At 37.4% G+C, this 144,179-nt stretch overlaps 1 protein-coding gene across 3 annotated transcripts; it reads right to left on the bottom strand.

The window, feature by feature from the left end:
- Positions 1 to 10,097: 10,097 nt before the first annotated feature.
- ARHGAP5 (Rho GTPase activating protein 5) lies at positions 10,098 to 91,495 on the bottom strand. Of its 3 annotated transcripts, none has more exons than XM_058540751.1 (7): positions 91,435 to 91,495; positions 74,528 to 78,415; positions 51,446 to 51,593; positions 21,964 to 22,041; positions 19,335 to 19,466; positions 17,141 to 17,246; positions 10,098 to 13,031 (listed from the first exon to the last, which is right to left on the bottom strand). In XM_058540751.1, the coding sequence occupies exons 2-7, from the start codon at positions 78,245 to 78,247 to the stop codon at positions 12,704 to 12,706; spliced, it is 4,512 nt and encodes a 1,503-aa protein (XP_058396734.1). In that variant the 5' UTR covers positions 78,248 to 78,415; positions 91,435 to 91,495; the 3' UTR covers positions 10,098 to 12,703. The 3 variants fall into 3 exon arrangements, with proteins under 3 accessions (XP_058396734.1, XP_058396735.1, XP_058396733.1); XM_058540752.1 differs by lacking the exon at positions 91,435 to 91,495 and adding an exon at positions 91,049 to 91,136 and having other exon boundaries at positions 51,446 to 51,590; XM_058540750.1 differs by lacking the exon at positions 91,435 to 91,495 and adding an exon at positions 91,049 to 91,136.
- Between the last annotated feature and the right edge of the window lie 52,684 nt (positions 91,496 to 144,179).

Consider the following 144,179-nt stretch of genomic DNA (forward strand, 5'->3'; position numbering starts at 1 on the left):
TAAGCCCCCTGCGCTCTGCCCCAGTTTTTCTGCTGCGATCCGCAGTTTTGTTTTGTTTTGTTTTGTTTCTTTTCCCCACTGTGATCCACGGGTCCAGTCCAGTTTATTCAGGTCTGCCTCGGACCGCTAGATCTGGTCGAGCTGCAGACTCCGGGTTGCGGGGAGGGGGGAGCTCTCTCTTTTGCCCTCTGGGTCCCTGACGTGGGAGGCTTCTCGTTTGCCCCTCTTTATCCGCTCTCTGGGTTGCTCAGATGTTGATGGTAGCCCTGTGGCTCCTCTGAGCCCTCTGTGCGGGAGTTTCCCACTGGCTGAGAGAGCCCGAAGAGCTACAGTTTCCCGCCGAGGGCCGCCCCTCCCCCCTCTCTGGGAGCCGCGCGGACCGGATCGCTGATCTGATGGGGAGGGAGCGGAGTTCTCCTTACCTCTCCCCACTTCCTCCGGGGGCCCAGCACGTTCCGCTCTCAGATGTGCGGCAGTGTGGATCCCTCCGCTCCAGCTTTTGACTGTCTGGGATTCCGTTGTTGGTCTGTGGCTGTTACTTTTGTTGTATTTTGTGGGGGAAGAATTCACGGGAAAGCTCACTCCGCCATGATGCTGACGTCACTCCTATATTATCCTTTTTATATATTGTTAGTTTCAATTTGGTAAACTGTCAGTAAGAATTTTTTGATTTATACTCATGAGATATATGGATCTGTAGTTTTTTTTTGTGAGGAAGATCAGCCCTGAGCTAACATCTGATGCCGATCCTCCTTTTTTCTTTTTGTTTTTACTGAGGAAGATTGGGCCTGAGCTAACATCCGTGCCCATCTTCCTCCACTTTATATGGGACACCGCCACAGCATGGCTTGACAAGCGGTGCATTGGTGCATGCCTGGGATCCGAACCTGTGAACACTGGGCTGCCGAAGCGGAGCGCACACACTTAACAACTTGCACCACTGGCTGCCCCCTGTAGTCTTCTAACATTCTTTTCTAGTTTTGGCATCAGGTAACACTGGCGTTATAGAATCAGATGACACAACATTCCTCTCCAATTTTCTGGAAAAGATTGTGTAGAATTAATGTCTGGTGAGTTAATGAAATCATGTTTATAGCACACAAAGAAATGTGCCCAAGGAAACTTGTTTAACACTCTTAGCTTTTTGCTGACAATTACTCGGAGAGTTTATAACATTGGGTAACATCAAGTCAATTTAAAAACAATGCAAGTGATTCCAAGTGGTTCTCCTTGAGTCTTGAGCACAGATATTACCAATACTACTCAGTTGCTGTCTATTCAAAGAGTCAATGCTGAGTCTGAAGTGACTGAATAATGTCTATGGATACTCTGTGTGGAACAACTAAAGGGAGAATATTTTCACGGCAGTTGAGAAAACATTCAGTACAACCTGAAGTAGCATCTGTTTGTACAACTGATGGTGGTAAAATATGTGTGTGGAAAAGAGAGAAGCTTAGTTGGGCAAATTTGTCAAGTTTTTGCAATGTAAGGTTTAAAATCTATGGTTACCCATTATATATCAGTAGGTCCTTTAAGGAAAATATCTGACTCTATCATGTGTTATTGAACCAGCGGTATTAATGGCGGATTTCATCAACTCTTATGGAATTATCCATTGTAAATTCCACAAATTTGTCAGAAATAGAAGCTGAAAGCCCTGATATGCCCTTCCAAATAACAGTTCAATTTCTTAGCACTAGTAAAGTTTGATTGCAATTTTTTGAGCTCAGGGACAGAAGTGAAATTTTTCTGAATGAGAGAACTCACCCTCAACCACCATTATTATTGAACACAGAATGGTTTTCAAAATGAGCTTTTTGTTCCACACGATGTTTCTTAATGAATTCAATCTAAAATTACAAGGCAAAGTAGCTCTTACATGCAAAATATATGTTGCAGTAAAGTCATTTTGATAACAATTAACATTGTTTGAATCACAAGTAATGCCAAGCTGCTTTATATACACTTTCTGTACTATTAGAAGTTAAAACAAGAAGTGAATTCTTCATTCCCAAATTTGCATTGGACATACTTTCCAAGCTCACATTATAATTCCAGCAGCATTTTTTGGACCTTGATGAAATTGCAAGAGAAATTCCCATATTTCAAAATCTATTTAACTGTACAATTGTGGAATTTTCACACAACCTTCAATTGGAAATGATTAATTTGCAATGCAATGATATTTTTAATTTTTGTCAATAAAAATTTTGTGAACATTTGTTTTATCTTAAGTATCTATATAATATCCTTGTTTTTGGCCTCTTGGCCTGCAGAGCTTAAAATATTTACCATTTGGCCCTTTATAATGTTTTCTAGTCCACATCCTAATACTTCAAACTGGTAGGTTTTCCCTCACTATGAATTATTACTTAAGATAAGTGCAATAAGACGCCCTTTCCTCAACACATTCTTAGATGTTCTCTTCAGAATTTCTCACAAATGTATTCATATAGTTTGAGGGCTATATGAAATCTAGAATATGCAATTTCATCTGATGCTGTGAGAAGCTTTTTCACTTTGAAGAAACAGATTTTCTTTCATTTATAAATTCTCTGATATATACTGGGAACTGATTCCAAGGACTTTCCCACAGTTGGTGCATTAATGGTGACTCAAGTATGACTACTCAGGTCATATTCAAAATTAATCTGGTGGGTAAGGCCTTCCTACACACACACAAGCAGAGTTTCTCTCTTTTGTGAATCTGATGCTGTCGTGTTATTTCTTAGAGGAGTTACCATAGTCGGTATAGATTTCTCTCTAGTATAGGTTTTCTCATAGTATTTTAAAGATTTTTATTTATTTATTTATTTATTTTCCCCCAAAAACCCCAGTAGATAGTTGTATGTCGTAGTTGCACATCCTTCTAGTTGCTGTATGTGGGACGCGGCCTCAGCATGGCCGGAGAAGCAGTGTGTTGGTGCGCGCCCAGGATCCGAACCTGGGCTGCCAGCAGCGGAGCGCACGCACTTAAGCGCTAAGCCACGGGGCCGGCCCATCTCACAGTATTTTAAACAGATTTCTCCATGAAGGTTCTCTCTTACTTAAGACAAAGTTTTTCACCCCAGTGAGTTTTCTGATATTTACTGAAATTTAATCTAGCACTTAGTATTTTCCCACTTGGTACACATATATGGTTTCACTGTGCGAATTTTCTGATACACTTGGGAGTTGTGACTTGGAAGGGAAGGAAATGCACAATCACTGCATTCACAAAGTATCTCCCCAGTATGAACCTTATCTGCAATTGTACTAGTTATCTATTGCTGTGTAAATTACCCCCAAACTCGGCAGCTTAAAACACTTACTACATTTCTGAGGTACAAGAATTTGGGAGCAGCTTAGCTGGGTAGGTCTGATTCAGGTTGTCTTGTGATGTTTCATTCGAGCTGTCAACTGGGGCAGGAGAATCAGCTTCCAAGCTCATTCACATGATTTTTGGTAGACCCTAGTTCCTCCAGCTGCTGAGCAGACTTCAGTTCCTCATCATGTGGGACTCTCCATAGGGCTAATCACAATATGACAATTTGCTTCCCTCACAGCAAGAGATCATACAGAAAGAGGATACAGTGGTGCCCCAGAGAGAACCACAATCTTTTATAATCTAATCTGGGACCTAACATACCATCACTTCTGCTGTTTGCTATTGATCACACAAGACCAATCTTTGTAAAATGAAGTAGGGGACCATGCAAAGATGTCCATACTAGGAGCCGGGACCATTGGGGGCCATCTTGGAGGCTGGCTATCATTCAATAAGCAAGTTAGACTTGTGGTTGACAGCCTTTCCACACACAGTATATAATATTCTCTCTCCAGCATGAAATTCTGGTGTGACTTCCCCGTGAAGGCTTTTCCATGGCCACTGCATTCATATAGCTTCTTGCCAGTGTGAATTTTCTGAAGTGCAATCAAGACAGACTCACAGGTGAAGGCCTTTTCAAATTGAATACATTCATACGTCTCTCTCCAGTGAGCATTACAGTGTACAGATATGTGATCTTTTGGTGAATGCCTCCCGAAATTTAACACATGTATAAGATTTCTCTCCTGAATGTTTGCAGACGTTGGGGTGTGACTTGGAAGAATTTCCCAGTTTCTCTCCAGCACGAATTCTGATGTTCAAATGGGTCTTCTGACTGAAGGCTTGCTCACATTCAGTATACACATAATTTCTCTTGCATATGAATTCTCCAAAGGAACCTGAGTACTGACTAGTAGGCAAGGTCTTTCCTACTTTATTCACCTTAGCTGTTATGTTCTCAACTCTACTTTCCACAGGAGGCTGAAGGTGGTTGGGTTGTCTTTAAGTTCCAATCAGAGTTGTTGGAAGAGGCTGGCTAGTTTCAGGAACAATCTCACAGCCTGAACATAAATGTTTTTACCTGAGATACAAAAACTCCAAACCTTGTGGGTTTTACAGGAAACCTGAAAGAATTTAATGCTCAGAGTACCTCAGGAACTAAACTGTTGGAAGTCTCAATGATAACAGTAGTTAAATTGCCTAAGGACTACTCTTCCTTAGTTTTTATTTACTGCAGGCCTACTGGTGATGAAGTAACCTTAGCTTTTGTTTCTCTGGAACCATCTTCATTCCACAGGACCTTTTCATTGGTGGGGTTTATCCCCACTCTCGGCACTTTAAAGATGTCATTCCATTGTCTTCCGTCCTTGATCATTTCTATTGGGGTATCAGTTAGTCCTACTGGTGCTCCATTGAAGGCAATGTCTTCTCTAGCTGCTTTAAAAAAAATCCTGTTTTTGATTTCCAGCAATTTTACCATGGGTATCTAGGTGTAGTTTTTCATGTTTTGTTCTGTTTGACTGGAATTGGCTGGACTTCAATCTGTGGGTTGTCTTCCATCAATTTTGGAAAATTGTTGGCCATAATCTCCAAACATTGTTTCTGCTTCATTCTCTCTTCTCCCTCTAAGACTCCAAATTACATTAGACATTTTGAACACACTCTGCTTCACTGGTATTATCTATTGATAGTCCTGTCTTTCAGTTCACTAATCTTGTTTTCTGGTACACACAATCTGTTACTTCATCTAGGGAGTTTTTTTTTTTTTTTTCCAGTTCTAGAATTTCCTTTTAAAACATAAACATTCTTAGATGAAAATTTTCACTCTTTCATCTGTCAAGTTTTTCCTCCATTATCTTTCACATTAAATCACAATTATTTAAAAGTCATTGTCTAACTCCAAATCTAGATCATTCTGATTCAGCTCTTTTTTCCCTCATGGATATCAGTCATATGATTTTTTTGCTTCACATATCTAGTAATTTTTTAATTCTATGCTGGATATTGTGTATAAAAGAACTGTTAGAGGTTCCAAAACAATTCTTTCCTCTGAAGAGGTCTCCCCTTTGCTCTTTTAGGCAAAATTACGAGTTTTGGTAAGATTTAACCCAATTCATCACCGGTCCTAGGTTTCAGACCTAGTTAAGTTTTCAGTTGAGAACCGGGACCTTTGTTTCCTCAGCCTTGAAAGATTGCAAGGGATTCAGCTCTGCTTTTCAGAATTTTTAGCTTAGCTTTGTAGCCTCACTCAGCTTCAACATTTAACAAGTATCTTGATAGCAAGACTGACTATTCTTTCAAGGCCTTTCAAACCTCCAATTTTGTCACTCCATGCCTATGCAATCACTAAAATAATAGCTGGTTTCTTTTTGCCTTAACATGGTCCTCTGCCTGGGCCAAACCCAGATCCCAGACCACACCCAGATTCTGCAAAGGAAACTAAAGAAAAAAAAAATTCTGATCTTCCACTAACCTCTGAATAGTTCTCCCCTCTGCACGATTGAGTCTATTTTAGATCTCCCATTTCCACATCACATTGATCCCTTTCAAAATATGGCTTATGAAAGTTATCCTGCTTTTATTTGTTAAATGGTGTGTGGACCTGTTGCGATCTACTACATCTCATGTGAGAACTGAAACTCTACAGTGTTTCTAAGGCAAATATTAAAGGGGTAGAAAAATGCAAATGGTGACTTTGGAAAATTTAGGATGTCAAGTTGTATTAGAATACTAAAAAATTGTGCAATGCAAGTTTCCTCCTCTGATTCCTTGCCCTATTCCTTCTATTATCAGTTTCCCCTCTTTGATAGAACCCTTTTATTCACAAAGAGTCAGGAAATGTAAGCAGTTGAATTTTCTAGGAAGTAACATTAAAAGCTTTCTTGCTAATATGCCCAGATCTTTGACATTAAAAAGCTTAGTTCTGGCTAGCTTATTACAATTTATGATTATAAAATTGCTCAGTAACTACCAAGTCTACATATTGATTTAAAAGTTAAGAGTTTAAATGTGAATGCCAAGGTTTTTTCTATGTAATTAACCCTTACCATATAAACTTTTTCTTCCAGAAACTCCATTTTATCCTCCCCAGATAAAATATACAAGCACATAACTGGGAATAAATCTTTTATTCTTGCACCTCAGAGATCTGTCTAGTTATATGGTTTCTGGACAGCTTGATTCTTAAAAAGTTCTCGCAAGTGATTCTGATGTTTGGAAACCACCGCTATAAACAGAAAAACACTCAAAAGTCAGCACATTCTTAAATCTTCTAAGGTTATTTTTAGTTGAAGGAACTTGTTTGAATTTAAGTCTAAATCTGTTAAGATTTGTCACCTTAGAGCACTTAAATATAGACTAAAAACAGCCAAAAAGATTTCAAGAGCAGAGACTTATACTTTGAAGAAACCATCCGTTAAATAACAGTCACATACTTCTAGATCTATCATAGACATGATTTTGATATTTTAGGGTTAGTACTTTTAAAATATTAATCACTTCATTAATCTATGCCACTATTAAAAAATATACTGTATGATCGTGACTAACCTACAGTGTGTGGAGATGCAATTACTGCCCTCAAAAATACTTTAAGTCATCTTAAGACTAGAAATAAGGGGTGAAAGCCATCAGTTCTGATGTATACAATTATATCACCAGTCCTGCCTTCCAGACGCAATGTTTTAATAATTTATTATGATCTTTTAAAAGATCTATTACACATAGCTCTCCTCATTTACTTATTACTTACAACTAAAAAGATGATTCCCTTTGGAAAAAAAGGTGGTAAGAATAGAAGCCAACTATCATCATCCTTTGTAAAATTTTACTTTGACCTATATTATTTTGAGTTAATCTACCATAAATTATTCCACATGAATAAAACTTAGATTTAATTTTACTAACAACCTAAGCCACAGATCAGCCAACTACGGTGTGTGGGCCAAATCCAGTTTGCTGCCTCTTTTTCATAAACACAGTTTTATTGGAACGCAGTCACGTTCATTTACTTCTATACTGTTTATGGCTGTTTTTGCACTACAATAGCAGAGTTGAGTAGTGCCGGAGATCATACGGCCTGCAAAGTCTAAGATATTTACTATCTGGCCTTTCCCAGAAAAAGTTTGCTCGCCTCTGACCTACACCATGAAAATAATTATTTAAGTGGATTTTAAAGTAACTTACAACAGTCATTTTATAATTAAAGAAGTGGATAAAACAAATTTTAGTTTGTATTTTAAAAGTACATTGCTGGTAATGGTTTCCCTCTACAAACCAAAAACACCCAGCAACTATACCTCTGAGTGCCAACAAAGATGAAAATTCTGGCAATGAAATTTCCAAGTATATCTGAGATGGTATCTAAGACTACATTCTCTCAGAGAGCTACGGCTTTTAAAAATTATCTTTTTACCTACACATTTAAAATAACCCAAGTCCTGTACAAATAATAAATAACAGTAGGGACAGTGTGCATTGCTTCTAATTTTACTTATTTTTCAGGGTACTTTTAAAATATAAGTTGGCTTGATTGGAACACCTATAAAGACATTTATTTGGATAAAATGAAATACCAAGAATCTAGTGAAAAGGGAAATTAAGAGATCCAAATTTAAAATACTTTTAAGATATTTTTTAAAACTGGCAAGTACCTATAATATATTAAATAGCTAGGACAAAACATTCAGTTCAAGGTCATGAGAAAATGATCTGGTGAGTACAGATACATAATTAAAACTAATTTGGATGAATTAGTGAAGCAATAGGTCAATTGCTAAACCTACATCACTTATTTAATACAAAATAGAAATAAATTTGAAAATAGGTCATAATACTAAGAATCTTAACTAAAAATTAGGCAAACTATTAGAACAACAGAGTCATTATTAAATTGTTCATAATAATTTTTACCACATGAGGCAAATAAAACTGATAGAAAATCTGTACTGTAGGAATAAACAAGTATTATGTTGTTTCTAAACTACAAATTCCTTAACAACTACTCAAAGTGCATATATCACAGGCCTTAGCATTCCTAACTACTGGTAAAAATGACTAAACCAGAATTGCCAGCACGGCATTAATTTCAAGGTTTAAATTTTTATATATTAAATTCAGTAATAACTGAAATCTTAACTTGCACTACCACTGATTAGCTTTTCAAAATCACTCCTACTGCCTGCAAAATTTCTATAAAAGACTAATATTAAACACTTGAAGATTTTAACAATGTGAAAACTGTGGATTCCCCCCCATCATACACACCCACAGAGATACACTAATATCGTGGGGGAAAAAATGGAATCATGCTCACAGGATGATGATGAGGTTCAAGTGAATAGTGAATATTCCCAAAGTTCATTAATTAGTAGATTTTAACTGCTTTAAAAAGATCATGGTACTTGGATCACATCAAATGATTAGATACTGGATATGCGATATTAATGCTTGTACAGTCTTCTCAACCACACACAGATGCTACCATAAGAAATCAATTTTGAAGAGTAGTTCTTTCCCTTATTAAATCTTAGGAAATTTTATTTTCAGACATTTGATAAATTGAAAAGGCTGCTGAGAACTTCAAGAGTTCAAATACAATAAAAATTAAACAGTCCCATAATTATTGAAACAAACCAGAAATTGTTCAGTCTAAGAATTAAAGAATTCAATTAAAATGATTAAATTCAAGATAAACAGATACAAAGATTAAAGTCAAACAGATCTTACTAGATCCATAGAATCTGACAACATACACCCATAAAATTTGGCTTAATATTCATAAACCAGGAAGAAAAAACAAAAATATTTTCTTCAATGTTAGCAGCTCTGCTATAAACTAGAATAGGCTTCAAAATATTTCCAGTGGCCCAAAAGAATATCTAGCCACAGCTCGAAATTCAGATCCAGGTAACATTTGAGTCTTAGAAATGTGTGCAATCTTGTTTTCCTGAAAATTTTAAAACTCAATTTTCCTAAGTATACATCCAGAATGAATTTTGGATCTCCTCTCATGGTACAGTAAAAGCTCAATAATACACCTCCCTAATAAAACTATCATCATATGGACATAAATTTAAATTATTTTTATTTTACGCAAAAATATTAGCTGATTTTTACCAATGAAATGGTAAAATTAGAGGCAACTATAACTTAAAATCACACAGCTTCTTAATGGTTTATTCATAGCATTCTTTATACAGAAGTGGCTTCACTGATATTTAATTTACTGCAGCATCCTGTGGGTGAAGCACAAAATTACATTAATTATAAACAAAGAAACAAAGCACTTCTGACTTTTTAAAATTATATATATATATTTATATCCAGTTGACAAATAGCATCACAATTATTACTGTATAAAAAACTAAAAATCACCATGGAAGCTAAGGCCTACGTTCTTATTCCAATTGTTCCCTTTTGTTAATATCTAAGAGATATTAGAAATTAACTTCCAGTACCTCAAAAAAAGGTCTAAATTATTTACATACAGTATGGAAAATAAAAGCTGCTTTTCAGCTAAGTTAGATTGCTGTTACCTATAGTATTTACACTGTAAATCTTAGGGGGAAAAATCACTACTAACAAATACCATTTCAAATGGAAATACCTTGTGCCTGGAATTAATTGTATATCCTAATAAGTGTCTGCTGAATAGAATCTGACTTCCAATAAATGTACTGAAATTTGAAACAGAGTACCACTATGATTCTTTATATTGCTATCTAGATACTGTTAAGTACAATACTGTAATAACTACAAGCACTGAAGCTTAAATAAAACAATGGAAACGTGTAGATGGAATTTTATTTAATATTGTAAAATACAATGCCTTAATGTTTACCCATTAATTATGAGACTATCTAATATTCTCTTCATCTTTAAGAAGTCTCATATATGGTATGTCTCTAAACAGTGAAACTTTCCAGTAACCTACCAGAAAAAAAGTTTAATTATATTATTCTGTTCTTAGAATTATTTTTCTAGTATTTAAAAACATATCTATACCCTTGGCAAAAACGAATGCAATCAATTCAGTGTAACAGACTGAGCTTTAAACCATACTTTAATTTTCAATTAACTATAATCTACTAGTTAATTGAACCAAATGTAGAATTTTAAACGATCCACTATGAAGCCTTTCAAATCAATTATAGAATGCATAGAGAAGTGGAGGTCAGTTTTGGGGAAGGTGTAAGGTAGTTAATGTGGAAAATGGTAAATGCTAGTTTTAATAACAAAAATGGTACTAAATGCATGTGAAAGTTAAATTAACACAGTATAAAAGAGAATAGCTTAAATAAACTGGGACTCACACATTACAATAGCAAAGTTACGACCAAATGAACTGAAGACACGAACAGTTCTGAAAATTCTCTTTTCAGCCTACTTCCAAAAGAAACAGTCAGGCTTTTTTCCTGTACATAGTTTTGAGCTTTGTCTATACCATATATAGTAGAAAAATAAATTCTTTAGCAACCTAGAAACAGTTTATAAAACTCTTAAGGTTTAATTTTCTTTGCCAGACATGCCAATGTTAAACTGACAGCTATAAATTAAAGCTATATAGACAATAGGTATAAGTAATATAGAACAAGAATACTACATTTACCGGATTTTTCTTTTTAAAAATTACTGTACTTTCTTAATTCCTGTGTGCTTTGCAATAGGAATAATAGGGACTTTGTTTTCTTAGAAAAGATAATAACATGTAAGAGTATAACACAAATAAGATAATTTGTAATATACATGTACTTCAACAGCAGCCTGGTTCATGTCGACATCTTGATTCTGAGGTTAAAATTAGAAGTACAATACCTAGAACATAACAGTTGGGAAAGACAATATTTATTTTAAGAAAAAATGGAGCAAATCAAACTCTTAGGAACCTCAAATCTCAAAATTATCTATTTACTATAATACACATAAGACGACCTTAAAATTGCAGTATGAATGAAGATTACAACATGGACCAAAGAATTTTCTCTTTGCTACACAAAATATAACCCAGCAATGAAAAACAAACCATTTTTTTCCTCTCCAGAAAAAATGGCATGGTTTGGTAATGAACAAATTTTGAATAAAGCCTAACAAAATTTACCTATGCCACCTATTCTGAAAATTTTATCCATAATTTAGTGCTCTGTTTGTATCTTCACTAGCAAAATGTTTAACCCCAAAAGCAGCAGTCATTTACAGCAAATCTGGTACCAACATCAAAGGAAAAAATTGGGTTTAAAAAATGGTGCAAAAGTCATTTTGGATTTTAGTATAACATATCACAGAAAAGAATATGAATACAAGTTTGCAATTTTATATACACACACTCCAAAGAGGCTGTCAGTACCCAAAGTATTTTTATTGCTATATTAGCAATGGATTTTTGGATATGTTTTTAAGGGCCACATAAAAATAGATTTAAGGAACAGATTAAATTGAAATCCTAGAATAAAATGTTTGGTTTAAAGAATTTTCTACAACAAATTTCATGTTTATGTATGAAAAGTTATATAACCTTATATGAAAATGTCATGAAGTATTTTCTACACTATACTAAATGTATTTCCCAAGAGGGAAAAAATTAAAATATCTAAAATATATTAGATTAAGATTACAAGACCATCATTGATCTCTTGAACATGCATCTGTTTACAGAATTAACAGTATACAAGATGTTTATTTCATTATGGACCATAAAGAAATGAGTTGGTGACAACTATCCTTTGCACAACATTATCAAACTCACTTTAGCCACAAGCATGTCCTTGGTATGTGTGTACAAGAAATATGTTCATTTACCCCTCATCAAATCATCCATAGGTTTACTTAGAAGTAAAGATGAAGGTGCAGAAATAGGTTAAGTGTATTTTTCTTTCTTTCAAACAACATCCCAAGGATGGCATAAGTAGCCTGAAACTATAAAATACTTAACTGGGCTTTTAGTTATCTACACAGACTGCTAAAATGTAAATTAAGCTGCCCAAATTAGCACATCAAATAACAAAACCAGCCATAAAGCAGGCTGAAAAGCATTAAATGTTTCATATATATGAGTTTTTAAATCATTTAATTTCTATAGAAAAATTTTATTCACAATATAATGTGACAGAAAATGCCACAGGAATGATATACTGATTGCAATAAGGTTGCATGCAACAGCAGCTTTGTATTATAGCTATTTTTGTTTATAAAAATTAAACCTCTCCAGTCATGCTTATCACATGGTCTTAGATTTGTAATGTAAATTAATAAGGAATAGCATATAGTTCAACGAGAAAATGTCTCATTTTGAATCTGAATTATCTGCAAGAAACATGAAAGTATACTACTGAACCCTGAAACATGCATGTCTAGATTTGCTTTTTGTCCTTTTTCAGGCTGTCTGCAATCACTTCCTACTTATATAATACCAAGAGGATCCGTCTGTAACTGTGGTTGTATCAGTTGAGGTTGCAATGGTGGTGGTAACTGAAGTGGTACCATTGGTTCCACCAACTGTCCTGGATTTGAAGGTGGTGGAGGAGCCAGAGTGTTTGCAGTTTCCACAATTTCTCCATTGTAAAAGAAAAACTGACACTGTTGAATGAATGTTTCAACAACAGATTGATGGATCTTAGTGGTAGACAGAAACTCTCGATTTTCAAAATCAGGTCTCATCAAAGTTGGCCAAAAACAGATGGACAAGTTGTCTGCAGTCATGAGGTTGATTTTATTTTGCTGGCTAACCCTGAAATTATGATAGGAAAAAACAATTAGAAACCAATCAAAACTTATTACACTTAAAGAATCCTAGAGCTGGAAATGATCTCAGATGATTCAGTTTTACCTTTTTTCTTAACTTCAAATTTAAAACATTTTTCTTCTTGTGCATTCTATGTTCATCTGTATTCTAATAACAGGAGACAGCAGTAAAATCCATTCCTTACGAGAATCAAAGATAGTGTTTTAAAAATGTTGTAGCCTGGGGTTTTATAATTTACTGGTAGAAGCCTACTTAATTTATGTGAAAAAAACCTTTTTCTCAGGGTAAGAAGAACATGTGACAAATTTTAATGAGTTTCCGGCGACAGAAACAGAAAATTCTAATTGCATATCTCAATTCTTTGATTATTGTTGAGAGATGAAAAGATAAACCATGCTATGCCATCTCTTTGAACCTTGGAAAAATCAAACTTAGAAAAAATTACTTTATCTTATTCTCCAACCAGGAGACTTTTCAACTTTAAAAAAAAATTAGTTTCTAGTATTCCAAAAAACAATTTTTTCCATCATTAAATATCTTGTACATCGTTACAAATTTAATTTGAAAGACATTCAGTTCACAGAAACACATTCCACCTTAAAATTCTTATGATTTAATAATAAATAATTTACAAATGGTCATAGATTATTAACTGATTTGCATCCAGTACTTTAAATATGTGAGCACTCAAGAAATATAAGAGGCAAATCTTGAATTATAACTCAAAATTATCAAATCAGGGAGGAACCTTAGGGATTTTATCCAACCCTCTCACTTTACACATGAAAAAACAGCCCAGTATGAAAGGTAGCAGAAAAATCTTATACTTAAATTTGCACATCAAAAAATTTAAAATCTAAACCAAAGGAACCCCTGCCAAACACAGGAGTTGCTCATCTGAGGTAAAATAGGTGCCCTAAAAACATGCATCCTGTGGTAAAAGTTATTACTATTTATTAAGAGACTAAATTAGAATAATGAGAATAAAATCAACTTTTTGTTAAAATATAGTGGGCTCAGGTGTTTCTATGTAGTAGTCAAGTGTATATTCTGAAAACACCTCTAAGTTGAATGACACATGAGTATGGACATCAGGTTTAATTGTTAAGTCAAAAAGTGCAAAGGAAAGGTAACAAATTAGCCAGAGATGAGGGTGGCCAGGGAAGGCCTCCTGGAAGAGGTAACGTTTGAGTTGAGTCAAGAAGGACAGGCACCGGTAAAATGGTAGGAAGGAAAGGTAATTCAGTCACAACAGTGGTTCTCAACCTCAGTGTGTATCAGAAACTCCTGGAGGGCTTGTTAAAACAAAGACTGATGGGCCTGGGCTGGTGGCGCAAGCGGTTAAGTGCGTGCGCTCCGCTGCGGAGGCCCGGGGTTCGCAGGTTCACATCCCAGGCCCGGCACAGACGCACCGCTTGTTAAGCCATGCTGTGGCGGCGTCCCATATAAAGTAGAGGAAGATGGGCACGGATGTTAGCTCAGGACCAATCTTCCTCAAGAAAAAAGGGGAGGATTGGCATCAGACGTTAGCTCAGGGCTAGTCCTCCTCACATACACACACACACACAAAACACAGATTGATGATTATGTCTGAGGTGGGACCCGATAATCTGCATTCCTAACAAGTTCCCAGGTGACGCTGATGCTGCTGGTTTGAGGACTGCATGTGAGAACTACTGAGGTAGCCATGTTAAAATGTGATGAGGGACTGGGCACAAATTGATATTTTGATTAAGTGCTAACAGTTTAATACAGTGGCACTTACTTGGTGTGTGCATGGGGAAAAAGGAAAGGAAATGTAACTGAAGAAGTTAGAACTAGACCACTTAATGTTAAACAGTTTGAATCTTTTCTTCAGATTATAGGGTGTTATTTAATCAGAGCTGATCTTTACAGAACGGTCTTTTAGAAAGATCATTCTGGCATCAGGATCAAGCAAGGATAAAGAGGAAAAATTGGCTGAGAGAGAGCTCAGTTACAAAGAAACTGGAGTTCCCTAAATGAGAAATGATAAAGCCTAAACTAAAGCAGTGGCAGATGGATGAAAAGAAAAAAATAATTGGGAGAAAAAACTAATTTGACACAATAACTCACTGAATATGGAGGGTGAAAGAGAATATAATCAAAGAATAGCTCCATGGATTAATTTTTGCAATTTGTCCATCATCCATTATATACTTATTTGTTTATCACTTATTTCCTATACTAGAATGTAAGTTCCATGAATGGGTAACTGTTTTATTCACTGCTATGTCCCTAATACCTATAAGAATGCCTGGTACACAGAGTACCCATTACAGCTAGCTGAGTATTCCTTTTAAAATTTAAGTCTGATAATGTTATTTTGCTGCTCTACCCTCCAGGGGCTCCCCATACCATTCAGAGTAACAGACATGCAATGCTATTTTCATTGAGAGAGTCTTGCTCCCCATCCCCCCCATAAATGTCAGTTGAACTCACAGTGCTCAGTGACATACATACATGAAGCATCCTCCTTATCTTGTCAGTAAAACATTTTGAGGACTAAAGCTAGTCAACGGACTACACTCTTGAGTAGTACTGACTATATGATCTGGCACTGTCCCTCTTCCCTTTTGACCTTATCTCTTACTCTGCCCACTCTTCATACTCTGCTCAAATCATATGGGCCTTTTTCCTGTTCTTCAACACATCAAATATGCTTTTGCCTGTGTTGTATCACTGGAGCCAAACACAGTTAAGTGTCTAAAATAGTAATGATGGGGGGCTAGCACTGTGATGCTTTGACCATGATCTTCCTCTTGTCCCTCTTCCTTATTCTTTTTAATGAAGTACAATTCTTACTTCAGCATTTTAATCAGGCCAGACAATAATATGTTCACAAACCATCCCTACACTCCATATTGGGTAAGGTCTCCTATAGTACCCTGTGCATATCTGTTATCATACCATGAACCACTGGTATGGTAATTTTCAAAAGAGGAAATTTCATTAAATTTACTGCAATACTATGTATGCTGGTATTTTCTCAGGGAGGGAGACTTCAGAAAAGGGTTATTAGAAACGCTAAAATAATTTTATATGACATTGATAACAACAATATAACTTTAAATATCAGTTAATGCTCTCTTTTAAGAGGTACAGACTGAAATGTACTTAGTTTGAGCATTGACATTAGTTGAAAAAACAAACTTTGTAGTTCATTAGAACGTCAGTAGAAAATAACATGAAGAGTAGACTTGTGAAAAAATTATTACAAATAATAATAATTCTATTCAGTCCCAAGAATAACTTTGTGAGGTGTTATTTTCTCATTTTTATAGTTGAGAAAATCAACACTTAACAATGAGTGTTGCCCAAGGTCATAGAACTAAAAATGTTTCAAAACCAAGCCTGTTTGACTCCATAGTTTAAGCTTTAAGCTATTATACAATACTGCTTTTCACTTAATGAATGGCACTGGGAGGAGTACCTGTTCAGAAAGAAGCATAAACTTGAAGCTTAACATATTTAGGGCTATTAATACAGGATTAATGTCCTGTATTTCAGGTAACAGAATAAATAATAATATGAATTCAAGTTTCTGATAAAATTTCAGTGTAGAATATCCAAACAAAATAAGCAACATACACAAAAGCAACACAATGTGATAGAAAAAGCAAATGGAACCTCTTAATAAGACTTGGATTCTACTCATAAGATGTGTCACTTAGTAATTATGTGACACTGGGCATATAATTTGCCTCTTTATCTCTCAATTTTTCCAACTTCAAATAGGTTGATTTGGCTACATATCAAAGTGTCATTTCATACCTAAAATTCTAAGAGCCTATAAAAGAGAACTGTTCAAGAATAACAATGATAAAAAAGAAAATGTACTTACCATGCTTACTATTTATATAATCATTACATGTACTAAGAGAGTCATATACCTTTCTTTAAACAAAATAGAAAAGTCTATCTTAAAAATCCAGAAAAATCCAGTGAACAAAAATTGAACTGCATATTTAAATTACTTTTTGTCCCTTTTTCTATCTTACAATTACCCAATTTATAAAGTTACAAGTTTGAAATCTGTAGTGCATTTTATTTGCAAAAATAAAAAATAAAAATACCTGTTTAGATGTGTTATCACATATCTGAATACATCATAGTTTACAGGATGAAATTTCTTAACAATTTCTTTCAATGCATGAAGACGTTCTGTTTTATCTGGGATTTCTGTAAAATTAAAGTAGTGAAGAATTTATGTGAAACTCATACATTTAAAAATATTTAATAAAGCTTCCTGATACGCTTATTGTAAGAGACAATTAAGAATGTGTTTGAAGCATATTAGAATAGGTAAACAAAAACAAAGAAAATGTTTTAAAGAATCTGCTAAATACATTATCATCTATTACAACAGCCTTTTGCAAGTAAAGCTAATTACTGAAGATCAAAGTGACTCAGAGATGGTAGAATGGAAAATGGTATAGTAGCAATTTACTCAAGCAGTTTATATAACTAGATATTGATTTAGAGTTCACTACGTATCAATCTGTTAGGCTCTTAATACTCATGCAACAGAGAGGAAATAGTTTAGGTTTTGTGGGCACAACTACTCAACCCTGCAGTCGTAGCACAAAAGCAGCCACAGACAATATGTAACAAATGAGTGTGGCTGTGCTGCAATAAAACTTTTGAAACCTGAATTTCATATAATTCTAACATATCATGAAATTTTCTTTTTCTTTTAATTTTGTTCAACCACTTAAAAACGTAAAAACTATTCACAGCTTGCAAGCCTTCCAAAAGTTGGTGGCAGGCTGAATTTGGCCCGTAGGCCATAGTTTGCCAACACCTGATTTAAAGTATCACCGTATATTTATTTATAATTCACTTTGCTTATCGAAAATCTTTCTTCACAATCAGTACAAGCATTTAACTCAGTTACTCTCCAAATTTACGCAAATTATAAAACAGGATAATTGAAATGTGGTTCTGCTGTAAATGGGAGATAAGAGAGTGCTTTATTGCTCTTCATCATTCATTTCATTCTTCCAAAAGGTAACAATGGGTCCCTCTGGAGAAGGCCAATCTGCAATACCAACTTATGGTATACTTATGGTATATACCAACTAATGGTAGTACAACTAAGTATTAACAAATTCTCATTTGCCACATATTACTTCTAAATCACTCCTGAAAAATGTCCTGAGTAGGAAAGTTCTGAAGCTACTGTTTACGGTCAAGAAGTAAGAAAATCTGAACTATCAACTGAACCATTTACCCAGTTTACATATGAGAGTACGTATAAGGCAACCATACCTCATGACAATATAGTGAAGTGGTTTTTAATGAAAAGAAAATTAACTAAGAACTTTAACATAATCAAAATTATAAGTAGTATCACTTTAAAAAGCCTGAAAACTTGTAATCAAAAGGAAACATTAAAGAGAAATATTTAGAAACAACATTCATTTTAGCCATTGAGAACACAATGTGGATTAAGCATTAGTTACTTGATACTCAAATAGACCTTCTGTCTCATTTTCCAAACAACAAATGAGTATTTGTTCAATAGAAACATCTAGATGAATGATACCAAAGTGGGAACTGATTTTCATGACTTACTTTTTCAAAATATGCCTTAAGATAAGAAACCAAAGTTAATTTGACTTGAAAAATTTTAAATAAACATGTGTACAGACCATACAGAGGTTAACATTTTACTGAAGTACACTGTAGATACATTCATTTGAAGAGTTTATTTAATTTTATCACAGTGTCTTTGAGTTTGAATTAAATCTGAAACTTCTAGTATAATGATCTTCAAACATCTAGGAGCACTGAGTTACTTGGGAGGCTAGCTAAATCCAAATATTCCTGGGGAACACCCCCAGGGATTCTGATTTTACTTATTTAGAGGAAAATACATTTAAGGAACAGTTCTAGTAAGCTGAATTTTTTTTTTTTTGGTGAGGAAGATCAGCCCTGAGCTAACATCCATGTCAATCCTCCTCTTTTTGCTGAGGAAGACTGGCCCTGAGCTAACATCCGCACCCATCTTCCTCCACTTTATGTGGGATGCTGCCACAGCATGGCCTGACAAGTGGTGCGTGACAAGTGGTGCGTCGGTGCACGCCTGGGATCCGAACCCAGGCCGCCAGCAGCTGAGCGCGCGCGCGTAACCGCTACGCCACGGGGCTGGCCCCTTAAGCTCAATTTTTATTAGCTACACATTCTAGTGCATGACTGCACATAGCAATCAACCTACAAAACCCACTATTACCATCCCTCTCAAAAAAAGGAGGCTTATATACTTACTTGCTGCTTCTAATAGCTCTGGATGAAGAGAATATGGAATTAAAGGATCTGGCAGATCTGCAAAGAAAGCTTTAAGAGCTCCAGCTACAGCATTTACTGTTACTTCCATTGATACTAGACTGATATTATGATCTATAAGACAAAAGTAAAAATTTTAATTTGTAATTTATATAATAAGATTTTAATTTATTATAGAAGTAAGCTAAACAAAGATACTTATAGATCCAAAGATATTTAAATTTTCTCATCGGCCACCTTTCTTTACAGGCTGATTCATCCCCCTCCTCCAGTGTTTTAATATAGTTTTGCCTGACAAACTAAATAGATAGGGGAAGAGAGAACCAAGAAAGAAGCATTTTCTGTTTTCACAAAAAATGCTATTAAGCTTATTAGTATATTGAAGAACATTAGCTTTTACTAGTATCTTCTTTTATTTCATTTTATTTTTTTTTTTTTGGTGAGGAAGATTCATTCTGAGCTAACATCTGTTGCCAATCTTCCTCTGTTTTTACTTTAGGAAGATTAGCCCTGAGCTAACATCTGTGCCAATCATCCTCTATTTTGTATGTGGGATGCCGCCACAACATGGCTTGACAAGTGATATAGGTCCATGTCCGCGATCCAAACCTGTGAACCCGGGCCACCGAAGCAGAACGATCTAAATTTAACCATTATGCCATGGGGCCGGCCCTATTTTCTTTTAAAATATTTTGTTTACATAAGCTATTTAAAATAGGCTACAAGGAAACAGAAAGAGAGAAGATAGGAATTATACATATAAATTAGAGTTTATACTTTTTAACTTATACTTAAAAGTTTTTTTATATAAAATAGTTTAAATTTAAACACTTAATGAAATTCTGACTTAAAAAACAAGAATGGAAGGGGCTATGATAAACACTTTTACGTACTAAAGCTTATTCCTTGGGCCACGTTCCTTGTAATAATAGCTACCCATCGAACATTTAATATGGGCCTGGCATAGAAACTCTTCATGTGCATTATCTCATTATTCCTCATAGTTACTCTTATCACTCTCATTCAAGAAATGAAAAGTTGAAATTTAGAAAGATTAGCTTCCCTAGGGCACAAAGACAGTAAGCGGCAGAACCAGAAAATAAAATCAGGAAGTCTAATTCAAGAGACCCTGGTACTAACTACTACCCTACCTTCATTACTGGAAGTGAAATTGTACCAATTTGATATTATAAAGTCTAAACAGTTTTTCTAACAAACTATTTTTTTTTAATAAAATACTATACAATCCCCTTTCAAAGCAAGGCAAGCAAACACACACACACACAGCCCCACTAAACAACTGACATTTTACCATTTCAATATATATAAATTTATATTATTTTACACGGCTATCTAGTATTTTACTTATAAACACATGGTGGTCCCCGCTTTGTGTGTGCGTGTGTATGTGAGGAAGACTGGCTCTGAGCTAACATTCATTGCCAATCCTCCTCTTTTTGCTGAGGAAGATGAGCCCTGAGCTAACACCTGTGCCCGTCTTCCCCTATTCTGTATGTGGGATGCTGCCACAGCACAGCTTGATGAGCGGTGTGGAGGTCCACACCCAGGACCTGAATCTGCGAACCCTGGGCAGCTGAAGCAGGGCACATGAATTTAACCACTACACCACCAGGCTGGGCCCCCTCCCACCTCCTTTTGAAAATTACAAACAATGCTACAATGAATGCCCTTGTAAGTGTATCTTGGTATGCTTATACCAAGACTTCTGTAACATAAATATTTACAAATGGAATTTCTCTAGGAAAGCTACCTAAATTTTAATAGATATTCATGAACGGCCCCTCAAAAGGCACCCACAACCAACATACCTTGCCTACACCTTACCACCAATCTTTTTCACTCTGATAATAAAAATAAACAAATACAATCTTTTTGTTTCAATTTTTATTTCTTTATAACTGATAAGAGGCAGAACATACCTTCATGTATTTTTTGGTTGTTATCTTCTGATGTGAATTGCTTAATCTAGCGTAGATATTCCACACCTTCCCCAAGTTTATAGTTTGTCTCCTGATTCTATGTGTTATCCACTGTCTCATACAGAATTTTTACATTTTTAGATAGTCCAGTTAGTTTATCATCTTGTTCATGGTTTCTAGGTTTCACATCAAGTTTAGGCCTTTCCCTATTCTAAGATTATAAAAATATTCATTCATTTTTCTCCCTAGTACTTTTAGTTTTCACTTTTTACATTTAAACCTTTGCTCTCATATAGAATTCACTTTCATATGAGTAGAGAATTCAGCTTTGTTTTTACTCCTAATGGTTTGTTAGTTAGCCCAATATCATGAAAAAAAACAAAACAAAAAAACCTTTTTAAACTACATCTTCAAATAAGTGCTACCTCTGATATATAAACATGCTGATGCGTCATAAATCAATTTATTGCTTTTCCAATTCTGGTAATGGATTTATAGCTCTCCTGTTTCTTGACTGTAGTTATCTATTCTATTAAATACCTCTAATCTCACTTTAAAACTCTCTCCCCTGAACACCCATATCCTTAGGAGGTTTTCATATGAAAATCAATCTTCCTACCATGAAATTTCAGTAAGGAAAATAATAATTTTATTTTATATAATTATCTTACCTTGATCAAACTGTTTCTGAATATTGTCTTGATCAGTTTTGTTCCCACTAACACGGTAGAGTCCTTCAGTACATAATCCTAAAAGAAGAAATATACATACTTTCACACTTGTATATATATTACAACAAAAAATATGCTTAACCTTATGTACATCTTACTGACAACAAAAATATGGTGGTAAAATATTTTTAAGAATTCAATATTTTTGAGCATTTCATTTTAATTAAGTTCTTAATGGACTACTTTTTATTTTAAACCACTTGGGACATCCAGTTCCATGCAAAATGAGAAGATATATTTTTCCCTATTTCTTCCACTAAATATAGCTAAAATTCCTGAACGCAATTTATAAAAAACAAACATCAAAAGACTGAATGGTGGAAAGAAGAAGGTAGACTGGCCAGCCTTGGAACTTGAGTTCCCTAGGTTTTCTTTTTGCCTCTTTTACGTTCCGAACCAAGCAACAGAGAAGCCTACAACCCAGAAATACCAACGAGCACAGGCAAAAAATAAAAACAACACACAGAAAACCAACAATAAGAAAAGCTTGCTCTCTCTAGTTAAAGGATTGGGAAAGCCTAGCAAGTAAAATGAAACATTTTTGACTATAACTGCCCTACTCCAACCAAACACCATGGAACTCACTCCTCTTCACACACATCAGTGGTGACCAAGTAGGGAGACTAGAATTCCACCTCTGCCCAGCAGGAACAAAGGTGCCCCTTCCCCTCCCTGGAGTGTACCAGCAGGGGTTGAGTGGAGAGCCTGAATTCCGAGGTAGGAGGGACCCTCTCCTCCCCTCCCCACCATGGTAGTGTCAGCAGAAGCCTGTAGAGACCAAGAGGGGAGTCTGGACTTCCACCACCACCTTGCTGTAATGAGGTAGCCCTCCTCCCCTGCTGGTGTAGTGTCAGAGGTGGTCTGCTAAAATGGAAGATTTAAATAAGATCCAAAGTCTCATAGCATAATATCCAAAATGTCCAGGATACAATAATAATAAAACTAAAATCATTCATCATACCAAGAACAAAGAAAATCACAACTTGAATGAGAAAGGACAATTAACAGACACCAACACAAAGATGTCAGCTGTGGGATCATCTGACAAAGATTTTAAAGCAGCTATCACAAAATACTTCAATGAGCAATTATAAACACATTTGAAACAAATGAAAAATAGAAAGTTTCAGGAAAGAAACAGAAATATAAGGAAGAACTCATTGGAAGTTTTAGAACTAAGAAATACAGTAACAAAAAGAAAAAAACTCACTAAATGGGTTCAGTAGCAGAATGGAGATGACAGAGTAATGGATAAGTGAATTTGAAGATAAATCAATAGAAATTACCCAATCTAAACAACATAAAGAAATTAAACTGAAAGAAAAAATGAGGGGCCAGCCTGGTGGCGTAGTGGTTAAGTTCAGGTGCTTCGCTTTGGCGGCCTTGGCTTCGCCAGTTTGGATCCTGGGCGCAGATGTACACACCTCTTACCAAACCACGCTGAGGCAGCGGCCCACATAGAGCAACTAGAAGGATGTATAACTATGACATAGAACTATCTACTGGGGCTTTGGGGGGAAAAAAGGAAAAAAGGAGGAAGACTGGCAACAGATGTTAGCTCAGGGCCAATCTTCCTGAATAACAACAACAAAAAAAAAAAAGAAAAGCTTCAGGGACTTTTAGGACAATAACAAAAGATCTAACCTTTATGCCACTGGCCAAAAGTCTATATATATCTCTGTGTCCAATGGGAAGTTCCTCAAAGCACTTCTGAAAGAGACTCAATTTGAGAAGGCACTGTACTCTTCTGATGGGGGGGGCGGGGCGGCGGCGGCGGGGGAGAACAATCAATTGAAAAGTAGATTCTGTCAACCTTATTCCTGGACCAATGTCAAGGCCTTTGCATGGGACATTGTATTAATTCTTTCTAATTTTTCACCTGGTTAGAATTATTTTATTCTTTACAAAAGAATATATAAGGATATGAAAGAGGAACAAAGTATATCTCGTATTGGGGGAAAAAAGTCAATATTCAGAAACCTGTGAACATAAAGGGAGCAAAAATCCATTAGCAAAAGTTTCATGGACCAAACTTATATTTTTGAAAGTGATCAAGTTTTGCTGACACAGTCAACATGAATTAATTTCCGATGAATGAAAGAAACCAGACACAAAAGAATTTATTTAGTATGATTCCATTTATATGAAGTTCTAAAACAGGCAATATTTATCTATAGTGGGGGGAAAAATCAGAAAAGAGGTTATCTCTGGTGGGGAAGAATAAATAGGAGGAGACATAAAGGGTGATGAAAATGTTCTATATCTTGACAGTACATGGATTAAACAGGGGTACACATTTGTCATAAGCCATCTAATTGTACCCTAAGTTTGGTGCACTTCACTCTATGTAATTGGACCTTAAAAATAAAAAGAACTGGGGGCCGGCCCGGTGGCGCAAGCGGTTAAGTGCGCGCGCTCCGCTGCGGCGGCCCGGGGTTCGCTGGTTCGGATCCCGGGCGCGCACCGACGCACTGCTTGGTAAGCCATGCTGTGGCGGCGTCCCATATAAAGTGGAGGAAGATAGGCACAGATGTTAGCCCAGGGCCGTCTTCCTCAGCAAAAAAAGAGGAGGATTGGCGGATGTTAGCTCAGGGCTGATCTCCTCACAAAAAAAAAAAAAAATAAAAAAAAAAATAAAAAGAACTGGGGCCGGCCCGGTGGCGCAAGCGGTTAAGTGCGCGCGCTCCGCTGCGGCGGCCCGGAGTTCGCTGGTTCGGATCCCGGGCGCGCACCGAAGTACTGCTTGGTAAGCCATGCTGTGGCGGCGTCCCATATAAAGTGGAGGAAGATAGGCACCGATGTTAGCCCAGGGCCGTCTTCCTCAGCAAAAAAAAAAGAGGAGGATTGGCGGATGTTAGCTCAGGGCTGATCTCCTCACAAAAAAATAAATAAATAAATAAAAAAAAATAAAAAGAACTGTAGGCAAACAATGAACTCTGGTTAGCAAGTTTACAATCTAGAGTGATATGTATATTTTCTGTGTATTCTAGACTTGAGCTAATAATGAGCAAATATGTTAAGGATAAAGGGAGGAAGGATTCTCATTGTTGGAGAAGGGCATTACAAAAGGGGGACTAGAACTAAAATGTAGTTTGTGGTGTTGGACTGAAATTGGAGGTATCAGCATAAACTTATAGTTTTTAACATAGATAACTGTAGAATAAGGACAGATATACATATATGTATATGCAGATATACATACCTACATTTATTTCCTAGCTTTGTCTGCTGAGAGGGTCCAGAAGCAGCCCCAAATTGGTTTCTAAATACTATTCTCTACCGAAACAAACCAGAGCTATTTGGAGAAAAGGCTGACTCCAAGGCTGGATCAGAAAAAGTGTAAGCCAAGCCTAGTACATCTTGTGCCAGAAAGTAAGGAAGTGTTTAAAGAATTATCTTAAAAAGACGCAGAAGCCATGAAAGGGCCTAAGCTAGGACAACCTGACTATCAAAATATACAAGGACATTAATGGAGTATAATTCACTGAACCTAATAATACATGAGTCTATACCAATAGAAATTAATAAATAATAAGTTATTCAATCCAAAGTTTTAACCTTAGTGAAGAAGGCTGGCAGACAGCATCAAATGATTAAAATCAGTATCGCCTACATCGGGACAAACTGACATCCTGTTTCAACAGATACGATGCACTTAACGATGCACTTAGAAGGATACAACATCACTTCGGTGGAATTTCTAACAAAAACGCATAATTTGAATCTAATAATGAGGAAATATCAGACAAACTCAAAACGAGGGAGAAAGAAAAGTTCACTTGTACAGGAAAATATCAACCCATAAACATAGGAGAAATGACAGAGATAAAAAAAAAAAATCAATGGAGGCTAAAACTAGTGGCTGAAAATCTGTGATAGTCTCAAAGTAGAGAAAGACAAAAGAGATGAAGGAACTCTTCTGAATTAAAGGCATCGAAAAAGACACGATCGTTAAATGCAATGCACCTAGATGAGATCTTGGACTGTCCCTCTAATAAGGAACTAGCTGGCCAAAAATGTTAATGATGTTGAGGTTGAGAAACCCTGACATAGTGATATGCATTTAATATTATTTGCTAAATGAAAATTATAAGGTATGTAATCATTTCTGCTAAAAATCTTGCTTTCCACTCAACTAATAATTGAACAATGTGAAAAAATACACACACAAAAAACCCCCACCAACTCAATTATCTAGATGTGAATTATCCAAGTTTTACCTGGACTTATATCACCCCAAGTATCTATCCTGGGCCTCCACGCAATAAAGATCTTTGAATTCTATCCCAATATTCCAAAACTAAATTAAAAATTTAGAAACTTAAAATGATGCCTTTTAAATAAATATCATCTTTTTTTCTTTTATTAGAAAGGTAACTAACCCTTGTATCATTCAGAATTCTTATTATCTGAAGTTCTAAAATGGTCTAAGCTCTATTTGAGTTGCTAAAAGATATAAAATGAGGGTTTCACTGCCTGTTTCTGTATACCTTCGGGTCAAAATAATTATAAGTCATAAAATAGATTCCAAAGGATGAAGGAGAAGTAAGGTGTGTAGATAATCCATAAATCAGATAAATATGTCCACGGGGAATGGCATCAGCATAAGAGATGGAGATGGGAATTTTGGGGCTTGGTTCCCCCACAAAAGCAACTAATGAGCTGCCAAAAAAGTGTCAGAGTCAACTTTTGCAGAACTCTGGAATCCAGTCAAAACAATCACAACCACAAGAAGGCTTGGTGAAGAACTAAGCTTTAAATTGCCCACCTATCACCCTCCCACACCCTAGACTAGCAACAACCATGCACTCAGTGTAGGTTCCAAGTGTCAGAGGGAGCAATATGGGTCCTATTTTCAAAGAATTGTCGTTGTGGATTTTGACCTGTCTGGCAGCTCCCGAAAGGAACAGCCCAAGGGCTTGCCTATGTTTCACTCAATTTCAAGTGTTTCCAGGGCTGCGGTGGCTTCCCAGGAATTTCAAGGCACAGATTTTGGCTGTACCAATCTGGGGAAAGAAGCAACAGTCAGGACCAGCAACAAATAAACTGAAAAGTCTAGAAGGGAAGATGTTGGGAAATGAGATAGTGGGGGAATAGGGCTTTTAAAATCTCCTGCATATACTGGGGAACTGAGAAGCCCAATGGATGTCCAGGGCTGGATGTATACTCAGAAAATGCCTGATGAGATCCTAAACTTTCACCTCTGGCTGGCCACAGGCTCTGCCCAAGCTAGAAGTGAAGGCTCAGGCAGAGTTATAAATGGCTTGGGTAAGTGTTGAAAGAGTGCCCCAACATAGAGCCAATCTGCAAAGACTTGGAAAGAATTTTTTTCCAGCGGCTCCAGGCATTTAAGGGAACTGCCAAAACACTAGCTAACCACTAAGCTAACGGAATACAGACTTCAGTGGTGGAATACAAACTTTAAAAAAATAGTTCAGAAAACTCACCAAATAAGCAAACATAGCCAATAAATAGCAACAGCAAATCCTGGTGAGGGGGGAGAATCTGATTTCCAGAGATGCCATATTATAATATTCAAAATCTCTTACTTCTAACAAAAAATTAAGAGGTATGGGAAGAAACAGAACAGAATGGCAGATTCAAGGAAAAAAGAATTAACAGAAACTGTCCCTGAGGAAACCCAGTCATTGCAGTTACTAGACGAAGACTTTAAATCAACTGTATTAAAAAATGCTCATGGAACTAAAGGAAACCAGAAACAACTAAAGGAAACCAGGACAACAATGACTTAACAAATAGAGACTATCAATAAATACAAAGAAACTATATAAAGAATTAAAAAGAAATTCTGGAGCTGAAAAGTATAACTAAAATGAAAAATTCACTAGAGAGGTTAACAGAAGATTTTAGCAGGCAGAAGAAACAATCAGTGAACTTAAAGATTGGTTAATTGAGATTATCCAGTACAGGAGCAAAAGAGAAAAGAAGAAGAAAAATGCACAGAGCCTAAGAGACTTCTGGGACACCATCAAATGTACCAACATACGCACAAACGCTTTCCCAGATGGAAAGGAGAGAAAGCAGAATATTTGAAGAAATAATGGCTAAAAACTTCCTAAATATGGAAAAGAACCCCATGAATCTATACATCTAAGAAGTTCAACAAACTGCAAGCAAGATCAACTCAAAGAGAGCTATGCTGAAAAGACAAGAGAAGTGACTCATCACATCCTAGGAATCTACAATAAAATTAACAGCCTATTTCTCTTCAGAAACCATGGAGGCTAGAAGGTAGTGGGATGATATAAAGTCCTAAAAGAAACTATCAACCAAGAATTCTGTATTTGGCAAAACTATCATTCAAAAATGAAGGAAAAATTAAGCAATCTTAGATGAACAAAAGTTGAGGGAGTTCATCACTAGTAGACATGCCCTACAAGAAATGCTAAAGGGAGTCCTCCAGGCTGAAATAAAACTCCCTCAGACAGTAATCTGAAGCTATACAAAAAATAAATAATAAAGGTAAAAGTACTTACATAGATAAGTATATAAGTCAGTAGTAGCAGTGTATGTTTGATTTGTAACATCTCTTTTTATTCCTATATGATTTAAAAGAAACGCATAAAACAATAATTTATAAATCTATGTTAATGGGCACACATGTATAAAGATGTAATTCACGACAACAACAACATAAAGGGGTAGGAGATGAAGCTGTAAGGAGTAGTTTTTATATGCTATTGAAACAAAGTTGGTTTTAATTAAACTCTGACTGCTATCAAGTTCAGATGTCAATTTTAATCCCCAGGCTAAGGACTAAGAAAAGAATTTAAGGGGCTGGCCCAGTGGTGTAGTGGTTAAGTTTGTGTGCTCCGCCTCGGTGGCCTGGGGTTTGCAGGTTCGAATCCCGGGCGTGGACCAATGAGCGTAAACCGCTCATCAAGCCATGCTGTGGCGGCATCCCATATACAAACTAGAGGAAGATGGGCACAGATGTTAGCTCAGAGCCAATCATCCTCAGCAAAAAGAGGAGGATTGGCAACAGATGTTAGCTCAGAGCCAATCTTCCTCACCAAAAAAAAGAAAATAATTAAAAATATACAGAAAAAGAAACAAGAAAGAAATCAAAAGGGTACACTAGAAAAAAAAATCACAAAAGAAAGCAGGAATGGAGGAATTGATAAACAAAAAAATTTAAGACATAAAACAAATAGCAAAACAGTAGAAGTCCTCCTTCTCAGTGATTACATTAAAAGTAAATGGATTAAACACTCCTATTAAAGACAGAGATTGGTAGACTGGACTAAAAAACAAATGATCCAATTATATGTAGTCTACAAGACACTCCCTATTGATCCAAAGACACAAATATGTTGAACACAAAAGAATGGGAAAATATTCCACACTCAACATCATTAGTCATTAGGGAAATGCAAACCAAAACCACAATGAAGTATCACTTCACACCCACTAATGATGGCTGTAATCAAAAAATGGAAAACAAGTGCTGGTGAGGATGTAGAGAAATGGCAACTCTCATATATTGCTGGTGGGAACATAAAATGGTACAGCCCCTTCCTCAAAAAGTTTAACATACTCAAGGGTATATTACCCTAAAGAATTCAAAACAGGTACTCAAAGAAATCCTTGTACATAAATGTTCACAGAAGCACTATTCACAATAGCCAAAAAGCATAAATAAACCAAATATCCATCAATGGATGAATGGATATACAAATGTGGTATATTAATAAAATGGAATATTACTTAGCCATAAAAAAGGAGTGAAGTGCTGATACAGGCTATAATGTGGACTAATCTCAAAAACATGATGCTTAATTAAAGAGCCAGACATAGAAGGTCACATATTTTGATTTAAGTTATATGAAATAACCAGAATAGGCCAATCCATACACAAAGAAAGCAGACTGGTAGCTGTCAGGGGCTGTGGGAAGGGTGAATGAGGAGTAAGTGACCACTTAATAGGCAGAGGATTTCCTTTCGGAGTGATGAAATACTTTGGAACTATACAGAGGTGATGGTTACACCATCTTGCGAATGTACTAAATGCCACTGAATTGTAGACTTTAAAATGATTATATGTTATGTGATTTTTTACCTCCAAAAAAATGTAAAAGCTCGTGTAGGAAAAAAAATTAAGAATTGGTAGTACATAAGCTTATTCAAGCTAGATGCTATGGAATTAAAAGTATATTCTTATTGCTTGATATAAATGTAAGGACCACAGAGGGAAGTATATGGGTAAACAGTAGTATTAAAGCAAAAACATATTTCAAAAAAACTGTACAATATGCATTTAAAGACACTAAAACATATTCCTCATTAATCAGTTACCCAAAAAATTAAATAATTTGATTATTTATTTGGCAATGTTAAATGAAGAACTAACTAGCCAGTATGCTATGTTGTACTCTTTACATTCTCTCTTCTGGAAATTTGGAATTGGGATTCAAAGACATCTGGTTAGGCTCAGCATGTGGTTAAAACTGAGACATAAAAATCTAGGATCTGTGAAGAGACAAGATGAGCTTAGAGAGAGAAAACAAGGCAGAAGAACAGAGATGACAATATTACCTGGGTTCTAGTCCATTGGGATTAGATATGCTCTTGGCTTCCATCAGATGCCCTTTATTCCAATTAAGTGTATTTTTTGCATTTGGTTTCTTGTAACCAAAATAATTTAGATTAAAAAAGTCTTAATTCCTAGGCTATGGAATTTAGATCTGTTTTTTTCCTAAGCACTCAATATTTTTAAGTAGGAGAGAGATCTGGGGGTAGGGAGACACTGGATCAGAAGCAACAACTGTATAAATGTGACGTAATAGATCTTAATATGGTAGTGACACTGGAAAACAGATGCAAGAAAAAATATTGTTCAAGGACAAGGCTTAGCACTTAATGATACGTGGGCACAACGGGTAAAAAGGGAGTCAGATTAATGAAATACCTTTTCCTGTGTAGCTGGGAAAAAGAAACTGGCATTATCAGAAAAAGGAAAATCAAGAGAAGGAAGTGGCTTGGAGGAAGACAAATTGAATTTTAATCTTAAGTTCAAGATATCACATCCAAGTAGAAATGTTCAGCAGGCAGTCAGGAATACAGGAAAACACTGGGGTGTGAGAAAAAGATCTGCGAATCATTCTCACAGGTTTGATGGCTCAAGCCCAAAATCAAATATAAACCAGAATATGCATAAATGAGATCAATACTAAATGAGATGGCTACAACTTGTTGAAATTAATTAAAGGTATACTTAGTAGATGCAAAAGAGATCCAAACATGTGGAGACATATTATGATGTGGTTTGATTTGAAAAAGGATTTAATGTTCCTTAATAAAATGCCTACTATGTTCTATTTGAATACACATTTGTGATATAAGACAAACTATATTGTTCCTGATATGACACAGTATATAGTTCAACGGGCCAGCTATTTTGAGTCTTAAAACAACAGCTGAAGTAAATATGTTCATAAATCTCAAGCTGATGAAGTGAGATTTTTCACACGCTAAAAAGAAGCTTATAAATCCAGATAAAACCATTACAAAAAAAGAAAACTACAGACCAATACCTCTTATGAACACAGATGCAAAAATCCTCAACAAAGTATTAGTGATTTGAATCAAAAAAAGTATAAAGAATTATACACGACCAAGAGATTTATTCCAGGTATGCAAGGCTGGTTCAATATTCAGAAATCAATTAATATAATCCATCAAATCATTAAGCCAAAAAAGAAAAATCACATGATCATATCAATAGATGCAGAAAAAGCACTTGACAAAATCCAACACTTATTCATGATAAAGACTCTCGGCAAACTAGGAATAAAGGGGAACTTCCTTAATTCGATAAAGATTATCTACAAAAAACCTATAGTTAACATCATACTTACTAGTGAGAAACTCAAGAGCACTTTCCCACTAAGATCAGGTACAAACCAGGGATGTTCCCTCCCACCACACCTTTCAACATCATATTGGAAGTTCTTGCTAAAGCAGTAAGGCAATAAAAGGAAATCAAAGGTATACCCATTGGGAAGAAAGACACAAAACTATCATTTTTCACAGATGACATGATCGTCTATGTAGAAAATCAATAGGCAAAAAAACTCCATTTTTAGCACTTCTGAAAATGAAACACTTAAGTATAAATCTAACAAATATGTACAAGATCTCTATGAGGAAACATACAACACTGATGAATGAAGTAAAAAAAGAACTAAATAAATGGACAGATATTCCATGTTCATGGATAGGAAGACACAATACCGTCAAGATGTCAGTTCTTCCAGACTTGATCTATAGATTCAATGTCATCCCAATCAAATTCCCAGCAGGTTACTTTATGGATATCAACAAACCGATTCTAAAGTATAAGTGGAAATGCCAAGACCTAAAGCCAACACAATATTCAAAGAGAAGAAAACAGTTGGAGGACTGACACTACCCGATTTTAAGATTTACTATATAGCTACAGTAATCAAGACAATGTGGTACTGAGGAAAGCATAAGGAAATAGGTCAAAGGAACAGAACAGAGAACCCAGAAACAGACACTCATTAAGGGTCAACTGATCTTTGACAAAGGAGCAAAGGCAATAAATACAACAGAGCAAAGATAGTCTCTTCAACAAATGGTGCTAGAAAAACTGGACATCCACATGCAAAAAAAAAAAAAAAAAAATGAATCTAGACATAAAACCTTACACCCTCCACAAAAATGAATCATAGACTTAGATATAAACACAGAACTATAAAACTCTTACAAAGTAACATAGTAGAAAACCTAGAGTAACATAGTAGAAAACCTGGATATGGTGATGCCTTTTTAGATGTAACACCAAAGACACAATCTGTCAAAGAAATATTGATAAGCTGGACTTCAAGAAAATTAAAAACTTCTGGGGGCAGGCCCAGTGGCGCAAGTGGTTAAGTGCATGTGCTCCGCTGCAGCAGCCTGGGGTTCGCTGGTTTGGGTCCCAGGTGCGCACTGACACACCGCTTGTCGAGCCATGCTGTGGTGGCGTCCCCTATAAAGTAGAGGAAGATGGGCATGGATGTTAGCCCAGGGCCAGTCTTCCTCAGCAAAAAAAGAGGATTGGCAGATGTTAGCTCAGGGCCGATCTTCCTCACAAAAATAAATAAATAAATAAATAAATAAAATTAAAAACTTCTGCTCTGCAAAAGACAATGTCTAGAGAATTAGGAGACAAGCCACAGACTGGGAGAAAACATTCACAAAAGACACATCTGATAAAGGACTATTATCCAAAATATACCAAGAAACCTTAAAACTCAATAATAAGAAAACAAATAACTCCATTACAAAATGGGCCAAAGACCTTAACAGACATCTCATCAAGGAAGACAGGGAGATGGCAAATAAATACATGAAAAGATGCTCCACATCATATGTTAACATGGAATTGCAAATGTAAACAGTGAAATACCACTACACACTTATTAGAATGGCCAAAATCCAAAACATTGACAACATCAATTTCTGGAGAGGATGTGGAAACAACAGAAACTTTATTTATTGCTGGTAAGAGTGCAAAATGGTACACTTTGGAAGAAAGCTTGGCCGTTTCTTACAAAAGTAAACACACTATTACCATACCATCCAGCAATCACACTCCTTGCTATTTACCCAAAGGAGCTAAAACTTATGTCCACATGAAAATCTGCACACAATGTTTATAGCATCTTTATGCATAATTGCCAAAACTTGGAAGCAATCAAGATGTCCTTCAGTAGGTGGACGGAAAAACTGTGGTACATCCAATGGAATATTATTCAGTGCCACAAAAGAAGCTATCGAATCATGAAAAGAAATGGAGGAACCTTAAATGCATATTTCTAAGTGAAAGAAGCCACTCTGAAAAGGCTACATACTCTATGATTCCAACTACATGACATTGTGGGAAAGGCAAAACTCTGGAGAAAATAAAAAGATCAGTGGTTGCCAGGGGTGGTGGGAAGACGGGGGAGAGACAAACAGACAGAGCACAGAGGATTTTTAGGGCAGTGAAAATATTCTGTACGTTATTGTAATGATGGAGATATGGCATTATACATTTGTCCAAACCCATAGAATGTACATTAAGATGTACAACATTAAATGTACAACATAAAACCTAATGTACACTACAGACTTTGCGTGATTTTGATGTGTCAATGTAAGTTCACCCTCGGTAAAAAATGTAGCATTCTGGTGAGTGATGTTGGTGATGTGGGGTGGGGGTGGGGTTTTCATGTGTACGGGCAGGAGATACATGAGAAATCTCTACATTCCACTCAATTTTGTTGTAAACCTAAAAGTGCTCTAAAAAAATTAAAGATTTATAGATATAGTCTATATCTAAAGATACATATAGACATAGATATATTCTATGTTCTATGTACCACATAGATAGAACATATATATATTCTATGTACTACATAGAATATATATATATTCTACCTATATTCTATAGATATTCTATACCTATGTCTATATATCAAGCTTATAAGGATGAAGTAACATGAATACAGCAAGAATCTTTTAGCAGTAGTTAAGTGACATTTTAGGCACAAACCCACTACAGGAATAATAAGGCTAAAGGCAGTATTTTCTTTTCTCAATTAACCAAAAACAGTATTTTTAAATTCCACTGTGAGGGTGGCGGGTCGGGGGGCAGGCAGGATATGTACATGACAACAACTTGAGTTTACTGAACATCACTACTTTCTAGCCACTAGATCTTTAATATTTGAGAAAAAGCAAGAATAGCCTTCCAATCTTTCATTTTGTTACTTTCCCTACATCTAATGATTAAATGTTCAAAAAGTAAATATTACATGCATAGTTTTCATTCCATCTTCAAAATAACTGACAAGAGGCCTTATTGATCCTTATTAAAGATAAGGAAATAAACTTAGAAAAGTAAAGTGACTTTCTAAAGGTCACACAATGAGCAAGCTATGGTCATTAGTTTGTCCCGTTAATATATAAAGGATATATTTTTGAAATGCCTCCCCCATTTGTTTTATGGTAGGTGGTTTCCTCTCTCCACAATACTTTCTATCATTGGGATTGGGCATAGCAATTTCCTGTAGACATTTTTCCTAGAAAATAAAAATATAAGCATATAAAGATGTATATAAAAGGATAACATTCAATATCGAATGTTTGGAGACATGTTCAGAAGCAGGGGATTACTGAATAAACTATGATTATCAAAGTGTTAGAATATGATAGATATGTCATAAAAAGTAATTCCAAAGATGAGTCTCTTGCACATGGAATGAAGTTACTCATGTATTAGAAATTTTATAAAACTGTGTTTAATTTTCCCCTTTTGAAAAAGCTATTTATGTTTAAATGTGTATTATATATGGTATAAATATGTAGAAAAGAAAAACTTATCTCTTGATCATGAACTCACAGGTGATTTTTCAGTTCTATTCCTTATCAACTTAGCTATACTTCTTTCTTTTCCTGCTGTAACCAAATTGACAGTTCCTTCCCTTAAAAAAAAAAAAAAAAAAAAACAACCCTGGTAATTCAAAATCACCCGTAAGCAGTAATGATAAGTGGTGGCTGGGCTAGAATCCAATTATGCGACCTCAGACAAGTCACTTAATTTCTCTGGGTCTCAGATTTTTCCTCTGTAAAATAAAGATAGTAACTACACACAAACCCCACAGTGGTGTGAAAATTAAATGAATAAACAACACACTTATTTTACAGCATACTGCAAGTTTTCCATACAAATAATAAGCATTCAGTAAAAGCTGATTATTATATTATCAAAGTAACTTTTTCACCCGAGGGATAAAATGAATAAGGGCTAGAGTGCTTCTTCAGACTTGTACAACATTTATTTTCCTGCGGGAATTTCATCATTAAAAAAACAAAAGAGCTACAAGTATACATCATCTGGTTGTCACCTACAAAAATGACAATTTCATGTTTCAATTTAACTTAAAAACAAAGCATCTGAGATAGCTTTCATATAAGAATAGCCTTTATTTACTTAACATAACCATAGGGCATCTTGCACATTGTATATCACCATCATCCATTATTATCACAACACAAAAACGATGTTTTTATGATATAACTCTGTGACTCAGCATAATGCAAATTACTCAAGTGACGTAAATTTAAATTATGAAAAGCAGCACAAGTGCCTCCATTCTCATCTTTTGCAATGGTCATGCATTCTTTGTATTTGTAGGAAAAAATAATAAATGTGAATTCTAGTTTGGAAAATAAATATTATTGGTGCATAACTAACGTCACGAAGACACACACTCAGGGTTATTACAAAAAAACTGGGATTCATTTTTTAAAACATTTATTAAATAACAATTTAATTATATATGCCAGACACTGTCTTAGGAGCTAGGGGTCCCTACTCTAATGGAGACTATGGTCTAACGGCTGTGGTGTTAAAAAAAAAAAAAAAAGCATTAGCCAAGACCCAATGACCAGTTACTTCAAGATGACAAGGTTCTTGCTAACAGATAAAAATATACTTCAAAGCTAGAAAACACAAAAGGTAATATTAATATACCAGTAAACCACTAGGAATTTCTGCTAGACATAGGCATACTAAAACTATTTCAAGTAATGCTTCAAGGGCTAACTTATAATTCCTCTTTGCTAGATCAAGAATAAACAGGTCATCCCTGAATCATTAAATTCAGATGTCCATTATGCCAGCTTTTAGCACTTATTTGACACCGGTAAGATTATTAAAAGCCTAGAATTTCAAAAGCAACATAAAAAGTCCTTTAGGAACTGACATCATGTGTTTCCTAGTGTGATGCATTAAGAAGAATACATCAGCCCTTTGTAGAATTCCAGCCAAATATACTTAACTTGAATCTGACCAGGAAATAGATAATTTAGGAATATTCTACAAAAAACTGGCTTAGCATCTTTAAAAAATGTGTCATTAAGACACACACAAGGCTAGGGAACTATTCTAGATTAAAGAAAACTACAGAGATAGAACAAGAAACGTAATGCATGATCCTTCACTGGATCCTGAAGTGAAAGAATGAAAAAGCCATAAGAGGACATTACTGGGACAATACAGGGAATCAGAATATTACATAACAGGACTTTATCAATGTTAAATTTCCTGAAGGTGGTTATTTATATTGTGGTTATGTGGGGAAAATGTCCTTGTTCTTGGGAGATATATGCTAAAGATTTAGGAGTGAAGTGTCATGTTGTCTGTAATTTACTCTCAAACAGTTGGGGAAAAAAAAAAAGCTGGAGAAGAAATGTGGCATAAAGTAAATAACTCGTGAATCTAGGTGAAAGGTAAATGGATGCTTAATCACATTCTTGCAACATTTCTAAACGTTCAAAAATTTTGAAAAATGTGAGGAAAGAAACAAAAAAATGGCTATTTAAAAAAGAAATAATCTTTTATGAGAGATAAAGAACAAATTGGCTAGGGAATTATGGGATGATTACTGTAGATTTGTGGTCGTATATTTAAAATGAAATGCATGGTTTATGTTTTTCTACAGCCATGATCCACTTTCTGGTCCAACTGCAGTGTAGGCAGAGTAAAGTTAGTTTAACCAAAGTTGAGGATTTGCCAAGTGAATAACATGGTGGGGGCTGAGGAGGTACGCAAAGAAGTGAAACATAATGGGCCAGACCCGTGGCTTAGCGGTTAAGTGCACGCGCTCCGCTGCTGGCGGCCCGGGGTTCAGATCCCGGGCCCGCACCGACGCACCGCTTCTCCGGCCATACTGAGGCCGTGTCCCACATACAGCAACTGGAAGGATGTGCAGCTATGACATACAACTATCTACTGGGGCTTTGGGGGGGGGAGGGAATAAATAAATAAAATCTTTAAAAAAAAAGAATAAATGAATAACAAATAAAGCCTTAAAAAAAAAAAAAAGAAGTGAAACATAAAAATAGATTGAGAAATATGGGCAGGACAAGGAAGGACACAAGACATAAGGTAATGATGTTTAGTGAAAAAATGTTAGAGTGATGAAAAAAAGTTCTTCAAAACAGTAGACAGGAATGCTGAAGTTTAAATAAAAAGGATTTATTTAAGAAAGTTATATTTACCTTAGCAATAAAACAAAGATTCATTCATCCACTTCACCTTTACTTCATCCATCATTGGTGTCTTGGAATAACAAACAATTTTTAGACCAATATTTAAAGAACCTCATTGGCATTTTTCCTTGTAACTCAGTCTTAGCAGAAATATAACCTCCTAGCTCTTTTAGAGATAGTTTATTTTTTTACAATTCATTTGTAATAGTGGGGGCATTCCAGATTAACTATATGCAAATATAAATTCTGGCAGAGAGATGTGAACAAATTCCTTACCTATCAGGAACTTGGTCATCTGATCACCTAATGTATCATAACTGAAATAATGGAAACAAAAAGGACTAGAAATAGCCAAAAAGATGTCATAAAAGCCCTTGCACTAAAATACATTTACAGAGGAATACCTCCTATTTTTCCACAGGTTCTACTGAACCTAAGCAAAAGCACAACTTAAGCTAACTCTGGCATATGTTTTCCTGATTTACAGCAGATTAACAGTTACAAATTAGAAAAGCAAAGAAAGATTACCAGCAGCAGGAGGTACAATGACAACAAAACAGGAAATTGAAAACTATAAAACATAGAAAAAAATTTAGAAAGTCTCTAACATCGGAATGCCTCCATGGATTCTGAAGATAGCACGCTTTTAAAACCAGAGAAAACTCTCATTAAAATACCTATATTCTAAAGGAAGAAGCACTTCCTATGTCATTCTGTGAGGTCAGTGTTACCCTGATACTAGGGCCTCACAAAAACACCACAAGAAAGCTATAAACCAATATCCCCTATGAAGACAGATGCAAAAATCTTCAACAAAATACTAGCAAACTGAATCCAACAACATACTCAAAGGTGTATATACCATGACCAAGTGGGATATATCCCAGGAATGCAAGGGTGGTTCAATGTAAGAAAAAAATCAATCAATGTAACACATCACATTAATAAAATGAAAGAAAAAAAAAACACAAGACCATCTTAATTGACATAGAAAAATTATTTAACAAAATCCAACACCCTTTCATGATAAAAAAAAATATTCAAAAAATTAGGAATAAAAGGTGTTACAGGTTGAATCTGTCTCCCCCAAAAATACGTTGAAGTCCTAACCCTCAATACCTCAGAAGGTGACCTTTATTTGGAAATAGGGTCAACGCAGATGTAATCAGTTAAGATGAGGTCATAATGGAGTAAGTTGAGTCCTTAACCCAACAACTGATATCCTTTTAAGACAGAGACACACAGGGAGAACCTCAAAGACAGAGATTGCAGATAGAGCTGCAAGCCAAGGAACACCAAGAGGCAAGGAAGGATTCTATCCAGAGTCTCATAGGGAGCATGACCCAGCTGACATCTTGATTTTAGACTTCTAGCCTCCGGACTGTGCACCAATAAATTTCTATTGTTTTAAGCTACCCAGTTTGTGTGATTTTGTTATGGCAGCCCCAGGAAACTAATACAGAAGAGAACTTCCTCAAAATGATAAACAGCATTTATGAAAAACTCACAGCTAACATCATAATGGTGGAAGAATGAAAGCTTTCCTCTAAAATAAAGAATAAGCTAAGGATACCTGCTTTCACCACAGCTATTCAACATTGCATAAGATCAAGCCAAAGCAATTACGCAAGACACAGAAATAAAAAACACCCAAATTTGAACAGAAGAGGTAAAGCTATCCCTAGTCCTAGAGGACATGACCTTATATATATATATATATAGAAAATCTCAAAGAACAGACACAAAAAAGTCATAAAAAAAAATTCAGCAAAGCTTCAGAATAAAAGATCATCACACAAAAATCAGTTTTATATACCGGCAATAAACATTCTGAAAATGCAATTAAGAAAACAATTCCACTTACAACAGTACCCAAAAGAATAAAATACCTAGGAATAAACTTAACCAAGGAAGTGCAAGATCTGTACACTGAAAACTATAAAATGGTGTTGAGAGAAATTAAAGACGACCTGGTTTGGAAGACTTAATACGGTTAAGACAGCAAGATTACCAAAGTGGATCCACAGATCCAAATGCAATCCCTATCAAAAGGGATAGGATGGCTAGAATTAAAACATACATACACACACACACAGAACATAACAAGTGTTGGCAAAGATGTGGACAAATCTGAACCCTTGTACATTGCTGGTGGAAATGTGTAAACTGGTGCATTGGTACATCCACTGCAGAAAACAGATCAACAGTTCCTCAAAAAGTTAAACACAGAATTACCCATATATGACCCACCATTCCACTCCTAGGCATGTACCCAAAAGTAATGAAAAAAAGGTACTCAAACAAATATTTGTACATGAGTGTTCATAGCAGCACTGTTTACAATAGCCAAAGGGTGGAAACAAACCAAATGTCCACCAACTGATGAATGAACAAAATGTGGTATACTCACACAATGCACATGCTACAACACAGATAAACCTTAAAAACATGTGAAGTGATAGAAGCCAGACAAAAGGTCACATATTGTATAATTCCATTTATACGAAATATCCAGAATGTGTAAATCCGTAGAGACAGAATGCAGGTTGGTGGTTGCCAGAGGCTGGGGCAAGGGGGAAGAGGGAAGGAAGTAACTGCCTAATGGGTACAGAGTTCTCTTTAGGATGATGAACGTCTTTGGAACTAGATGAGGGTGGTGGTTGCACAACACTGCACATGTACTACACACTACTGAATTGTACACTTTAAAATGGTTAAATTTACTATATTTGAATTTAACCTCAATAAAAATGTAAAAAAAAAACAGTATCACTCTAAGTCACCTGACCTCTGTACATCCAATGCTGATAACCATGCTTCCTTCTTATTAAAAATTTTCCTCCCTTTAGGGCTTCACTCTTTTCTATAGCCTATTTGCATTGTGAACTTTTCTTCTCACTCTATATGTTCACCTTGAATTTCATCAACACATAGGCTTACATTAATACTTATACAATGACAATTACCAAAATCTTAAGACGAACCTATTTTCCATAGATCCACGGCCATACATTCAACTGAGTCTTGGGCTTTTATATGGATACCCCACAGGCACCTTAAGATTTAACATGTACATAATATGAATCCATTATCAAAATGTCAAAGCTGCTTTTCGTACTATAATTTATATTTCATTAATGGTACATGACCTACAGTCACCCTAACATAGCAATTTGAGAGGCATTTTTGATACCTCTTCTGTATCTATCAGGTTTATCATCCTTAACTGGTTACAGAGAAAGGCCTATTGTTCCTTTTCTTTTCAATCTCTCTCCTCCACATTACCTCTTTTTGTAATACTTCAAGGGTCACTTCCCAACTGGAACTTAGCACAACCTATTATACAGTACTATTATAATAACTGCTATAGGCACATCTGATTCATTGAGAAGGATTAACTGCTATGGAAATTGCCCTCCTATAGCAAACAACTAAAAACTGGAAAAATCATATGAAACAACAGTTTTCAGACATTGAACAATGGGCAGCTCAAACCTGTGATCCATGAGGGAAAAAAACCAAGTAAGTTAAACTGTGTGAATGCATCAATTTAGTGCCTGCAGACAGTTTTTAGACAGCAGTGCAGAGAGGTGGAATCCCAACAGAGCACAATGGTCTCCCAGAGTTGAGAAGACGGAGAGACAGTTGTTCAGAAAGGATCAGAAGGCTAGAATTTGTGGGGTAGAGTACCAAAAAAAAGAGAGAGATACACAGAGAAAGACCCTCAGAGATGAGCAGAAAACTCCCCAGAGTGTTTGGTTGAATACTACACATGTATGAGAGGAAACTTCCTGAGGCCAAGGGCTGAGAATAATTCAAGTTCTAGTCTCAAAAGACCTTTTAAATATGCCAGGCATTGAGTCAAGCCCTCACATCTTATTGAAGGTCGAAATAAATCCTAGAATAAAAGCTGCTCTGGATCGGCCAAAACAAACTTACAAGCAAGGATCAAAGGATCGTAGAAAGGATCAAATTGATTTACAAAACACTTAACACATGACAAAACAAATTCAACACTCTTTAAAGGAACACTAGAAAATTCACCACTCAATAATGTAAAATTGAAAATATCTGACACCAAATCACAACCACCAAAGAAGCAGGAAAATACAACCTACAAGCAGGAGAAAAATCAACAGACCCAGAAATGATATATGACAGAATTAGTAAAATAAGGATCTTAAAACAGCTATTACATGGAGAGAAGGGAACTCTCATACACTGCTGGTGGGAGTGCAAACTGGTGCAGCCACTATGGAAAACAGTATGGAGATTCCTCAAAAAATCAAGGATAGAACTACCATATGATCCAGCTATTCCACTGCTGGGTATTTATCCAAAGAACTTGAAAACACCAATGAGTAAACATACATGCACCCCTGTGTTCACTGCAGCGTTATTCACAATAGCCAAGACTTGGAAGCAACCTAAGTGCCCATCAAGGGACGAATGGATAAAGAAGATGTGGTATATATACACAATGGAATACTACTCAGCCATAAGAAACGATGAAATCCAGCCATTTGTGACAACATGGATGGACATTTCGGGTATTATGCAAAGTGAAATAAGTCAGAGGGAGAAGGTCTAATACGGTATGATTTCCTTCATTAAGTAGTAGATAATAACAACAATAAACAAACACATAGAAACAGAGATTGGATTGGTGGTTACCAGAGGGGAAAGGGGGGGGGGGCGAAAAGGATAATTCAGCACGTGTGTGGTGATGGGCTGTAATTAGTATTTGGGTGGTGAACATGATGTAATCTATGCAGAAATAGAAGTATAATGATGTACACCTGAAATTTATACAATGTTATAAACCAATGTTACTGCAATAAATAAAAAATTAAAAAACAGCTATTACAAATTTTGTAAGTATACTTAAAGATGTAAAGGAAAACATCAACATGATGTGTAGAAAAATGAAACACATAAAAAAAGAGACTTAAATGGAACTTCTAAATTTGACCATGCAGGAAAAAAAACCCCAGTGAACTAAAAGATATAGCAACAGATATACAGTCTCATCAAAATAAAAGACAAAAAGGAAAAAAAGGTTTAGCAAAATCAACAGAGCCTCAGTGAGCTGTGGGACAATTTCCAGATATCTAACATACATGTAACGAGTCCAGAGGAAGAGGTGTGGGAAATAGAACAGAAAAAAATATTTCAAGAAATAATGGCCTCAAATTTTCCAAATTTGAAAATTATAAACCAAGAGACCCAAGAAGCTCCAGAAACCTCAAGCAGAAGTTGGTTTTTGTTTTATTTCTTTATTTTTGTGTGTGTGTGTGTGAGGAAGATCAGCCCTGAGCTAACATTTGATGCCAATCCTCCTCTTTTTGCTGAGGAAGACTGACCCTGAACTAACATCCGTACCCATCTTCCTCCACTTTATATGGGACGCCGCCACAGTACGGCTCGACAAGCAGTGCGTCAGTGCGCACCCGGGGTTCCGAACCAGCGAACCCCGGGCCACCGCAGTGAAGCACACGCACTTACCTGCTTGCGCCACTAGGCCGGCCCCAGTTTTTGTTTTTTTTCAAAGCAACACTCTAAGGTACATTTTTTTTTTTTTATAATTTTATTTATTTATTTATTTATTTTCCCCCCAAAGCCCCAGTAGGTAGTTGTATGTCATAGCTGCACATCCTTCTAGTTGCTGTATGTGGGACTCGGCCTCAGCACGGCCGGAGAAGCGGTGCGTCAGTGTGCGCCCAGGATCCGAACCCGGGCCGCCAGCAGCGGAGCTCGCGCACTTAACCGCTAAGCCACGGGGTGGGCCCCATCTAAGGTACATTTTTAATAAAATTGCTAAAACTCAGAGAGAATAGTCTTAAAAGCTGCTGACAGTTGAGGGAGAAAGGAGAACACATCACATACAGAGGAACACAGATAAAAAGAACAGCAGAGTGCTTGTCAGATATCATGCGGAAGACAATGAACAGTCTTTGAAAAGCTGAAAAGAAAAAAAAAAATCTATCAGCCTAGAACTATCTATCTACCCAGAAGACCAAAGTTGGAGGACTCAATAATTCTCGATTTCAAAACTTACTACAAACCTATAGGAATGAAAACAGAGTGGTACTGGCAAACATGGACAGGTATACAGATTAACAGAATATAAGTGAAAAGTTCAGAAATATTCACATTTACAGTCAATTGATTTTTTTCTTTTACCTTTTATTTTTATTTTTTTCCTTTTTTTTTTGATTGTAGTTGACATAAAATATTGTATTAGTTTCAGGTGTACAACATAGTGATTTGACATTTATTTACATTACAAAATGATCACCCTCATAAGACTAATAACCATCTGTGATCATACAAAGTTATTACAATATTGTTGACTATATTCCTTATGCTGTACATTACATCCCTATGACTTATTTATTTTATGACTGGAAGTTTGTACCTCTTATCCACTTCACTTATTTTGCCCTTCCCCCCACTCTCTTCAACCACCTCTGGCAACCACCAATTTGTTCTCTGTATCTGCGTCTTTGTTTGTTTATTTATTTTTTTAAGATTGCACATGTAAGTGAAATCATATGGAATTCTTTCTCTCTCCACCTTATTTTACTTACCATAATACCCTCTAAATCCATCTATGTTGTCACAAATGGGAGAATTTCATTCTTCTTCATGGCTGAGAAACATTCCATTGTATATGCATGTGTCTATATATGTGTATGTGTGTGTATACACACACACACACACATCATCTTTATCCATTCATCTACTGATGGACACAGGTTGCTTCGTATCTTGGTTACTATAAATAATGCTGCAATAAACATAGGGTTGCATATATCTTTTTGAATTATTGTTTTTGTTTTCTTTGGATCAATACCCAGAAGTATTTTAGTTTGATGTACTTTCATTTGTTTATGTCTGCTTTTGTTGCCCTTGCCTGAGGAGACATATGCAAAAAAATATTGCTAAGACTGTCAAAGAGTTTACTACTTTTGTTTTCTTTTAACTCTAAAAGTTTTACAGTTTCAGCTCTTAAATTATTTGTCTTTAATCCATTTTGAGTTTATTTTTGTACATAACTAAGAACGAATGTGGTCCAGTTTTGTTTTTTTGCATGCATCTGTCCAATTTCCCCAACCATTTATTGAAGACTGTCTTTTCCCCATTGTATATTCCTGCCTTCGTCATAGATTAATTCACAAAATAGGTGTGGATTTATTTCTGAGCTCTCTATTTTGTTCCACTGATGTATGTCTTTTGTTGTGTATGGTCAATTGATTCTAAAAAGAATGTCAAGGCAATTCAATAAATAGTGCTTAGACAATGGATATCTACATGCAAAAGAATCAAGCTGGAACCCTTCCTTGCACCAAACACAAAAATTAACTCAAAATGGATCACAGACCTAAATGTAAGAACTAAGACCATATAACTCTTAGAAAAATATATATGAATAAATCTTTGTGAACTTGGATTAGGCAAAACCTTCTTAGATATGATACCACGCACACACTGACAAAATTAAAAAAAAACAAATTGGACTTCATCAACATTTACAACGTTTGTGTTTCAAAAAATACCATCAGGGCCGGCCCGATGGCGTAGCTGTTAAGTGCGCACGCTCTGCTTTGGCGGCCTGGGGTTCGCAGGTTTGGATCCCAGGCACTCACCAACACACCGCTTACCAAGCCATGCTGTGGCGGTGTCCCATATAATGTAGAGGAAGATGGGCACAGATGTTAGCCCAGGGCCAATCTTCCCCAGCAAAAAGAGGAGGATTGGCGACAGACGTTAGCTCAGGGCTGATCTTCCTCACACACACACACAAAAAAAACACCATCAAGGAATTGTGAAAGACAACCCACAAAACGGGAAAAATTTTTTGCAAATCATATTTGAAAGCAACTTGTATCCAGAATATATAAAGAGCTCTTAAACTCAACAGTAAGACAAACTCAATTTAAAAATGGGCAAAGGATCTCAACAGATATTTCTCCAAAGAAGATATACAAATGGCCAATAAACACGTAAACTATGCTCAACCACTTTTGTCATCAGGGAAATGCAAATCAATGCCATATGAGATACCACTTCACACCAGCTGGAATGACTACAATCAAAAAAGGGGAAAATATGTGTTAGCAAACGTGGAGAAATTGGAACTCTTGTATATTGCTAGTGGGAACATAAATTGGCACAGCCACTTTGGAAGACAGTCTGGTAGTTCCTCAAAAAGTTAGACACAACGTTATCGTATGATCTAGCAATACCACTCCTCGTTACATACTCAAGAGAAGTGAAAAACGTGTCCGCACAAAAACCTGTACAGGAATGTTCACAGCAGCAATATTCACAAAAGTCAAAAATGGAAACAACTCAAAATGTCCATCAATGGAAAATTATTCAACAATAAAAATGAAGTACTGACAGATGCTACAATATGGATGAGCCTCAAAAACATTATGTTAAATGAAAGAAACCAGTCACGAAAAGACCAGAACAGGTAAATCTACCGAGACAAAAAGCTAAGGGGGGTGGGTGCGGGGAATAGGGAGTGGCTGCTTAATGGGTATGCGGTTTCTTTTTGAGGTGATTGGTTGTGCCAACGGCTGCACAACTCTGTGAATACACTAAAGCATCACTGGATTGTACAGTTTAAAAGGGTGAATTGCAGACTGTGTGAATTACATTTCAATAAAGCTGTTACATAAAATACGTGTAACCTAAGAAAATTACCTTTCAAAAATAAGGATAATTTCCTGTTTAAAGCAAAAATTACAATTATAAAATTGCTTATTCTCTTAATGTCTGTAGCATCTGTAGTGATGTCTTCTCTTTTGTTCTGAGATGTACTGTGATGTCTAAAACAAATTGCAGAATTAAAATGTACAACAATAGAACGAGGAATAGGAGGGTTAAATATACTGTTACAAGGTTCTTACACTACACATTATGGTGGTGTAATATTATTTGAAGATGAATTGTGATTAAAGATGTATATTTCAAATTCTAGAGTACCACTAAAAAACCTAAGAGATAGATATAACTGATAACCTGATAGTTAAGTTAAAATGGAATAAAAAATATTCAATTAATCCAAATGAAGGGGGGCCGGCCCTGTGGCTTAGCGGTTAAGTGCGCGTGCTCCACTACTGGCGGCCTGGGTTCAGATCCTGGGCGCGCACCAACACACCGCTTGTCGGGCCATGCTGAGGCGGCGTCCCACATACAGCAACTAGCAGGATGTGCAACTACGACATACAACTATCTACTGGGGCTTTGGGGAGAAAAATGGAAAACTAAGGAGGAAGACTGGCAATAGATGTTAGCTCAGGGCTGATCTTCCTCACACACACACAAAAAAAAGATCTGAATCCAAACGAAGGCAAGAAAAAAAGGAATAATGATCACATAGGACAAATAGAAAATAAAAACAAGATGGCAGATTTAAAACCAATTATACTGATAATTACATTAAAAGCCAATGATCTTATAAACACTCCAGTGAAAACAAGTGGATTGTCAGACCCAATGATATGCTGTCTATGAGAAACTACACTAAAAATAAAAATACAGACAGATTAAAAGGATGGAAAAGATATACCACAAAAACATTACTAAAAAAAAAAACCATTGGCTATATTATCAGACAAAGTAGACTTCAGAACAAGGAACATCCTGAAGCATAAAGAGAATGTTTCAATAACAACAGGTCAGTTCATAAAGACATAACCCTAAATGTATATGTAACTAAAAGAATTTCAAATCATATGAAGTAAAATCTAAAAGAACTGAAAGGAGAAACAGATCAATCTACAATCGTGACTGCAGAATTCAACAGTACTCTTTAAGTAATTAAAAAAACAAGCCAACAAGAAAATCAGTAAGGATATAGAAGACTTGACCTATACTCTCAAAGAACTGCACCTAACTGACATAGAACCCTTCAAGGAACAGCTTAATAAACCTCCTGTTCAAGGTCCCATGGAACACTCTTCAAAATAGACAATATTTTGGGCTATAAAACAAGTCTCAATAAATTTACACCGAAATTAAACTATGTGTTCTCCAAGTGCAAGAGAATTAAACTAGAAATGAATGACAAAGATATCTGGAAAATATTTAGAAATAAAACACTTCTAATAACCAGTGAGTTAAATTTAAAAAAATCAATAGGGAAATTACAAAGTATTCTGAGCTGAATGAAAAGGGAAACAACATATTAAAATCTGTGGCATGCAGCTAAAACAAATGCTTAGAGGAAAATTTTTAACATTAAATATTATAGTAGAAAAGACTGGTTGAAATCATTAATCTAGGCTTCTACTTTCAGAAACTATGAAGAAACCAAATTAAAGCAGAAAGAAGGAAATAAAAAGTAGAATTCAATGAATTAAAAAATAGACAAAAGAGGAAAATCAGTAAAACCAAAAGTTGGTTCTTTGAAAAGATCAATAAAATTGATAAGCCTCTAACAAGAAGAAAAAAAGACGCAAATAAGTAATACTAAGAACAAAAGAGAAGACATCACTACAGATGCTACAGGCATTAAAAGAATAACCAATTTTATAAACAACCTTATACTGACTTGGATGAAATGGACAAACTCCTCAAAAGATGCAAATAACCAGTACTTATTCAAGAAGAAATCAAAAATCTGTACAGCCCTCTATTAAAGGAATTTAATCCAGAGTCAAAAACCTCCTCACAAACAAAATTTCAGGTTCAAATAGTTTCACTGGTTGGGGCCGGCCTGGATCCTGGGCACGCACCGACGCACCACTTGGCAAGCCATGCTGTGGTGGCGTCCCACATAAAGTGGAGGAAGATGGGCACGGATGTTAGCCCAGGGCCAGTCTTCCTCAGCAAAAAAAGAGGAGGACTGGCAGATGTTAGCTCAGGGCCGATCTTCCTCACAAAAAATAAATAAACAGTTTCACTGGTGAATTCTACCAAAAATTAAAAAAGACATTATTACTAATTTTACACAAACTTTTGCAGAAAATAGACTCCGTCTATGATGTCAGCTTTATTCTAATACCAAAACCAGACAAAGACATTGCAAGAAAACTATAGAGCAATATCCCTCAGGATGCAGAAATCCTTAACATTTTAGCAAACTGAATCCAGCAATCTATAAAAAGGACAAAACATTATAATCAAGTGGTGTTTATCCCAGGGATGCAAGGTTAGTTTAATATTTGAAGATCGATTAATATAATTCACCATCCAAACAGACTTAAAAAAGAACCGTATGATCACCTCAACAGATGCAGAAAAATCACATAGAATCAATACCCGTTTTGGATAATAATGAAGCAAATTAGGAATAGAAGGGTACTTCTCTACCTGACAGAGCGTTTACAAAAAAACCAACAGCTAATCTTATAATTAATGATGAAACACTGAATGCTTTTTGAGGTGATAAAAATGTTCTATATCTTGATTGTGGTGGTGCTTGACTATAGAGTTATCAAAACTAATAATGTACAATTAAAATTGGTGAATTTTATTGTATGTAAGTTATACCAATAAAGTTGATGTTTAAAACTACCATAATATTTTCCTCAGGGCTGTTTAAACAGTTTAGTCCTTTAAACAAAGGTGTTAATTATAACAATAAAACTACCGCTCATTTATATCACTATGTATAAGGATCTATACACAATGAAGTACGACTTTTAAATAACTGATATATATTTACATTGCTACAAATTAAACCCTAAACAGAAGATAGCTGTGCTACAGTCCATATTGAGAATTCAATATTGAAGTCTTAAGCAAATGGGAATTTCTGCTAAAATTGATTAGCATTAGTCAGTAATAAAATTAAACAATACACTACAACAAAAGAACTAGCTTTAATCTTTTATATAACTATTCTTGTGGTCTCATGGTACCTCAGTATACTTCTAACAAAGCATGTATATATACATTACCTGTCAGCTGACTGAACTAATTCCAATTGTCCTAAGAATTGGACTAGAATTTCATTTTATCTTACACCTGGAATTCATTCATTTTCCTCAAACCAAATCACTCAACTACCATGAAAATATTCAAGAAATGGGAATTTTTAATTATAAAAATAAATGTACAAAATGCTATCCATTATTACTTTATTTTCTAAGCACTAAAGTATTTTCTAATTGCTCAGTCATATCCATAAAGCCTAATTATATTACTAGAAAACGAGAATTCTTTAAGCTCAAAGCAGGAAGCTAATACTATAAGAACCTCTGAATTTCTACTATGCTAAAGGTGGACAAAAATACAGACAAGAAATCTGTCTAATGCACTTTGTTGAAGGAAAAAACAAATAAATTTAATGGCATATCCAAATGTAGGCTCTATAGTAAATCAACACTTATTAACAAAAGGGGGAAGATACAGGCTATTTCAGATATAATACTAGTACATAATAGGTATTGTCCCATATTCCATTCCTTTATTAAAACTGAAAGTCAGTACTTCTCACCAGACAACCCAATATGTACAGAACTTAGCTGATAATCAGACTAAAGGGTAACGCATACACCTAAGTAAAAATGAACTTGATTTTTTAGATAGGACATGGGCATCTTTGTTTGTTTTTTAAACAATGCGTGCTCATCAAAGGAGAGCATTAAGAATAAATAAAGCTTAAATGGAATTAACTCATGTCTCCAAACCATCAAATTCTATAGTCCATTCAATCACTAAGATTTCATAGTTAACTCATGTTCATTTTACATGCACATAAACATGATAATATTCTGCTGTTATTCCCCAAATCTGACTTTTTCAACCCTCAGGTAATAGTTTACACTGGACAAAGTAAACACAAGAGCAGGCTTGTTTTTAAAATAGTGAGGATATCTACATACTCTTTACAAATACAACTCAAACCATATAAACCACATCAAGCTGCTGAATAAACAGTAACATCCCAAACAAGCTGCTTTTCATATATTCATAAATACTGCTATGAATTTTGAAAGAAAAGTTCATGTGTAAATGGATAATAAAAATAGATTTTAAAAATATTGAAAACTTTCATATTATTGATTTAAATAACTACTTACGATTAAATAGTAGCAAAATTTAATAATCAAGTTATTCTAAATTCCAGAATAAGGTAAGTTTAACATTTTAGCATTCAACTTAACCATTTATTAAAAAGAAGTCCAACAAAAGCATTCTGGCCAGTCACAAAACTTCTTTCAAATATCAGATGGTTACATCTAGGGTTAATACTCAAGAATATCAATCCTAGTAATGAGAACTATACCCCTTTTTCAGAACTTAGCTTTAATGAATCATGAACATCAGACAAATGGTTAGTGTAGCAAAAGTGAAATTTTAAATCAAATCTCTTGAAATGATACTTCTATCCTACCTGTATCTTCAATAAATTCCACACATTTTTCAACAAATAGTGGTATAGGCTTCTCAGCTGTAACCAGATCCTGGAGAGGCATCCCAAAGTAATTACTTTCCCAATTTCTACGTGTTGGTGGATTGATGTTCTTAGTTTTCTTTTTCTGCTGTAAGAAAACATATTCAAGTTAAAACCATTAAAATTAATTTCCTTCAGAATAATATTGGTATTAAGCAAGGTAAATACACATTTTTGTATCAAAGGAAATATTTAAAACCCGCATCCAACCTAAATGTCCATCAACACAGAACTCATTAAATAAATTCCGCTAGAAGCAGCAACTTGAGCAATGGGAGGAGACAAAAGTGAACAGAGAAAAAATGGATGACTAGAAGAAAATGTTCCCTCTGGAAAATAATAAGAAACTGGATAAGTAGGGAGATTATAAAAGATCATTTTTCAATGCCAATGCAAAGGAAAAACTAGGAGTGAGCAATGCTCAATTCAGTTTAGGTGTGGTCTGTTAATTTTGTTTGGTCTTTGGGGCAGGTCCAAGTGAGGCTTTTGTGCAGAGCTGTATTTGTGAGAACATGATATAGCTTTAATTATTGATTTTACAAGGAAGCTATGTAACTCCATACACTTTTAGTCCCATCATTTGTTCCTTCCTATTTTCCCATCTTCTTGCTATCTACTGACTCTACTTCCTAAATGTTAAGATAATTTTCATAAATAATGAACAAAACACTTTCACAATTGTAAAAACAAAATTAAATAAGAACTTTCAAAGTTTAACCTCAATCTAGCATTGGGACAAAATGGGTTCTTAACCAAGGAGTGAACATCTCAAAAACCTAAGGAAGTATTGTCTGTAATTCAACTGTTGAAGAGATTCTGAGTCAGTCTTTGTGGAGTAGGGTGTAGTAAGCATCTTTACAGATCATTCTTTTTTGTACCCCTAGCTGAGAATCTCTAAAATGTAGGAAGATAAGGAAGTTTTCAGAAATTCAAAGATGTAAGAGCACTTTTATTGTTCCTCTTTCAGTCTAATTTTATCTACAAACTTTTATTTTCTCCAGTATAAATCACAAAGATATACATATTCATCATAAGTATTATTAATGACTCACAAATAGGATAAAAACATACCATTTCTAATCAGAAAGGGGGAGGCAGCACAGGCAGAGCTTTCAATGCCTGAAGCAACAATCCTCATCTTAATTTCTCATTCTTTTTGGAGGAATCTCTCCTTTGGATGGATCCCTCAATGTATTCTTTCAAGTCTCCGGAAATCTTGAATAATTAACTAAGTCCTTTCTTCATTTCAATTTCAGGTTGCTCCACCCACCAAACTTCCAGAGCTCCTGAAATCCAACTTTTAAATCCTCAATACTGTCACTTTTTGGTGACAGAGATTACACACAACTCTGGCAGGTACAGATTACATACAATATAACTCAGCGTCTGGAATATTGCCCACAAAGCTCTGGAATGTTTGATCTGGCTCAAGACCTAACCCACCAAGTCAAGTAATGTGGATCCTTACACCTTAAACAATTCCCACTACCACCACCACCAAAACAGAACAAAGCGCAAGAAAACAGAAACTAAGAGCCTATAATTTCAAAGCTGAGGAAGGGATACATTGGCTGAGTCCTCTTTCTCAGGAGCACTAAGCCTGCAAACTACTAGCTTTTGATTAGAAAAGTGAAAACTGAGGCAAAGAAAGATGTGTTTTATTTAGAGAGACAATACAGTGATGAAAAAGGTTACACTTAGGTAGATTAATGAAAATAGCAATGCCTAGCCTATGACAAGAGCAACAGAAATGAAGAGAGAAAAAAATCTTAACGGTCTGCAATGCCACCTAAAGAATACAAAATTGTAAGAGAAGTTAGCTAGTCCTAAATGCTCCAATCAACTCTTTAAAAATACTCTTTTTAATACTGCCCTTTAGGAACCAACCTAAACTCTCAGATGACTCTGAAATCATTCCAGCCTTACCCTTGGGGTCACAAAGGAGAAGAAAAAGTAAAGTGTAAACTTTATCTAAGAAGCCCTGGATACTTTACTAAAAGCAGGAAGTGGAGACAGGGAAGCAAAATAACGTAGATTCTCTGGCTTATAAACTCAGGGAACATCCCCCAAGATCCACCAAGTTACAAGGGCAAGTTATTTAATTCTGTAGTTACACCAAGATTCAGGGCTAGTAATCTCATGTCTACAAAAGCATACCCACAGTAAAATAAACATTGTATTCACAAACAATGTAAATAATATTATCAATTAAGTGTCCAGTAGATATTTAAAAAAATCATTAGTATAAGTAAATAGAATCAGGAAAAGGTATATTAATAGCTCTTTCCAGAAATTGCTCTCCCACTTCAGGAATATCAGCAACACAAGGGAGGGCATCAAAGCAACATCCTCAAATAAATACTACAATCAACAGCACTAAAAAAAGAACACAAGGGGCCGGCCCGGTGGCGCAAGCGGTTAAGTGCGCGCGCTCCGCTGCGGCGGCCCGGGGTTCGCTGGTTCGGATCCCGGGCGCGCACCGACGCACTGCTTGGCAAGCCATGCTGTGGCGGCCTCCCATATAAAGTGGAGGAAGATGGGCACAGATGTTAGCCCAGGGCCATCTTCCTCAGCAAAAAAAGAGGAGGATTGGCGGATGTTAGCACAGGGCTGATCTCCTCACAAAAAAAAAAAAAAAAAAAAAAAAAAAGAACACAATACCTCAACTGCTTCATTTGCAACCAACAAACTGAAGAAAACTTAAGTAGCAAAAAGCAGTTGACTAAGCTTTCAAAGAACCAATCCAGGAAACAAGAAAATTTGGCCTTCTCTATTCTCTTGATTTTAAGATGGGATTCTTGAAATAAAAGATTAAAGAAGAAATGAGACAACAGGAAGTGAAATGTAAAGAAAGTGAAGGAAAAATCCATTAAAGAAATGAAAACCTCTTTAGTCAAAGACTCAACAGGATTGAAAAGATCAGAATAATATGGAAAAGATCACCAGCGTTTCCCTCTCTACTATATCATTCCTATGACACACACCAAAAAAATACTCTTTTGTTCTCATTTAAAAAAGAAGTCTCTGGGGGCCAGCCCGGTGGCGTAGTGGTTAAGGTCGCACGCTCTGCTTCCACAACCCGGGGTTCGAGGGTTCAGATCCTGGGCGTGGACCTGCGCACTGCCCATCAAGCCATGTTGTGGTAGGCATCCCACATATAAAGTAGAGGAAGATGGGCACGGATGTTAGCCCAGGGTCAATCTTTCTCAGCAAAAAAAAAGAGGAGGATTGGCATCGGATGTTAGCTCAGGGCTAATCTTCCTCACAAAAAAATGAAAAACAAACAAAAAAAGAAGTCTCAATCTTCCTCTCCCTGTTAGCTACTTGCCCCATAATGTTACTCCCTTTTGCAGACAAACTGAAGAAGTCATCTTCCGTTCCCTATTACATGTACTCAAATTAGTCTCTGACTCTCATCACTACACCAGATCTGCTCTTATTAAGGTCATCGATGATTATTTTGCCAGTCAGTTCTCAGCTCTGATCTTACGTGAACTTTCTGCAGTCACTCTCTTCAGTGGATCTTTAGGAGACCACCTCTAATACTTCTCTCACTCTCCCCTTATTAGTCTCCTTTGCTGGTCCCTCCTTGCCAACCTTGCAGTGTTGTGAACGCCAAACGCCCCAGTCCGAATGTCTCTTTTTCTCAACATCTATCCTCACCCTCTTGATAATATCATCCATATGCTGATAACCCAAATTAATATCTCCAGCTGAGCTTTCTCCTGAACTACAGACTCATTTGAAACATTCTACCTGTCATCTTCACTTGAATGCCCAAGAGATATTACTTTCTTAACATGTACAAAACTAAATTCCTGATGATTTCCTTAAAATGTGCTCGATCTGCAGCCTTCTTCATCTCAGCTGCTGGCAACTCCACCCTTTTAGTTGCTCAAGCTAAAAATCTTGGAGTCATCCTTGATCCCTATTTTTCTCTCACACCCTACTTCCAAATGTGAAGCAAATGTATTAGCTACAGAATCTTAACCGTGCTCAGTGGTAACTTCCTGGTTCATAAAGCTATCATCACTTCACACAACTAGATTATTCCATCAACTGCTCAATCAATGCCCCCTGCTTCTACCACCATACCCTACAGATCATTTTCAACAAAGTAGCCAGAATGATAGTGGCTCCACAAATAATGGCCTGCAAGGCCATATAAAATCTGCATGCCTTGAACTCTGCCTCTTCAAATTCTGACCTCATTTTCCTCTACTTTCTTCATCATTTACTCTCTTCTTCCAGCCACGCGGCTTACTTGCTTTTTTTTCTTCTGTTTTTGTGAGGAAGATCAGCCCTGAGCTAACATCCGATGCCAATTCTCCTCTTTTTTGCTGAGGAAGATTGGCCCTGGGCTAACATTCGTGCCCATCTTCCTCTACTTTATATGGGACACCACCACAACACGGCTTGACAAGCAGTGCGTCGGTGCGCGCCCAGGATCCGAACCTGCGAAACCCAGGCCGCAGAAGCAGAGCGCACGCACTTGACTGCTGCGCCAGTGGGCCAGCCCTCTTACTTGCTTTCTTTAACACGCAAGACATACTCCTGGCTTAGGACTTTTGCACTGGCTGTTCCCTTTACTTTCTCAATGAGGCCTACACTGACTACGCTGTTAAAAATTGCAATCTTACTGCCTATCTTCCTCTAGCTCCTGCCCAGTACTCCCAATCCCTCTTACACTGCTTTTTCTACCCATAACACTACATAATTTACTCATGTATTATTATTTTTTTGGTGTCCTCCTGCTACAATTTAAGCTCCACACAAGGACAGGGATTTTCATCTGCTTTGTTTATCAACATACTCCAAAGATCTGAAATATTACCTGTGAAAAAGAGAAAAGAACAAAGATACCTGAGGTCTCTTCTGAAATAATGACCTTAATTTATAGAGTGAATGATCTCACCATGTACCAGGAAATATAAACAACAAATACGAGTGAGCCATCAAATTACAGACATATCACACTGAATTCAGTAAGCTTCAAAGAATCTTAAAAGCATCTAGGCAGAAGAAACCAATGACCAATACTGGAGGGAAAATATCAGGCTAGTCTCAAAGTTTTCAGGAAAACTGGGAAGTCAGAAGACTCATCTATAGGAATGTTCATGGAAAAAGGATGTGTCAAGAATTCTATACTTATGCAGTATGTCAATTACACGTGTGTAACAAGCAACTACAGAGTTTTTTTAAAGTTCTCAAATATGTAATAATTAATATATAAATTACAGCACTCTCAAACTCCTTCTGAAAAATCTTAAACACATGATGAAACATTATCAATAATAAAGAACTTATATTTGGAGAATCTGTGCTGTGAAAAACATAAGAATGAACATTGTATATGGTTAAACATAAAACTAACTCTAAGTTACGGTGGTATGGCTATTAAATAGAATATAACCTATAATTTTGTGGGGAAAGCTCCAAAATATAATTTGATAACACACCAGAACCAAAAACCTCAACCTACCCTAAAGGGTAGGGGTGTACATAAGAGATAATGTAACTATGCTAATGAATGATGGGGTATCATGTACTACGGGGGGGCGTGTAGGGATGATAAACTGAAATAGGGGTTCAATATAAATTTAAAGATAAAAATAAGCAGCACACATATTAATAGTTCCTTCATTTTTCTATTTTTTTTTTTGCTACTAAGAAAAAAAGCAAACTGAAACTATAAAAATAAATATAAATGGAAAAAGATTAGCTATAACATATTCTCAGACTTGGTATAAAACTAAACCTGACTAACCATATGCCATTTAAACAAAGAGACTTCTAAGAGGTGAAAATAAAAGGATAGGAAAAGTAATGATTTTTTTTGTTTTTAAAAGAGCAATGTTAACTTTGGAGTTGTCTCTTCAAGGCAAAAAGTTTTGAACTATACAAAGAGTTACCCCTATTCCCTATTCCTTTTCTCCTATAGCATCAATTTGTCCCTCTCCTGGGTCATTCTCATAAAAATATAAATACTGTCTAATATCTCCCATCTTTAAAAACAAACACGAAAACCCTCCTCTGATCCCACATTGACCTCTAGTTACTGCCCCAATTCTTACTCCCTTTCATAGCAAAACTTCTTAAAGATGTCATCTACATCTACTATCTCTACTTTTCACATCCCATTCAGTCTTCAACTTACTTCCACCTTGCTTTCTCTTCCATTCCACTAAACTGCTTGTCAAGATCAGATATTTCCACACTATCAAATCAAAAAGAAACTTTTCTGTGCATCCTTCTTGAGCTCTCAGCAACATTCTTTCTTAATTACTTAACACTTGCTCTCTTGGTTCCCATGTTACTCCCCTTTACTAGTTTTCCCTCTTTTCTCATCAAGGATTTCTTTCTCAGTTTCATCTGCCAACAACTCTTCCCAGTCTACCCAAACTCAGTTCTGAGCCCTCCCTTCTTCTCTAGCTATACTCTGCCCTTAGGTGAATTTCTCTAATCCCATAGCTTTAAATTCTTTTACATCCTGATAACTCTTCCTCTGAGTACCAGATTCACACATCTAACTTTTATACTACCACTGGGATGTCAACATAGATATTTTAACATAACATAAAAAGCACAAAGCAGATGTCTTGATTGCCTCTGGTCTGAAACTTTTGATCCTCAGTTTTCACTATCTCAGTAAATCTACCCAGTTGCTTAAACCAAAAATCTAGGAAGCAACTTTGATCTTCCCTTTTCCCTTACTCTCTACAGCAAATGTCTAAGAAGCCCTGTCAGTATGACTTCCAAAATACTACCTAGAATCTGACCGCTTTTACCTTTTTTGGTACCTGCACCTGGCACAGTATCTAGCACATGGCAGATGTTCAGTAAACACTGACAGAAGCAAACAAAATTATAAACAGGAACCAGAGAAAGCCTTTACCATGTTAAGATTTCTGTTAATAAATATACAAAGTACTGTTGGTTTATTTACCAGTTTATACAAACAGTTTCATTATATATAATTCTTTATTCCTACAGGAGTCATTATATAGGTGTGCCTAAGCTTAAGCATCTAAACCTAATAAAATCAGGATTCATACAAAATAATGATTACTCATCATAAAATTACAAGAAAAATTAAACAGCCTACTATATGTGAATTCATTTGGATATCAGGTGATGTACTCTGAACAGTGTGTAAGAACTGAGCACTTACCATGTACATATAACATCATGCTAGGTATTATGCAGGATACAAAAATCAGTGGGAGTAAAGTTAATGCCCTCAAGAAACATATAATCTACTATGAAGAAAACACATGTCACTACCATTTAATTAATAGCACATACAAAATAGTATATGATTAAGTGTCAAAGTAATTAGACATAAGATGTAAACGCAGACTTCAAAAGGTAGAACTTACAAAGGAAGAGACAAGGTGGGGGACATTTCAGAAATTTAGCAAAAATCTAGTCTGTGAGTCATTTACTCATCTAAACATTTGGGTGCCTACTATATGTCAGCACATGCACTCAGAAATCTCTAGAAACTGCCATTTATTTATTGCTTACTATATATTAGGTATTTGGTAATATTATATGCATAATCTTAATCATTACAACTGCTCTGAGATAGCTACTATTTTACATCTATTTCAACATACCTGGAATTAAAAGGATGTACAGGAATGAATAGTGAGGGGAAAAAGGCAGGCCAACGACCACATTCCAAGTGGCTTTAGGTGCCTAACTAAGGAATTTGAACCTTATACAGAGGCTACAAATATATTTTGCAGGGAAAGAGATTAGTCACTTCTATTTTAATACTATCGCTCAGAAAGGAACATAAAAGAATAGTCTGAAGCAAGGGTGAATAGGAGACACAGAAACTTAATTAAAAAGTTATTGTACCCCCATGCTGTGAGGACACAGAGAAACTGGATCCATCACACACTGCTGGTGGGAATTTAAAATGGTACACCCACTCTGGAAAGCAGTTTGGCAAATTCTTATAATACTAAATATGAAATTACCATGTGACCCAGCAAATCCACTCTTGGGCATTTATCCCAGAAAAATGAAAACTTATATAAAAATCTGTACTCGATTGTTCATAGCAACTTTATTCATAAAAGCCCCAAACTGGAAACAACACAGATGTCCTTCAACAGGTTAAAAAACTGTGGTATATCTATTCCATGGACTATTACTCAGCAACAAAAAGGAACAAACTATTGATCTACGCAACAACTTGACTGAATCTCAAGGGAATTATGCTGAACAAAAAAAGTCAATCCCAGAAAGTTACATACTCTATGATCCCATTTACATAACATTCTTGAACTGGCAAAATTATGAAATGACAAAATGGAAAACAAATTAGTGGCTGCCAGGGGTTACAGACGGGAGGGAGTGAAAAGAAGAGAAAGTAGGGTTATAAAAGGACAACAGGAGGGATCTGTTGGTGATAGAACTGTTTTGCATCTTGACTGTGGTGGTAGATATACAAACCCACACATGAAGAACTGCATATAACTAAACAAACACATACACACAAATGAGTACAAGCAAAACTGGGGAAATCTAACTAAGACCTGTGGATCATATTAATGTCAATACCCTGGCTGTGATATCGTACTATAGTTTTGCCAGATATTAACTTTGTGGGAAACTAGGCAAAGGGTGCATGGGATCTCTGCATTATTTCTCACAATGGCATGTCAATCTACAATTATCTACAATCTACAATCTCAAGTTACAAAGATATTTTTTAAAAAAGGTCATTACAATAATCCAAGTAAGAAGTTATGACAAACTCAACTAAGACTGTGACAATGAAATGGAAACAACACCAGCCAAGTAGGATAAATAGCAATAGTACGTAGCTTTGGTACACAGTAGCTCCTTCCTGAAAATACATTCTTACCCAATCACGGAGAGGATAAGGAAGTGAAATCTATGACCTATGAGGAAAAACCTGCCTTTCCTAATGAGCAGGTACAAACATGCCTTGTATAACTGACTTCTAGAATCTCATAGGAATTTCCTTCAAGACCACATTCTGCTACACAGGGTTTCTCAACTTGAGTATTATTGACGTTTTGGGCTGTATAACCCTCTGTTGTGGGAGACTGTCTATGAATTATACGATATTCAGTGGCATCCCTGGCCTCTATCCAATAGGTACCAGTAGCAACCCAGTTGTGAGAGCCAAAAATGTCTCAAGACATTGCCAGATGCTCCCTGGAGGGCAAAATTGACCTTGGTTGAGAACTACTGTGCTAGGCTAATAAAACGAAGGACCAAGAACTCAAGCCTGGGAGATGGCTACAGATACATTCCTGGGAAGTCTGAGAATTTTAACTTAAAAAAAAAAGTCAGTACCTAACTCAAGATTGAGAAACACTACTGTAGGGTACACCAAGATGAATGATAATCATAACTGCCCTCAAAAAGCTTACAACGTAGTAAGAAAAATAAAACTTATTAAACTACAAAGCAATAAAACTACTGTAAAGCGACTACCTCAGGTGGGAGGAATAAGTATTACACCATAGCATAACACAACAGCATAAGAAAGAAGACTTTAGTGGAATCCAGGCCTCCACGAAGGTTTACTTAATCGTTTTTTTTAGTCTATAAAAGCTGTAGGTGCTGGTTGAGAGTCCAAACACACTTTGGAAATCAGGAACGTTGTGAAAGCTCTTTCACGTCCTTTAAGTTAACACTAGGTGAAAAGAGGGAAGAGAAAATAACTGAGAGTAAATGAATGCGGTCTGGGTTCTCGTATAGGTTAACAGACAAACTGGTTCTAGCATTGATTCATCTCTAAGATGACATCTTCCTACAAAGCATTTCATCATATATTATCAACCTGGCAGGTATTTAATTAATGCCATTAACAACTTCACTAACAAAAAAACAGACCTGGAGTCACCTGGAGAGTGTCCTAGCAAAATATCTAGCTATTCAAGAGAATAATGGGTGGATTTCTTCCCAGCTTCCCCAAATATATTTATTTTAAGTGTATTCAGATGAAACTAAGTTTTATATTATACCCAGCATTTCATTCTTAAAACCACTGTTTCTCCCTTTGCTTCCCATCTCATCTGTTAGGTACTTTCTGTTACTCTAATGGTTGCCCATCAGATCATCAGTAAAGAATGGAGAAAACTTTCAGCGTTTTCCTCCTCCCTCACATCAAGAGAGGTTCTTAAGCTATGGTCCACAGCTTTAGGAAGTATATGAAACCCTTAAAACTCCAAAGTGTTGTGCATCTGCATTTTTCCAGAGAAAATACCCAAACCTTTCCTCAGATTTTCAAAGGCTAAGAACAATTTTCAAAGGCTAAGAACAATTTCCAGGGGCCGGCCCCGTGGCTTAGCGGTTGAGTGCGCGCGCTCCGCTGCTGGCGGCCCGGGGTTCGGATCCCGGGCACGCACCGACGCACCACTTCTCCGGCCATGCTGAGGCCGCATCCCACATACAGCAACTAGAAGGATGTCCAGCTATGACATACAACTATCTACTGGGGCTTTGGGGGGGAAAAAAAGAGGAGGATTGGCAATAGATGTTAGTTCAGAGCAGGTCTTCCTCAGTAAAAAGAGGAGGATTAGCATGAATGTTAGCTCAGGGCTGATCTTCTTCACAAAAAAACAATTAGAAACATCAAAAATTACTACTTTTTTGAGACAGCCCTGATGGCCTAGGGGTTCAAGTTCGGTACGCCCTGCTTCAGCAGCCTGGGTTCAGTTCCTGGTGCGGAACCACACTACTCATCTGCCAATAGCCATGCTGTGGCGGTGGCTCAAACGGAAGAACCAGAAGGACTTACAACTAGAACATACAACTACATACTGGGGCTTGGGGGAAGAAAAAAAAAAGAGAAAGAGAGGAAGGTTGGCAACAGATGTTAGCTCAGGGCAAATCTTTCCCAGCTAAACAACAAAAAAAGAGGCAGAACTGCTATAAAAAAATTACTACTTGTAAAAAGCAGTCCGCTTTCCACTGGGGTTTCTCTTTACACAGTCATAGGTTAAGTCCTATTTACTTGAAGACTCTCTCACACCATCAGCTGAGATGATACGAAAACATTACAGAGTTAGAAATCATAAAACTTTACCTACTGTAGAAATAACTCTTCCAGGATTGAGTGGGACAATTTGTAGTATATCAAATTTGGGGAGTACAGAAATTGACAACCCTATAAACTTTTCTATAAATTTTGCAATAGTAGCAACTGTCCATTGACAAAAATTATAAGAACACAATATTCTGTTATAGCAGTTAAGCACCTTCTCAATATATTAACTAAATATATTCTAACAATTATAATTAACATGCTGCAGAAATAAGAGTAATTTCAATAATCTGTGCTATGGTAGTTTTTGCTAAACATTTAATACGCTGCTACGCAGGCTAAGAAGAAAACAAAGTTTGAATAGAAAGCCACACTGAAGAAATTTACACTTGCTTTTAAATTAGTGAAAACAAGCATAACACTGACACAATCATTTAAATTAAGTCTCATTGGAACACATGAATCAGAAATATACTTTAAACATAATTTAAAAACTGACCACCTAGTTACATTTCAATCTGAATTTGAAAAGTAATAAATCACGGTTAAACGGTTTGCAGAGAACAAATTCACAGGGAGTGAAATATAGGCAGAAATACATCATATATCCACACTTATATAATATCATAAATTGTTGTAGCCAGCACCAGAAATGCTACTAAAGAAACCAATTTTAACTTTAGGAGAAATTTTTGTAACACCATAGAACTAATCAATCAGAGGTAGACCAATTTAGCCAATTAGTGAGTAAGAAAGCAAGAAATGATTACTAAAGAATGCCTCACTAAATGCTTTCCAAATGAGATGAGAGATATGAAAGAACCAGAAGTTTTGCTAACCTTGTTGAAAATATCAAATGTTTAATTTTCAACAAAATCTATTCTATTAGACTGAATTCCTTGAGAGCAGAGCCCATGACCAAGTCATCTCTATATCATCCTTAGCTTCAGAGTGTTCAGGGATAGTAGGTATTCAATGAGATGCTTGTTGAATAAAATAACAGTTCCCTTGAGTAAAAATAAATTGTAATTATTACACAAACACATAAATGGTTCTTTTATTACCACTACAAAAACAAAGTCATATACTCATACTGACTTCAGCTGATCACAGTACAACATACTATGCCAGGCCATGCAGATTAACTATAAATAAGATAAATATCTTGCCTTAGTGTAGACATTGTGGTTTTCATCCCTTAGAAATTACCCCAATTTGGGGGAAAGTCAACTTCATGCAGAGCTCTAAGGATAAAGGCTTGGGCCTACAATCAATAGCATAATTCTATTCCCCCGGCCGGAGTGTACTGGTTAGGAATGCATACAGGACCCAACTCACGGCAAAGAAGCTGGAACAGATGCTGCTTGAGGCGTCTGAGAAAGCAGCTTTCTCATTCTTCTGAACATACTTCCTTTACAAAAGTAACCCTCACTCTCTCCCTTAAGGAAGTATCTGCAAGGTAATAATGGATACCCTGTATCAACTGCCAAGAAATCTAACCAAGGTACTCCTCCCAAATAGGTAAAATATAGAAAATCTGAAACTTCCAAGCAGTTCAAGACTTTGTTAAAAGACCTTGCTCATTAAACAAAGTGCAAGCCTACCCTATCCATATCTGATCTGTAAATATTGCTCTTTCCATAGTAAGCTTTTTAGCATTCAATTTTTATTTAGCCTTAATGAAAACTCCAAGAACCTAGATTCTTTCAGATGAAAGTCAATTTCAACGCCAGTTTCTCACACTGGCAGTCAATCAATTGACTATCAAGACGTTAAGCGATATACACCAAAAACAAAAAGCGAACTTACCCTATAACTTACACATTTTAATATAGAAAAACAACAGTTCCATACAGAAATACTTCCATATATTTCATTACTTTTATATCTGGAATGAACAATCTATAAATCAAGAGAAAATTCTGGTCACCACTGTTTGGTTAATGATATTTTAAAAAGGCATTTTACCTAATAAAGACTGTGAGGTTCTAGAAGTTAGAAGTCAAATAATTCTAAACCTAAGATTTACTAGATTCTAAAGGATCTACCATATTAATAGCATGTATGGATTCACTATTTACTAATACTAAATTAATATCTTGTGACTCAATATATACATATAGATATCTCTTCAGTTTCTTAAAGAAAACATACCTAGCTTGATATTCTTCCCCAAACAGGCTCCAAAGCCTATCACAAAAGATAAAGCAGCAGAATCTCCTAAGACACCAGCTGATAGTGGGATTTAGCAAAAAAAGGAGCAGTAAAACACAAGAGAAAAGAATATGGACTGGAAGGAACATTTGAAAATAAAATAGGAAATGGTATTTGCTAATGTAAATAAGAGGATAAAAAGATTCAGGTCCTGGAAACAGAAAGGAAAACAATTTAAAAAGAAGCTGAAAACAAAAAAATCATCAGAATATCAGCTTACTCTAATGCACCATAAAGTTCAAGTATTTTACTATTATACTATCTGAATCAAGCTGACAGCACTGAAACAGGTACCGAAGAAAAAAAACAAACTAGCTTAAACAACAGGTATACCTCACTTCATGGAACAGATGTGTTAAAAATGGGCTATTTTATATTTGCAAAACCTATATCCAACAAGGGGTTAATCTCCACAATATATAAAGAACTCACACAACTGAACAACAAAAAAACCAACCACCTAATTAAAAAATGGGCAGAGGAAATGAACAGACACTTCTCCAAAGAAGATATACAGATGGCCAATAGACATATGAAAAGATGTTCAACATCACTAATCATCAGGGAAATGCAAATCAAAACAACACTAAGATATCATCTCACACCCTTTAGAATGGCTATAATCACCAAGACAGAAAACAACAAATATTGGAGAGGATGTGGAGAAACGGAAACCCTCATACACTGCTGGTGGGAATGCAAACTGGTGCAGCCTCTATGGAAAACAGTACAGAGTCCTCAAAAAATTATAAATAGCAACACCCTATGATCCAGCTATCCCACTACTAGGAATCTATCCAACGAACCTGAAATCAACAATCCAAAGAGGCTTATGCACCCCTATGTTCATTGCAGCATTATTCACTATAGCCAAGAAGTGGAAGCAACCCAAATGTCCCTCGATTGATGATTTGATAAAGAAGATGCGGTACACATATACAATGGGAATACTACTCAGCCATTAAAAAAGGCAAAATCATCCCATTTGCAGAAACACGGATGGACCTGGAAGGTATTATGTTAAGTGAAATAAGCCAGAGAAAGACAAACGCCGCATGATCTCACTCATATGTGGAATATAAACCAACAGACGGACAGAGAAAACTCTACAGTGGTTACCAGGGGCAAGGAGGTTGGTGGGTTGGCACAAGGGGTGAAGGGAGACATGTAAATGGTGAATTGCAAACAATAATATACAACCAACATTTCACAAAGTTATAAACTATTAAGACATCAATAAAAAAAGAGAGAAATATTTTGACACAGAGACATAGAGGACACACACAGAGAGAAGAAGATGGAGGCAGAGATTGCACAAGTCAATGAAAATCTGGGGCCACTAGAAGCCGGAAGAGAAAAGAGAAAAACTTAGGGAAGTTTTTCTCCCCAGAGCCTGAGATAGAGAATGGGCCTGCTAACATGTTGATTTCAAACTTCTAGCCTTCAGAACTGTGACAGAATAAATTTCTGTTTTTTGAGCAATAAAAAAAAACATGGGCAATTTTACCAATACAACTCAAATTTTCTCATTCAGTTCATTCTCTTAAAGCACTGTTTTTCAAACACCTGTAGATTATGAAATCAATTCAGTAGGTCACAACCAGCACTTCTTTATTTCACTATAAGACTAGAAAATCAAAATAACGTATACAGTAGAGGTAAGTATTGTTTTGTGAGATTTCATGTACATAGAAATATTTGTGTATTAATGGGGCATGATTTAAAAAAAATAATTCTCACTAATAATTGTAATCAAGATGTCCTAGAGGTTTTGTTCCCATAACTAACACTAAACTCATTTTGGAGTACAGAATAAAAGACAATCAAGCATAAAGCCTTCTCTGATTGGCTGGAACGACAACTAAGCCCAGTTTAAGAGAAACACATTTCTGAGCTTTCCTAAGATGCCACTAATGCCCAAAAGTTATGATTTTCCAGGTGTCAAGGAATCTGAGAAGGTTCCTATACTATGGCTCCCATTTTGGAATAAAAAAAATGAAAGTAGGGCCGGCCCCGTGGCTTAGCGGTTAAGTGCGTGTGCTCTGCTGCTGGCGGCCCGGGTTCGGATCCCGGGCGCGCACTGACGCACCGCTTCTCCGGCCATGATGGGGCCGTGTCCCACATACAGCAACTAAAAGGATGTGCAGCTATGACATACAACTGTCTACTGGGGCTTTGGGGGAAAAAATAAATAAATAAAATCTTTAAAAAAAAAAAAAAATGAAAGTAAACACAATGACCTTTTCTCTTGGCAGAAAAAACAGGCAAAGAAGTGCATAAACTCAGGATCAGAAATCATAAGAGTACATATTTAATCTTAAAATGAGTCAGGAAACTAAACCAGCAGGGGACAAAAGATTGTTCTGAAATACAGCCAGAGTTTACTGGGATATTTCAGGCCTCATACATACTATAATAGCATTTATTGAGCACTGCTATATGCCAGGCACTGGAAAACACGTAGTTCCAATTTTTACCACAATTTCAAGGGAAGTACTACAATTCCTAATTTACAGGTGAGGGGATCAGCTAAGAACATGTAAGTCGTTTATTCTTACTCTCTACCTACTGTTCCTAAGGATCATCTCTGCTACTCGGCCATTCAACACTGGCATTTCTTCAAGGCTCTGTTAGGCACTCCTCGGTATTCACTCCCCAGGTCATTTCATCTACTGCCATCTCTCCTTCACTGTCTCCTAAATATGTATCTCTAACTCAGACCTCTCCTCTGAGGACCTGTGTATCTAACTGTCAAAGTGTCATCTCCACTCGAACTCTAAAACCAAAGTTATAATTTCCACTTCCCAACTCCAAACCTGGTAAATTTCCAATACTGTACATCATAAACAGCATCATCACTGATGAAGCTGCACAAGCTAGAAACCAAGGCGATATCTTTCCTATCTTGTTCGTCATCCTTACCCTCCCCCCACATATGCAACATATCAACAAATCTTACAGATTTTAGGTATCTCTCAAATCCATCCCATTCTATCCATTTCCACCATTCTCCTTCCCCACTCCAACTACTCAAAGCTTTCACCATGGTTTGTTTAGACTACCGTAATACGCCAACTGGTTTTCCGTATCACTCAACCCATTCACCACACTAAAATCAAGTGATTTCAAATCTACTCACTGTCTAGTTTCAAAGTACTCTTAGGCTAAATAACAAAAATTCCTAACACTGCTAAAATGGACTGAGTCTAGTCTCAACTCTCAAGTCTCTCCTTGTACTACTCTCTTCCATAGATCAGGGGTCAGCAAACTATAGCATGGGGGCCCAACCTAGCCTGCTGCCTGTTTTTGAAAATAGCCATACTCATTCATTTATGTATTGTCTATGGCTGCTTTTGTACTGCAACAGCAGATGTGAGCAGTTATATCAGAGGCTGTATTATGCTCGAAGCCTAAAATATTTATTATCTGGCTCTTTACAGAAAGGATGCCAACACCTGCCTTGGATCAATGACCAGCCACAGCAACCTCCTTTAAGAACATACCATGTTCCCTCTTACCACATGAACATTTTATTCACTCAGCATTAAATACTCTTCCATCTACACATTTCACCAATCAGACCTGACTTAAAATGATACTTTTCGGGGCCAGCCCGGTGGCACAAGCGGTTAAGTGTGCGCACTCCGCTGCGGCGGCCCAGGGTTCGCTGGTTCGGATCCGGGGCGCACACCGACGCACCACTTGTCAAGCCATGCTGTGGCGGCGTCCCATATAAAGTGGAGGAAGATGGGCACGGATGTTAGCCCAGGGCCGGTCTTCTTCAGCAACAAAAAAGAAAAAAAGGAGGAAGATTTGCAGATGTCAGCACAGGGCTGAACTCACACATACACGCACAAAAAAGATACTTCTCAGGGAGGCCTTTCCTCACCCTCTAAACTAGCAATCCCAATTCAGCTTAGCCACATTTCAAGTGTTCCACAGCCTCATGTGGTTACCATGTTGGAAGGACAGCGCCAAGCCAGAGGTCTGTGTGTTCTGGGGATCTCTATTCTATTGGTGAATGTGCCTATCCTTGTCCCAATGCCACAGTTTTAAATACTAAAGTTTTACACTATCTGATAGAATAAGCACACACACACATCACCACTCCACTTCTGCCTTTCTTCTTCAGAAGTGTCCTGGCTGTTCTAGGTTTATATGGATTAGAATCAGTGTGTGAAATTTCTTGAAAACCCTTGACACTTTGAATGAAACAACACTGAATCTAGAGATCAGTCTGAAGAGCAATGACTTCTTGATGATATGCCATATTCATGGACAGGAAGACACTAGCTCCCATTTATTTAGGTCTTCTTTAATGTCTTTCAATGAAGTTTTATACTTTTCCACATAGAGGTCTCCACATAATGTCATAATTACTCCCACGCACTTGATAATCTACCATGCTTTTGTAAATGCTGTCTTCTCTAATTATTTTTTCTAGTTGTTTATTGCTGATGTATAGAGATGCAACTGATTTTTAATTACTGAAGTTGTATCAAGCTATTTTGCTAACTCTTATTAACACTAATAACTCATCTGTAGATCCTTTCTGGCTTTTACTTAAGACAATAATATCTGCCAATAATGACAATTTTGTTTCCTCCATTCCAATACTCATGCTTTTAATTTTTTTCTTATCTTATTGCTTTGACTAGGATCTCCATATAATACTAAACAGAAGTGGAGACAGTATGTATATTTTGTCTTGTTCCTGGTTGAAAAGGGAATACATTTCCCCACTTAGGATAATGTTTATTGTAGATTTCATTTGTTTGGGTATTTGTTGATATCTTTTTTCAAGTTCAAGTTCTCATCTGTTCATAATATAACAGCTTTTTCATCAATTTTTTAAAGTTTATCAAGTACTTTTTATATACTGTTGGATGGTTTTTGCTATCATATGTCCAAAAACCCTTATCTAAAACCATTGGGGCAAGATATGTTTTAGAATTCAGAAATTTCTAGTCATTACCCATAACGTACAGTACAAAAAATACCTACTATGTAACAAATCCAGCAATCTTGGGTCAGTACCCTATACTCAAATACATTAATATTTTTGCAGTGAATTGTATGGCTATTCACTCTAAATAAGATAAACAATAATCAGTTCCTCACATCAGTTCCAGTCAGGTTTTGCCCTCAAAAACAGGTCAAATCAGGTTATGCTGCCAAGTTCTAAAAAAAAAAGCTTTTGGGTTTCAGAGGTTACCGGATTTCAAAATTGCAGTTAAGGGTCCGAGCACCTATATTTTAATTAGGATTTGTGCACGTAGACTCTTAAGTAAAACAGGACTATAATTTTCCTTTCTTATACCATCCTTGTCTGGTTCTGGAATTAAGGATGAACCAGATGACTGCAGAGAATGAATTAAAGAATGTATTCTCCTGCTTTCTATTTTCTGGAACAGTTTGTAGAACACTGGAATGGTCTGTTGCTTGAAAAGTCTCCTGTAAAATTATCTGCACCTGGTATTTCTGTGGCAAGATCTACTACTTCATAATTTAATAGTTATAGGATTATTCAAAGCTTTCTTGTCTAGGTAAATTATATTTGTCCAGGAGTTTTTTAATTTTGTTTAAACTTCCAGACTTGTTGACATAATATTATTGATAGCATTCTCTACTATCTTTTTAATCTGATGTATCTGTAATTATATTCCCCTTTTCATTCTTGGTGTTTGTTTATGACTTTTTTTCTGATCAATATTGTCAGACATTTGTCTATTTTTCTAGTCTTCTTAAAGAATCAACTTCTAGCTTTGTTGATTTCTCACTTGGTCCCTGAACCCCTATCACTTTAACACTGAACGTGTACATCAGCCTCCTAGCTAGATTATCTAATGCTAGTCTCTTTCCTATTTGCAATCTAAAGTCCAACACAACTTGCCTTACTGCTCAGGCCCTGCTTAACTAACTGCTTTTCGATATAAACAAGCTCTTCAGCTTAGTAGACTCTTATAAATGCAACGCTACTTCACAATACCTTGAATTAGAACGGTTTCCTATGATATCTCACCTTGCTTAGTCACAATTTTATGCTTCAGTACAAATGATTTTCCCCACCTAAAATATCTTTTCTCCTTCTTAAAGCCAATCAAAATACTCAAAACTGATGATTTACGTTTTTCATGACGTTCTGTGAAACTAAGTTCACACACTCTATGAGCGATCTCTCATCCTGTATTCTCTTAATATTTATATTTGAACAATACTATCACAAAATAGTCTACATATTTTTTAATTTAACAAATTTACCGTGTGCTACACACTGTTCTAAATAAATATAAACTTATTTCTCATAGCAGCCCTAAGAAGTATGACTATCTCCGCCTTCCTAGACAGAGGGGCAGAGAGGTTACGTACTTACAGCTAGTAAGTGGCAGAGCCTGGATTCAAATCCCAGAAGTCTGGCTCTAGACCACGTGCTCCTAACTATTACACTATGCTTCCTTAAATTGCTCTCGTAGTACTTTCCTAACCCTGCCCCAACCACAATGTATCGTCTCTCAAACTAACATTTAAGCTCTTTAATGGATGCATATCTTCAACTTTTTATCTCCTTCACCAGCTTTTTGTATAGACTTAAGCATTTAGCAGGTTTTCAGTGAATGCTTACTGAATTGAAGCATAAGACAACTTCAATTACTCAAGTCCAGCTTACACAATGAAAATAATTTTTAGGCAAACTAAGCTGCACTAAAGTGCTCCAGCCTTTCTGTAATGCTTAAAGGAAAAATACCACGGATGACTGTTAATTTTATAAATAGTTAGCCTTGGGGAGATCCAAGGCATGTCACTGTGCATATATAAATACGAAGCCCTAAAATATAACTGTGGCACAAATCTGTACCTATGAAGTTGCATTGTAACCCACAGCTCTCTTTTTAAGACCACAGGTCCAGAAACCAGACATTTAAGTGACACCAGATTAAAAAATCACTTACAGATCCAAAAGCTTCTAAAATATAATTTCTCCAATTTTCTTAGAGTTCAAATATCATAACGCATGAATCAAAAAATTAAAGCAATGTTATATAAAAGTGCAAAGAAATTCTAAAACATCTCTAAGACAGCTGAGACTACTGTGAATTAAAGCAGATTATAAGTACGATTCAAAGCCAACTCACCACTTTAATACAAGTGAGGGAAAGACTGACATCAAATGGAGAGAGGTATATTATACCAAGTACTAAGTAGAATCAAATATATGAATCATTTGCAAGTGTGGAGGAAGAGAATCTAGGTCTGATGTTAGTTCCCATTGGTCTCTGTGGCTAGAAATAATAGAAATTCAAGACAAAATACTGTAGCCAGTGAATTTAAGATGCCAGTGATTGTAAACAGCACTATTATTTTATGTACCTCTAAAAAAGAAAGAAAAAACCCTGTTGCTTAAATTATGACATGCCATCAATTCTAAGACACACCCAGATTTAAGAGATGTAAAAAAGTAAAACAATAAAAAAAAAGAAAACTGGATTGTAAAATCAATGAAATACAGTTAAGTGATTAGGTAGGACAAATGAGATGTGAGGAGATTTAATTTAATTCAAGGAACATTAACCTTCAAGGAACATTATCATTAATAAACTAACTGGAATCAGGGACCATGCTAAAATTTCAGAATATAAATACAACTTTGGCACATTCCTTCCCTTCACAGTACTCATAGTTAAGAAATATTAAAAGAGCTGTAGTAATAATAAATATCAAGTCACTGAAATACTCATGCCTTTTGAATCTAGTGATTCCACTGTCGTAGATTTACCCTAAAGAAATAATCCAAGAGGAACAAACTTTTACGCAAATTGGCCACTGCAATAAAAAAATGATAGCAAAATTAAAAATTCGGACGCCTAACCATCCAGTTTTGATACAATTTGCTAAATGGTAAACTACACAATGACTAAAAGTATAATTTAAAAGACTATAGAGCAATATGGAAAAATACGACTAAGTGAAAAAATATAGAAAAATATATGTATACACTACGATTGCAACTGAATAAAAATTAGGTAAAACTGGGAGGGAGATATAAAGAACATTACTGGGACATATGTTCAAAAATCTTATGTTTTTGAAAAAACTGTGTTTTTGAACATAGATTGTAGATTTAATAATAGTATTGTATCATTGTTAAATTTTTTGATTTTGGTATCTATACTGTTGCTATTTAAGAGAATGTTCTTGTTCTTAGGCAATAGACAATAATGTATTTAATGGTAAAAAGATCCATTATCTCCAAGTTAAACCTCAAAGGGCTCGAAAACAAATAAACAAACCCCAATATACATATACACATACACACAGCTCAAGCAAGTGGGGAAAAGGTAAACAGTGGAGAAATCTTGGTAAAGGGTATATAAGAGCTCCTTTTACTCTTCCTGCAACTATTCTCTCAGTTGAAATTATATCAAAATAAAGTTAACAAAACAATTAAGTAGATTTGTGATCAAAAATGAAAAAATAACACACAAAAATAAAAGCAATTTAAAACGGAAAGACTGTGGATACTTTGTTTTTGTTAATAAGCATTAAGTAGTTTTAATAACATAAGCAAATTAGGAGAAAAATACTGAAGTCTTTGGGCAATGATAAAATGTGTAGCAAGGACTAGTGGTAATAGGGTGAGTATGAAAAGATGCCAGAGATATTTAGCAGTGTGTTGTGAGTCACGAGTTTGTGCTTTAAGTCTAGATGAGTCTTATTTTAAAACAGTTTACACGCCTAATCTAGAGAACAGTTAATGATAAAATGAGTAAATACTGCAGCTTAAACTTAAAAAGTAAAATAGAACCTATTCAACTATAATGGGCAACAATTACTATATGTAGGAAAACTATCTAGAATAAGCCTACCCAAAATATCCATATCTTTAATTGGGCTTGATAAACAGCAGTCAGCTGCAGTAAACATGCATTGATTAAGACTACGGACTTAACTGATGAAAAAATTATCAGTATGCAGAATAAAAGCCTATTGAATGCTATCTTAAGAACATAAAAACCTTGAATAAAGTTTGTGTACACTCAAGTGTCAAACAGTATTAGAAGTGAAGCTGCCAAAGCACCACTGTGAAAAAGATCTAATAAAAATAAAAATTATTAGATACAACTTTAATAGCACACATATGTAGGTTTCTAATGCTTAATACCATCAGATAAGTTAATATCTATTGAAAATATAGAAGACAAAAACTTGCTCTTTGGTCAGAATTCTATAACTCAAACTTCAGAAACCTTTCTGCATGTCTTCAGACAGTATACCACCATCCACAAAAAAGCTGCCTGGAAAATTTAATAAATTTCCAAGACTACAAATTATTACAGTTTTACTGTGTTGTTAATTATTCTTGAGTGAGATGGGTATACCAAATTAATATTGGAAAACTGGTTAAGTCAGAAGGGAAAAACAGACAAATGGGATGCTTACAGACAAACAAAAAAAAGAAAATCACTTTATATCTGGGTTTTGGCAAAGAGAATAAACATAGTCACCTAGAATTTTTATGCTGAAGAATGTGAAATCAAACTTCTACCCCAATTAAGGCACAAGTAAACAAAATGCATAAAATAAGTAACAAAAAAATAATTCGCCCTCACAAAATATTCATAAAATTAAAAAGAGCTGCTAATTATATTTACTTAATGACATAAAGCAGCCTAAGTTTTTACTGATGTCAAATCTATTATCTTAAAAAAAAATACATTTTTTAAAAGGCAAAACAAACATCTTGATAAACTTTACTGACCATAAATTAAACTTACCTTCTTATCTTCTTTTACTTTGTGGGTTTTCTTCTTCATTTTCTTATCATCTAACTCCTGGTCTGAAGTGATTGCAGGATTATCAATACCACCTTTCCAAGTTTCAACAGGAGAAAGTAGTGGATCTTCTTCACTTCCTCGATGTCTTCCTTTTCTCTTTGTTTTAGAAGTGGTGAAAGCCTCATCATCACTTGCATCTGAATGTGTTCTTCTATAGTATGACTTGGCTTTACTAAACAGGGTTTTAGATTTATATTTGTATTTTGAAGGTCTTCGTTCCCCATGACTTTTTGAGGTTCTATCCGAAAATCCATTTTCTTCATCTCCTTGGGTGTTATTTACAAACGAGTTTCGAATTTTAATAATGCGATTCTGACTATCATCTGGGACAACATATATCTCATCAGAATAGCCCTTCTGCTTGAAGATTGTGTCAATGGGTTCCGCATAGTTATCTGAGGGATCCATATCTTCAGGATGTGCCAAAGGCACCCGGGAAGTCTGTTTTCTTGGATTTTTACCAATACCAGCTTCAATTGTTTTTAAAAGGTTTGGATCTAGTTTTTTCACATTTGTCTTAGGTACAATTGGTTTAGGTTTAATAGGTGGAGGCACTTTATGGTTGCGTTCATGGTCATGACAGTTTGGGGTGCTATGAATAGGATATTCATTTCCTTCCAAATCTAATCTATATCTGGAACGGTCACTAGGTGTTGGAAGCAACTGTACATCATCCCCAATTGGACTATAAGGAGGTGGTGCTTCTGTATCATCATCTGAATCAGGGTAGTTGTTATAGGGAAAACAGTCTCTGGGAGATGGGAGAAAAACATCCTCACTTTGATGGGTTGATTCTCTTGTATTATCAGATAAATAAGAATTTTCTATCATATTTTTTTTCTCTAGAACATCACTGAAAAACAGTGTAAAGACCTCGGTTTGCCGATGATATTGAGATAAAGAATACAATGCTGTAAATTTAGCAGTGATCTCAGTTGCGATGTGTTCACCTTCAGTCATTAATTCTTTAATGGCCTCATTTTCAAAAAAATCTGCTTGGCTGTCAGTAACTGCCACCAGCTGTACAGGAATGGTATCCTGAACTTCTGACAGAAATGCTCGAAGCATTCCCATTGATGCTTTCCGTTTGGCAGAATAAACTAATATATACCCATGAACCAGTTCATCTTTCCGTACTCCAATTGAGGAATGGTATGATAATATTGTAATCTGTATTCGCCTCCTTTTTTCACCAATAATTTTATCAAGCATTAGGGAATTATTCTGTCCAGCTTGAGCAGCACTGCAAGAATGAGAATCAAGGAAGGGTGAAAGAATAAGATCCACGCTAAACGGATCACCACACATGGCACACATGACAATCCTCAAGTCAGCTTCTGATACATCCTTATTGGTAGGAACTGGGCTCACCACATCTAAATTATGTTTAACCGATTCTAATACTCCTCTTAGAGCTTGCTTTATTTGCGTTTCATTAAATTTACGAGGATACGTACCAGCTGGTACATCTACAAAAGGACACTGTAACTTGTTCGCCAACTGTTGCCCTTGGTGCCTGAGAATTGGTAAATTCTTACTAATAGAATCTCTCTGATTAGCCAAAATTAATGTAAATGGAAGGTTAGCCATATATTTATCTTTTCTGATCTGAGAAGCTTCAGTTCTTATTTTTCCAATAAATTCCCCAATAAAATTCAGTGACTCAATGGAATTAAATACACAGAAGCACCCATGTGGTTTAAAGGCGGCAGTCCATAACTGACTTAAAAAGTAAGGCGACTTGGCATCAACTGGCCGAAGATCAAGTTCATAAATTTTTCCATCTAAGGCATACTCATCATCAGTGGATTGTGTCCTTATCTCATTTGCTAGTTCTTGGGCAAGGCCATCCTTCCCTAAAATGAAAAGATTAACTTTATCTATACTGGTACTATCATGATACAACCGTAAGCGGCCATGATCCAACTGCAAAAGGCTACTGGCAAGTAACTGCTCCACTTTAATGTCTGTACAATTTTGGCCACTAAGACATGTTTCTTTAGTGGGATGATACACAAACCCTATATGCTTAAGTAGAAGAGACTCCCTATCAGGTGCAAGTTTTTGTAAAGCTTTATATCTAGGTTCTTCACTCAAAACTGTATGAATTTCACTCATTTTATCTGAACTAGGTGTTGCATTAAGATCTAAATCATAAAAAAGTTCAGAATGCTCAAAAAGCATTTCCTGAAACTCTTCTTTGGCTTTTTCAACTATTTCTCGCTGATGCCTACCATACACTTCTTTGCTATCAGCCTCAGTGATGTATTTGAAGGCTTCATCCTCCATAACAAAGCACATAACTTCCTCCCACGGCTGTCCAGGTGAAATGAATTGAATTTTTTCCAAAGTCTTTTTGAATTTTTCCTTCATCTCTACCCTCCTCTTCTCTGATATTAGATGTTGTACATGGTTCTGATAGACTTTTTCAGCTTCTAAAGTGCTCAGAAGGTCAAATGGAATTCGTCTATCATTGATTTTGTCTATGTGGTCAGTTTCATCCCAAGGTGTTTTTTCTAGCACCACAAAACATAACTGAAAATCTGCTCTCTTTTCCATTAACTTCAAAGCTTCTGACCAATTCAAATGTTCAATCTCCTCTAGATTTGGCAAAAGAGTGTTAAAAGCTCTTGGTAGAGTGTTTATATATTCTTCTCTCCTTTTTCTTATATGTTCCTGTTTAAGTTGTTCTATATGTTTTGAAAATGTATTTCTGGCTTTTCTTGTTCCCTCTAAGTTGATGTACTCTTCATAATCAGGATGATTTTTTAATTTATTACTAACAGTTTTCCAAGTTGCATGATAATCTCTCACAGTCTGCACAAGTTTTTCAAACTTATCTGTTGCTGTGACAACAAGTTGTCTCTGTGTTTTATAAGCATCCAGATAGGGAATAATTTTAGGCTTGCCACGAGTTTTATCCAACATTTGTACCAGTGCAATGAAACATGTCTCAATGTTGACATTAAATCGTGCAGATGTTTCCACTACAAGAAGGTTCTTTTTGTTTGAAGCAAATGCCTGAACTTCTCTAAGATAATGATCCACGCATTCATCACATTTAGTTGCTGCTATTATTACAGGTTTTTTTGATTTTGATAGTTGGACAAAAAGGTTATTCACAAATTTAAGTTGGTCATCAAACTTCCTATTACATCCCTGACTCACGTCAATGCACAATAAAAATCCATCTACATTGAGCTTCCCTTCAGGCATTTGCTTCTGTTCAAAGTCTTGCTCCAAGCCTAGTTGATCAGTGCAAATGTACATTAGTTTTTCTGCTGACTGCAATTTAGAGGCAGCTGCACGTTTTATATATGGTTGCAAATTCGTACTCCGATGAGGCAAGAAAGTCTGGTCATCAATGAACTCTGTTTGTTCAATGACATGAATTTTGCACTCTACTCCATCTTCACCATTTTGTGTTATGTCACCCCAGTACAAAAAGTGATCATTATTTACTACTCGTCCTCCAAAGTCAATGGTGCTAAGCACAGAAGTATGTTCTGGATAATATTCATCTGCTTTTGAGCGTACAAACCTATTGCACAAACAGGACTTTCCAACTCCACAGTTACCTTTGTCTTTTTCAGTCCCAGAGAGTCCAACTACACTGATAGTATAGGATGGGGGGCGAGGCTCTTTGTTTTTTGCCATCATCACTCTCTTCTAGTGTCTCTACATTCATAAAGGTAACCAGATACACTTCTCATTCTGAAAATAAAATTCCCTCAAAATACAGATCCCGAATTTCAGAACTGTATTTGGTTCTTTGTATCTCCCTCATTTCTGTGCAGAAAGGTCTTCAAGATCATATGGATCATCTTCCTAGAAAGAAGAGAAAAAGGACAAATCTTAATCATGAATTACACACATTGAATTACATACATATTAAAGATGTTCATAACAAAGCACCATGTAAGTTAACAGCAGTGTTAACACGTATTTTAAGAAATCACCATCGAGTTTATGATTTACTGCTATAAATGCAAGCTGGCCTCAAAATTTAAGGCAAATCTAACAGTTAAAATAACTAAATATAAAATTTAATGTAATGTCTCACAAACTTTAAAATAAGCCCCTATTAACCAAATGTGTGTTTTCTCTCAACTCCTTCATGAATTTGAAGAAACAATTAGTCCTTCCCCTCCCCCTCAGTTTTCCTGCCTTCTGTGACTGGAGGCTGTTTGGTGATAACTTAAACGTACTAGCTGCCTTAACAACTTCCTCATAATTTTTAAAAACAACCTGCTTTCTATTATAAGGTTCCTCAAAACTTATTCCCTAAAATGCAATTTCATATGCATTTAGAAAGATTTTAGAATTAAAAAAATTATTCCAAGAAGTTCCAAAACAGTCCCAGGAAATTTATCAAATTTTATGCCCAAAACCAATGAAGAATATTCAAATACTTAAGTAGGAAAACAGAAATAAATGGACAGTTAATATAAATAATGACAGTATTTAACTAGATAGATCAATGCTTCTTAAACTATCCAAGGTAAAGGATCAATTTTTTTCCGTATCTGCAAGTCCAATTTTGTAAAAAGCAATAAACGAAATTTTTAAAAAAATCCAAGCCCCAATTTCTTCTTAGATTCAAGAGACATAAAATTACTGTCAAATTGTTTCCAAATGTTCTGGATTTCTGCATTTATTTTCTCTCAAAGTAGTTACAAAGAGCTCATGGACTACATTTTGAGTAACACCAAGCTAAACAATTTTAAGATTATATATTTGAGACAATCTTTTAGAATTATTTGATCTACTAGCAATATTATGTAACCTTCAAGAATTGCAGGTAATTTAATTTAGGTTATTTATTTATGTGGAAACAATGAATCAGTCTCTTATAAAAGTTTTATTTGGTATTTCACGTTCTTTTGAGGTTGAATTAAAAGCAATACATCATTTCTACCACATCAAAATTTCACAAGATGGGGGAAATGTCCAGTCATGTACATTAACATATGTGAAAATTATCTTCAACCCAGATAAAATAGAGAATATAAAGAACATGAAGAAAAAAACAAGAGGTAAGAGCCATCACCTGCCCCAATACCTTGCTTCTCCACTGACCTCAATTGCAAGTAAACATCTATTCGGATTATACTGTAATGTGCTCTAACAACTAATGGTAAAGAGAAATTGTCCTTGTAATTTAAAACTTTGTCTAATATTTCTGGTAAAATAATATTTAAGAGTAAAATTCCAGATTTATTCTTATACCCCAGGAGTTTATTCTATTAGCCTCAAGTAAATATTAACAATATCACCCATGTGATATTCAAATAAAATGTTTATTAAGTTCACTTTTGTAATAAGTAAAACATTACTATGTTGAAGGAGCAACACAAGTAGAAAACCATGAGTAAAGAGAACTGATTTCAAATCCAACTCCTATTATTTTACTAATGACAATAATAAAACCCTAAACCTCGAGACATGGTTCCCCCATCTATAAAATGGGGTCATATGTCTACCTAAATTTAAGAACTAAATCATTTTTTTAAATGTTAAGTGTCTAGCAAACAAAAGGTGCTTAATAAATATTAGTTCTGTTTCTTAATTTGATTCTTAGAACCAGGGAAGCTGCCCAAGATTTATAAAAAATGACGTGATCAGAGTTGTGACTTACAAATATTTATCTAGCAGCAGTGTACACAATAACTAGAAGAGAAATTAGGGCAGTCCCATCCAATCCTATTAACTTTTTTTTATTAGTAAAGTTTTTTTTAAAAATCTTAATCTGGTCAAACTGAGTATTTGTACCTAGCACCAAGTTTTAACATTCTTTACCTAAACTGAGTAAAAGAAAAATTGGACTACTTTATGGATATTTACCGAAAAAAAAAAATAGTGAATTAACTGGATAACAAAGTTATATACAGTGATAAAAAGTGAAATTAGTCTGTGAAGACAGCACAATGATTCCATAACTAACAAGGAAAAAATCGAAAACACAGTAGATACAAGGTATACTTTAAAATGGACATCAAGGGAAAACATATCTAGTGATTACTTTGGGGAATTTTTATGTTAAACAGTACAAACACCAGAACAACATATAGCTCTTTATTAAACTTCTATTCTGAAAACTAAGAGCAATTCAGAGGCTTGTAAGACTGCCCTCTGCTTCTAGTTTAAGAGATACAAAGTTGTTAATAGAAAAGTAACAAAACAATGTCAATGAATGGACCTGACAATTGTAGAAAATTTCCAACTACAAACCTAATCCTTGCCATAACAGTCACATCTTTATTAATATTTCTTATACATGCTTATCCAAACACATTAAAAGTAAGACTCATTTCTGCTCTTCTATAGCATAAACCTCAAAATACTGAGAGATACTTTTCTATCTTAAGTTAGAGTGTTAAGAACAGAAACTAAACACTCTATCACACAAAATGTATTTTAAAAGTTTCAGGAGGAAAAGGGCCTTAACATGAAATGAAGATGAGTGGAGAAATGAAGTCACGACCCTTTCACTGGTCATTGAAAAGAGGAAGGCTTTTTATCTAATAGAGTAATAAAACTCTATTATACTGAAGATAAATTTTAATACTGAGGCTTCAACATCCTAATTAATTTGATAACAGCAGTCTCTGAATCACGAATATTAAAGTTTAAATTAAAAATAAAGTAGCTTTGCATGACATTTAGTTTTCACACCAAATTCATAGTAAACTACCTATTAGACACTGCGAGGAACATCCACGTCCTTCTTTCTAACGATGCTCTCAGGCAGGTTACCTGCTAGTATTTTGAAGTCAGCACCAGAGCTTATGTCATGACTCACCATACAGCGATTTTCAAACTACAGTGGAAAAATTCTTTCACCTAGAGGTGAAAAGTAAGGATACTGGGCAAACAGTTGCTCTCTCCTTCCAATTATCTCATCAGAGCAGTGCTTTCTTTTATCTGATTTACCAGTTTACTTAACTCGGCTTTAGTTCAAAAAAGTGTTTTCAGATTTAAAAAAAGTTTGAGAAACCCTAGACCAGAAAAAAACCGTCGCCACATTGCCCTCAAAAAGATTTTGCCATTTGTTTCAGTGAGGATGGTCTTAAAACCTCATGGGACAAAGATAGCTTTCATGAGGTTGGCTGTAATAAGTTATAAGGGAATTTAATTTCAGATACTTGGATAGTTTATACATCCATGAGTTATCCACTGGCCCTCAACATGCATGTCAAAATTGCCCTCCATTAACTAACCAAGGTAGTTTTTCTTCTGTGCTGAGAAAAAAAGAATCCTTTCTGGTTTTTATGCTCCCAATAATAAACTAATGGCCAATGTCTATATGTGAGCTGTTGAACTGGAAAATTCCTTTCAAATATGCTTAATGGTAATATTTGATTATGTCAATCCACACACATCTTTTTTATTTTTGACGTTAACTTTACTTTCATATAACTTGTTCTTGTCTTCTCATAACATCCAGCATCATGCTTATTTTTACCCACGAAGAAACCAAGACAACAGTAGCAATGACTTAAAGTTAGAGGGTTAAGTCTCTTGACCAATCTTTACTTTCTTAAGCATTAGTGCTGCTTTTAATAGTATGCAATGCAATGCAGTTTCTCATTTTGCCTTTAAGATTATCTTATAAACTTATACTTTATTTCAAGGAAATGTTTAGATTAAGATCCTTACAGAAACTGACAACATTTAATTTGAGTGGAACTGTCCTACAACTGTCTGCTGAAATGAAACTATCTCTACAACTAAGTTTTCTAAGATATTTTACTAAGCCATTCGAACATAACATGCTCCTCTTAATAGAGTTTTAATAACACGAAGTTGCTTTCTGCAAAAAAAAAAAAAAAAAAATTTTAAGTTCTACAAGGAATCTAGGCAACTGAAAAACTAGATTCTTAGTAATCCTGGATTTAAACTAAAATTTTTTTGTTTTATACCTTCTCACAAAACTGTTGCATTCATTAATAGAAGGTACAATTTTTTAAATATTTTATACTTTTTAGTATACTGCGTCAGAAAATTCCTATTGGCCCGATTTTCAAAATAGATCCAGAATTTATCACTTTTCACTACCTTTACTGCTATAACTCTCACCCCACCCATCATCATCTCTGGCCCTAGATTATTCCAAAGGCTTCTAAACTAATAGCCCTGCTTCCATTCCTGTTCCTCTTCCCCAGTCCATTCATATCACAGCAGTCAGAGCCTCCCATTCTTCTGCTCTATACCCTCCAGTGGCTCCTACAAGTAAAAGCCAAGTCCTTTCAATGGCTTATGAAAGATCTGCCTTCTCCAACCCTATCTTACTTTCACACTATTCTCCCCATTCTCATGCTGCTCCAGTTAACAGAGAACACTGAGCTGTTCCTCAACATGCTAAGCATGCTCCTGCTTTGGCACTTACCTTTCCCTATAACCCCCCTAACCCCCCTTGCTAACTCCTTACCTCCTAACTTAGCATACAACTTACTTTTTTATTACTTGTCATTAACTCTATCCTTCTCTCCAGCCCACTGCAGGTTTAATAAAGATGCACAAAGGCACAAATTTTTGTTTATTTCATCAATATATCCCAAGAGCCTAAAACAGTGCCTCCCACATAGTAGTCACTCAATAAATGCATGAATCCTAATAAATACTAAAATCAAAATGCTTTTAATTCTTTGGCAAAAAAAAAAAAAGCATGTTGTTTACTAAATAAGTGCTATAATTTATTAATCTAAAAGATTTTTCTAAAGCTATTTATGGAGAAAATATACATATATTTCATTTCAAGGTCCCAAAAATTTAGTCAAAAATTAAGCCATCAGCATAAAGATTATGATCTATATTAATGTATTCAAACAGAATAATCATCTAATTTCTAGTTTTGATATTTAATCTTTTTTGTGTGTGTGAGGAAGATTAGCCCTGAGCTAACACCTGTTGCCAATCCTCCTCTTTTTTGCTGAGGAAGATTGGCCCTGGGCTAACATCCGTGTCCATCTTCCTCTATTTTACGTGGGACGCCTGCCACAGCGTGGCTTGATAAGTGGTGCACAGGTCCACGCCCGGAATCTGAACCTGCAAACCCCGAGCTGCCAGAAGCAGAGCACGCAAACTTAACCACTACGCCACCAGGCTGGCCCCTTAATCATTTTTTAAAAATCACAAATATTGTAGGAAATTACACTTTCAAGACCTAGTCACACAGAAGGAGATTTATAATTACGTGCTCCATCTTAAGTCAAATAAATAAAATATCTTTATATAAACAACTATTCAAAAGAGAAGACAGATCCAAGCCCAAAGGTTATCATATATGCCACAATCTTAGGTAAACTTATCTAGAATAGTTTAAGAATAAAAATATCAACTGTATACTAAAAGATGAATATAGTATAATACTGATATATTACTTTTCTTAATGTCGCTCATTCTCGAAGACATTTATCAGTGCTGTGAAATATTAAAAGAGGAAACGAAAAGCCATTTTAACATATATAAATCAAATAATTAAACAATGTAATATCTGTATGAGAATCAATCATATTCTATAATATTTTCTTTGACCAAGGTTTCTACCACTTAAGTACACAATTTTAAGGTTAAAAGGAATGCTAAAAAGTCATCATTCCTATGAGTCAGTCTTTAGATAAGACTATAATCAGGTGAATAAAAAGAGAATCTATTAAAAATTTGAACAATTTATCTAATGACTAAATAACCTGGAGCATATCCTGATAGGATTCAGGATTAAACTCTGTTAGCATGGAAATTTTCTTGTTTTTTTACCACATTCCCAGCATCCAGAACAGTGATCGACACCCAGTAGTGCTCAAATATTTGATGACTAAACGAATCAATCTCCAGACTCAGATCCTAAACCACTAATAATCTTGAAGCCACACTTGTAGCCAAAATTAACAAAAATCACACAGTACTATGGGCCCATAATGTCTAGGACAGCAGAATATCCTAATATAAAAAGTTCAGGTTTTTTTCAAGACCTATAGTCTGCTCATTAACACAAACTATGGGCTTATCAACAGTAAGCCTCAAGACTCAATGGAAGCACTTCCAGGCGGGTCCAAATAGGCAGTATTCTGGGAGCTCCCCAAGCCCTACTCAGCAAAGGCAATGCTGCTTTTACCCATTTTTATCTTCTGATATTTCAAGTATTTACCGCTTGAAAAAAAAGTTTCACTGCATAAAATATTTGAAAACCAATGACCTAAACTATTCCCAAAGAGATTAACTGCCTACCCTATTATTTAATCTATACTTTCCTCTAACATGTTATGTCTCTGAGGCCTTGGTGTAGAAAGTTATTCTAAACTTTTCCTACACCATTTCCTTATTCTGTGAACCAAAGGTCATCTCATTTATATCAACCTATGTAAACAACCCATTAAGTATTCACTGTGCCCAGCTATTATCTGCTTAGCTTTATGTCAGAGGTTTTGAGGGTACAAAGGTAGGTATAGGGAATTTCACTAAGCCTGTGCTATGAATATGCTCACCTCCCTTCCAGAGTCTGAGTTCCTTATCCTCACTTTGGAGAACTGAGAAGGGTGGGGCAAGGGCATAATTTCACATTCAATATGGTAATACTACAACGGAGGGAAACCATTATTTTCATTATACAAACTACTTAGGTAAGTTTTAACAATTTTCTTAATGATAGGAACATTAAGAGGTCAAGTAAGAACTTAGGAAGGAGCACAGACTAAAAATGAAGTACAGATTAAAAAAAAAATGCCCAAAAGCATTTTTCCTCACTATTTTTAAGAAGCTTTATAGTACCACAGCTGAGGAGACAAAGGCAGTGTGCTATACAATCATGCGTTCCTTAACCACAGGGACATGTTCTGAGAAACGCGTCATTGGACGATCTCATTGTGTGAACATCATGGAGTGTACTTACACAAACCTAGATGGTATAACCTACTACACACCTATGCTATATGGTATTAATCTTATGGGACCACCAATGTATATCTGGTCCGTCATTGACCAAACATCTTCTTCAGTGCATGACTGTACTATGGAACTGATAAACGAATTCAAAGAAATGAAGATCAGTATAAGCTGGATTAGATAGGGCTTGCAAAACTTTTTCTGTAAAAGGCCAGAAAGTGAGTATTTTAAGCTTTGCATTCCATACAGTGTAACAACTATTCAACTCTGCTGTCATAGCACAAAAAAAAGCTATAGACAATACTTAAACAAATGCCCATGACTGTGTTTATAGACACTGAACTTCCAATTTCATATAATTTTAACACAGCACAAAATATTCTTCTTTTAATTACTCCCTCAACCATTTCAAAATGTACCAAGCTAACAGGCAGAAGGCCTGATTTGACCCAGAAGCCATAATCTGCAGACCTCTTGCAAAAGATTAAGTTTCAGTGAGGAGAGAGGATTTGAGTGAACTTTGAAAAACAGACTGGATTTGGATTTTAAAAAGAAGTCATTCCTGATGTGTGATTAGGGTGGAGTAGTTGAGCACAGGTGCCACATTGGAAAGTAGAGACTTCTTATTTCATTTACTTCTGAAGAGATGACTATAGAATGTCTTCAAGGGCAAACAAGAGTTAGACCTTGTAATAAGTACTAAGAAGTCATTATAGACTAGAAGCGGAATACAAAATTAGATTTGGTAGGGCACAAAGCCCAAGAGATGGACAAATACTGGAGGCTTGAAAGCACCTGAACTATCACAGAACTGAAAAGAGCAATCCAAGACAAAGAGAGTTTGGTGACAGGCTACCAGATATAAGAAATAAAGACAAGTCAATGTTTCTTAATGAAAAACTAATCAGTTTCAGCAGCAGATAGCGGTATCATTTAAGTTTCAGGTGAAAGTATTTCCAAAGACAAATGAAAATACAGAAATGAAATGAGGCAAGTCCAGATTAGCAACCTAAGTTTCAAGATCATAAACTTTAGAAAATTATATGACACGATTTGATTTAATACTCTTCTAAGAAACACTCAAAGAGTTACACACTTGGTTAACAGAGAGGAGTAGCAATCTGGATCTTTCAATACCCCAGATCATAGGAATGATAATTTTCCCCTAGTTCTCTAAATAGTCAACCAAAATAAAAATAAATAAAAAGACATATTATTTTGGCTCTGAAAAGGTTAGGTAAGGAAAGAAATATAAAATTTTGTATCAGGAAGAGTATATGATCAACAAGGAAGAAAATAAACTATACCATATCAGATGCCAGGTACAAGTTTTTCCAAGGCTGTTTGACAATGCCAAATACACCAACAAGCAAAGATAGTAATGCAAACATTATTTATTTCCCCATCACTCCTTTTATTAGCCTTGTGTCAATACTTTTCTCCAAATCTTTCAATTTGGCTCATAAGATACAAACTGAAGCTGTCACATTTTTACCTTATATTCTCCCCTCACCTGCCAATCTATCCTGCACCTCCCTGTGCTTTTGGTCCACAGTGGCATTAACCTGCCTAAATGTCTTTTTTTCTCACTTATCCCAATCCTAGCAACTTCTAAAGATTATCTCCTTTATCTAAATTCCTTTACACCAACTTTTAAATCAGTATGTACTGCCTTGTATACAGTCTTCTACTCTATCTTGAACTGGCATTTAACTATTCCTAAATTGTGGAGCTCTCTCCCTACTAGAGCTATAAGCTCTTTTAAGGTAGCAATATTTTATATTTCCCTGTATCACTCACAGTGCCTAGCTGCTCAATAAAATATTGGTCGGGGATAATAAAATAGGCTAAATCTAATATGAAACTAGAAAAATGAAAATTCACTTTAACCATTAACTCTTCGTGATGAAAAGCTTGAGAATCTAACCAAGGGACACAAACTAGTCACATTTTAACCCTAAAATTACAAAGTTATGCATAACTCTTTTCCCCAAGTAATAGTTCTTTTTTTCATTCCTTGGTAAGGAAGATTGACCCTGGGCTAAAATCTGTTGCCAATCTTCCCCTTTTTGCTTGAGAAAGATTGTCCCTGAACTAACATCCACTCCAATCTTCCTCTATTTTGTACGTGGGACACCGCCACAGCATGGCTTGACGAGCAGTGTGTAGGTATGTGCCCGGGATCCAAAACCGTGAACCCGGGGCCATCGAAGCGGAGCACGTGAACTTAACCACTACGCCACCAACTGGCCCCAGCCCAGTAACAGTTCTAATTCCAAGGAGTAAAACATATAGACATGACCAAAGATTAACAACCTATTTATTTGACTGCAAATCTCAGGTATCGCGGACAATCAATCTACAAAATACAGTGAAAAAAGATCAACCTTGTTTACCATCTCTCTTTCATTTAAAATGCTACTTGCAGTTAAAAGATCCAAATTCAAATGTTTCTTCTTCTGTAAAGGATTCCCAAACAGGCCCTGATAGAAACAGTTGTTCCTTTTCTATTTACTCCTTTATAGTTACTACCTCTTCAACCAAAGCTTGAGCTACACCATCGCTAATTTATCTTGGTATCCCCAAGGCCAGGCACACAGTAAGTACTAAATAATGGTAATATGAATTAATGAATAACAAATCAGAGGCTTTCAATTTTTTTTTAAACACAGATGATTTTTTCCAAGGATTTCTTATATTTAAGTACAATACATATAACACACAAAAATAGAAGCTGCCCTGGTTTGGGAGGTGGGTTGTCAGAGCAAGTCTCAAGACATCTAGGAAAAATACATAAGGGGTCCAAGAAACAGAGTTTGAAAACCAACTAATTTAAAGTTCATACTTAAAATTCTTAGCATTGAAGTATCTTCCCTAATTTCTAATATGGTTTTTCCTGGTTAGATAAAATGAGCAACAACAATCTTCACTTAATCAAACAGGAGCTTGATTACTCAAGTCACCAGATGGTGGACCACTTTATCGAAGTTTCTAGACACTTCTTTTAAAAACTAAATTCCCCTGGTGTACTTAAGGTATTTTACAAACATCTTTTAGGAACAAAGACTCTACTAAAACAGAACACTACACGATGCTTCTTAAGTCAATTACATTATTTCCATATCTTCTTGGTGTACAAAGAAAAAATCATGGATCTTACAGCCCAAATAAATAGTTTTTAAAATGTCATCTATGGAAACTGAAGTAGTGACAATTAAATCTTATTCTGTAGCTACCAAGAAAATCTCTATCACGCCATTTCATATTTAAGAAGTCAATACTAAAAGCAACACTTAAGTCTTGCTAACGTTGAAAAAGTGAAAGTTTAGTACAGTCTTCATGAGACATAACTTTTTCTTCAATTTAAAAAAGTGAGTTACAAAACTAGTATTCTAAGCTATATCACAACCTCAATTCCAAAAAAGGAATGCAAATACAGTATTTTATTCCCTAAAAAAATCTTAACTTTCAAGGTCAAAATAATTTATTTTCTCCAAAAGAGTAAATGTACTAAATCTACCACTCAGAAAAAAAAGGAATAGGCAGGAAGGATGGTTTCAAAATATTTAGATAAATACCATGTAACAGAGTTAAGATACTAATTTTGCATTTTTTTAAAATTGCTAAACTAATTTAAATGGGGGGTGTGCTAAAAACTAATAAACATATCATAATTCTGTGACAATTCTTTCTTATATCAAAGTGTAACCCACCCCATTCCCCAATGCTCTTATAATTAATGAACAAAGAATGGTAAAATAAGACACGCTGAGGGGGGGTTAAAAAACATAGCCTACACGTGACAACCAAATCAACTGTTAGCTAGTCCTCTGTATCGTTCTAATTTCTGCTTTACCTCAATCAGATCAATAGTGCTATTTCCTGAAAGTTAAATGCATAGATACACTCAGCTTTTCAATCATGTATGTTTAGTCATAAAGTACTCCAAGGCCTACTCAAATTGTTGGTGACCAGCACTCATTCACTCTCTTCCTCTGCTCTACTATAGGTACAAGAAATGTGGGTCAATTACAAAGAACAGATGAAAGAGCCAAAAACGAGAAGGCAACTTAAAATGGAAAACCTTAATCTAGAAACTGTCTAGTAGGTTACCGATATGGTCAGTATGTATATCTAAAAATACTAAATAAGAATAGAGTTTTATCATATTAAAGTAAAATAAACTGGAATTGACAGTAAAGCATCTCCAAACACATTTTACTAATATATCTTATTTGACCAAATATTTTTCAGAATAGTTGCATCTACATCAAATTTTTGTTAACCAGTTTAAATGACGACTTAGAGAAATATTCCCTGAAGTGAATGAGATTCTCAATGCAAAGAAACACCCTCCACTACCCTGTTCAAACCGAACGTTGGTTTTGGATTTGTTTTAAGCGGAGCCTGCATAAGCCCCCCACCCCTCCCGGGCCCAACACCTGTAGAAGGCAGCATAAGCAAAGACTAGTAAATACAGCGACGTATTTCACTGTTTTACACCTGAACATTTTTTCTGAATGATATCGTTTCCTCCCTATCGCAAAAGAAAAAGCAAATCATCTTTGGAAATTTAAACTTAAAAACGCGCGTACACACCATCTGCGTGCCTATTTTGGTCTACATTTAAAACATTTAAATTCCCATTTATTAAGCATGGGCCCAAGCTGGATTTCTATCATATGGTAAAAGTCTAAGCGTCTCCCCTGCAACTTTCTCGGAATTTTACTAAACGTCCTCCTCGCTCGCCCTGACTTCCGAGCACCTTCCAGCCTCGACTACACCCGGAGCCTCCACCTCCCCTGCATTTCTAATAACGCCGGGGAGGGCGGGGGCGAGGGAGTGAGTGGATTTGTGTGGATAAGTGCGCGCGCGCTCCCGCGCCGTTCCCCACCCCCACCCCCACCCCCACCCCGATACTTTTCTTTAGTGGAAACAGGGAGAACCTAGAGGTTATTCCAGCGAAAACTCCATATCAAAGCCCCAGCCCAGGCGCAGGCCGCCGACAGGACTCCGCGTCGGGGTTGCGCAGTGCAACTTCTCACCCCTACCCGAGCTGCAGCGGCAGATGGGAAACTGAAGGGAACGAGGGAGGCGCGGGGCAACGGGGGGAGAGTGAAAGGGCCGATCCGCCGAAAGGCGCTTAAGTTTGCAACCCAGATCGTGTTTCCGCGGGGAGGCGCCCACCCCTTCTCCCCCCGCCAGGTGGAACTCGTTAACGGCGGCCACCCGGCCAACGGACACCGCCACCGTCCTTCCCCACGTACCGCCCGCCACCAGGGCGAGAGCGGTCCCGGCCGCCAGGCCTCCGCCGCCCCCGACCCCGTCACCTGTGGGGAGAGCGCCCTCTCCCCGGCCTCTCTGCCCTTCACGCCGACCGTGTCCCCCGCGGCCGCCGCTGCCCGCCCGGCCTGCGAGGACGGAGCGCGGCGCCAGGCTCCCCCGGCGGCGGCGGCGGGGCCCCAGCCCTGAACTGGTTACAACCGGCGGCGGCGCCCGAGCGGGGCGGCGGGAGGGTCCCCAGCGGGGAGGGGGCGGGCGGGCAGGCCCCGAGGAGCTGCGGGCGCACGGTCCTACCTAACACCGCCGGTCTCCTCCGTCTCCTCCTCAACGGCAGCGGCCCCGGTGGTGGCGGTGGCGGCGGCAGCGACATTCCTGGGGAGCGCTCCCGCCGCCGCCGCCTCCTCCTCCACTCTCGGCTCGCCTCTTCCCCGGCGCGCTCACCGAGCGCCGCGTCCCTTCGGCCACCTCCCCCCGCCCTCCCCGACACACACGCCCCGAAACCTCAAGCCCTACGGCTCCCGCGGCCGGGTCACCCAACCTCCCCCCTCCCTCCCCACCACCAGCGGTGGCCCCGACCCTCCCCCCCTTCCCCAGCGCCCGCCGCCGCGCCGGGCTCAGTAATGGCGGCCACTCGGGCTCCCTCGGCTGACGGATCTCTCTCCCTCTCTCCCGAACTTTACCTCAGCATCTCTCCCGGCGCGCACCGCCGGGACGCACGCGCGCGCGCAGCCACACACCCGGCCGGGGGCGGAGCGGCGGGGCAGTCTCGACGGGGGCGCGCGCGCGCGCGCCCGCGCCGCCCTCCCCACAATCCCCCGCCCCCGCCGCCCTCACCTCGCGACGCCTCCCGCGCCGCGCGCCCGGCTGGGCCCCGCCCCTGCCCTCGTCTCCCGGGAGCCTGGGAAGGCGCGAGCGCCCGAGCCGGAGGGAGGGGAGCGAGCGCGCGGGCCCGCGGTCTCGCAGTCGGGCCGCCTCACCGATTGGCTTCTGCCCCTCCCCCTTCTTCCTCCGCCTCTCCCACCCATTGGTTCCCTCTCCTACTCCAGTCCTTCTCACCTTTTCCCTTTTACCCATTGGCGTGAGTATTTTTCCTCAGCTTTCTCCTTTCTCCGTGGTCTGCTCCTCCTCCGTCCCATCCTCCACGCCTTAGAGGCTGCAGACCGTGCAGCCCAGAGCACGGCCGTCTGCGAGCATTCCCTGATTTCTCCCTCTCCTTCGGTTCCGGTTTCTGGCCGTAACTGAGAGCAAACCACAAAACTGCAAAGGAACCTGATATGTATTGTGTTAGGCGTTGCGAAACATCGCAGGGGCACTCACTGATTCTCGAAAAATCACCCCACGGTCTCAGCGTTAAAGAATTCAAGGGAGGAAACCATGCGCCCAAGCTCGTTCGCAGGGACATGCTCGCGTGTGTGCTCCGGTGTGTGCGGCCAGTGTCCTGCGTGGGGATGCTCGCCAGCCACAGGCATCACCCGCCCGGGAGCCGGAGCCATGCGCACCCAGAAGGCAAAACTCCATGGGAGCAAGAAGAATCCATTTCTCCGTCGACACCACGCAGGGACGCAGGCAGGCCCTGGTTTATCCGTTCTTAGGGAAGTTGAACGAGATGCCAAGACTTGGGGAGGGTTTTAGGGTGACCCCAAAGACCCCTGCTCACACCACTACCAGCCCAACCTGAGGAACCACCAGCCACCTGGTTTTTATTATGCGGCTTTAAATATATTGAGTATTTTTTGAGCCTTCTAGAAATCTCACAAGTTTGGGGGTACCCTGGGCTTTCCGTGTATTTCTTGTCTGGGCATTGGCATTGATGAGCAAGAAAGGACAGTAGAAAAATGCCTTTCCTTTTACCATTGAAGAAACTGAGGTCTTGTGACTTTCCCAAGGTCATCAGAATCTGTCTTACACAGATGTCTTAAAATAGTTGCCAGCAGATGAAAGAATGGGCAAAAACATAAATCTACCCCCATTCGTTGCTAAGTCTAAAAGGAGGAAGTAATTTGAGGGAGAATTTCTCTTCCCGGCAAGGTTTGTTGCCTGCATTGAAAACAGTTCGTCATCAGTAAAGTTAACATATAAAAAGTCTTTGAAATTCAAGTTATTCTTTATTTCGTATGTTACATAAGGTAATGATATTAGCCAAGGTTGCTTTTTAGTGTTATAATGATGCAGCTGCTGCCAACCAGAAGTACAGTTACAGTCTGTTAGTAAAGAAGAACAAAAACTGCCTTTTGGTAAAAATCCGTTGGAAAATATTTGTCAGTAAATCTGTTACAATATTCCAGCAGAAGTTCTGTTTGTTTGTTCCACACCCCTACTCTCTACTCTCCATATTTCTCAAAGGTAAACTTAATAGAAGCAGAAGAGACATGATTAATTTCTCTATATGTCTTACTCCCTAATTTTAAAAAGGCATGACTAAAATTCCTTACTCCAGCCACTCTCTTGCATCTGAATGGTACCAAATACTGTATAGGTTGAGTAACATCTGTAGGTGCATCTTTCTTTCACTTACAAACCATAGGCAAAGAAGGACTCTAAGAAAACTTGCAATGATAGTAAATATAGAGGGGAGGAAAGGAAAAAAGGAGAGGAGGAAATTGGGGAGAGGGGTGGAACCATCAAAGTGTGGTCATAAAGTCATAAGTACCTATATCGCTTGTATAGGTTGGAGAGTTCATGCATTTAAATGAACTTCTTGACCTTTGTACTAAAAGTCCTTAAAAATACAAGCAGCCAATTCAGTCATAACTTTAGGGTGTCTACCCTAAAGATACTTTAAAAATTATTTCCTAAATAATCAGAAATTTCATAACCATGAGCATGCATCAACATAAACCAAAGTCAAATAAATCAGGACTTTTAAAGGACACATTAACATCTGAAGAACGTGTCATCTTTAAAACAGGACGTGATATTGAAGAATCAAGACACGATACTACTTGGAGTCTCATTTTCTCATAATAAAGACAACAGAAAATGTAAAAAAAAAAAAAAGCCACAGTTTTCAAATGATAATTTTCATAGCTGACGTTATTTTTAGCCCGCCTACATCATCTATCTTGATTTAAGGGGTCTAGAACCTTAGGACTTTGCTCTTTGTTAATATGAATAGTCTAAAGCTGCTTACCAGTACAAATAAGTTAACAAATTTTTATCATTTTTTGTTACTTGCTCTTCTCAAAAAATCATACAGTTTTCTGTACAAATAAAAATCTGAAAATGGGAATTGGGGGCCAAATGCTCAGATGGTTGAAAATGCTCTGATATCTACAAATAAGAAGCAATAAAGAGGGGCCAGCCCGGTGGCACAAGCGGTTAAGTGGGGGCGCTCTGCTGCGGCGGCCCGGCACCGATGCACCGCTTGTCAAGCCATGCTGTGGCGGCGTCCCATATAAAGTGGAGGAAGATGGGCATGAATGTTAGCCCAGGGCCAGTCTTCCTCAGCAAAAAAGAGGAGGATTGGCGTGGATGTTAGCTCAGGGCCAATCTTCCTCACAAAAAAAGCAATAAAGAGCAGAAAATAAAACAAAACCCAAAGCATAAGATGGCATTTTTAACAATTGATCGGGAGCCATGCCTTCAAAGAAACAGCTTTAAACACCCACCCTCCCTACCCAAAAGAAGAAATTTTGAGAAAATAAGTAATTTATTCTTTACATGCACACGCGCGCGCGCACACACACGAGAGATGGAGTAAATATTACCAAGCCCTCTCAGATCAACTACTCTTCTTATCTAAAATAAAAAATTTAAGCACTTTTTCTGCTGTACTGGATAATTAAAATCACCCGAAGCTTTGTTCTTCATTTACTTTGAAAAAAATAGCAGAATAAAATTTCAGTCAGGCATTTTAGGTTTTTAATTTAAATATTCTCTACAAACTTCTAGTTCTTTAACACGTCCTAATAAAGTATTAATATGCATGGTCTTTTTAGGGTCAAAAGAGAGGATAGCCACAAAAAATGTTATCAAAATTCCAGCTTCTACCATCAGTCGTTAACACTACAATATTCAGATGTTTGATGTGATTTGGCTTCAAAAGAACTTACCCTATAGAAGCGGCTACACCCCCTGCTGGAAATCTCTGATCATAACCACTTTGGCTTTTGTAGCCTCAACCAAGAACATATGAAAAGCCAAACAAAGGGCCTTTCAATTAAGGAGAAAATTGACCAATACTTTTTGCCCATCTGATATAAGGCAGACTTTTGGAGAACAAACTACCTCAGAATATCACCTTGATTGCAGACAAAATACACAAAGAAGTTGAGGAATAATGAAGGCAAATAACTAAATGACCAAAGCACAAAAAGATTATTTATTGTCTAATTTCCTATTGAATTTCACAACTCATTTCCACCCCCACCTAACCCCCACCTCCTGCCTAGACTTGCCTCTTTCTCCCAATCTCATACAGTTAGGCCTATTGGGAGGAGGGAAGGCAGAGTGAGATGGGTTGTTACTCCCACTTGTAGGCAAATCATGATGCACTAATAACCATGGTAGCCATTTGCTGAGTTAGGGTGCTGAAAAGCTTTCTCCAAATGTGTTTTATGGCTACCAATGATATTTTCAGCATGAAGAAAAAGTGCTAATTATGTCTTGGCTGTTACTGTAGAAAATATTTTGACAAGAGTGAAGGTAATTGTGAGCATGGGACTGGAGCAGTAGGATAGTAATGCATTGACCTTCCTGGCATTTTGTTCCACAGAGCCTTGTTCTGTTGATTTTCCAGAACTGTATTTTCAGACTGAAATCCCAAAGATGCTATCAGAGTCTAGCTTCAAAATGTCATGTTCATGCCGCTCTGGTCCTAGGACACTATTAAAATAGTGAAAGCAGAACTCTTCTATTTTTGAATAATTAGTATTTTATAAAGATTATTTGTAATGCAGACTCCTTTTAAAGGAATAACAATTCATTCAGGTCCCACCAGCACAAATACTTTAATTAGACAAAAATCTTCAAGTTATTTCCTCTCACAAAAGGAGGTATTGTTGGGCCATCTGGACCCTCCATTGAGTTTTTATGAAAGATCGCAGCTTGAATTTAATCAACCCCAATAAGGTTAACCCCATAAAGCTAAAAAATAATTGCAAAGGTTGCTAACTGAATTCTCTCTTTGAGATTGTTATTACTGTCATTTGTAAATCATGGGAAACAGGAACTTGTATTGCTTTACTAATCACGAGAACATAATTTTTGTAAATATCCCTTATTCCCACTCTTGTTAGGTCAAATTTAGATTGTGAACCCCTCTAGACAGGAGTCACAAATGAATATTTGGCCCTGTACAACATCTAGAATATCATTAGTGGAAAGCTTAATAAATGTTTGATAATAATAATGTGAAACATTCCAGGTTTTATGGATTTCTCTGGATTTATGGCTAACAGAAGGCTTTAGATTATATTTTGAAGTACCAACTGAGATAATCACATTGGAAAATACAAATCATTTAAAGAAATTGCTGAATTAGCCTGTGCAAGTTGAGTTAGATGTCCTTCCCCAAGTACTTCCCCACTTCACATAGCATCTCTCTAATAAGTAAATATGAGTTAGTAGCAACAAATAACTGTGGAAACATCAGGGAACATTCTAAAGAACTGGCGCAGCATAAGAGTTTCTGAAATCAATAATAAGGTGTCTAATCTCTTCACAATTAAGGCTTTGTCATTTTTCCCTATTGTAAGCTGTGATAGACGGTAAATGTTTGCTTTGCCAATTCATGCTTCTGCATTTTCTTCAAAAAGCTTCTCAAATAACAATGTGATTTTTCTGATGGATGCACAGCTTCTTTCAAACACATCTATCACAGAGTGAGGAATAATAATTCTGATCTTTCCCCAAATAGGCTTCCCATCTCTCTTTAGCACAGCCCAGCACAGGGCTGCAGCATATACTTCATTTATTTCCAGCTTTGGTTCCCATAGGAATGGACATTAAATATCTCCTTTCTATTCTTTCCCAAAAAAGTATTTACATTAGAAATCCTGAGATTTTACAAACTTGATAACAAATAAAAGTAGCAAAACTTCATAAAGAGCTACATGTGTCCTATAAATCAAATTTTTATAAAATTAAATTTAAGGGGAGGCAAGTATTTAAAATATTTTAAAAGTATATATTTATTGAGGTAGAAAAATATCCATAATATTTTCTGTGGAAAAAAATCAGGCTACAAAGCAATAAAGGTAGTATGATTCCATTTTTGTAAAAAGAAAATGTTTTGAAGACAAGATGACAATATTCTTGACCAACATGTTAATAGAAATTTAATCTAGATGGTGGGATTATAGCTAATGTTTATTTTCTTCTTTTTGCTTTTCTGTATTTTCTAATTTTTTACAATGAACATATTATTTCTTGTGCAATAGAAATTTGGATTATAGTGGTGTTGAAAATTGAGAAAGAAGGACAATGTATAAAGCAGGATAAAGTAAATTGTCTTGAAGCCTACCACATATATCTCCTTATTTTCTCTTTTATTCTTTTATTCTTCCTTTCTCTCTTTTTTCCCTCTTACTCCCACTTTAGATGTTTCTTCTTTCTTCCTTTCTTTTTACTTTTTGATTCTCCTCTTCTTTTCCTTCTGTCTTAATTATCCCTTTGGCCTTTTACAGGCCACCTTGGGCATTGCCTGGTCCCATCTGCAGCAACCTCTGATGTAATGGAATGAAATGGTCTAGGCAAACATATTATTGCCACTGGATTGTATTGTCTTTGAAGACTTTTTTTTTTTAAAGTTCTTACAGACCAAAACATAACAAACAAAGAACATACCTTTTATTATATTTAATGACTCCATATTTTTAATTATGTAAATCTGCCATAGAATTGCATATATGGCTGATGGCCTCATGGCACAGATTCTATTTTTAAACTCTTTCTACACTCTCTCTGTTCAAAAGCTTTCAGGTACAGACAAAAGATAGTTTCTCTAATGCTGATAAAGCTGAGCTGATCTTTCCACATGCTTTGGTATTTCCCTTTGGACCACAGGTTTATGATAAAATGTGTTCCATTTGGATGGTTTCCCATGTATATTTGCTGACGCTTAGTTTACCTTTGGTTTCCATCACCCCAGGGGACTGAGAGTTGCTTTTCCATGTTGGGGCATTTATCTTGTAGCGCTCTTCCCCTACTATATCCTCCTCAGCACAGCACAATCAATTACCGGTTAAAGACAAGGTAAAAATGGTCTCACTACAGTGCAAAGGAATGCTGGGGCACAAATTAGTCTGTAGTGGAAAGACCACCAAATTGGGAGTCAGGAGACCTGAATTTTTATCTCAGGTTCTGCCTACTATGTGACCTTCAGAAGTCGTTGAATCTCTCTAAGCTGAAGTTTCCACATCCACAAAACAGTCCCTTTGCCACTCTAACATTATTTAGTTTGAAATTATTTTACAGGGTGAGCCCATAGACCAGGCTTCACTTTTCTGTTGTTCACACTTACTTTAACACCCACCCACCCCCACCACAATACCAAGGACAAAGCTGTTACTCTTTGCTTCCCTGTTGATTTTGTCTGGAGCCCTTACCTCATCCCTCCTCACAAAGAGAAAAAAACTTCATCCTGATGAAACCAAGTTAATTTGCATTCCTCCAAAACCCATGCCTAAAATCGATTTTGTTAGGTTTGGACCTCCAGATTTTCCAGAACAAGCCTGCCCCATCCCTGTTACAAGGTCAGCTGCTCTAAACCTTCTTTGTCAAAAGGTTGCCTTGTAGTTTCTAAGCCCATAGTTCTTTATACTCCCAGAATTTATTCATCACTTTGCACCCTCCACCCCTTGCCCCACCAGCAGTATAATCCAGAGCACCAAGTAGCCCATCCTGGGTCCCCACAATCCTGTTTAGTAATCTATTCATGCTGCTCATAGCCTTACCCATGTCTTTTCTCCCTTGTGCCTATTTAGTCAGTTCTGTTTCCATCTTCAGCCCCAGATAACCACTAATCTTCCTTCTATCTCTAAGGATTTGCCTATTCTGGATATTTAATATAAATAGAATCATACAATATGTGGTCTTGTGCCTCTGGCTTCTTTTACCTGTCATAATATTTTTAAGGTTCATCCATACTTCAGCATGCATCAGTAATTCCTTTTCGTTGCTGAATACTATTCTACTGTATGGATATACTACATTTTGTTTATCTATTCACCAGTTAGTTGATGTTTAGATTGTTTTCACTTTTTGGTTATCATGAATAACGTTGCTACGGACATAGAAATGTGTGTGTGAATATATGTTTCCATTTCTCTTGGATAGATACCTATGGGTAAAATTGATGGGTCATATAGTAAATTTATGTTTAATGTTATAGGAAAATGCCAAACATTTTCGAAAGTGGTTGTACCATTTTACGCTCCAGTCAGCAATGTATGTAGGTTCTAATTTCTCCACAACCTGGCCAATACTTGTTACTGTGTGTCTTTTTTCTTATAGCCTTTCTAGTGGGTATAAAGTGGTATCTTATTGTAGTTTGAATTCGTATTTCCCTAATGACAAATGATGTTGAGCACCTTTTTATGTGCTTATTAGCCATTGGTATCTTCTTTGATAAGATGTCTATTTAAATCTTTGCCCATTTTTTTAATTGGGATGTTAGCCTTTTAATTGAGTTGAGCCTCATTGGATCCTAAATTCTTGGACTGAATTTTCAAAAAAAAAAATCCTTAAGATTTTTTCTTAATGCAGTGATGACTTTATTTTAATATTTCCCAATACTTCCCAAGAATCACTTCCTTTCGTGTTTGCAATACTTCTTTTTCCCAACGTGCAAAACTTGCAAAATGTTGTAAAAGATACAATATCATTGAGTAAGATACTTTCTCTTCTTGGGTGTTCTTAGACCCAGTTTACTTAATTGGCAATACACAGTTGTTGTTTAGACTTTCTTTCCCCATTTAGACTTTCTTTCCCCATTCCTCCTTGTTCAAACAGATAGTTTCATGCCAATTCTCCTATTTGATTTTGTTGTTATAAACAGTACCCTCATTCTCTCAGAAAATCTGGGTGAAGGACTATTAAACAGTGAGCAATATGCTCCCTCATCCACAACAATTGGGATCTCTATCTCAATAACAGAGTCTTGAGCAGGACTTTTGAGGCATTTCAATCAAAGTGAGTAACTACAACTAACCTTCTTCTCCTTGGTGCCTAATTCATTTTCAGTTAGTAAGTATTTTTGAAAGTGAGCCAAGGGAGTGCAATTTTAGAGCACTTCAAAGTGATCTTTTCATTGGATACCTTGAAAAACTGCCATGCCTTTTAATATTTTGCAGTGCAAGGCAACTTCTTGGCCCCAAAGAAATCATGTGCCACAGTGATTTAGGGAATAGAAAGAAAAGAGGCTACTACAGTGTGGATACTCACTTTGATTTACTGTGTCTACATCCTCGGTGTGGCCTGCAGGGTCATGTTACTGTGGTATGCATCCCAGTGTCATCCTAATTCTAAGAAAAGAGCTCTGGCTTTGACAGTGTTCTGTATGTTCACCTTGTATTGGAACATGCTGCTGACAATTCGTTGAATTTACCTGAGGGTAAAACTCTTCACCCTCCCCAATCATCTCATCAGTTAACTTGCTGTCACAACCCACCATTCATATAAGTATTTTTAGCTAAATCATCACAATAATAGGTATTTGCAAAGGTATTTTCAGATCAGATGCCATTATGTACACCTGCAGCTTAGAGAGAACACTTGCCTGTCAAACTCTCCTAAAACATAAAGAATAAATACTCTGTAAGTTGCCAAGATGAAATGCCCTCATTTGAAAATGGAAAAGTCTTCATACAAAGTGGAAACACTTAGGAATGCTGACAACTTGGAGATCCAGGAACTCTCCTTGGTCCCACTAGTCCTATTACATTGATCCAAATCTTAGTTAGTTTTATTTTTTAGTTTAATTTTGTTGAGAACTCTTATTGTTCGAAAGTGATATATATATAAAGTGTAACCTGGTTATAGGGTAATTATTTTTAATTTACTCTGGATTATTTTATATATGAAATATATTTGGAGTTTGATATATTCTGGAGATTCAATATGATCCCAAGTTTGTTCAAATATAAAAAATATATGAATACTTAAATAGCCTGGAAGGAAATATATAAAAATACTAACAGTGGCTATTTCTGGGTAATTTTCTGAAAAATATATTCATCATATAAACTTTCTCATGTATATTTTCTAATATACCTATATACATTCTTAGGATTTAAAAAAGAGGATATTTTTTAGTCCTGCACATACTAATTGTATCTTCTTATTTATAACATTCCTTAAAATTACACCGACTGGCAGAAGATGTGAACTAGAGTTTTGAAACTTAGTTAGACCATCTCTTTGGAACACTATTTTGATATACTCTCTCTTTCAACAACAATCCATTTGTACCCACTATGTACAAAAGACTGTGCTCAAATCAGAAATATAAACATGAAAGGCACGGTTCCTGCCTGCAATTAGCTCATTTTCATGTCCTAGGATTGGATCTTAACTGAGAAGTAGGCCCATAGATTATATCTCCAATGCAGAGCAAATAAGTCTTTCAATTTCTGTTATTCTATAATAGCTTCATCATTTACAATTTCTCATTTTAAACATGACAAGCATAGATGATAGATGATAGATAGATAAAATCTTCTGAAGAATAACAAATTTGGCAATAATTTCTCCTTAATAAAATTAACTAGTTAACTTGCTCAAATTACTTTTGTGATTAGGGTATTTTCAGACTCACATTCTGAATATTACAGGCACTTTGAATCAACTCATTTTTCTCTTCTATTGTCAAATTTGTAGTCTCGTGGTTTTGTTTTTTGCCGTCTTTAGGTTACTGCCATACCACCAAATGACAAAGAGGCCATTCCAAGACCAAGTGAAGTCTTGTTTTAACTGGCATATAACTGTTTTTATTTGGGTTTCTGTGGAATTTGGAAGTCTGCAACTCATCCAAAATAAGGGCATTCCACAAATTCCATTTCATAAAAGCCATCACTCCTTCATATACTGTTTCTATTTCCTTCAAGGTAACTAAACTTTTAGTAGGACATTCCAAGAAAAGTGATAAAGAGAGGCATTTAACACAAGCAAAACAAAGAATTCTTACTCAGCAAATCCTCTCTATAGTTATTAATAGTAGTAGCAGCAGGAACAGTAGTAACAGTAGTATAGAAAAATAATAATCATAATACAAACACTTAAAACATCAACCCTTTTCAACAAATTTAGAAAATTGAAGAATTAAAAATATCAACATTTTGTACATATGTTAGTTGATTCAATACAAATAATAGTCACAATTCTTTAGCAATGTGTGCTATTTCTCAAATTGTTTAAACAAAAATTAGGTTTTTCTGGGTTGCCAAATTTTTAGCCTAAAAATCTTAGTTTTTCTTTTAAATGTGAAAGTTTATTTGGACTCCAAGCACTTCAAATGCAAAGAGAAACAGGGACAGGTTCTGCTATAGAGAGCAGGCCTTAAGGAGGACGTTGGCTCTCTTCCGAGGTAGGATTACTCCTGTGGCATCTTGTTTCCTGAGAAATACAGCCTATGGCAGCTCCCCACATACGTGGGTCAGCCTCTTTGATGTGTGGGTAAAACTCATTAAAGTTAATGAGGATAAGGTGCATACATCAAGGAGAGCATGAAACCCACAGAATATAATAGCAGAGGAGACTCTGAGAACGTTCTGACTGGGAATGCGCAGTGGGTTTGTTAACTTGTAATAAGGGCTGTGTTCCGGTTCCTCATTTCATCTGGGAAAGCCTCAGCACGCTTTCTTGGACTCTGCCTTTGTGCAGACTCATGGCAGAGTGTTTTGTTCCAGTGATGTGCTGCTCACAGTCTGCTGGCCAAGCACAATTTAATACAAATACTTTTGAGTGTGCTAATTTGTGGGCAATATGCTCCATAACAGCTGAAGTAACTTGGATTTTTTTTGCTTGAGAAAAGGAAAACTGTTTTTAAGCATATAAAGGATGCAGTGAAGAATGAACAAAAGAGAATGAGCTTACGCTGCCACGGGTTAAAAAGAAGGAAGACCTGACGGTGCTGATTTTAAAAATTAGATACGGTAGGGTTTTGCAGGCTTCTCTAGAGATGTTTAAAAACCAGAGAGAGTCAGGGGGCTGTTGGTAGGTCAGGATAAAGGACTAGGTGGAAATGTCTATGATACTACTCTTGTCAAGTGAAAAATGCCTTTAAAATCAAATGTTCTGTGTGTCTTAACATGCCTATTAAACAAGGAGATTACCTATCACTTGGTATGAACACATGGTAAATGATGCTCCAGCAGCACAGGGTAGATGCTGTATCAGCACACTTGGCACCTTATATTGTTTCATTGGATTCTTTGTCTGAGCTCTTGGTCTCAGACTCATCTTTCCATCTGTACTACTGGCCCTCTGTTCCCACAGCTCATATTAATAATAATTAATAGTAACGAATAAATCATTATCCCGTTCCAATATTCGTGACATTTTGGAATCAATCAAAGTTTTAACAAATAGATAGGAGAAAGGATACTGGGTCATGGCTTCCAAACTTTTCATATTCACTTCAAAGATTTTCAGTGGTTTCCATGTGATATTTTATATTTTGAGAATCTATTGATGAGACAAAAACAAAATGACCACCACAATAAAAAACTACCACGAATTTTCTTATCATTTTTAAATGAGTGTATTTTGTTAATCCCAGTGGCATTTATGTACATTTGAAAAATTGTACCTGTGGGACACTATGTCTTAATTACCGGACAATGTCTGGTATGCATATTCAAAGGTCCCAACAAGTCAGCCCTCTGAGGGAAATAACACCTGGAGGCGAGCAGATCTGGATCTGCAATAACTTCTTGAACACATGAGCAAATGTCTTCTCCTTTCTGAACCTTAATTTCCTCATCTATAAAAAAAGGAGGTTGAATTAGCTACTCTTTAAGAATCCTTTGAGCTCTAAAACTTCTTTGATTATATCAGATCCTTTATTTAGCAACATATACAAGTGGATTTAAATGTCATATGTGGATGTAAATGTCAATGTGTGGCAATATTAATAGGCTTTTCACGCTAGGGGCGTTCTTCTTATCAAAAATTTATCCGTATTCCTATGCATTTATGTTTAGTGAACCTGTTATAAATATCCAACATGCCTATTCTTAAACACTGCTTTATTTTTTATATTTCATTTATTCAATATATCTTAAAAATTATGTTTCAACATATTTATCATTATATTATGGATGGAAACATTGAAGCCTGTCCAAAGAATCACACAGTAAGTCAGTGACATAGTTCAGAAGGGAGCTGTCATCAGGAGATAATTTCTGCAAAGAATGCTGAAAGTATCTGTTTATTCTCTCTTCATAGTAATGAGTAAGTTATTGCAGTAATCACTGTAGGTGATTTTCCTCTCCAGAATTATCACTGTCCTAATTGCTGATGACTATTAACTCAGTATTTTTCTAGTTTATGCTATTTGATTGTAATTGATTAAAAGATTGTAATGCTGCTGTATCAGGGTTTGTGTATGTTTTTTAAATGTTGAAGTTGAACTATAGCTTAAAATATTTAATATTAATATTATTATTGCTTATGTAAATAGCATTTGCAGGAAAATTTTGAGAGTGAATGAGTTAGTGAAAGTCTAATAAGTGCTGTTCTTAGTAAATTTCAATAAATTATTATACTTTTTAATTTTAAAATATCAAGTCACATTTAATGTTTATAGACCTATTTGATGTACTTACTTTTCTTCAGTAATATGAATGTAGAGTTATCTTTAGCATTTATTTTACTCTTCTGACCACGTTTTTCCTATAGTGAGTATATGCACAAAATTACTATGACTTTATACACAAACATACATATATGATATTTAAACGCTATGCACATATCTCTTCCTCTTCTTAATCATTTTGAACTCTCAGTGGATATTTTAGGTAGTCACAGGAATAACTTTTATTCATAACTGTATCATGACTTTAAAGCCTAATTATAGGAAATATTTTTGTTTTAAAATACTGAGAGTCTAGAAATAAAGAGAGTTCTACTCTGAGAAACTTGGGATAGCCAATGTTTTAAGAACAACTGAGCACCTAAGTACTGAGAAGACGAGTGGCTTTCAATTTGGAGCAATAGAACTACTGTCCAGAATAAACGAGTACCAGTTTAACAAGGGTTAATATGTTTACATTTCACCCAGGTATAAAAAGTTATATTGAGTAAGAATCTGAGGCATCATGTCAAGGTAAGCAGGATAAAGTTCCAGGGGTTTAGCTGGCAGAGGAAAGGAGAAAAATAGAGCCTAAAACACAAGAAACTACACCAAGAAAACTTCTATAAAGCCAGGAAGTATGGCGTTGAGCCTTCTGTCACCTCAGCTCTTCCTTCTTTTTATCCTTCTCAGTCCTGAAGGAAGTAGGATGACTGGGCCACACTGCAGGCCCCTAGAAAGAGTTGGCCCCTTCACGGTCACTCTGTGCTGTGGATAGAGATGCATTCATGAAGACCTTCTCTGCAAGCTGGAGCAAGCTTGCACCCTGATTGAGCACCTGCAAATTCAAGGCTGCTGAGCAGTCTCTTCAGGAAGCTTTCCCAGGAGTGCTTGGCAGAGTAAAAATCTTCCTCAAAAATATGCTGATCAAGGAATGGTTCAGATACAAACTGGAAGTGCTGCATGAGATAAATAGGGTCAGAAGCAACTAGTCGGAAACTCGCAAGGGAATAAACAGGCCCTTGATTTGCCGCTGCATGATGGGAGGACACGAAATGGGCATCTAGATACAGACACAAATAGAAAGTTGAGAAGCACTACTGTAGTTTCAAGGCTAACAAAAAGCTCAGAAATTAATTTCAGCTTTACATAATCACACAGGAAGCAATTAAATGAAACAAGACAACCTGCTTGTTCAGAAATTAATTTCTATGCTAATCTTGAACCCTAAATTTTTGCTAATCCTGTTTCAGTTTAATCACTTTTACAAAAGCACACACACATTTAACCATGTTTCCCAAATGCCACTGTTTAGCAGTTTTCACAGTATATTTTGTCTTGACCGGGTCTTGTCATTCTTGCCCTCATCTAACAAATAAAAAAAAGGCAATCAAACCTGAACACAATCGTACATGAATTTTGGAATATTTCTTGGTACAAATGCCCCTGAAGAATTCAAATTTTTATAAATCAGTCCAATTGATCAGAGGTCCCTACAATAAACCTCTGACATCACTTCTATGGGCTAAGTAAGAATCCACTGAATTACCAAATGATGGGCAGACAATTGCTGTTGTGATGCCTTTTGGCACATTAACAAACACCAAATTGTGCAGTAGTCATTTTCCAAAGTAAGTGGTTATTACTCTATGCAAAGACTTCAAAGAGTCTAAGTAAAATACTATAGCTTTAATACGAACTTGGAAAGTAGAGAGGGACCTCTAACCCATCCTTCCTCCTCTAGATTGAAATACACTTATGACATCTAAGAAAGGACTGTTTGTCCAATTGTTTTTTTCAGTCAGTTGTTCATCCATCTATTCATTTAACCAACATTTACTGAGTGCTGGATATTGTGCTCGGTGCTGGAGATATGAAGATAAAGACAAATCCCCTATCCTCACTGTTTAATGTGAGAGACAAACAAGAGAACAATATCAAATGATAGTTATAAGCATGATAGAAGAACCCTCTCCCCTGGGAGTAAGGGTGTGGCAAGGAAGGCTTCCATCACCAAGGAGGTGATGACTGACCAGAGTCTGAAGGAGAAGAAGGAGCAGCAGTGGTGAACAGAGTAGGGAAGGTCCAAGGAATGGGTACATGTGCAGAAGCCATGAAGAGAGAGGAGTTTGATTTGATCCTGTTCTCATTAGCCATTGTTTTTTTTTTAATTAAAAAAAATGTGAAAGAAACTCAGTAGGAATCATTTGGAAAGACAGGTGACCCATGATTACGGTAGAATGCAGCTCATAGTTTTATTGCTTCAGGGCAAGTGAAAGGAGTCAATGGTCTCCAAGGACTCCTTTTCCACTTTAAAATTTTCTCATTTTTGAAGCTGTGGCACAAGCTTAACAATAAAGTGATAAAGGAGATCAACTTTCATTTGTGACCACAGCAGTCAGGGTAGGTGGAGGAGGGTACCGAGAGAATACAGGAGGGAGTCCAAGAGGCAGGCCAAACAGCCCATAAAAACCACCACCCAATGGATAGTCTCCCAAAACTCTATGGCCCTCATTCTTCTTTGAATATTATTCGTAACTTCCCATTTGAGAGGCTGTGATATATCTCCATTCTTAGTAATCTCTATAACCTTTTTAAAAGATAGCTCAAAACATGACCCATATAGTTGTAGCCTACATTTCTCATTTTTTTCTTTTCTTTTCTTTCTTTTTTTCTTTTTCTTTCTTTCTTTCTTTTTTTTTTTTTTTGCTGAGGAACAGTGGCCCTGCGCTATCATCTGTTGCCAATCTTCTTCTTTTTGCTGAGGAAGTTTGGCTCTGGGCTAACATCGGTGCCCATCTTTCTCTGTTTTCTATGCAGAATGCCACCACAGCATGGCTTGATGAACAGTGGGTACGTCCACATCCAGGATTCGAACCTGCGAACCCTGGGCCGCTGAAGTAGAGCACAGGAACTTAACCACTACGCCCCCACATTTCTCTTTTTTTTTTTTGTGAGGAAGATCAGCCCTGAGCTAACATCCGATGCCAATCCTCCTCTTTTTTGCTGAGGAAGATTGGCCCTGCGCTAACATCTGTGCCCATCTTCCTCTACTTTATATGGGACGCCGCCACAGCATGGCCTGACAAGCGGTGCCTCAGTGCACGCCTGAGATCCGAACCTGCGAACCCTGTGCCGCAGAAGTGGAGTGTGTGCACTTAACCGCTTGTGCCACTGGGCCGGCCCCTACATTTCTCATTTATAACACGTAAAAACTCAGTATTCTTAGATGCTTCTCTTTCTGCAATACAAAGGAAATAATGGAAGCATTTGTTCCAAATGAACAAACAAAAAACAGAAAAAGTACATTAAATTTAGCAGCAATCATTTTGCAGGGCTTCAATAGAACTGGATGACAATTGTCTAATCTACTGAGAAGTACTTCATTCCATATTTGCCTGGCCCCATGCTGTGGGATAATTTTTTTAAGTGACTACTCATTTAAATAAACTTCTCTTGGGTGTGGTACAAGATAAAATAAATATAAAACGTAAACTGAAGTCAACTTTAAAACAAATCTTGTTATGGTGAAATATTAAGACATCAAATATTATAACCCAAATATTAAGACATCATTAAAACTTCCTGATTAAATTAACACGTGACACAATCTTTCCTTTTCCCCCTTCTGTTGAAAAAGCTAAAGCTTCTTTATGCTGACATCTCAATGTATTTGAAGGATCAGTTAAACCAGAGTGAAATTCCACCCTCATATAAAACAGGGAAGAATAACCAAATAGCAACAATTACTAAATGTTGCAATAGACTGTTCTAAGCGGCACTCAAAAAATGTTGTGCCCTTTAACATGGCAATTCTCCTTCTAGAAATCTATCCTGTGGAAAGGTAAATAGACAAGAATGTCCATTGTCGTACTATTTATATTGTGAAAAAGGGAAAACAAACTTATTCTGATTAAGAGAAATAGATCAATTATGTTAGAACCATGGTATGAATACTATGCAATAATTGGAAAGAATGAGATCCATTTATATGTACTAACATGAAAAGATCTCCATGACATTTTAAGTGAAAAAAGCATGTTGTTTAATAATGTATGTATAGCTGGATCCCATTTATGTGAAAAATATATGTGTATGTATGTGTACATATATCTGTACATTTAATACATGGGAAAGGTTTGGAAGGACGCACACCTGAGGAGAAAGTGGGTGGAATACAAGGGAAAGGGGGAAGGAGATGGCAAAGAGGAGTTTGTTACTTCTTATGCTTTTATGTTGTTCACATTTTTATGATTAAAACTTTTCTAAGAATTAAAAAGAAAACAGTATGCATCAATTGTTAACCAAGAGACAAGAACAGCAACAGCCACAAGGAGCCTAAAATAAAGCAGTTAGGGGCCACAGCACACATTAGAGAGGGGTGTGAGAAGTCGATTTGAGAAGATTGAAAACTACCTTGGTAGCAGCTTCTTGTTCTTTTCTTGGTATCAGATGAGGTATTTTCAAACAGTGAATTATGTAGCCCCAAAGCATAACATCTCTGATTGGTATGCACTGCAACTTTATACCATACAGATGTGTATGATTTCGTAATATGTGTCAAGCATGTCACTAAAAATGCATGAAACATATGCTTTTTACCCGTGATAAATCACCTTGACTCGGTCACAGAATCAGTAGATTGCAGACTGCATGGTTTTCTAAGTGCCACATAAGATCCCTGAAACATGGTGACACTCCTCTCATTTTGCTGGCATAAAGGACACATGCCATCAAAATCACAGCCCCATCTCACATTTGTTACATTTTTGACAAGCAATTTTCGTTCATTAATGCTTGTTCATGGATATTGGCATAAAACAAAAGGAGACATAATCAGTTTTTTTCATTTCAGAAGTATGAAGGGATATCAACTATATTTTTTACAATGCTGGTAATTTCTTATAATTATTAGAATTAATATGATAAACATTTAATATGATAAATATTTAAAGCACAATAATGTGAATAATTACACAGGGATTTTTGTTCCATGGTACTCAACTTTTCCTAGTATTTAGTTCATTCCATCCCTCCCATCCTTTCTTCCTGCCTTCCATAACTAGGTATTAAATATCTGTTATGTGTCAAGCAGTGCACTGGGTGCTAGGAATCCAAAGATGAGTATGATGTAATTCTTGCCTTGGATGAGTTTACAGTATGGTGAGGTAAACCCACACATAAATAGGTTAATGTGAATAAAACATGGTGTTGTAAACAAAATCCTGATGAGAAAGAAAATAGCATTTATTGGGCATCTACTATATGCAAAGCACCGTATTAGATGTTTTATTTACATTATTCATTTAACCTACACACTTAATCTTCATACTTTCACATAGATATTTTTACCTTCTTTTTGCAAACGAGGAACTTGAGTTACAGACAAATTAAATAGTATTAAAAAATTTCAAATCATTAAGAAATAATCAGCAATGCTATTAAGATGATAAATTACAAACCTGGTTGGATTAATTGACTTGTCAATACCTGCTCCTGAACTAGGACCCAAAAATCTTGCTACCCGCTGCCAAAGCTCACTTTTAGACTGACAAAAAGAAATGCTATAGTTCATTACAGTGAAACACAGAGTTTGCTTTTAATAATTGGGCTTTGAATTTCAAGTATAAGAAGACCACATCATTTTATCAACAATTAATTAGAAGAGAAAAGAAATGGTAATTGGGCAAGTGAATTTTCCTGAAAATAAAAGTATTGACACTACATACAGAAAATGGAGGACTCTCCATTTTAGAAATGGAAATTTTAGAAATATTTTAGAAATAGAAATCTAACATTTTAGAAATAGAAATGCTATTGAATGGCTTATCTGACCTTCATTTTACCAAGTTTCTTTAATTTCACAGTTTATATGCATTCTTAAAATAGGAGATAATTCCCCCCCCTCCCCTTTTTGGGACAGTTTTGGTTCAGTTTCTATAGCTAAGAGGACGTAAGGCTGTGTACTTTTTACACATTATACCTTGTAAGCTTTTTTGGAGGGGAGGAGGGAGCAGGCATTTTACAACTGGTGAAACTGAAGATCCAAGGCTATTAATTAAAGTATGAAAGAAAGGACAGTTCATGAGCCTTCTTCATAAATACAGCTTAACATTTTCTGTTTTCTTGGTTAATTTAGATGAACGGTAGCTTGTTTGGTTCCTTCTTTTCTTCCAGCACACATATATTCAATGCCTGTGGTGTTCCAGGCTTTGTGCTAGGTACTGGGGATACAAAAAGGAAGCAGCTCACAGTCTAACAAGGAGAGACCTGTAAAGACCATGCTCTAGTGCTATACTGTGTTCTTACATGGATTGTCTCATTTCATACTTAAAATAAGTCTGCCAGATAGGTACTAACATTGTCTCCACTCCGCAAACGATGATAACAAGGCTAACAGAGGTTAAGAAGTTGCTCAAGGTCATACGTCCAGCCAGTGGCATTGTTTGAATTTAAAGTATTATAAACAAAGAGCTGTGGGAGCCAGAGAGGCACAAAGGGGAGGGACTGACTTGGCTTCAGGCAGTCCAGAGATCTTAATGGAGGAGATAACATTCGAGCTTTACCTCGAAAGAAGAAATAGTGGATATTCACTAGGTGAAGAAGAGGGGAAGGGGATTCTAGGCTGAAAAAAAGCAATACAGAAAGGCACAGAGGTGGAAAAGTTTGAAGAAACAGTTTGGGATCAGCAAGAAATGAGTCAACAGACCTAAAGCTAGATGAGGGAGGTTTACATGCTTCAGCAGGAACTTAGGCTTTATCCTGTAGGCAGCAGAAAATAAGAAGGGAAGAGAATAAAAGATCTGTGTGTGTGTGTGTGTGTGTGTGTGTGTGTGTGTGTGTATGTGTAAGATAATGCTCGTGGCAATGTAGAGAGTGGGCGAGAGTACAATGTCTACTTGTAACTGCAACAGTCTATGAGAGAAAGAAGGGGCTGTCCTGGGGCTCTATGTGACAATGTGATTTATAATAAGAAATATATGTTTGGTTTTTGTCCCCAGTCCCTGACACAGAGCTCCTAAAACCCTTGTAAATTCCTAAGTGATAAGAGCACTCGGAGCATCTTTTGTTCCAATGAGGTGACTCAGGGTGGGCTCCTGGATGGCTTCTGGATGGGGGCTGGTCACCAGAAAGACCAAGCCATGGTTATAAGCTTGGAATTTTCGACTCCGTCCCCCCCACTTCTCTAGAGATGGGAGAGGGGCAGGAAATGAAGTTAATGATTGATTATGCCTACATGAGGACAGCTTCATAAAATCCCAATAGTACGGGGTTCGAAGAGCTTCCAGGTTGGTGGACACATTCACACCAGGAGGTCGCGCACCACAACTCCATGGGGACAGAAGCTCCTGTGCTTGGGACCCTCCCAGACCTCGTCTTATGTATCTTTTCATCTGGCTGTCTTTATCCTTTATCACATCCTTTAATACATAAACTTAAGTGCTTTCCTGAGTTTTGTGAGCTGTTCTAGCAAATTCATCGACCCTGAGGAGCGTGTAGTGGGAACCTCCAATTTGTAGCCAAGTTGGACAAAAGTTGTGGGTAACCTGGGGAGCTACTACTTGCAATTGGCATCTGAACTGGGATGGGAGCTGTCTTGTAGGACTGAGCCCTTAACCTGTGGGATCGGACACTATCTCAAAGGAGATAGTATCAGAATTGAGTTAAATTGTAGGACACCCAGCTGGTGTTGCAGAGAATTGCTTGTTGTGGGGAAAACCTCCCTCACATTTGGTGATCAGAGGTGTCAGAAGTGAAGTTTTCTGTGTGAAAGTAAAGGAGAAAGACAGGAAGAAAAATTGTTTTTTTTTTTTTTAATTTACTCTAGCTGTGGGGATATCCAGATATTCAAGCAGCCTATACTGAGCAGGATGCTGAGGGCATTAATAAGGCCAAGTACTAAGGGAAGTAATTATGTGCACACCTTATACATGCCACCTTATTGTGCTAAGCATTTTTACATATATTATTCACTTGATCCTCACAACAACCTTTAGAGGTTATTTCTTTCTCTATTTTGCAGAGGAAAACTCTGTGAAGAAAGTTATCTAAGGTCATACAGGTGATCAGCAGCAGAGCTGGAATCCAAACCACCTGAGTCCATCTTCCTCCAAAGCCCACGGCCTTGCACAGAAGATACACTCAAGGACACTACAATTTATTTAATGGTTTCGTTCATTCCTATTTGCCTTTGCTGAATTTAAATAAAAATGTCTTCCAGAGCCAAAATATTATAGCAGCAAACAGAGATGACAAAATACGGGTCACATAGCAGATCTATAAAATACAGGCCTAGTTAGGGGCTCTTCAAACTTCACCTGTTGGCATACTTCCCTTCTCCTAAAAGGGAAATTTCTAGAGATGCATGTGTCATTTGCTTTTGTGGTTTTGGAAACTTCCCAGAAAACTATGATCTGAATAAAAGGATATGGTATTAAGGTAAAAATTACACTTAGCTTTACCTACCAACCCAACATCCAGAATCAAGGTTATTACTAAAATGATTTTGAGTAGGCTTTGTGCATTTAGATGTATATAAGTACACACACAAGTGTGCACACGCACACGCATACATACACACACACACACAGTGTCTTTTTAGAGAAACCAGGCTAGCTTGCTGCCCTTAGGACCTGTTTGTAACATCGCATTCCAGGGACTAAATGGCCTTGATACCACATTATATCGAGCTTCACACCGCTGTGGCAAAGTGCCACAATACTTGTATTATCATTCATTAAGTTTTACAAAGAGATTGGAAGAGATAACCAACCAACGTAAGTGGTATATAAATGTTAGTTGCTACTGTTGTTATTCATCGTCATCATTATTATTTTTCCACTCCAACCAGTCACCAGCATTAGTACTATCAGAGGTAGACCCTAGAACTGTTTGGAGCATCTAGCAGTAGCAGGAATCTCATATGCCTTTAACCAAAGAAGTACCGTCTTTTATTGGAAAAGGGCACTCTTCAGATTGACTCAACCAAGAAATCATCTCATGATCTTCCTCTTCCATTTTCACTCTCTTCTTCCTTTCTTTCAACAAACAATTATTAACCCTGATGATTAATTCATCCATTTATTCAACCAATATTTAATGAGTGCCTACTTTCTGCCAGACCTGGTTCCACGTGCTGGGATTAGAGCAGTGAATAAAGCAGACAAAAATACCTGCCATCAAGAAGATGCTATTCCAGTGGATGGGTCATGCCACACATCTGAACCAGATCATCAGTCCACCTGAGGGCCAATATTAGACACCCTGACAGGACCTGGAACTGGCAATAGATGAAGAGTGAGGAGAAAAGACCAGGCCTCCAGACAACCGACTCCCACCCCTACTCTCCTCCAGAGCCTGACTACACACCAGCATGGGTAAGAAAAATTCTCCCTATTGCTACATGCACCTTTGTGTGATGCTTTGGGTTGTTACCACCTCTGGAGTCTCACAGTTCTTGCAGCTGAGGTTGTGACCCTCCTTTCCAACCAGCAGATGCTAACACCAAGCACCTGGGATACAGAGCTTTTCATGAGGAAAAACATGAAGATCTGAAGCAACTGAGGGCATTTTACATCAAGATTCCTGACCATGGGGCTGGCCCCGTGGCTTAGTGGTTAAGTGCACGCGTCCCGCTACTGGCGGCCCAGGTTCGGATCCCGGGCACGCACCAACACACCGCTTCTCCGGCCATGCTGAGGCCGCGTCCCACATACAGCAACTAGAAGGATGTGCAACTATGACATACAACTATCTACTGGGGCTTTGGGGGAAAAAAAAAAAGGAGGAGGATTGGCAACAGGTGTTAGCTCAGAGCTGGTCTTCCTCAGCAAAAAGAGGAGGATTAGCATGGATGTTAGCTCAGCACTGATCTTCTTCACAAAAAAATAAAAATAAAAAGATTCCTGACAGCAGGCCCTGCGCAGGCACCTCTCTTACGTCCGAGCCTGTACCGAGGAGCTCTACAATCTAGGAACCCATCCACACACAGTCACCTCGGTCGCGCTACAAACTCATGTCAGCAATGCCTGAAGGGGATGACCAGGGAGGTAGAATTTGACCTACTTCATACTCGGGCTCCTTCTCCATAGGATCTTAATGAGTTTTGTTAAACCAAATCTTTCTGGTTTCCCTAAAATGTAAGGAAGGAAACAAGATTCAAAATGATTCATTTGGAAATATCCCTTTATCATGCGATGTTGATTAAAATCACTGTTTTCAAATGAGAGCATGTTAAGTAAATGACTATTACTTATCTATTATAAGAGCAGAAACAGAAACTACCTAAAAAATAGGTAAATTGAACTCTCAGAAAACTAAAAACTATTATTTTGGCCAGTGATTCAACCTCTTCCCCTCAAACCAAACCTTTTACTAACAGTAATAACATAAGAGGAAAAGGGATGTTTTGAGTTGAATTTCTTCTTTTCCCTCTCCTCCTGGTGGAGGTGACTAACGACCAGTGAAATGGCCAAGAGGTAGGCAGGAAGCCACAGAGGAGAAGAGGAGGAGCAAAGGATGGAAATAATCCACAAATGGTAGCTAGGCCTGAAACAATGTAGAATTCAGTGTATCTCCACTTGACAAGGTAAAGGAAGAGGCATGGAAAATAATAGTTATATTAACTTAGATAATGACAGTAATTAATAGTTGCACGCCTCTACCATGGCAGGCCTAGTGCCTGCCAGGTATTTTATATCCATTATCTCTCAGCTATCCTGCAAGGGTGGCATCATACTTATTTTAAAGAAGAAAAATAGGAGGCTCAGAGAGTTAAAGTAACTTGCCCAGGCCCACATAGCAAGGTGGTGGAGCCTGGATTAGAACCTAAACTCCATGCTCTTCTCTTTCACCACAAGCCTCCTCTGCACCACTCCTTAGAATCCACTGCAAAACATTACACGTTTCTCAAACGGGAATATATTACACTATTATTACAATTTAAAACATATTAAATAACATTCTGGTGAAACATAGGATATCATGACCTATGAAATATAAGCCTTAGTGTAGAGAAAACTTACCTAGAGAGCTTATTTAAATTGCATATTCCCAGGTCTCACCCCCGGAAGATTGAGATTCAATAGATCTGGGGTAGGGTCCAGGAATCTACATTTTTAACAGGCGTCCAGATAATCAATATAGGTGATCCTCAGATCACACTTTGAGAAACAATGTCACAGACCTTAGCCAAAATTGCCAATTCTCAATTTACTATTCCCTTGTCTTGTCACTCACTTTATTCTAAGACATATGGAGCCGTGCCAATGAGATAGTAGCCTGATGTAGTGGGGGAAAAAAAATACAATATTGGTGGGGAGAGGCCTTTTAGTTCTTGGTGGTCCTCTGTTGCTAGCCTATTGGGTAAACTCAAATAATTCCTTTAAATGCTGTGTGCCTTTGCTTCCTCATTTGTAAAATGAAGAGTTTCTAAAGTCACACATCTATGATTTTATTTGGCTGAAGAAAGCCAATTTTTTAAATGATAATGATCTATAGATCCTAGACATTTAGACATGAAATGTAAGATATAGAGTCTACTTTCTTTATAAATTTTATAATATCAACACAGTGCCTCCAGATATCATGAGTTTGGGGGATGGGAATGGGAATCCAAAGATGGAAGCAGGTATAACTTAACCTATATTTTAAAGAGAATTCAGTCATTTGCTTAGCAACCGATTTCTTCAATCAGGTATTTGCATCTATACTAAGAATTCTTCAAGTATATAGTATTTCAAACCTTAGAAAGTTGTTGCACAATCATTCACTCTAATTTTCAGTAGCATCTTGAAGTCCAAAGCTATTTTGAGTTTGTTTTTAAAGAACTAAAGATATCCCTTGATTTACATCAACACACCCTTGGATATTGAAAACACAGGTTGAGAACTGCTGATTTATATCTTGTTTTAAAATGCCCAAAGTAAGGCTTATTGGATAATTGGTGTCCATGGAGACAAACTTAACAAGTGAAATGAATCACACAAAATGAAGTCACAAGTTACAAAAGAGAAGGATGACCACTGATGAAAGAGATATGGTTCTAACCTAACAAGGAAAATCATGAAGCAAACTTGCTGAACTTTCAGAAAATTGTGTGTATGTTTACCTCCCTTCAAATATTCCAGCTTGCTTTGTGCCTTATTAACAACTTCCTGGGAGGCACTAATTTTCTTGTTCAAACAGCCTAGTCTAGTGCAGAATTTGGTTACAGAAAGCAACAAGGAAAAGATATATTATTACATGGGAAATCTGAATCACCAGACACAAAAGAAACAATTCACTCAATTACGAACTAAGTTGAGGCGCACTACTTATAGCAATGTTGAGGGAGACTTTAATTTCACATTTACATCGTACGTAATATTTTCTCCAGCGTTTTGCAGTGTAATTTAACAGCTCTTATTTAAAAAGGAACTTTTCAATTCAATTGATGCTAGTGTAATCTCCAAAGCTTTCAATTATGCCACATTCCCAAAAGCATCATATTAAGTAAACTCAATGCATTCATAATCTTACACAGCCTGTACAGCACAGTAGAGTCACTTAGGGAAATGTTCTGAGATTACATGTATCATAAGGATAAATATACTTTTTCTGTCCATTTTCTATCTATTTCCTTAGCAAGTTCTTGGAGAGTTCATAAATTGACTTTGACTTCTCCAGTTTATGATTTTGCAGCATCCAAGAAAGATAAAATGTTTTCTGCTGCAGCTAAGGAATATAATATTGCTACAGTCTATTTACTTGTATTGCAAGGCAAGCTTAGAAGTTAAAATGAAAAGGTTACTTTTTAGGTCAAGAATTCTAAGGAAAATAATTTTTTTACATTCCATACTAATCTTTAACAATGTTCATGAATGCTGTGACCTAAAAAACTAAAGTAACTTTTTTTATGGCTTGAAAAAAATTCCAGCCAGTAACCTCTAATCCACACGTAACCCAAAATACAAACTCTAGAACCAAACCACTGATGAGCCATCAGAGACCAGGTGGGCACCAGGCTATGTAAGTGCTCGAGCACCTTCTCCCTTCACATTTTGCTGCTTCTTCTAAAATGAAAAAACAGTTCTGTGAGCCTGAAAGGGGCTGGTGGAACTACAGAGCTCTCTTAACTAAGACAAATGAGAAGAGTAGGTCCCCCCAGTGGGCCAGAACTTCTATAATCGTGACTTTCAGAATCATTGGAATGCTACTTGGCCTGCAAAATTTGCATTTATTTACCTAATTTCTTAGAGGCTCTGGGCCCACTTAAATAACTTTGGGTATAATTATTGTCTTGGGATAGCCTAGTAATGCTGAGGGAAACACAGAGGGACAAGCTTTTGTTGGAAATGTGTCTATATTGTATCTAAAGAGTAAATAGCTTTTTCTAGAATTGTTTTTTAGGCATTCAGAATTTTGGTAGGCTAAATAATCTTAATAATAATTCAGAATAATCCTGGTGTCTGAGAGGCCAGAAGAAGGAATATCAAAGTAGAAGAAATGAATTAATAATAATGGCAGCTAAAATTTATCAAGCATTGGACATGAATGATTTTGGTTAATTTTCACAGTAGTCCTTTGAGGTAGGTATAATTATATATTTCATTTTACAAGTGGGGAAACTGAGACCCAAAGAAGTGAAGCAACTTGCTTGAGGATTTCATAGCTGCTAAGGGCAGAATAAGAATTTAACCCAGGCAGCTGGGTCCAGTCCTGACATGTCTAAACAGTATGATATACTGCCTTCCAGAAGGCCTCTTTTGTTTCCACAAAGTCTAGCTCTACGACAACGGTCAGCTTGTCTCTGCCTACCTGCCATTAGTTGCCAAGGAAATGAGACCATCTCTAAGGTGAACAGCATAAAATGTTCAAATGAGGTTTAAATAAGAAACTTACATTTTTATTTATGCTACATTGTATTGTACTAAAGGCAATTTATTTCATTCAGTACTATTAATTTTGGAATGTGATGCCGGTGTGGAAGACTTGCCCTATCCAGTATATTATTCTTTTCAATAGGAATTTCTCTGGCATTGAGGATACAACATTTAGGGACATGGAATTATGGCCTCTGTGAACACATTCCAGATTATAAAGCTCCTTGCAATGGGTTGGGGAAGACGAGGCAATTTTTTACCTAGAATTTGTGGGAAGTGGCCAGAAGATAGATGGAATACTCACTCCTGTTGCTTTAACTGGGAAAATCTCATGCCTTGAGGCTCACAGAAGAACCTTGTTGCCAACTCTGAGCCTGGGATGTCCCAGCAGCATCTCCTCAGCAGTGGACCCTCACAGTCCACCTATCATCTCTAGGGACCACGGGGTTCTTCAGCCCCAGTACAGACGCTACGGAATCCCAAGAACCCTGTGCAATTCCTAACATCTTAGGGTACACAGCTATATAGTACACACTATTTTCTTCCCTAACTTTTCTATTATGAATTGTGGGCATTCTGTGTTATCTGTACCCACACAGATCTCCATGCCTTTGGAAAGTGACAATGACCAAGTTCTCTTATCATCAATTTATTCAAAGCTTGTAGTCACAATAGACAAAGAAATCACTGGAAAAGGTTGGAAAGTCTAAGAAGGTTTTAATAAATTATGTAATATATTAAATTGCCTAAAAGTACAAGTGCCTTTTCGAAAGACAGCATCCTGATTTGTAATTGCACTCTTACTATTTAGACACAAGTTCATCTTCTATTTCATGAAACATTTTATTATTTCCTCATCTGGCAATGGCAATTCTTGACCCTGTGATCAGATAAGAAGGTTGCGCAGATGGGACTTTCAATTTAAATGGATTTTTATGCCATTAAAAGGAATGTTTGCTCTTTCTAAGAAGAGTATTGACTATAAAAGTCACAGGCTCCAGACAATTTCCTGTGGGATTTTTCCACTATCCTCCCAATTAGTCAGTCAATGTGATGTTTCTCTAAACATGATCATTTATTTTTCTCTGGAGGATTACCTTCTATCCCATTCAAGAAAGATGATCCTGGGAAATAAATAAAGCTTTCTATGCCTTCAGTGCAATATTTGTGATTAATTGCAGCCCATCGCAATGAATGACAAAAGAAAAAAGCATTCAGTTTCCTCACTCTTCTCATACAAAAAAGCATTTGTTGCAATTTGAGTCCCAGCCAACTTCCATTGTTTAGGCAATAATTAGTCAAATTATACCAATCACCAACAATCATAACAGAAATTATATAATTGTAATTTAGACCAATGACCTCGGACTTATGAAAATAAAACGTGGGGTGTTTAATTGCGTAATGTGGCACTACAATTCTATACCTATAAACTCGAGGTTTTTATACTAATTAATTAATTTACAATATCCTATACCTAAACATTTCTGAAAGTGACAAAATTATGTAAGTTCCACAAAATATCCAAATATCATCTTATTTCATACAAACTGATGCATATTAAAAATAAAATAAGACTTCTACTCTCATATAAGTAATGACTACATATATTTCAGAAATTGGAATGGATTTTGCTGCAAATTTGTGTAAATTGAACTGTTTCAGGGAATTGGTCTAGTCTAAATCATTAAATGATTAAAACAAATCAACATCTTTTCTAATCGAGAAATACTGAATCTGTTCAATACTCACTGTCAGTAGAGCTCACCTTAAGAAACAGAATGGGTGATGCATACAAAAACAAACCTCAAGTTGGATGCTTCGTATCAACAGAACGATGAATAAAAGACTGCCAGCACAGTAGGCAAATTTCCCTTTTAATAAGCAGCCAGGAAAAAGCAATATTTCAATGTTTGCTTTCCTTCCTCTGAGGGAGAAGGTTTCACTATGACTTATTTTACTTCCTTTTTATTCTGTCCCTTTCTCTTGGCTCTCAGAGACAGCTCCAGTAGCAACATGACAATAACACTTTGCATTTGCCGAAAGCGCCTTTTCTCTAAAACTCTCAGCTGTGGTCTATGCGAGGAGAGTGCAAAACAGGGGAAATGATGCAAACATTGAAGCTCACCCTCTCGTGCAAACATTTCGAGAGACCCACGCTCATCTTACCCCAGACTGGGAATGAGGGACACCCCAAAAAACCTAACTCCTCCCAAAGTTCATGCTTGGAATCCTTGAGGCCTTCAGCAAGATTTACCATTATCTCGAGCTCTGTCTCACATATAAAATAAAGCAATGCCATTTTCTTGATGAGGATGTGACGAGTAACTAGATTGCGTTTTCTAAAATAAAACTTGGAAAAAAAGCAGATTCTTAGAATTCTAAAAATAAGCCTAAAGTGGGTATTCAGTGTGTATCAATCTTCAATGCACATTTCTGGAGTAGAAAACACTCACATTTCTATTTTTTCAGCAAATGAAAAACTTACTTGTCCAGGGAAGAAACATCTCAAAATAAAAAATGCTTCAGAATAAAATTTATCAAAAGGTTGTTGACGCTGTCTCTTCATACCTATATACATGTTTCTGTATATCTGCATCTGTATCTATCTACACAAGTATTTTCTTAATGGAAGAAAGAAAACTTTCTCTACAAACATTAGAGGTATCTGTTGTATATTAAGATTATTTAAGGTTACTATCATAAAATAGAGATTTTGGACTCCCCAGATTCCTGATGAGGACCAGGATTTCAGGAATCTATGTTCATCCCTTTGCTCTCAGAATTTACAATGGCTTTCAAAACTTAGAGCAGTTTTCTCTTCACATTTTGTCAAAGATGCAAATAGTTCTTTTCCAAGTTTATCAGGTAATTAGAAGACTTGGTTAGTGTGGGCTGGAAATTTCTCATCCCAGTTTTTGAATTTAATGAACCTGAAACAAAATGCACATAATAGCTATCTACTCCTCTACCAAAAGAAAACATAGAAACAAAAATCTGCTGAAGTAATCAGAAAGAACTTCTTTTACAAACGTGTATTTCTTCTAAAGAAAATATGTTCTTAAAAAGAGATTACAAACCAGTATATATAGTACAATCCTGTTTTTGTTTTAAAAAATATACATACTCATAAACACACACACACACAAGCAAGTCAAATACAACAACGTATAGAAAGGATAATATATCATGGGCAAGTGGAATTTATCCTGAGAATGCATGGCTGGTTCAACATTAGAAAATCAATCAATGTAATTCACCATATCAACAGAAGAAAAATCATATGATGATCTCAATACTCACACAAAAGCATTTGAAAAACTTCTACATCTATTCTTGATACTCTTAGCAAGTTAAGAAACGAAGGCAAATACCTTAACCCAATAAAGGGCATCTACACAAAACCTACAGCTAACATCATACTCAATGGTGAAAGAATGAATGCTTTCTCCCTAAGAACAAGAGCAAGGTAAGGATACCTGCTCTCACCACTCTTATCCAACATCACACTGAAGGTCCTTGCCAATGCAATAAGGTAAGAAAAAGAAATAAAAGGCATGCAGCTTGAAAAAGAAGAAATAAAATTTTCTCCATTTGAAGATAAAAAAAGACATCTAAAGATACTGAACAACATTAGTTATCAGGGAAATGCAAATTAAAACCACCATTATATGCTACTACATACCTATCAGGGTGGCTTAAAAAAAAAGTGATCATACTAAGTGCTGGTCAGGATGTGGAGCAACTAGAGCCTTTATACTTGCTAGTGGAAATGAAAATGGGATACAGCCACTCTGGAAAACAGTTTGGCATTTTTTGTAAAGTTAAACATTTATCTAATATATGATCCAGCAATCCCATTCCTAGGTATTTACCCAAGAGAAACGAAAACTTATTTTGAAATGGCTTTCTTTAAATTGCTAAAAACTGGAGACAACTCAGATGTCCTTCTGGTGAATGGAAACGAACTGTGGTATCTCTATACAATGAAATATTACTCAGCAATAAAAAGAAATGAACTACTCATACACAAAACAACATGGATGAATCTCAAATGCCTTATGCTAAGTGAAAGAAGCCAGACTCAAAAGGCTGTGTTCTGCGTAGTTCCACTTAGATGACATTCCAGAAAAGATAAAATTATAGGAACAGAAAACAGATCAGTGGCTACCAGGGGCTGGAGATGGGAGTAAGAGGAGATGTTGGCTATAACGGCAACAAAAGGAATTTTTTGAGGATGATGGAACTGTTCTGTATCTTGATTGTGCTGGTGGTAACACAACAGTGTGTGTTTGTCAAAACTCATAGAACAAGTACACCAAAAGTGTGAATTTTACTGGAGGTAAATATGGTATACTTAAAAGGTAAATTAACACACACAAACACAAACATAAAAACCTGGAAAGATATATACCAAAATACTGATGGTGATTATCTCTTAGATGTGGTATTATAGGTGATTTTAATTTTCTTCCTTATTCTCTGAAATTTTAAAATTATCCCCAATTAACATGTATTATTTCTGTTTCTAAGGAAAAAATAAAATTGAATTCCTTTCACCTGTTGAATGTGAGCCTCCAGACCTAGTTAAGACTGCAACTGCCTCTTGGAGGCCTCCTTGATTCCAATCTTTCTTCCTCTTCCCTTCTGTCCTATATTCTTTATAACAGTTTCAACATGTCAATCCTCAGCTCAAGAAGCTGCAATAGTTGCCTAATGCCTACTCAAGCAAGTGCTAATTTCTTTGTTGCCCTTTGAATCTATTTCTGATATAATAAGATTAGGCAAAGACTTATGGAACCCTTATTATATGCCAGGAACTGCTAGGTGCTCTACATGCGATATCTTATGTAATCCTCAATTTATAGATGCCCATAGTCACAAGCTAATAGAGACAAAAGTGTGATGATTCCAAAGTTCAAATTCTCAACCACTGCAGTAGAGTGAGGTGGTTAAGGAGTATGGCATCTGGAGGAAAGCTGCCTGGGTTCTAAAGCTTGGCTCACTACTTTCTAGCTTGTGACCTTGGGGGAAATTGCTTAACTTCCCTGAGTCTTTTTCCTGAGTATAAAATAAAGATAATAGCAGTAACTATTCATCAGTTGGTTGTGAGGATTAAATTATATTATACATGTGAAGTGTCTGGTACAGGATAGGTGTTCCCTCCAGGCCCTCCCTCCAACCCTCGCCAGTCTTCTTTCCTCCTCAGCTCTAGCAGGAAGCTTCAGCTCCTAACTAGTTGCCAACAAGGCGATCTCCTAACTGTTCAGTAACAGCACCAGCTCTTCTTGTCTCTAAGTCATTGGTTTTTTATTCCTTCAGCTCAGAACATCCATTCTTCTCTTTTGTACCTTCCATCTTACCCTAGCCTACAAGGCTCAGCTCAAGTTCCCCTCCGTCCAAGACAACATGTCTTTATATAACTCCCGTGAGTGGTCACCAATGGTTTTATGGGCATTAACTTTGTCTTCGATTAAAATGGCCATCTAATAAGGTAGTCATTAGCCTTATGTAGTCATTTAAACTTAAATTAATTAAAATTAAAAATTTTAGTTTCTCAGTTACACTAGCCGCATTTCAAGTGCGCAGTAGCCATAAGTGGCTGGTGTCAACTATATTGGATAGCACCACTATAGAGCATTTCCGTCACCATACAATGTTCTATTGAAGAGTGCTGGTCTAAAATGTGAACCTTTGGAGGGCAAGGTTTATAGCTAAGGTTCTGGAAACCCAGCAGTGCATAATACATTGATTACAAAGGAGGAACTCAGTTGAGTACTTATGTTTTTGCCTTATGATTCACCAAGGGTATTTACATTCAATAGGAGTACTAATGTAGGCACGATCATTCAGTCTAGGCTACAAAATACCAATTGATTAAATTACAACTTTAGTTTCAAAAGACCAAATTTCCAAAGAGCCCAGCCCATCTTTTCCTTTTTAGGGAAATGAAATAATTATTCTGCCAGTAACCCCTTCATTTAGGAGCTGATGTCCTCTATGACATATGCAATTTTCACAGAATCTTAGATTCAAGTTGCTTGTGTTAAGTAATCTTTTGCAAAACATTATCAAAAATAATTGTCTTAAAGTGAAAAGATTTCCTTGTGCTTGGCAAATACTGCCCTGATAACTTGCAGCATTTCAATAAAAGGAAAATGCATATATTCCCCTTATTTTAAAGATAAAGAATTAAGGTCAAGTGATTTACCCAAGGTCACATTTCAACGCTACTAGTGGATCCAGCTCCCTCAGACACCTGAGCCCCTATCTCACTCTCTCTTCACTGAATCGTAGAGTTCTAAATCACTCCCATACCCTTAGGGCATTTTGCACCCACTAATGATGCCACTTATTCTGAGTGCCTACAATTTGTAAGCTTTCTGCAAAAGCAGCAAAAGCTGAGGCGGATGCAACCCCCAACCCTACCCCAATCATGTAAACATCTTGGCTCTATCCCAGCTGAGTCACTGGCACAGAGTAAAGGACTCTCAAAAAAGTCAGATGAGCTTAAACCATTCCACTAAAGCTGCTCCAGAGAAGTAGGTCATTAAGAAATAAAACATAAAATTAGCAAAACAGCATTTTTTTCCACCATATGCTAAGAGGTTTCTCCAAATGATACCACACACAAAAATCCATACATCAGACAGGAGGGCGAATTGAGAAAGTGGCTTCAGGGATGTGTTGATTGAAATACTCAAGCAAGATGAATTGCTTTTTGATAATTAGTTTGAGGAAATCTTTTTTTTTTTTTTTTGGCTTCTGTGACTTCACCGCTCTGTGTATTGCAGAAAGACTTAAAATTCCAAGAAGATAAAGGTCTTTCTCCACATGCTTCATCTCTTTGTGCTTATATCCAAGATACAATGAGAACATTTATAAAATTTCTCTTATGAGGCTTATTTGCCAAATATTTTCAATGTTAAAATGATTCAGTATTTCAACCAAACTGTAATTAAGACTTGAAGAAGAAAATTATTCCAGGGTACATCATCATTAACATTCAGAAAGAATAAAAGGGGGATAGATGTGAGTTTCAACAAATGAAATTAGCAAAATGAACCTGATTTCATATTTTAGGCATTCTCTAATGGCATAGCTCCTAGAAACTAGCATAAATAATAACCCCAATTATTAAAACTGAGAAATTCAACAAGGCACAAAATCAAAGTGCATGCACACTGGGTTAACCTCGTACTCATTCAGTCACAATTATTAAAAAATGCCTTCAACTAGGCTTGCACTTGGAGTTCGAGAGGATTTCTTAACTGACAGCAAATTTACAGCCTCTCCTTATTGCAGCAAATTTGCTTGACTTTTGGTTTTTATGCTGACATTTTGATAAACTAGTACTCCAGTCCCATCGAGAAATAGCATGATAATAATCTATGGCAAACACTCGCAAATTTGGGGAAAAAAAAAAAGGAGCAGAGATAGTGGGATAACACGCAACTCTCCAACATCGGAAAAAGTAATCAACAGTACCCACAAAAACCTTATTGGCAGCCTCTTTGCTTTTGTCCATAGGGAAATCTATTCCCTCCCCGCCCCCTACTACCCCCGGGAAGTGTGCTGAATCTTTTCATTAAAGAGATTGGGATGGGAAGGTAGGGAGAGTCAGGGACAGGACATAGAGTGTAACGAAGAGATACAGGGAGAGAAAGAGAGAGACAGAGAGCCCAAGACAGATGACGTGGAGAGAGGGCTGAAAGAGAAACAAGAACCTCTAATTTAGAGCTGGTTGGTAGCAGGTTAGGCGTTGAGTCTAATAATCTATTGGAAAGTCCAAACAAGAGTGAAACAAAGATGGATGTATTCAGCTTAAACTGACTTGCTCAGTGGTCCCGTCATATTTTCCCTGACCTTTCCACCACATTGTACCCCCAGTTCACGTTCAGGGCCCCGCTTTTGAGCATCATCTAAACTTGGTATTTTCACTCGGGCTGTTCCAGTCGGGTCAGTCACCAGAAAGTGGAGAATACTAATTTGTAACCTCCAAGGTATTTGGATCAAGAAATTATTTTTCATTTGAAACTCAACTGTCTGAGCCACTCATCCCCTGATACCATTGCACAGCATAGCTGCCCAGCTTGCTCTCAGATCCCGGCATTTCATTAATTACTACAAGAGATGATCACCTCTAACACTTGCATTAGTTGGAGCAACTTCTTCACCAGTGAAGCTGGAGGTAGGAGATATGGTAGGATTGACTGACTCTGGGGGATTAACAATATGAAGCCAGAGTCTGTGTGATTTGCTATATATATCCGTTGACATTGACCTGTTTGTTATACACAACAGAAGACACTGAGTATTCCAGTGAACTTCATTTTAAAATGTAGGCCAATAACATTAGCTATGCCAGTGGTTCTCAAACTTTAGCATGCATCAGCATCACCTGGACTGGAGGGCTTGTTAGAATACACACTGCTGGGCCCTCCCCCTGGAGTGTCTGACTCAGTAGGTCTTGGAACCCACCTGGAGCGCCCAGCAATCCTAGGTAATTTAGGAAGGGAAGGCTGTGGGGAAAATGAGTAGGTTCATACAAGCAAAGAGGGAAGAAGATGCCTCCTCTGGACCAGTGCTTTTTAAACTTGAAGGTACCTGTGAATCACCTGGGGATCTTGTTAAAATGCAGATTCTGACTGAGTCAGCCTGGAGTGGATCCTGAGAGCCTGCATTTTTAATAAACTCCAAGGTGATATTGATGCTGCTGGCCCAGGAACCACACTGAGTTTCCAGGGCAGTGTTTTTCAAAGCATATCCTGAAGACCATCTGTATCAAAACCACAGGGTTGATTGGGGAGGAAGGATACTGTTATTAGTGCAGAGTCCCAGGCCCACCCCTTGATATACTGCATCAGGAACTCTAGAAGTGGGGCCCCAGGAATCTGCAGGTCAAACAAGAGTTTCTGTGCTTCTTATAAAGACTGAGAACAATGGTCTGGGGGGTGGGGGGGGAGAAGGGGCGGGGAGGGAGAGGGGACATCAACAGGTGGTTAATCAGTGATCAGTATTTCCAGGTGCTGATTACTGGGGACCCTAGTTATTTTCTCTCTCTTTGTTCTATTGCACATGTTTTCTTGGCTGTTGGTGACACTATTAGAAAAAGTAACTAGGATCCTAAAAGAAGGGGTGAAACTTTTAATGGCCTATTTTGCTCTGTATCAGCAAAAACTTAGGGAAAAAAATGGAAACTATAGGCCATATTTAAATTTTCTCCATAAATTTAAATCATTCCCGCTTTACCTATTCTCTGTTTCCATAGACAACCACAAATCGTTGTCTAGACTTCTTTTGTTAGTAGTAAGTGAAAAATGTTTCTGTAGTGATTACTTAATATGTTGCTAAATCCAGGAGACAGCAACTGTCTGCCAGCAAGTGCCATATTGAAGTTTCCTAAACACTACAAAAAATAGAAATTATTTACAGTTAGCATTCAACATTGGCAAACAAGTCATGCTATTAAAGATGTATTTGCATATGTTATATTAAGAGGCATGCAAATGTATGTGCAAAACTGGGCATAATTAATCATTTCCACCAGTGATGAATATCCCATTTCCAATCTGGCCGTCCAATCCTTTCTTTCCTTTGAGCACACATACGTGTTTCTAAATTCCTGGGATCCCAGCATTATGTGCAAACCCCTCCCCTCACCTCTATCTTCTACACCTACATTTAAGGGACTGAACCATGGAAAATGATTCTATGTTCTTATCCAAAGACTAAGAAAATAAAGTTTGAACAGCAGTAAATATGGACAGTTGTTTCTAATCCTAGTTCGTACTATCAGGAACATCTAGGGAGCTTTTCAAAAGTTCAGAATCCCCCACCATATCAAGATTCATATCCAGTAGGTTTGGGGCAGGCCAGGAAATTTACAACTGTCTAAAACACCCCAGGTGATTCAGATGATCACCTGCGATTGGGCACTACTGGCTTACATAAAAGAGCATTGGACAGAATCAGGGAACTTCGACTGTATTGTAGTTACTATTTTTGTGGTTAATATTAATTGAGTTCTTCCTACATATCAGGCATGTTACTAAGCACTTTACATGTATTATCTCTGAATCATCGCAACAACCATCCATCTTCTGGGTGAGGAAACTAAGACTTGGAGAGGTTAAGTAGTTTGTCTAAAGCCAGAGATGGTAAATGGAAAAGCAGGGATTAGGTTTTATCACTAAGTAGTATATGAGTCATTTGAGTAGTTTTGTGAGTCATTTAGGTCATTAAGTTTTCTCATTTGGAGATGAAGGCTGTTGCACTAGACACTAGATCACTTGTAATCTCTCTTCAAGCTCTAACGTTTACTTGTGGAATTGAGTTGAACTAGAAAACACGGTTTTTGGCTTTCTGGAGCTCAAGATGTGTTGTCAGACTCCCTTGCCCTCCTTCCTATTTCAAGTTTAAAACACCACTTCATCTATGGCTCCTCATTTTCTATGGAGCAAGACTCCTTCACCAGCAGCCCTAATCCCTTTCTCGAGCTTCATCTCCCAGCTCCTCAGGGCACAACCCCAACCCTCCAGCCCCGCTGGATAACAGGCTTACCCAGCTCTGTGCCCTTGCTCACTGTGTTCTTTCTATCTCAAAGCTCTGCCCTTCCTGGTTACTTGATGGAATAATCCTGCTCACCTGTCACAGCCAACCCAAATATCAACTCCTTTGTGTAGACATCTCTCTTCTCCGGGTCAGAATTAATTTGTTCTTTTAAGATTTTGTTTTGTCTTGTGTTATAGGTAGAGTGAACGTAAGTCCTAGCTCTCTGGCAACCTCAATTTCAAATATTCTGTCAGCTTATCCACATAAGCATGCCAGTACTTGGCAGTCTTGGTTTAGACAATGTGGCAACTGTAGTTATGGCATATATCCCACTAGGGATGTGAACTGTTTTCCTTGTGTTGAGATTCTGGAGGGCAGAGACATCTGCCTTATCTGTTTGACTGTTCTTTCATCCATATCCATCCACCCATCCAACCATCCACTCATGTATTTGCGTATATGTCAAGTTATATACCCCAAATTCAAGTTGCCTATACTTGGCACATAATAGACATTTAATTTTTTGTTGAGCTGTTATTAACTGATTTTATGTAAATCTCTGCTTAGATAAATCTTTTGCAATCAGCTTCTTCACCACCACCCCTGCCACCTTGGATAAAAACTATTTCTTCCTAAGAAGTAAGTAATAGGTTATCAAAGGAATGATAGCCATAGAAAATAAATAGAAGGACAAAAACGTTAAACTTGATTAGTGCAGGCTATCAGCATAATAAAAGAGACAAAGCTGACATTGTGCTTTGGTTAAAAGACAATGATGAAGGCCAGGCTCTTCACTTGGATCCGTGCCCAGCACTGCCTTTGTACCAAGCCTGGAAAAGGATTTAGACAGCATGTAACCAATGTGACCTGTAAGACTAAGTGAAGGTAAGCAAGGGGCCATGTCTTAGTCAGCTAGGGCTGCTATAACAAAATACCGTAGACTAGATGGCTTATAAACGACAGAAATTTATTTCTCACCGTTCTGGAAGTCCAAGATCAACGTGCCAGCATGCTCAGGGTCTGGTGAGAGCTGTCTTCCGGGTACAGACAGCGGACTTCTCGTGGCATCTGTCAGAGAACAGAGAGAGGAAGTAATCGCTCTCATGACTCTTAAAAGGGCACTAATCCCATTCCCGAGGGCTCCATTCTTATGACCTTATCTAATCCTAATAACCTTCCAAAGGCTCCACCTCCTAATATCATCACAACATGGGGTGTGGCTTCAACATATGAATTTTGGGGGACACAGCATTCATTCTATAACAGGCCACCAACAGGTCCTCAGAGCCAGAGTCATTCAACCCACCACGGTGTAGGGTGGCAGCATTCAGGGAAAAGAATATGGTAGACTTCTAAAAGGGGTTTCTGCATAATTGGACACCAAGAGAACAACAGGCATAAAGGGAAATTTTTACTCAATTCTGAATCTCCTTTTCATAGTCATAGTTGCTTGGCAACTTGTGGAAGTTTTCATTGACTTCTCAAGGTCTTCTTAAGCTTTTCTTCTCTGTGCTCCCAGACCAGGTATCTCCCCCATTAACTGCCACACCATGGTTTGCTATGACTTTATCTATCACACCAAACTGAAAGCTCTACAAAGACAAGGTGTCATTCACTTTGGTGTTCCCAAGGCCTAGCAGAGACATGGAAATTACTCAATATATGTTTGATGAATTAATGAGGGGAAAAATTACCTTCCTGTACCTATAATAGGTAGTTTCTTTTAATGACCACCTTTGGACTTTTAGAGTGGGAGGTGTTCTATTCGTGTCATTGTGATGCAAAAGTATGCTGTCTCAGACTAGAGGTAGGTTTTTGACCCTGGAGAGGTCTAAGCTTGGTGATAATGACACAGAAAAGATCAAAGCATAGGGTGCTAGTTGGACTAAATCCTCTCTAAAACAGAGAACACCAGACCTTTGCCATCCCAGTAATTGCTAGAAAGCAGTTCTAATTCTAATTTTATTCTAGTAAGATAGGCAAAATGTTTCCTTTGCAAGGGTTTGTCCTCTTCTGACTGCATGAGTAGCCAAAGAATTCCTATAGAGGAAGCAAACAGTCTCCTCCTTGTGCAAGATGAGAATTATAGCTTTAACATTTACTTCCTCTTAACCAGGGCCCAGGAATCTTGAATCAATAAATTCAAAGACCAAATGAGAGGGCCTTTGCTTTATCATGTGTTTTTCTATCTCACTATCCACACACCCTGCCCTTTTCTTTTTGCAATTATCTGCAATTACTTTTCTGTCATGACCTGTTTAGAACCGGGGATGCATTTCCCTTGATCGTCTACTTGAATATTGAATAATTACTCCACGTTGTATAAAACCTTGGTTATTCAAAAGAGGTTGTTCACAGATGACCATATTGTCTTGTAAAGAAGCAGAGAACCAGTTTGTGAGGCTTGCCTCAGGGGTGAGCGGCAAGTCCTAAAAGCGTTGGGGCTTTCAACATCCTCCCAGCACAGCCTCCAACACATTCTGTCACCTTGACTTGTGTCTCAGTGAGAAATCAAAATACATGATTTGTGCCTCTGCCCTATTAAGTAAGATGATATGTTAAAAAAACACATGGTCTATGGTGTACCGTCAACATGTTGACTCTCCTGCTCCCTTTTCACTTCCCATCCCTTTCCTTAATGCACATCGGCAGAACGCGACCAGCTGACTGTCCATCAGTGGAAGTGGAAGGAACTCTTCTGCTACAATTTCCTGATATTCTTTCCTAGATCCTAACACCAGTGGGGATGTGGTCCTAAAGGCCTCAGATGATTGGGGTTCCATCTTTCTAAGATTATCTTGTGCTGCTTTATTGCTTGTAGCCCTTTACTGTGAAAATCTCCAGAAAGAGAAATCTGTTTCCATTTTTCAAATCTGGTCACTTAGTCGTTTAAACATAACATTGTGTGCGTGTGTGTGTGTGTGTGTGTGTGTGATGTGATCTATTGTAAGGGTTTTATATAAACTATAACTCTCTCAAGTTCCTTTTGGCTGGGAAGTTTTAAAGTCAAATTAGATCTAGATTGAGTTTTAAGAGAGATCTTTCAATGGTAAAAATAGCAAAGCATTTAAGAAAATGTTATGTACATACAAATGGATCACACCTTCAAAAGACATTTCGTTGTTTCTGACATTCCACAATCCCGACCATTTCAATAGGCCTTACACAGAAAGTATAATCCTCCTTTCCCTACTTTATTACTTCTGATGGTGATATCACAGACCAAAGGATCATTAAAATTGGGCCCCGGATTTTTGATTTTCTTCAAAGAAAGCTGTCAAGAAAAAGTATATGCTTTTTAAATCAGCTTATCACTGATAAGTCACTCCTTAGATGATTAAAATTGCAAGAACTTCCACAAACATCGTTTACTTTTTATAGAGAAAAAAATTTAATTATTATAGTAAGAAGAGAATAATAATTTGTCTACTCAGAATTGTTGAGAAGCATAACTCACAAGACATTATGCAGTACTTGGCAATACCATCACTTCTCCATCATCTTGAGTTCCAATTCTCCACCATGTGTATGAACAAAAGCTTTTACTGCTGCTGTCTCATCAGGCCAGAAGACCCTTCCTCCAGACTATCTGATACGTTCTTTCTCAAACAGGTGTTTTGCAGAGCACTGACCTTTAGGACGGTGGAAGAGACCGTAGAGTAGAGTGGTTGAGACCATAGTGGTTATAGGCATGAGCTGAACATGGGTTGATGACAAAGAATGTAATGGACCCAAGATACTGATTAATCCAACTCTATGCACCTGATGTCAACAACAATTTTAAAGCATACTTTAATGCAGATATAGTCCTAGCTCTGGCATTTCCACCTCTATCATTTTAAGTCTTACCCTCTCTAACCCCCAGTCTCATTATTTGTAAAATGGGCATGAGAAAAATAGTCCCTGTCTCACTAGTTGTTGTGAGAATAAGACGAGATGATGCATATGCCGATTTTTTTGTTCATGTGCTTGTTTCCTTGTTTATTGTCTGTGTTCTCTCTAACTCACGTCCAAGTAAATATCAGGGACTTTGTCTTGGTCGTGGAGGTATCCCCAGCGCCAGAAACAGTGTGGTACACACAGCAGGAGCGTGTGTACAAATATTGTTGTGAAAAACCGAACAACTGAAAGAATACACGAGAAGTTCTTGGCATGATTCCTGGCAAATAGAAAGTGCTCAATAAATATTAGTATGAAAAACAACCTAGTTCTGTGAGATGTTTCTCAAATAAAGGATCTTATGTAATATTATAAAGACTCGGAGATGTCTTTCAGCCAGGAAATTTGTATAACTTTGCTTAGCTCCATTTACCAATCTTATTTGGCCACAAAAGCCTTTCTTCCCAACTATATCTGTTAATTAACATTCTGCAACATTACTGTACCGTTGAATACACTTTGGGAAATAATGAATTAGTCCAGTATCCCTATTTTAGGAGTAAGGAAACTGAGGTCTGGGTATTAAATGGTTTGCCTAAGTCAAGTAGCTAGCAGCAGCAATTCCAGAACTGGAGGCAAATGTTCCAACTCCCAGGCCCGCGTTCTTTCCCCCAGGCCAGGTGAGCGGTGGCGTCTGGCCAGTGACATCATACTTCGGAATTAGAAGGTACTGGATTCAAATCTCACCTGCATTGTCTAGCACTGAGGTCTGTATCAAACACTGCTGGTGCCCCGCCTCATATCCTCTCCTCCCTTAATGGGGACTCTTTGACACCTGAGCATGGCATACCTCCTGGAACTGGCCCTCAAGCATGTGCAACCTGGAAGTTCAGAGGGCTTAACATCCCACAGGGCAACCCTTGACCAATAGCAGATGGTCGCTCACGGGTAAATGCTTTCTCCTTCTATCCCTCAGGCAGGTGACTCTGAGGTGCATTCTGTACGTCTCCCTTGAGGGTCCCTGTGGGATGCCGCCCAGGTGCCCACATCAGTGACATAGTCCACAGCTGGGTAGCAGTAGAGGCAAACTCTCCACATTCCTACTTGTCTCCTTTCCAGGCATGCTGCCTGTTCCCAGGTGTGTTACTCTTTTGCTTACTACTGAAAACAGCTGTGTCATCTCTTGTGAGCCCATTAAACAGGTGTTGGGTTTCACACCAAAGGTGGCTGCAATTCGGCAGGCGAAAGTGTAAAATAGGAAGCGACATCTAAATATAAGTTGGACTAGAATGGAGGCTGCTAACAGATGAGAGGTGCTACTAGGCTCAAAGCTCTGTTATGTTTTTCCTCCCGAGTTTTCAGGATTTTGAGAAGGCATAAGAACAATGTGTTTACAAACATACTCTGTGTTTATGACACCTTCTGGTTTTTCTGTTATGCTGAATAAAAAGAGGGAGCTACTCTTGCTGTGGGAAAACAGTGCAATCTGACATAAGCTACCACAATCCTTTAGCAACGTTGGGTAACCTACCAGGGTACCAGAGGGCCAAGCTTTAAGCTTATTTTTTTGCTCTCGACCCCCAAGGCAAGAAAGGGAAGCAGCTCAGCTATATTAGACTGTGGAAACAAACAGACTCCAGAATCTCAGTTTATTTCCTGCTCATATAATAATACAATACAGGTGTTCCTGTTCAGCAATTTTCTCCCATGTTGTGACTCAGGAACATGGGCTCTTCCACACTGTAGTTCTGTTGTTCCCTGGAGCCTTGTCCTCGTCATCTGTATTCAGCTGGCAGAAGAGGAGAGTATGGAGAAGGCACTCTGCCCACAGGTGACACTCAAAACAAAAGTTCATATTTTACTAGCAAAAACTAGTCACATGACTCCCTCTAGAAGCAGGGAGGTTGGTAAGTGTAGTGACCAGCTGGTTGGTGACCTCCCAGTAACAATCGTGTTCTATGGAAGGTGGAGCATAAATTGGGGGGAGCAGCTAGCCATCTCTGCCACAAAGGTACGATTGTCAAGAATGCCAGTTCTAGAGCCCAACAGACCTGGATCCAGATCCCAGTTCTGCCACTCACTAGCTGTGCAAACGTGGGAGTGTTATTTCACCTCTCTGAGACCTTTTCCTCGTCTATAAAGGGGGATAATGGAAGAATCTGTCTCACAGGGTTGTCATGAGGTTTAAGCAAGATCATGTACCTACAACCCTTGTCACAGTGCCTGGCACACAGTGAGCTCTCAGCCAACAGTGTTTTCATTATTAACTACGAAGAAATGCCACCATCTCGCTCAGTGAGAAGTGTAAGTTTCCTTCACTTTGCAAGAAACAGATACGCAAGTTATCTCAGTTGATTTGAATTTACTTTTTAAGAGATACAGGAAACAAGAAGGAGCAGGAAAAAAATCCGAGCAGCCACACAGCCAGCTTCTTGGCACTGGAACACCACATAGGTGACAGAAAGGGCTCTAATTTGGGGACAGCAGTCCTGGATGCTCAGGAGCACCTCTCAGGAGGGACACGGCGGCCCCACCCACAGGACTCAGCTCCTCACTGGCTCAGCACCTTTCTTTCCTGCTGCTTCTGACTGGCCTTTCTGTTCTTCTCAGCACCTCCTGGCTTCTTCTTACTCACGGCTTCTGTGAGCTCTTCTCTATGTATCTCGGCTTCTTTGCCACTGCGTTTGCTGCGAGTCTCTGACTAGTCTCTGACTCTTAGATAGCCCTTATCCAATACAGGGCACCCATCACTGGCCCGCCCACCCAGAGCCAGTCCACTCAGCTATCGGTGGCTGTTTCTGTGCCTACCGTGAATCTCTGACTCAGTCAACTGTGCCTACGGCAGTGGGAATATATCATACAAACATGGTGACCTGGCGTAAGAAAATGCTTCATGCTTCTTTGTTTAGAAAGGAACAGTGGTTGGAGCCGACACTCAGAATATCAGGAAGAGGGCAAATCATTAAAATTTTCACTGGTGAAAATCTTCAAATTTATTGTCTGCCTTCAGTTTTCTGTGAATTAACTTGGTTTCCCAAATCTTGTGAATCAGTGCTTAAAAGTGAAGTATTAGGGTCAATTCACTTAACTGGATCCCTGGTTGAAGTTTGTCTACATTTGTCCATCTTCCATACTGCCATCAGAGTACTTGTCCCCATATGTATCTGATTATTTTACTTTCCTGCTTAAAATCTAAATTGCTTCCTTTCTACCTATAAATTAAGCTCCAACTTCTTAGCCTAACGTATTGGCCCCTCTAGATGCTACTACCCCTGACTCATCTTCTACCCTCCCCTCCACCACCCTTCCACCAATGCCCCATCACACTGGATTTTCTCCATTCTCTTTCACACTTTTGAGACCACGTATACGCTGTTCGCTGCTAGGAATTCTGTTCCCTACCCCATCACCCCCTGGCAAATGCCCATTTATCCTTTAAGGCCCAATTCACTTGATACCTTCTCTCTGAAGCTGTCCCTGGATGTGCCAGTCTCTGCCTCCCCCAACCATCACCACTCCCCTATGCCTGGGTGAAATCAACTATCCCCTCACCTGACCCCCAGAGCATGTAAACATACCTCTATGGAAGTGTTTATTATTTTACATCCCGGTTGTCCAAGAGTCAGTCTCCCAGGCACAGCTGTGAGCCTCAAAAGCAGAGAACACATCTTATTCATCTTTTACATTCCCAGGGCCCAAGAGAGCATCTGTCTCGTTTAGCACCCAATACCTGTTTGTAGAATTTTATTGGAAATCAAAACCTTGACACCACAGAGGAATCTGAAACGTGGAAACAAAATCTACTCATTCTCTGTGTTTCTTGTTATGCAGGATCTTCACTTCTCAAGGGTTATTTTATGGTGGACCACATTTAGTCTATTCTATAGAGTATGAAAGAGAAATAAGTCTACATTTTCTATAAAGTTACATGACGAAAGCTTCAATTCTTATTTAAGATCTAAGAAAAGTGTATGATGTTTTATAAGTCAGGTGATTCTCAAACATCCTCTCTTATGCTTTTCTCCTAATATAAGTGTCATCATCCAGGGAGCAATGAAGTTGCCAAGGTACGTTAACTGGAGACATGGGCTGGAAGTATTAAAGCCACATTTCTAAACATGTGGACACAAACCTTCTCTGGGCTTTTGAAAAACTAATCTCTTATTACCAGACCTCCTCTCTGCAGAGGGTCTCTTCCACTTTGGACTCTTTCAGAGAAGTTGACATTTGGAAATGTGTGTGGGGCTGGTGTAGTTGTCACAATGATCAGAGGGTGCTTCTGGCATTTAGTGGGTGGGAGCCAGGAATGCCAAGTACCTTGCAATGCATGGGTCAGTCTGCAAACTGAATATTGTCCCACCCATGCCAATAACCCCCCAGTTGAAAACCTTTGAGTTAAGGGATACATTAAGCCCCCTAGTTGAAAAGCGTTGAGTTAACCATTGACATGCTTAAAATCTTTTTTTAAAGATGAAATGAGAGCAAACCATAAGAATCCAAAAGGAAGCTCCTGCCTCAGTTTAAAGAACTTTGATTTAAAGAAATTCATGGTTTTTTCTTCTGTGTGCAAAATATGGGCTTATATCACATTCACTAGAAACAGGAGACTCCTAAAAGAATCACCAAGAGAAAGCACTTAGCATGCCCTCTTGCTCGTGAATATAAGACAGAATAGCAGAATAAAATGACCCTTCCTTTGAAATGCATTTAATTTAATAAAACATCAAATTAAAGGTTGGACAGTCTCATCCCTATTGCAAAGTAACATGCAGAATGAAAACTGAAACATGCACAATTCCATTAACCTTCCATTCATAAAGCATAATGTAGGGAGAATGCCATTTTAACATCCAACAGAACCAGGCTATTTCCAGGCCTTGAGAGAACTTTACATAGTAACATTATTTGTCAGTGTGGATACAGGAAACGATGCAGAGGAAAAAATCCCAGTCAGACAAAGCATTTAGAAACAGTTATCCTTTTAAGCATCCATCTTTTGAATGAAGATATTGCCTTTTCATATAGTGTTTTGTCTGCTTTGTTAAATATTCTTAGCAGCAAATGGAAAAGCATGTCAGTTATGACATAGTGATATTTATCAAATTTGGGGATTCTCTTAAATCCCGACCCAGGGTGAGTAGAATCATAGAACTTTAGAACCTCAGGACTTCAAGATACTTAGAGATCATGGAGTCCAGTTCCCTATGCTGCAGATGAGGAAACTGAGGCCCAGGGAGATTAGGGACTGTGGAGGTGACGGCTCTCTCCAGGGACAGGGAGAGGAAACAGCCAATCTGGGTAGGTTTGCTCTGCCGGAGCAGCTCTCAGCATCTCCCAGTTACAGACTGTCTTTGAGAACCTTTAATTATTTTCTGAATAGATAATGGCAATTCAAAACCTCGCTCATTTTATAGCATTGTTTAGCTGTTAGTACTAACACAATGAGCTTCGGACCAAAAAAGAGAAAGAAAAATTGGGGGAAAAACAAACAACCACGCAATTTATAAAACTGCAAAACATAACCATGTAACATTTGAGAAACATGTCATACTTCATTAAGATACCGTCTTGCATTCCACTATAGCTGTTGCAGAAGGATGGAGCATCATTTACTTTCTCTGGTTCTGGTGGGTTGGCACAAGCACATCCTTAGGCGCCCCCCACCCCCCCATCCCAAGTCATTTGCAAATGAATTGTACACCTAACATTTGCTTTGTGCAAGTGAATTTTAGACCCAGGAAATAATAGAGCATGTTTTAGAATGTTATAGCGATAGGCTTCAAGTTTAATGAGATCTGGATCTAACGTGGCAATTTGGAAGTCTCTGCAAGCTTATTAAAATGAGATTCTACCCAAGTTTACAAGCAGGTACAATAACACTTGGAATGTGACCATGTTGTGCATCCGAGAAGCTTTTCTGTAGTCTATGTAAAGCAAATTGCTTATGTAATATTCTCCTTTCCTTTCCAGAATTCTCTTCTATGACCACTGACACTAGAACAAAATGTCCCTGTTCGACAGGTACTGTAGCATTTTGGTAATTAGCTTAAAATACAGCTGATTTGTCCTCCTGCTGCTTTCCCCGAGGCGACCAGTATCGGAAAGCTTGTTTTAAAGCCATTCAATAAGCAGGAAGAACCACACCTGTTGCATCTGATCTCCTCCCCATTAAATCAGGATGAATAATTTAATAAGAACTGCTTATGCACAGACACTCGAGTGACTGATTGAAAGATAAGACTCTCAGGCTGCTGGCATTTTCTCTCTTTCTGGCTGGTCTTCAGCTGAAACTTGTTTTTTTCCTCCAGTGGTAGTAAGCCAAATAGCCCTGTGACCTCAGACTTTCACCTAAGCCCTGAGTGCACCAGGACCTTTCCCCTATGACGAAGGCCGTTGTTTCTTTCGTAACTCTGGCAGACACCGTTGGTTGGCTACTCAACTGAACTTCATAGCCTCCATCTTTCTATAGGTTGAAATAGGCAGATACTTGTATTTGCTGCCAAGATGGTCATGTGACCCAGGTCAAACAATGAAGCATAAGGTAAAGCCTGCTGAGGGGCTTCTGGGAAATCTCTTCTTCCCTAATGGAGAAGTGGTTTGGCACTGTAAGGGCTCTGGAGCCAAACTGCCAGAGTTTGAGTCCCAGCTCTATCACTTCTTGTCTGTGTGACCCTGATAGAGTTAATTATACTCTCTGTGCATTGTTTTTTCTTATCTGCTTTAGAATTAAATGAGTTAACACATATAAAGTGCCTAGGATAGTCCTTGACATATAGTAAATGCTTAAGAAATGTTAGTTATGATTATAATTAATAAAGATGGAAGTCAAGAGGTGAACATTTCTCCCAGCTGCCTTTGGAAATAGCTTTGTGAGGTCACGATACCTGGAGTTATGGCAACCATTTTGTGACCATGAGGAGAAGGTCAAGGACTATCAACGAGAAGGACAAAGACTCTGACTCAGTGTCCTTGCATTGTGAAGATGCTGACCCAAACCTGGGACTGCCTAGCTCAAGGTTTTCTTAAGTAAATAATAGATATTCTCATAGTGGATTTTCTGTTACTATCTGCTGAACAATCCCATCTAATATCGTCACTATTAACTCAGGGGTTAGGCCCTGCCATCTCCGCCTTCAACTGTTCTGTTGACTTTGCTAACCATGTACTGCTTCCTCCTCTGGTGGAAACATTTTAGGATGTTCCCTTCTAACAGTCTGAGGCTGATTTTCTTTACTCTACTCTGGGACTTCTCTTAAATAGACTGTGGGCTTGACCACAGCCTCCTGGGTGGGATCAGGGTTTAATGGGGAGGGGGAGTTATTAGCCCCTCATCCTACTCCATCTGAGCAAGCTCTAGCTGTAAAATAGGCAGGCCCTCCTGGCTCCTCTAGGGCTGGCCACCGCATGCCAACATCCTAGTGGGCTGCAGGGGTCCCAATCTGACAACCCGCAGGCTGTGTCTAAGGTTGGCTGTAGGGGTCTCTTCAATCTGCAGGCACCGTGGGGATCCCAGGCCACTACATGTGTGGATGCGGAGGGGAGAATCGAGGCCCCCCTAACCTGAATATCACATGGTGCTTCTTTGCCAAAATCACTGTAAAGCTGCCGCATCTCTGCTCACCTAGTGCACTTATGTTTCTTCTGGCAAAGTTCGTTCTCCACACTTCTTTGTTTTCCAGACCACTCCTGGGAAGTCTGTTTTGAAAAATATTGAAGTCAATGATCTTGTAGAATGACAGAGGAGGGAAGAAATACAAAAGGAGAAGCTTGTGACTCCCTCTTCTCCAGACAATTGGCTTCTTGCTGGGTGCCTTCTGTTTGTTTCTCTGTCCAACTTTGATGATAAGCCCTAAAGGATTTCTTTCAGCCTGTCCTTCACTGAAACCACTGCAAAATCACAGTAAAAACAAGGATAATGAAAAGAGAGTCACTTTGTAGACCACCTGTCTACACCTGGGTTCTGGAATTAAATCCAGCTCAGGTCAGGAACAAGCCGTGAGGCCCTGTTGTTGTCACCTATCACAGGACTTCAGTGAAATGATTTTCAATATTTCCGGTGCATTGGCAGATAATTTTTCCATCAGATAAAATTCAGAATGAGAAGGAAGTTTCTCTGGGGAAATTTAGAAGAAAGAAAGGCACATTCACCTATTGCCTGAATCTGTTTTCATTTGTTAAGCATATCAGTGTATTTATTATTTAGCTAAACACCCACAGGAGTCAGATGTAAGGATCAACACATTGCCATGGGCTACATCCTCAGAAGAGACTGGACCCTCTGGAAGCCAACATAAATGATTTAGGTCATTAAGGTGTTGGTTAATGAATTGCCCAGTGCTTCAGCTCCCTATGTCCTGCTAACTCCCAGGATGTGCTACTCCAGGGAGCAGTTTGATTCGATGTACATGATAAACACACCGCCACCCACATCGCTATGGGACGACCCAGGGTTGGACAGGGACCTGGGTCTGCAGATCTGCCAGCAACAGAGCAATGGGAGCTCCTTCACGGCTTTTCCACCTCACAGTGTCAGACTTGCCTAAGCCCCCTCTCCTGCTAAACAAGCCATTTTTTCCCACAGTGCTTCCTGAGTCCTTAATCCTTTTACTGAGAAGCCAGAAAAAGAGGTCAGTGCAAATGGGTGTTGAAAAGAAAAACCCTGGGTCTCTTTTAACCAAGAAAAGCAGAGCATTTCTGAATTCTGGCTCTGACACAGAAAAGACATGTCTCTAAGTCCCTGCTGATGATGACTGCCTGTGGACTTGTTAGAAAGAATTCAGGCTGATATTAAATGCTGTGCTCACGTATCCTGGGAGAAACACTTGAAAAGTACCCAGAGCCAGTTTTTTGGAAGCAAGTAGGCCAAGCAGTCTACTATACATTAAGTTTAAATGAGAGAATATACATAGGAAGGCTTTAAGATCTGTCAAGTCTTAGGTATGTGCCTAGCGCTCTGCCAAGCCCCCGGCACTGAATGCAGAAGATTCAGAAGACCTGCTTTTTATCTTCCAAGAACTTCAACACGGGAAGGGAGACAGGAGCATGCTATACAAAATAATTAAACAATTAAGTGCATAACTGTGTGGTAGTAAGTAGACCTGTGCCAGGTGGGCATGAGAGAGCACTCGGGCTGAGTTGTGAAGGGACACTTGGTGGAGAAGCCACAAACCCCATGGCTGGTGCCACGTAGGGAGATCATGAACGTAGAAAGGATTGAGATGGGGCAACTTAGTTTTATCCACAAAGGGTATCTGTGTGGGTCAGCCGTGCAATCAGACAACTTATTTTGGTCTGACTCAGACTTTGGACTTAGTTCAAGGTGTGATTTATAGCTTCCAACACTTTTACCTATGAACACAAAGACACTGCAAAATGATTTGAGTATCTAAGATAAACAGTTGAGGGCTGGTTTTACCGTAGCATGCAGCTCCATAAGAACTAACATGCCTGATGGCTCTTTCTTACTACGAAGATGACAAGTCAGGACTTTGGTTTCCAGGAAAAGCACATTCATGGCTTTATCACCTCCTTGCTAGAGAGACAATAGGAGGAGGAACTGAATTCATCCCATCCATAACTTTCACTTTGCCCTGATTCCCAAAGTAATGAATGAGTTTTTAAGCAGCAGTTGCTGAATGCTTGTTTGCTTTGTCCTGACATGCAGACTAAGAGGAAAATCAAGCCAGGGAGGTATTTAGGGGGAAGTGTATTGACACCTGCAAGTTACTTTGAAATGCATCAAAAAATAAGCCAGATTATTGGGTGGATAGAGGGAGGGATTGATATGTAGATACATGATAAGGCAAGTATGGTAAAATATTAATGAAAATATCTAGGTGGTAGCTATAAGCATGCTCATGTAAAATCATTTTAACTTTCAACTTTATTATTAAAAATTTTATAATAATATGGTGAGAAAAAACTGAGTCAGGGTTTTTTTTTTCCTTGCCCTTTCTTCTAATAGTTAAAGATCATTATCTGAAGGGACACAGAAAGAAATAGCTTGGACTAAGTCCTAGACATAAATGAAAAGTAAGAATTGTGTATGTGATTTTTTTTTAAGGAACCCTCAAATCTGTCTCTACTAGCCAACTGTTAAAGCCAGAAATTCCGCCATTAGAAACATGGTCTTTTGAGTTAAGGGGTTATTCTATAAAACCCTCCTGGGGTTCTTGGAGGACTACCAGATTAAACTCCGTTAGTTGTCAACATTCAACAGCAAATCTTAAGTGGCCACTTCCAAATAATATGTGGCTAAAAAGGTTGGGATAAGGGAGACAGAAAAGAGAACCTGAGCACTGAATGTTTTAGGGGAGGAGTACAAGATGCTGAAAGAATATCTGCAGAGGCATTAACTTCACCTTCTTAGGAGGTTACCCTGGGCCAATGCAAATCCTGATTTATGTTTGCTGCTCTTGAATTCTATATAAAAATTCTCTGAAACTCCAATGGAGGTGTCCTGTGGCAATTTAAAAAGGCTTATAAACTGCCCTTCTATAGCCCTTGCCACTTGATACCAAGGACTCAAGCCCAAATCTTATCCCCACAGGGGACACTTTGTACCATATACTGTTCATCTATGGTTAGGCCTAAACTTTGACTTACCTTTCTTCTGTGGAGGGGCATATTTTTATTTTTGTACATTTTTCTATTTTTCTATCATTAGAGACACCCTTATCTTAGCCTGGTTTCTTCAGAAAGCAGAGCATGAGGCAAGGGTTCATAGGCTACTATTTTGTTAGGGAGGGTACACCAAGGATCAGGCGTGAAAGACAAACGAAGTGAGACAGAAAAGGAGATAGAACCAGTACAAGGAAGTGTACTGAGCTGGCCAGTACTGAGCACAACCGATTGTCCAATAACACAGGACCATCCGCCATGGAGCCATGTAAACGGTGTCTCAAGCATGTCCCTTTATGGGAGAAAAGGGGAAGAACTTATCCCCTGCTCCCATATCTCATTGGTCAAAGGTTCACTCTACAGAGTTAACTCTCCTGCACACCCAGGTGTACATGTGTGAGGGTTGCTGTGAATTTCTACATCTATGTCTTGGTGTCAAAGCAGTCCCAGCATAACAGGCGAGTGGTGCAAGCATGGGTGTGAAGAAAGCACTGTCAGCTTGTGTCTTTGTGAGCTGCAGTGGTCACTGGGGCAAGAGACAAGTGAAGCTGAGAGATCCAAAGTGATGGACGAGAACAGTCTGACATAGTCCACCCCTGTACCCAGCTGCCTGCTCATGCCCTCTGTCATCTGGCTCACTTAGTACATTCTGGAGCCTCTATTTTTCTGAGAACAGGATGCCCTCACTTTTTCCCTGAAGGGGGAGGTCTGAGTGTAATCAGTCACAGTTTCCCTCAAGGTAGTGGCAGCTGAAATTTCCAAAAAGATCCAAGGCAAA

This window comes from Diceros bicornis, chromosome 5 (assembly GCF_020826845.1).
Source record: "Diceros bicornis minor isolate mBicDic1 chromosome 5, mDicBic1.mat.cur, whole genome shotgun sequence".
Classification (NCBI taxonomy): Eukaryota; Metazoa; Chordata; class Mammalia; order Perissodactyla; family Rhinocerotidae; genus Diceros; species Diceros bicornis.

Bases quoted from the DNA above. Each gene is read 5' to 3' on its own strand.
- ARHGAP5 (XM_058540751.1), bottom strand. From the start codon at position 78,247: ATGATGGCAAAAAACAAAGAGCCTCGCCCCCCATCCTATACTATCAGT. The intron at 51,594-74,527 runs GTAAGTTTAATT...GTTTTCTTACAG, and splicing joins AAGTAAAAGAAGATAAGAAG to CAGAAAAAGAAAACTAAGAA. The intron at 13,032-17,140 runs GTATTTTTATTT...TCATAATTTCAG, and splicing joins GTGATAACACATCTAAACAG to GGTTAGCCAGCAAAATAAAA.